The 143,336-nt window shown below is 34.2% G+C and overlaps 13 protein-coding genes, 1 long non-coding RNA gene and 1 pseudogene across 22 annotated transcripts; 10 read left to right on the top strand and 5 right to left on the bottom strand.

Annotated features, from left to right (window-relative positions):
• The first annotated feature begins 3,531 nt into the window (after positions 1 to 3,531).
• Positions 3,532 to 16,051, top strand: LOC105769864 (protein GIGANTEA). Of its 4 annotated transcripts, none has more exons than XM_012590804.2 (16): positions 3,532 to 3,786; positions 4,211 to 4,367; positions 4,486 to 4,664; positions 5,592 to 5,663; positions 5,815 to 5,869; positions 5,975 to 6,117; positions 6,305 to 6,582; positions 8,318 to 8,373; positions 9,515 to 9,755; positions 10,419 to 10,569; positions 11,589 to 11,798; positions 11,957 to 13,492; positions 13,977 to 14,045; positions 14,348 to 14,566; positions 15,132 to 15,224; positions 15,414 to 16,051. In XM_012590804.2, exons 3-16 carry the CDS (start codon positions 4,578 to 4,580, stop codon positions 15,708 to 15,710), a joined length of 3,507 nt encoding a protein of 1,168 aa, XP_012446258.1. In that variant the 5' UTR covers positions 3,532 to 3,786; positions 4,211 to 4,367; positions 4,486 to 4,577; the 3' UTR covers positions 15,711 to 16,051. The 4 variants fall into 4 exon arrangements, with proteins under 4 accessions (XP_012446258.1, XP_012446257.1, XP_012446259.1 ...); XM_012590803.2 differs by having other exon boundaries at positions 4,480 to 4,664; XM_012590805.2 differs by lacking the exon at positions 4,211 to 4,367 and having other exon boundaries at positions 4,480 to 4,664.
• A 967-nt stretch (positions 16,052 to 17,018) lies between these two features.
• On the top strand, positions 17,019 to 19,222 carry LOC105769866 (40S ribosomal protein S18). Its single transcript, XM_012590809.2, has 4 exons — positions 17,019 to 17,186; positions 17,462 to 17,622; positions 17,894 to 18,082; positions 18,875 to 19,222. The coding sequence occupies exons 1-4, from the start codon at positions 17,184 to 17,186 to the stop codon at positions 18,978 to 18,980; spliced, it is 459 nt and encodes a 152-aa protein (XP_012446263.1). The 5' UTR covers positions 17,019 to 17,183; the 3' UTR covers positions 18,981 to 19,222.
• Positions 19,223 to 20,163: 941 nt separating this feature from the next.
• LOC105769865 (UDP-rhamnose/UDP-galactose transporter 6) lies at positions 20,164 to 23,886 on the bottom strand. 3 transcript variants are annotated; one of them, XM_012590806.1, is made up of 6 exons: positions 23,696 to 23,886; positions 22,778 to 23,019; positions 21,821 to 22,005; positions 21,537 to 21,737; positions 21,267 to 21,428; positions 20,164 to 20,617 (listed from the first exon to the last, which is right to left on the bottom strand). In XM_012590806.1, the coding sequence occupies exons 2-6, from the start codon at positions 22,905 to 22,907 to the stop codon at positions 20,288 to 20,290; spliced, it is 1,008 nt and encodes a 335-aa protein (XP_012446260.1). In that variant the 5' UTR covers positions 22,908 to 23,019; positions 23,696 to 23,886; the 3' UTR covers positions 20,164 to 20,287. The 3 variants fall into 3 exon arrangements, with proteins under 3 accessions (XP_012446260.1, XP_052487240.1, XP_012446261.1); XM_052631280.1 differs by having other exon boundaries at positions 21,821 to 21,957; XM_012590807.2 differs by having other exon boundaries at positions 22,778 to 22,955.
• Positions 23,887 to 42,037: 18,151 nt separating this feature from the next.
• Positions 42,038 to 46,218, top strand: LOC105769862 (uncharacterized). The gene is made up of 3 exons (XM_012590799.2): positions 42,038 to 42,348; positions 43,681 to 43,761; positions 45,435 to 46,218. The coding sequence occupies exons 1-3, from the start codon at positions 42,190 to 42,192 to the stop codon at positions 45,837 to 45,839; spliced, it is 645 nt and encodes a 214-aa protein (XP_012446253.1). The 5' UTR covers positions 42,038 to 42,189; the 3' UTR covers positions 45,840 to 46,218.
• Positions 46,219 to 47,920: 1,702 nt separating this feature from the next.
• LOC105769878 (uncharacterized) lies at positions 47,921 to 52,044 on the top strand. Of its 2 annotated transcripts, none has more exons than XM_012590822.2 (3): positions 47,921 to 48,128; positions 48,756 to 49,400; positions 51,649 to 52,044. In XM_012590822.2, exons 2-3 carry the CDS (start codon positions 48,844 to 48,846, stop codon positions 51,716 to 51,718), a joined length of 627 nt encoding a protein of 208 aa, XP_012446276.1. In that variant the 5' UTR covers positions 47,921 to 48,128; positions 48,756 to 48,843; the 3' UTR covers positions 51,719 to 52,044. The 2 variants fall into 2 exon arrangements, with proteins under 2 accessions (XP_012446276.1, XP_012446275.1); XM_012590821.2 differs by having other exon boundaries at positions 48,749 to 49,400.
• A 6,050-nt stretch (positions 52,045 to 58,094) lies between these two features.
• On the top strand, positions 58,095 to 59,499 carry LOC105770724 (light-harvesting complex-like protein OHP2, chloroplastic). Its single transcript, XM_012592045.2, has 2 exons — positions 58,095 to 58,653; positions 59,203 to 59,499. Exons 1-2 carry the CDS (start codon positions 58,211 to 58,213, stop codon positions 59,315 to 59,317), a joined length of 558 nt encoding a protein of 185 aa, XP_012447499.1. The 5' UTR covers positions 58,095 to 58,210; the 3' UTR covers positions 59,318 to 59,499.
• A 7,176-nt stretch (positions 59,500 to 66,675) lies between these two features.
• Positions 66,676 to 68,564, top strand: LOC105771217 (protein NRT1/ PTR FAMILY 5.4). The gene is made up of 2 exons (XM_012592627.2): positions 66,676 to 66,867; positions 66,963 to 68,564. The coding sequence occupies exons 1-2, from the start codon at positions 66,676 to 66,678 to the stop codon at positions 67,161 to 67,163; spliced, it is 393 nt and encodes a 130-aa protein (XP_012448081.2). The 3' UTR covers positions 67,164 to 68,564.
• LOC128031844 (protein NRT1/ PTR FAMILY 5.10-like) lies at positions 67,595 to 68,605 on the top strand. Its single transcript, XM_052631281.1, has 2 exons — positions 67,595 to 68,371; positions 68,495 to 68,605. The coding sequence occupies exon 1, from the start codon at positions 67,595 to 67,597 to the stop codon at positions 68,309 to 68,311; it is 717 nt and encodes a 238-aa protein (XP_052487241.1). The 3' UTR covers positions 68,312 to 68,371; positions 68,495 to 68,605.
• A 7,003-nt stretch (positions 68,606 to 75,608) lies between these two features.
• LOC128041319 (uncharacterized) lies at positions 75,609 to 84,722 on the bottom strand. Of its 2 annotated transcripts, none has more exons than XR_008196125.1 (3): positions 84,680 to 84,722; positions 84,127 to 84,213; positions 75,609 to 75,832 (listed from the first exon to the last, which is right to left on the bottom strand). It is a non-coding gene; the product is annotated as an uncharacterized LOC128041319 (long non-coding RNA). The 2 variants fall into 2 exon arrangements; XR_008196124.1 differs by lacking the exon at positions 84,127 to 84,213 and adding an exon at positions 76,613 to 76,699.
• An 11,921-nt stretch (positions 84,723 to 96,643) lies between these two features.
• LOC105769857 (putative serine/threonine-protein kinase) lies at positions 96,644 to 97,918 on the bottom strand. The gene has a single exon (XM_012590793.2). It carries the CDS (start codon positions 97,916 to 97,918, stop codon positions 96,818 to 96,820), a length of 1,101 nt encoding a protein of 366 aa, XP_012446247.1. The 3' UTR covers positions 96,644 to 96,817.
• A 54-nt stretch (positions 97,919 to 97,972) lies between these two features.
• Positions 97,973 to 100,748, top strand: LOC105769856 (pentatricopeptide repeat-containing protein At4g20090). The gene is made up of 2 exons (XM_012590791.2): positions 97,973 to 98,121; positions 98,219 to 100,748. Exon 2 carries the CDS (start codon positions 98,627 to 98,629, stop codon positions 100,523 to 100,525), a length of 1,899 nt encoding a protein of 632 aa, XP_012446245.1. The 5' UTR covers positions 97,973 to 98,121; positions 98,219 to 98,626; the 3' UTR covers positions 100,526 to 100,748.
• Positions 100,749 to 105,960: 5,212 nt separating this feature from the next.
• On the bottom strand, positions 105,961 to 108,326 carry LOC105766876 (cationic amino acid transporter 5-like; annotated as a pseudogene).
• A 1,922-nt stretch (positions 108,327 to 110,248) lies between these two features.
• On the bottom strand, positions 110,249 to 115,875 carry LOC105770345 (DNA polymerase eta). 2 transcript variants are annotated; one of them, XM_012591509.2, is made up of 15 exons: positions 115,601 to 115,870; positions 115,315 to 115,435; positions 115,100 to 115,211; positions 114,829 to 114,999; positions 114,358 to 114,522; positions 114,140 to 114,243; positions 113,871 to 113,990; positions 113,471 to 113,594; positions 112,536 to 112,649; positions 112,190 to 112,405; positions 111,979 to 112,087; positions 111,789 to 111,898; positions 111,267 to 111,342; positions 111,072 to 111,178; positions 110,249 to 110,715 (listed from the first exon to the last, which is right to left on the bottom strand). In XM_012591509.2, the coding sequence occupies exons 1-15, from the start codon at positions 115,674 to 115,676 to the stop codon at positions 110,398 to 110,400; spliced, it is 2,043 nt and encodes a 680-aa protein (XP_012446963.1). In that variant the 5' UTR covers positions 115,677 to 115,870; the 3' UTR covers positions 110,249 to 110,397. The 2 variants fall into 2 exon arrangements, 1 of the variants encoding a protein (XP_012446963.1); XR_008196187.1 differs by lacking the exon at positions 110,249 to 110,715 and adding an exon at positions 111,480 to 111,578 and having other exon boundaries at positions 111,147 to 111,178; positions 115,601 to 115,875.
• A 17,912-nt stretch (positions 115,876 to 133,787) lies between these two features.
• Positions 133,788 to 134,407, top strand: LOC128041005 (uncharacterized). The gene is made up of 2 exons (XM_052630262.1): positions 133,788 to 134,069; positions 134,135 to 134,407. Exons 1-2 carry the CDS (start codon positions 133,788 to 133,790, stop codon positions 134,405 to 134,407), a joined length of 555 nt encoding a protein of 184 aa, XP_052486222.1.
• A 5,423-nt stretch (positions 134,408 to 139,830) lies between these two features.
• Positions 139,831 to 140,424, top strand: LOC128041004 (uncharacterized). Its single transcript, XM_052630261.1, has one exon. The coding sequence runs from the start codon at positions 139,831 to 139,833 to the stop codon at positions 140,422 to 140,424; it is 594 nt and encodes a 197-aa protein (XP_052486221.1).
• Positions 140,425 to 143,336: the final 2,912 nt, after the last annotated feature.

Here is a 143,336-nt window from a genome sequence, read left to right as displayed (position 1 = left end):
TTAATATTTTCAACATTGTAGAGGTCACACGTCGTATGGTCAAGCTGTGTGGCTCACATGGTCAAGGGACACACCTGTGTTTCAAACCGTGTCCAAAATTATGGGTTTATTGACTTGGATCACATAAGTCATTTATCAAATCTTACCGAATCGGAGAACGGCTTACGGATATAAGTACATCGTTTTCAGAAGCCCGAAGGCTAAACAGAAGCACATAAGTGCTAAACAGAAACTTATAAAGGTTGAACGGAAGCTCATAAGAGCTAAACGGGAACCCATTAGGGTTAAACGGAAACTCATATGAGTTAATAGAAGCTCATGAAAGCTAAACGAAAATTAAACACGAAAGTTTGCAACAAATGCTGAATCTCAGTTTACTTGGGTAATTTGCCGTCAATTCATCCTTTGCATTTACCGTCAATTCATCCTTTGCATTTACCGTCAATTCATTCTTTGCCACAAAACGATTGTACTCAATCCCGTGTTCCACTCGTTTTAAACATTCAATTCAATTTCATAATTTAACAATAATTTTATTTTCAACAATAGATATGAATAAATATATAATAACATTCATCAATTTATTAAATAAACATTAAAGTTTAACCATACAAACTTACCTGGATAAATTGCAGAAATACCAATATTCAGAGGCATTTTGGTAATTTTTCATTTTTCTCGATTTTCCACCCGATCTTGATATGCAGTAAAAATATGCAAAACCAGCTTAAAAGCTCCCATGGTTGTTTGGCCGAAATTATGAAGAAGAATGGCCTAGAAAACTTTAGAATCCAATTTATTTAATTTTAATTTCATAAAATTTACAAATTTGCCCTTGATTCACTTTATTTTTATTTATTTCTCTGCTTATGCCGCCTCATGCCTTTACTTTAGGCTTAATTGCTCCTTAAGTCTTCCCTTATTTATTTATCAAGCTATTTAATCACTATTTCCTATAATTCACAAATTTTGTACCTTTTTCAACTTAGTCCTTATTAATTAATTAACTATTAAAAAGTTAAAATTTTCTAACGAAACTTTAATACCACCCTAATGACACCCCGTAAATATTTATAAAAATATTTAAAAGCCCAGTTTATAGAAACGAGGTCTCGATACCTCATTTTCTAAAACCACTTAACCGAATAAATCTTTATAAAGCATAAATTAATAATTCAAAAACCTTTCTAAAACCATATTTGACTCGTAAATATTAAATAATAATATTTACGAACTTACGTGCGGGATTTGGTGGCCTCGAACCACTATTTTCGACACCACTAAAAATCAGGCTGTTAAATATTATATCTTCCTTCTACGAGCTCGGGTTACGGAAGAAGGAGAAGAAGGAATCGAAAAGGGAGTATTAGCAACAATTGGGTTTATTGCAGGCCAGCTCATGATGTTCATATCAATCTACTATGTACCTCTGCATTTAGCATTGGGTAAACCTCATACAATAACTGTCCTAGCTCTACCGTATCTTTTGTTTCGTTTCTTTTGGAACAATCACAAAGACTTTTTTGATTATAGACGTCCTACCAGCAATTCAATGCGTAATCTTAGCGTTCAATGTATATTCTTGAATAATCTCATTATTCAATTATTCAACCATTTCATTTTATCAAGTTCAATGTTTGCTAGATTAGTCAACACCTATATGTTTCGATGCAACAACAATATGTTATTTGTAACAAGTAGTTTTGTTGGTTGGTTAATTGGTCATATTTTACTAATGAAATGGGTTGGGTTGGTATTAGTCTGGATACAAGAAAATAATTTAATGTAGAGTGTTTTCCCTCTAGCATTTTCAACTCCCCACTCACCCAAGAAAATTTTTTGAATCAATTGCCTCTCACCCCAGCTTTATAAAAGGGTGACTTTCAGCATTGAGTGACATAAGGTATTTACGAGCAAAAACAAAAATTGTAAGAAGAATGAGAAGAATAGGAAGTTCACACATAATGCATAATTTGGAGCTACCACACAATTTGCATCAAGGATCGATTTTTGTTGTTCATATTTAATTACAACATTATTTTTCTGCATAATGTTTTTGTTTCAAACATATGGAATAGGTTATTTCGTTGAAAATGACTGGAAGAATTAATATTATTGTTTTATTACGACGGTGAAGTGTGTGACATCGAGAATGAGGTTTTTATTATTATCAAAGAACACATTACAGTTGGCTTTTAAACCGAACATACAATTGCCAGAGCTGCGTAGAATAATTAGGCGAAAAATTGTAGGATCCAACTCTGCTTCAATCGAATTTGTCATATATGACGCTTTTGGTATTAGAGGCGTGAGGGGGTTGGAGGAGATGGTGCAGACGCATATTGATAGTGGTTCACCATTTCTCGAGTTATATGCGGAGTTTGCAAGGATTGATGAAGGCCTTTGGAGGTTGACATATGATCTAGTTTGAGAGGTTGGAACGGAAGAACAAGTCGAAAGTCCAACGACACAGTTGATAGTGTTTTCATAATTTCGATCAATTCCCGCCATTTTACAAAAAACCGGCCTAATCTAATAAATATTTTAAAAAGCTGACATTTTTATGTAATTCACTCTAAATCTCTAAACTAAGAAAGATACAAAATTTTAGGGTATTTTAGATTTATTAGTTTGTAAAATCCAACATTTTATTTTAAAGGCTTAATATATTATTTGATACTTGAGTTGACACTTTTTTAATGTGTCACATGTGTTTTGTTTTTATTTAACATAATATTTGATTTGACAAAATTATATATTTTTGTATCCCGAGGTAACATTGTTAATTTTAGCATTTAATTCGGGTTTTAAGGTTGATTTGATTAAAGTCTAATATTATTAGGTTTGAATTTTTCATGATTTTGTTAATAAAATAAATTTAATATTAATTGTGACTCTATTTAATTTTGTCTTTAATTTGTCAATATAGATGGATGAATGCTATTTTATTTACTGATTTTAAGGTTGTTTTGATAAAAGTTAATTACAAATATTATTAATTAATTACGAATTTTCATCAAATTAACTCTAAAATCGAAATCAAACGCTAAAACATTAACGTTATTACCTTCCAAAATGTATGATTTTTATCAAATATAGGTACCTTTTTAAAAATTAATATCAAATTTAAGTACCAAATTATGTATTAGTCCAATTTTAAAATGGAAATTCAAATAGGTGTTCAGTGAAACCACGGGATGAATGATTGAGCAAAATCGTAAGGTCATAAATAATAGACGTACACAGCAAGAATAACAAGACACCTCACCAAACAATTCCCCCAAAATATCTTCCGACAAAACCATTTTTAAAAACCCAGACTTTCAACCAAAATATTAAAATAATTCAAAGTCGGACAATCCCATCATTTTCTTTATTATTTTATTACAACTTGGTTTGTCGTTTTCTATTTTTTAATCTCCCAAGTCCCAACTTCGACACGTTAAAGGCCAACACCGTAATTCTCAAAACCTCGTATGTAAGCTATGTAGTATTCATGCCATCACCATGGGATGGATGGGGGTATCATGCATGGTGACATGACATGGGGAGTCTGCGAGACGAGAGGAAAATATCATTGCCACGTCATCAGCAATCTTAAGCGAACGGCCCTTCTAAAGATCTCCTCTTTCTCTCTCTCACTCACCAAAAACTGTACCACCTCCTCATATTTTCCATAAATTTTATTTATTTTTCCTTTAAATTTACTGTCACATTTGTTTAAAACAGAGCGTTAAATCTAAATTAATTCAGGAAAATATTTAGCATCTGATAACCGAAGCCCAGGTACTTACTCAGTTTCCAACTTTTTTTTTATTTATCTTTTTAATTTCCAAGTTTGGAAATTTTCATTCTATTTCTCTTTATGTTTTTATAAAGTACTCTAAAAATGGGTCTTGGATCTAATCTTCGTTTTTTCTTTGATTGATTTGGCGATTTGCTGTATGTGTGTGTGTTTATCTTAAAATAATAATCGCTTATTGTACTTTTCTATCATTAGTAAAGTTTGAAGATTTTTTTTGAGTGTTAACCATCAAGTTCATGTATTAATCTGAGTGTTTAGGTAGGTTTATTGTATAGACAATGTTCTTAGCTTTCTTATAAACCCATGTTCAAGTGATTTGAATTTTTACCCATGTTAATAAAATTTTGTTTTATTATTATTACTATTTTTTAAATTCTGTTTATTATTTTCACTTTGTTTTTGCAGTCAAGTTAGAGATTCTGATTATAAGTTAAACAACAGTTGTCTTATAAGGCTTTGGACGGTTAAAGGCTGAGACGTTGTAGAGACTAATTTTACTGTTGTGAATTTTCAGTCCTTTTAGAGAGAGATGCAATAGTTTCTTCTGTTGAATTTCGTACAGGTTCATTTTTTTCTTCTAATTTTCTTCTATTAACGGATATTTTGTGGGAATCTGAGGGCTTGACAGGGTTGTGATGTTGAATTACGAAATCTTGATTCTTGACTGGTAGCAGTTGCAGAGTGGAAGCGTAGGTCCTGGTGTGTTGTTGTTGATTATTCTGGTGATTGATTCAAAAAGGTATACTTGGAAGATAAATATTGTTTACTCTAAATGGCTAATCCATCTAAGAGGTGGATTGACGGTCTTCAGTTCTCATCGCTGTTCTGGCCGCCGCCGCAAGACCCTCAAGAACGAAAGGTACCGTGTGGTTCTCATCCTGTTGTTTGTTTTCTTTGCATGAACCTTTCTGGATTATTGAATACTTGTTGCATCTTCCAATCATTTTAAATTCCCCTTCTACTTTCATGCTTGGTTTACCTCAAACCTTGGTTGGTTAAATAGGTGGCGAAAGTTGAATATGTTACTGAATATTAGCTACAATAGATATTGAGTGGAACATACACTATGATATGGCTCAATTTGAAGCAAATAGAGGAAAATTAGTTTCCTACTACCGCAAAGAAGAAAAACAGTTTGCAATTTCACTTATTCTTATTAGAATTTAAAAGATATATTTAAGTGAGAATTAACATTAATTTGGAACAAATATGAAATCTGAAATGAGAAGATCAGCTATGTCTATTACTGGTTTAATTCATAGGAAGGGTTTGCCGTGTAGAATTCCTGGTATGCTTGGGGCAGATATTCTGAGTGATTTTACAAATCTATCTCGTGCAAAACATTGGATTGATATGCGGACTGGATTCCCATGGCTAAACACTATACATCATGTTTATCTTTTCAAGACTCTTCTAGCAATAAAACTTCATTTTGGAGACGGTGATTTATCAAACAAGGAATATATCTTGAACTTGAGTTGAATTGTTTATATTGTTATTAGAAGAGAATATGATAGAATTGGCTTTATGGTTGGAAGAGGTTGAGGACAATCTATGAAAATTTTGGCTTTATAAAGGGTCATTTTATTTTGTAATGTGCTTGAGGGATCATTGGAAAGTTCATGCATGTAAAATGTATCCTGGTTGAATCATATCATTTGAAATGCAAACATGAATTCTTTAAATTTTGTGTTGATGCATCCACGTCTTTCTGGTTCTTTGAATTTACATGATTATCTCTTGCTAATATAAATTCTTATGCTTTATTATGTTTCTCCTTGTTTAGGTTCAAATTACTGCATATGTCGAGTATTTTGGTCAGTTCACATCAGAACAATTCCCTGAGGATATTGCTGAGGTATGTTTGTTTTGTGCAACCTTTTCACAGTTTCCAACTATGAAGGAAAAGATACTTAACGAATTTGTTTATTATCAATGTTTCAACAGAGGGAAGTCTTTTATGGTTAAAGATTTATATATCTAACAAAATTTGCTTGTTCTTGTAATAGCTTATTCGCACCCGCTATCCATCTAAGGAGCAACGCCTTTTTGATGATGTTCTGGGTATTGGTTCTTTCTTCTTCTTCTTCTTAAATTAATATATTCATATGATTTTATTTATGTTATTTAACTGAGAATAATCAATTCTTTAAAATAATTGGTTTGCAGCAACTTTTGTCCTTCACCATCCAGAACATGGGCATGCAGTTGTTCTTCCAATTATTTCAGGAATCATTGATGGTTCGCTGGTGTATGATAAGAGTTCCTTGCCCTTTGCGTCATTCATCTCCTTAGTTTGCCCAAGTAGTGAGGTATCATACGAAAGTTCTTCATTCAACAAAGAAGATAGTCTTTGCTTCTCAAACTGTTTTTCTTGTTCCCTGTTTTCCTTTTAGATATTAGATTCTCTATGCCCTCTTTAATTTTCCTTTTTTAACTATATAAGGAATCATTGAGGCTGACCAAGGGCATATCTGTGGCATTTGTCTTTTTTCACAGAATGAGTATTCTGAACAGTGGGCTCTAGCATGCGGAGAGATCTTGCGAATTCTGACTCATTACAACCGTCCAATATATAAAATGGAGCCACAAAATAATGAAACAGATAGAAGCCACAGCAGCAGCCAAGCTACGACAAGTGAATCTGTAGATGGGGAACCATCCTTTCAGATACCTTTGATGCAACAGGAGAGGAAGCCTTTAAGGCCTTTGTCTCCCTGGATTACTGATATATTGCTCGCTGCACCTCTGGGTATAAGAAGTGATTACTTCCGTTGGTGAGTGCTTTCTATATAACTTAATGTTGACCTTTCTGAGTAGTTTGAAGCATCAGTTGGCCTCTATAAAGATAGAAGTGGTGTTAGTGGTAACATTTCAATACTAAAAGCATGTTGGTGGTTGAATTATAACTTTATCTGTTATTTTCTATGTGTGATTCTTACTGGTTTTGCAAGGGAAACTGGTATAATAAGCAGAAAAGTTTGCTTTGTAAGTTTGAAGAAATATGAGCGATAAATAACAATCAGTAGAAGGCTGGGAACTGTGAGAGTAGTATGTTTTCTGGCTTACGAGCAGCAGCAGAAAAGTTTGCTTCGTAAGTAGTATGCGTGGTAGTTAAGATTGCCATTATAGTTAGGCAAATGAGATGTGAGAGTTTGATGCATTTCACTTACTCTTTAAAAAAGCTCATGGAATCAAACATGCCTTGTCAAATGCCCTTTGGTGGCAATTATTTCAATATTTTTCTTCTTCCTCGTGATGTCTTATGGTGCCTATGCAGGCCAAGCTAGGATGTTTTCAGGCATGGTTTTGTGTAGTTACGGACTGGCTCTTTTTACCTGTCTCATCTAGTGAATTGTGCAATGTGCGATTGAAAACATTTATTGGTTGTTTGGTTGCTGAGTATCATCTCTTGGGTTTTCTTCTGTTTTTTTTTTGCTCATTCTTAATTTTATGGTCCAAGTGATGGGTGTGTTTGAGCCCCTTTAGATTATTACAAGTTTAAGGAAAAGAAAATGAAATTTTGTTTTCTTATAAGGGTAAAATATAAAATAAGTTCTATTTACATATAAGATTCTCTTATAAAATTTTATGACATTTGCATAACCATATCTTGTGTATGCTTTTATCTGCTTCTGCGAGTCCAAAAGTAGCAAATAACGAGTGACAGTTAGACACATACCTATGCGAGCCACCCATACCTAAGTCCATATTGTAGCTAATATGTTGTCAGGGCATTCTGGTAAATTTCTGTTGTCGTGATTTATGCTCTAGTCTTGGCAAATAAAAGAATGCATGTTGGAAGTTGATATAATATTTCTTATGAGAGTTGTTGGTGTATATTATTACTCTACAGTTCTTCTGTGACAGCAAATCCACAGATGTTCAAAACAGGTTATTTATTGGAATAATTTTAAGAATTTGTTGAGAAAGAAGTATCTAGTTTTTTGTGGACAGGAAACTCTAATTTTACTTTTCTTGTTATTTTTAATCAGGATAAAGTCAAACTACTTATTATTTATATTTAAAAATAAACATGGACTCTCAGAAAAAAAAATACACATGTTGGGAGACGATTTTTGTTGATTTAACTGTTTTCATTTTATTGGTAGGTACATATGAATAGACACTCATGCTTGGATACAATTTCCATTTGTCTGCCTTGGATATCTTTATGTTTTGCTGGTGCTGCAGCTTGTTCACATTTTATAACATGTATTACGTTGCTTAAGCACTATGATTATTTCAAACTGCTCTGTAATTCTTTCTTTCTCCCCTAAACTTTTTTGCCAAGGCTTCAGTACTGGCTTAAGACTTTTATTTGCTCATTTATGGATGGTGTGCTTCTGAGTTATAAAGCTGCTTTTAAGTAACTAAATAGTACTTCAATTTATCATATAACTGTCATCAACTTTAAATGCCTTTGCGTGATTCATTCTGTGAGTAGGTCTCACTGCCTAGAACTTTATGGGGTTATGTCTGAAGCTGACAGTTGTTTAAATGTGTTAACAGGTGCAGTGGTGTTATGGGCAAATATGCAGCTGGAGACCTCAAGCCACCTACTACTGGTTAGTTAAATATTTTGGGCTTAAATACAAGACAAGAATTTAACTCTGTTTGTGACATTTAAGTGAAGTGGCTATTTTTTCACATGCTTGCATGTGAACTTTTCTCCAAACTATAAATTTTGTTTCAAGCATTGGCCCTTTTTTTGCTATAAACTTGTTTCTTTCATTGGGAAATTCAGGTTTTTAGATATGGATATTTTCTAGATTTGATTAACTCGAGCCTTCTATAATGGTTGAAAAAGTTCCAACAATTATGAAAAATTAGACGAGGTAGAAATGCAAGGTTAAGTTGAAACATGAAAATATTTTTTTTTGTTTATGTTATACATAGTGCATATATATGCTACAAAAATCATCAATAAAAACAAGAATTACAAATGTGATTACAGTTAAAAAATCCTGCCAATCAAAATTCAGGTATAAATGATAGGAATAGGATATATCTCTCTTCTTAACCAGCCATATATAGCTATAGCTACAACTGATTATATAAACTATATATGTGGTAATCTGTGGAAGGCTCATACAGGATGTGGTTTTGGAAATTCTGTACTGCAATGAAGCACTATATACATTTTCTAAAGAGTAGTTTGCATGTGACTGGTTGATAAGTTGAAATTTTTGGTTGTCTCTATGTTGACAGTAAATACATATTATCTTGACTACTGATGCCCCAGCTTCTGTTGTAGAACGACTCAAAATAAATGTTCTTCTTCCCCTTGAAAAGAGTGTAAAGAAAATTTATTTTGATGCACTTATTACTTAGTAGGAGCTAGTTTGCAGTCCAGTCTCTATGCTAATTTTTATAAGCAAACTGGGTAAATTTCCTGTCTTCTTTTGTTACCTTGAGGCTTAAGGCATAAGCGAGAATTCATTGTTTGGTATATCTTCAAAGTGTCACTAGTGGCCTCACTTGTTACTGTCTGGTTATGTTGTTTCCAGTTTCATAATTTGGTGCTAAATGGTGTGTGCTAATTGATGTGAGAAATACTAAAATAGACCCGTAATAATGGATGGACTTGTGGATGTGTATCAAGATATTCAAATAAAGATGGCCTTAAGTTGTTTTGTTTCTTAATAACAAATCATAAGATATTTTAGGCCTGAGGACTCATCAGTTGACTATTTTTTTTCTCAAAAGCTTCTTCTCGGGGATCTGGAAAGCATCCTCAGCTTATGCCATCAACCCCAAGATGGGCCGTTGCAAATGGTGCTGGTGTCATTTTAAGCGTATGCGACGAAGAGGTTGCACGCTACGAAACTGCTAGTTTAACGGCTGCAGCAGTCCCTGCACTTCTACTTCCTCCCCCAACAACAGCTTTGGATGAGCATCTAGTTGCTGGGTTACCGGCTCTTGAACCATATGCACGTTTATTTCATCGGTAAGTTGCTGAACCTTCAAGCTCTCTTTGACAACATTACTCAAGGATTTTCTTTTTGTGGTAGGCGTACATAGTCATAGCTTGTAAGTCTTGGCTTTTGCTCTCTTTACTGGGAACTGAGCAATTCATTTCCAAATTTACATCAGGAATGCGGATGTTTGAATAACTGTTTCTTTGTGTTATTCTGAGAAGGGGTAGAAGTTAGGTTGCATGGAGATTGCAGTGTTAGTGTGCTTTTGTAAATATGCACCTTCTATCTGAAACTGCCTCTGTAGTGCCAACATTTGATATTCTTAAAGCAAATATGTAATACCTGTTACTGGTATGGAAAAAGCTAGGATTTTAGAATATCTCGAAAAGGTAAGAAATAATATTTTGGGGTCTTTTGAAATTCATACTAGTGTCACAGGCCAAAGTGGATCTAGGCCCGTGACGCTAGGACATATATTTGGAACAGAAGTGTTTATCAAATGCGAATGCAAAAGTCTATGTTAGTGCGCAAAATATTAACATTGATTAAAATATGTGCTTGGTAATATGGTAACCGACAAAGGTATCATGTAAATGAATACCCGATATGTCTAGTTGCTAATTGGTATTAGTGTCCAAATGATATAGTTTTCTTCTTATTTTTCTAGCAATTATCTCATATTTCCTTCTCAGGTACTATGCCATTGCAACTCCAAGTGCGACCCAAAGACTTCTTCTTGGGCTTCTTGAAGCACCACCATCATGGGCTCCAGATGCACTTGATGCTGCTGTACAGCTTGTGGAACTTCTTCGTGCTGCCGAAGATTATGCAACTGGTATAAGGGTGAGTTAAATGTTTTTCACTGCATGTATATAAAATGACACTTTGCAACATCAAACTAGAATTTTATATGGATCTCATCTTCATCATCTTGAATTTTTGCTATCCGTAATTGTGAGATCCAAGAGGAATTTATGAATATTAGCTTAATGAAAGTGCTAAATTTGTCAGCATATATTGTTCAACCACATGCTAAAAAGAATTACGTGAAGGTTGTGGCTAATCTTAATGAGATTAATATGGATAAGAAAGATATAGTCCTTAATAACAAAGCTTGGTGGTTCTACCATTGGGGGTTTTTAGTGCTTTTTTTTTGTGGGGGGGGGGGGTGCTGTTTTCGTTATCCCAGCCATTAAAAAATGGGAGAAAAAATTAGATCCACTAATCATAGTTTCTCCATTAGTTATTAGTAGCATTTCAGACTTGAAAATCAGTTTGCACCTCCAATGAAACACTTGTGTAAATGGGTTGAATAGGTATTTCTAGATGCATGAGAACTATGTTTTGCACATCCATTCTGTATAAAAGTGTTTTCATTAGAGGTTGCTGCACTATATAACATGGCTATTGTTCAGATCCAGCTTAAAAGCTTTTGACTATGGATTGAGAAGTGACCCTGAATATATGACTTTTTTTTGTCTTCTATTTTTTGAGGAAAACCTTGAATATAAGGCTTGCAAGAAACTTTTAACCTACCCAATGGGTGTTTGTCCAGTTAACAGTTGTGAAGCTCATACTTAAAACACCTATGGTTGTCACGTTAAACCTGATGGTTTTTAGGTGGGTGTTATTAGTCAATGTGGTAGACTGTAATCTTATGTGAATGTCAGGAGGTAAAGTACTAAATTGTATGACATATGCCGTAATTTAGAGTTTTTTGTGAGGAAGTATTCTGCTCTGATGCCAATTGTTTGTTAGGAAAATAACATATAATTATATTTCTTAAAAAATGATGCAATAATTCTTTCAATTATCACCATTCTATTTGTCTTAGCAAATTGATTTTGTGGATGTTGTTGTAGCTTCCTCGAAATTGGATGCATTTGCACTTTTTGCGGGCAATTGGGACTGCAATGTCTATGAGGGCAGGTATTGCTGCTGATGCTGCTGCAGCTTTACTTTTTCGCATACTTTCGCAGCCCGCACTACTTTTTCCTCCAATAAGACAAGTTGAGGGAGTAGAAGTTCAACATGAACCTTCTGGTGGTTATATCTCATGTTACAGAAAGCAGGTATTACTTGTCCCCTTCAAAATTTTGCATGTTATCATCCAATATTTAGCTTTTATGTTTCCTTTTGTTGCTAAGTAGTTAATATGCATGGGTCTATACATTCAATGATGCATGATCACAAGTACTGAAAAAGTTGTCTCAAAATACTTTTTCATCAGATTGAGGTGCCTGCAGCTGAAGCAACTATTGAAGCTACTGCTCAAGGGATTGCATCAATGCTTTGCGCTCATGGACCAGAGGTGGAATGGAGAATATGTACAATATGGGAAGCTGCTTATGGTCTGATTCCCTTGAGCTCTTCAGCTGTTGATCTTCCAGAAATTATTGTTTCAACCCCATTGCAGCCTCCCATACTATCATGGAATCTATACATACCTCTTCTTAAGGTGCTCGAATACCTTCCACGTGGAAGTCCTTCTGAAGCATGTCTCATGAAGATATTTGTGGCGACTGTAGAAGCTATTCTTCAGAGAACATTTCCACCTGAATCCCCCAGGGAGCAAACCAGAAAAACAAGATACAGCATAGGTTCTGCCTCAAAGAATCTCGCTGTGGCAGAGCTTCGTACAATGGTGCATTCGCTGTTTTTAGAATCATGTGCTTCTATAGAGCTCGCTTCACGCCTACTTTTTGTTGTCTTAACTGTGTGTGTTAGTCATGAGGCTCAGTTCAGTGGGAGTAAGAGACCAAGAGGTGAAGAAAGTTTTCCTCCTGATGAGGGCGTTGAGGAGTCACAGGCACAATCTGAAAAGCTGAAAGACATTAAACCTAGAAAAGCAAAAAAACAAGGGCCTGTAGCTGCGTTTGATTCTTATGTGCTGGCTGCTGTCTGTGCTCTTGCCTGCGAGCTTCAGTTGTTCCCCTTGGTTACAAGAGGAAATACTCATTCAACTGCTAAAGATGTTCAAGCTATGGCCAACCCTGCAAAAGTAAATGGATCTTCTATAGAGTATGGACATGGTATTGACTCTGCTATTCATCATACTCACAGAATCTTAGCAATTTTAGAGGCACTTTTTTCGCTGAAGCCATCTTCTGTTGGCACCTCATGGGGTTATAGTTCAAATGAAATAGTTGCTGCAGCTATGGTTGCTGCTCATATTTCTGAACTATTTAGACGGTCAAAGGCTTGCATGTATGCACTCTCTGTTCTAATGCGCTGCAAGTGGGACAATGAAATTTACACCAGGGCATCATCGTTATATAATCTCATCGATATTCACAGCAAGGCTGTTGCATCCATTGTTAACAAGGCCGAACCATTAGAAGCACAATTGATATATGCACCTGTTAGAAAATATTCCCCTTGTTTAGATGACAGAAAACAAAACAAGTGTTCAAGTGCCACTTGCTTTGATCCTGGGCAATCATCTGCTTCAGAATGTGAAGATTCAACTTGTTCAGACAATAATCTCAGATCTGAGAAACTGTTAGCATCAGATGAAGGCTTAGGAAATTCATTGGGCAAAGGTATAGCAGGTTTCCCATTAGATGCCTCAGATTTGGCCAATTTTCTCACCAGGGACCGGCACATAGGATTCAATTGCAGTGCACAAATTCTTCTGAGATCAGTGCTTGTGGAGAAACAAGAGTTATGTTTCTCTGTAGTTTCACTACTGTGGCACAAGCTGATAGCAGCGCCCGAAACACAACCCAGTGCCGAAAGCACATCTGCCCAGCAGGGATGGAGACAGGTAATTGTCAAAATTAGTAAAAAAAGATTTGTTGTATCTGATTCCATAATTTTTATTCATTGTCTTTTAAATTTCTAAACAGAAGATATGGTTTGGTATACTTGTGTGGATTGGTAGCTAGGGGCGAAACCAGAAAATTTTTTTTGGGGGGGTGGGGGCGAAATTAAATTGTAATTTTTACTATAGAAAAAATGCAATTCCACCATTTTAATAGACTATATCTTTATAAATTTTAAAGTATTAAATCAAACTTTTATATTTTTAGGGGGGGAGCTAAAGTGCAATTTTACCTTTATTAATTTAAAATTTTAGAAATTTTAAAGGTGCCATATGGAAAATTTTCATTTTAGCCCCAGCCCCCCCAGTTTTGCCACTGTTGATATCTTCTATGATGCATGTAATTGCCCCATGTTTCATCTGTAAATGCATCATTATGGTTTTACAGAAATATATTTGTCTGACTATCCTTCTTGGATGGAATTAGGTGGTTGATGCGTTGTGCAATGTCGTATCAGCATCACCGACAAAAGCAACTACAGCTGTTGTACTTCAGGTCCAAATTTTGTTCATCTTATAATTCTAGTCTAAAATTAGAAAAACAGATGGCCTGCTTTTCTTTGTGGCTGCTGATTTGAACACCGCATGTTTTGTAAAAGGTGATGTCAGTTCATAATTAAGATAATAAAATCCCGGACTACCATTTGCCATAAAACACTTCCGTATAATCAGATGAACTCTCATGCAGATGGTGACCAAACCACCAGCCATAAATAGCCTCATTGTCTTCATTTTTTGTTTTTTAACTTCATTTGTTCCATCTGTTTGGTCACTTTCATGGCCTTGTGTTCTTGTCAGGCGGATAGGGAATTGCAGCCTTGGATTGCCAAAGATGACGACCAAGGTCAGAAGATGTGGAGAATCAACCAGCGAATTGTAAAATTGATAGTCGAGCTGATGAGAAATCATGATAGCGCAGAATCATTGGTCATTGTGGCAAGTGCTTCTGATCTACTTCTACGTGCCACAGATGGTATGCTTGTTGATGGGGAAGCTTGTACTTTACCACAACTGGAGGTACTGTAACTATCTCTGCTTATAGAGAGTCATTCGCCAATCTTGGTGTCATTCTAATTGAACGCTTGTGATATTTTGAGGTTGTTAAGTGATAACATACCACATTTGTAGTCTTGGGTTTCATATAATCTTGTATTCTAGTTGGGCCTCTTCACTTACACCAATTGGTTTTGGATTGGATGCTTAACATGGTATTATAGCTTATGTGTTTATGTCCTTGTGTTTTATCCTTTGTGAAGTTGTCTAAATGCAGACCCTTGTAAAGCTACACATGGAGTGATAAGTGGTCTTATCTTGCATTTATTAAGTCTTAGGTTTCCTGTTTTGGTATGTAAAGTCCAGTTTTGTTTGTTGTCCACCCCTTGTGAGGTTGTACATGTGTAAGCCCTTGTTGAAGTAGAGTACTTTATTCGTTTTATTTTTTGAGGGTTGTGGTCTTATATTTCAAGTTAGGCTCTCCATTTACTTGAATTAGTTTGGGTTGATGTTTAAAAGAAGTCAAATGCATTTTATTTTATTCCAAAGTTTCATTAATATCTTTGATGTTCTCATCTAAAACTGGCAGCTGCTGGAAGCAACAGCTAGAGCAGTTCAGCCGGTACTCGAGTGGGGAGAATCAGGACTGGCAGTAGCAGATGGACTTTCAAACCTGTTAAAGGTGAGCAAATACCCGTTTCTGATATACTCTCAACCTTAAAGTCGAAACATGCTTTGAACTTGTTCATTATAAATTCCAATGCCTGTTAATGTGGAGCGAAATGGGGCGAATAGTAAAGTAGTCTTTCTTCTTTCCCCTGATGTCACTGCAAGATCTTTGCTGATGTGATAATCTCTCCAAACCATGCAGTGTCGTCTACCAGCTACGACTCGATGCCTTTCTCATCCAAGCGCACATGTTCGAGCTCTCAGCACATCAGTCCTTCGCAATATTTTGCATATAGGTTCAATCAATTCAAAATCTAAGTTGGAAATATATGGTATCCGTGGTCCCTCTTACCAGTTCTTCAATATAGGTGCCATCAACTGGCAAACTGATATCGAAAAGTGCTTAACATGGGAAGTTTATAGTCAGCTTGCAAGAGGAATGACTATACAGTTCCTCGACACTGCTGCCAAAGAATTAGGATGTAATATTTCCATATAACATCGATTAACTTTCGGATTATCAGTATAAATACCCTTTTTCTTTTTTTAAAACTGAGAATACAAAGAAGACTTAGACTTGCTTCAAATTGCTTGAACCACATGGTTGGGGCAGAAAATGCAGCTCATCGAGTAGTCCTAGGGGATGAGGATGAAGGCTTTGAATGCCATGAAACTCTTCAAGCAAGGTTAGTGTATGATAAAAATGCCACACTGAGGTTTCATGTGTCTAATCTTACTTTGCTTTAAGCTTAGCTTTGTAAGATATTTAGACTGAGTTTTCGATTTGTTTGTCGGATTACGATATTTAATTTCAGTTTAACTTAGTTTATTTCATTAGAATGATGAACTGATTGGATGATTCAGTTTTTTCTTCAGCATATATCAGTACATAAAATGTTTAGTCATTGTTTTTGGCTGCTTTATTTATATTATTAACCTCGTTGCTTAATCTTCTTTTTCTTTTTTTTAAATTCGAGAGTAAATGAAATTAAATTTTGAGTATTTAGTTGTGAAATTCGTCATCTATAAGATTAAGGCCCCCCAAAACTGTAATGGTTCAGTTCTATTTCATAACAACCAAAAAGGATCGATTATTGATCGGTAAATGGTTTGCTTCAATTCCAAACAGACATAATTGTATAAATTATTCTGGAAAATTAACGTAATTCAATAAAATGGTATAAAAAATACTTTAGAAGGTTTCAATGAGTAATATATACTTTTAAGAGAGTGCAATAAAATATTTAGAAAAAGGAGAGATGTGAAGTAGTACGTGTAGGGTTTAATTAAAAAATTAAAATTTTGAGAATTATGTAATTAATATTTTAATTATAAAATATATTATTTAATTCAGTTAATATTAACATTCGAAATATTAATATTACTATCAGCAAAGTGATTTTTTAAAAATAATCAACGAAAATATTTTATTTGTGTTACTCAAACATTAAAAAGTTCATAATTTTCGCATCAGACCCAAATATATTATTTATAAAAAATTTAGTGTTAATATTTAATACATTGATTTTGTATTTTTTTATTTGATAAGCAAATTTGAAAATTTAACATTTATCTTCTTTTTTTATTTAATTTACTTTTTTAAATACTTAAAATCTCTTAACCCTATTTATAAAATTTAAAATTATAAGCACATTGTTCTAAAAATTTAATAAAAGTTTGAAAATGTTGTGAACATTTTCAGAGTATATATGTTTTGAAACTCAATTTGTGTAAAACAAATAAACAATTGACTTCTTTCGGTCAAGCGGACTATTAATTTAAAAAAAATAAGAAAAATGAATATTTTATTTTGAAAAATTAATAAAAATAAGAAAACGCAAATGTCACTCACCCAAAAAAAACCTAGAATCGTGAATGTATAAAACCCTAGTTTGGCTCCCACGGTTATTCTCCTCAGATAAGTAGTCCCCCAGAGTCTCTTCCCTCATCTACCCCCAAATCTCCTCACATTATGGTAATTAGGGTTCTATCTTTCTCTTCCAATTCTTTTACCATTAATTGCTATGTTTATCTTTGCGCAACTTTTCAGATTCTCTATTTTTCTTTTATCTTATTCAGTGATCTAAATCTACTTCAATTTTTTCGGTTTCTTTTGGGGGTTGAAGGAGGCTGTTATGAGAGTTTCTAAAATGTGTTTTACTTTATTTAAGTTTGGTGTTGTGTGTGTGTGTGTGTCTTTTCCCCTGAAGATTATAGCTTTTAACTTCATTTTAATGCTTGCTTGTGTAGTCTTTGGTGGCCAACGAAGATTTTCAGCACATTTTACGTGTGCTGAACACCAACGTTGATGGGAAGCAGAAGATTATGTTTGCATTGACCTCCATCAAGGGTATCGGAAGGCGATTCGCTAACATCGTTTGCAAGAAGGCTGATGTCGACATGAACAAGAGGTTTGTTTTTTTTATTCCTAAAAGTTTTAGACAATTCTAGGTCATTTAGGATTAGTTCCATGATGCTTTATGGCTCTAAAATTAGACGATATATGTTTTAGCTCTAGGTGTTTCATGTTGAGATGATTAATTTTAGCTTAGATGTGAAAGGATTAATTTACTTTAGATCAACTAGTTAAGTACATTCTTTGGCATGGGGATGTTGCTGAATGGTATTCGGTTTTTGATAGTTTGTTGTGGAGGTGTTATTTGATTTACTTCTTGTTATCAGGGCTGGTGAATTGACTGCACAGGAGTTGGACAATCTCATGACCATTGTTGCAAACCCCAGGCAGTTTAAAATCCCTGACTGGTTTTTAAATAGGCAGAAGGATTACAAGGACGGGAAGTATTCCCAAGTCGTGTCTAATGCTCTTGACATGAAGTTGAGGGATGATTTGGAGCGTTTGAAGAAGATCAGGTTAGTTATGTCCTTAGTGATGTGTGCTGATGAAGATCTGTATGTGCCGACTCTGTGTTATATGCTTAAAATGATATGATCAAGCCAACTCTATTGGAGCACAAGAGTTACTGTTTAAATTGTGTTTATATGTTTGGATCAGTATATTATATATCCTTTTTTATTAGCATCATTTGCTTTCTTGATTTTGTTAATAACCATTTTCAAGCATATCACTATATAATTTGGGTTGTTTATTTGAGATTTCTCTTCTGCCTCCCTTGCATTTGAATCATTTGGTGCTTAAGACAAAATGATCTTGTTTTGTGGCATTTCCTTTGCGTTATATGCAAGTGGGCAAGATTGTTGGATGCACATGCAGTTTCTTATCAACTTTATATAGCTTGTTTCATTTTTATGGCATCTTGGTGATCTTTTTATTTTGATTAAGTTGGGAACGGAGTTGACAAAAATTTAGAAAATCTGAACGTTGTAATATATTATGTTGTTTATTTCCCATGTGATTAGCCAGACATGGAATAACCATAGAAAATGAATAAGTTAAAAACTGTAAAACGGCTTTTTATTTTTTATAACTAAAAAATTTAAAGTCATACATGTTTAAATGTTTATTGGCTAAAATTTTTTGTCTGTACTTTCCTACTTTTTTCTCTTTGTTTCATTTGTGGGTGTTGAGATATAATTGAGAAGTGTTTTGCATTTTGGTTTATTCACTACAGTATCTTTGTTTACTTTCCTTTCTTTTGGGGAATGAGATGAAGATGGCAGCTAACGATTTACACTGTCATGCAGGAACCACCGTGGTTTGAGGCACTACTGGGGCCTTCGCGTCCGTGGTCAGCACACCAAGACTACTGGTCGCAGAGGGAAGACTGTCGGTGTGTCTAAGAAGCGTTGAAGGCTTCATATATATTTTGGAAAAATTGATGTAGTCTTGCAGAGTGTTCATTTCCTTGAATGTAAGCACTGTTTGCACGAAGACAAATTTTGGATGTGATTTTTTTTTGTTGTTTCTTGACAAGTGGTAAGACTGTAGTAGTGTTGGGTCTTTATCGGTTGCTATTAGGAATACTTGCTTTACTGAATATTTTTAGATTAAATGTTTTTAATTTGGTTTGAATGATAATTGTCTTTGGAATTTGTGTTGGTTTGCCATATTTTCAGCTATAGTAAATTTTCAATTAAACTCTAAAGATGCTCCCACATTGGGCTTAATTGAGTTGGTCTAGATGTGAGAATTCAAAATTCTATTCTCAAATAAAGTATCGTTTTCTGACATATTATTCTACTCTCAAATTGAGTCTTCCTTTATTAAGAAAAAAAACCTTGATGGATGACTCGATCACATTACGAGTTTTCAATTTAACTAAGGATTCAGTTAGTGTCTCTTCTGAAAACAGATGAGCTTGGATTACAGGAAGAAATAGGATTTTTTTTTATTTATATACAGCGACAAAGATAAGAACAGGTACGAAACAATAGTAAAGTGTACTGCCGACTCCTGTAAGGTTGGGTATTTGCTGAGGTTGTTCTTACTTTCTGATTTGTCCAGGATAATCCCTCATCGTTTTCTTTGGACCACAATATTCCTTGTATTTGATCTCTTAATATTCTAGTGTAAAATGCAGCATTAATAGTTTCCTCATCACTTCATCTTCGTGTTGAATCTTTCCTTCGAGGTTTGCTCATGTACGCCTGTCTGGTCATTGCTTATGAGGTTTGCTCATAGCTGACTTGAACTAATTATTATTAAAATGATGTGGAGCCATTAATAAAGGGATGCTTATTAAATGGCTCCACCTCATTTATTATTAAAATGATGTGGAGCCATTAATAAAGGGATGCTTATTAAATGGCTCCATCTTTATTTATTTATAGAGGTAAACATTTTAAATATAAATAAGTTTAAGCAATTTAAAATTAAAATAAAAGATAATAATAACTTTATTTGAATATTTCAACTCCTAAAATTACCTGAAAAATACTTAAATAAATTATATTCCTGAAAAGGCAAAAGTATCTAATCCTATTGGAAGTGTTACATTCCCTCTGAGTGAACCAAATATACCAAAGAATAAGACTTACAAAAAATCAGAATAAAAAATTGATTTAAAATTATGGTTGGTTTTTCTGAAATCATGGATAACCAATTAACTTATATGAAATCAGCTACTCTTGTATGCTTAAATTATCCTACATGGAGAACTAGACACTACCGTCGTGTTCATTAGAATCCGAGAAACTAGCATGCTTTTGTTGTCTGCTGATAGGGACAGAGAGGCTCCGGCGCTCCTTCCCACCAGGCTTAGATGAAGCGTTTCCATACCAAATCATTCCGGCCACAGCTATGATCATGCCTAGAACCACATGCAGGTTGAGACCCTCTTTCCCAAAGAAAAAGAATCCCATGATCAACACAAGGATTGTCTTCATATGCCCGAGTACTTGAAAGGACACTGCAGTAAATCTGCCGATGCAGATGAACTGGCTGAGGTTTGTTCCTACTGCTATAGTACATGAAAGAATTATGAACATCTGCAAAGACAAAAAACAAAAAAATAAAACAAAACAAGAACTGTAGTGAGGAACTATTTCCTGGAACATGCTATAATTGGAATCGCATTCATAGCACCTTGCGGAAAGTAACAAGAGCAGGCTGCTGCAAATGAAGCAGCAGAACCAAATTGGAATGAGCAAAAGTGCACCTATAACTCGAATATTATATCGATCTGGGTCAATTTTACAGAGCAGCTAAATAGAGAAAGGAGAGTATATCTCTTGATATACGCTACATGTTATTAAATCATATCAAATATTAAATGATTTCCTCAATAGGAATGAACTCAACAAAAATATTTCCACTACGCATGCGTAAATTCATGTAGAGAATAGATGTTTTAGAAGGTGTAAGACACCATATGAAATCTAAGTGGTATTAGGAGATGCATGCAGATAAGCAAGCAATGACAGAACGATATGCACTGCAAATTAAATATTACTCTAGGTCACTGCATGAATTCCATTATACACATGAACACATCCATGACCACAATCAACTTTGTTCATAAACAAGATTCTGATAGGAACTCTGAAACAAGTAAATATTGTTCTATAATGATAGGAAGAACAACCATCATGCACAAAACTCATAAAAGCAAAGAATACAAATGCATAGAACACTTACCAGAGATACTAGGTTATAATTATAGGCATCAACTCTCTTGTTTGTCAACCAATAATCCAGAAATGGACCTAATAGCAACAGAGTTGCAGCCTGTGCAGGAGCAGTATATCCTAGTAGGTTGAAGGAACTAAGATTGTACCTTCTTTGGAGGTGAAGAACATACTGCAGAAATACAAAACAATAAAATGATAATTACCTTAAGTTCTAAATGATACTGCAGTTCAAAATGTTAGAAGCTTCAATTTATATGCAGAGGAATTACTAACTTACATACTGTTGCAGAGAAGTACTCCAAACTGCAATAAAGGCAGCTATGAAACCTTGGGTATTAACGCTCAAATCAGTGACAGTACAAACACCAACTCCCAGAAGAACAACAGCTATGCTCAACTTTGTATCTCTTGAGTACCGAATCTTGTCCATCACAACCTCCAAAAAGCAGGATACAGGAATCATACTCAGTTTAGCAATCTGTCATTTAATTAGAGAATCTGTTATTTCCAGATCATACGAGAAACACAACTCGTAAAATTTATCAAATGCTAAAATTTTACCTGATAAAATCCCACAGAGTTCCACATCAGGCTAACATTCATTCCAACTATAGAGAAGTTAGCAAACAAAATAAATCTCAAAAGCTCTGACAAGGGGAGATGAGAAGATTGAATGAATCCAAACCATCTTAGAGCAGCTGTCATCAGGGTAGTGGTAGCAAAATGCAAACCTGTTAATGTTGTGGCTGGAACAATTTTCAATCAAATACAATGGAATTAATGACAGTTTATTACATCCTTATTGCAGTTAGAATAATTAGAATACTCATGAAGTAACAAAATCCAGGAAATCTTTAGCTTATTTACTTGCAGATGATTATTATACCAGCATCACAATCATCCTACGCTTAATCCGAAGCTACTACCAAGTCGAAGTTTCCTCTTCATCGCAACCGTGATAACATTGTTTTTGGTTTTGAATTATTTTCCACTACTTCGATCCATTTCCTCTCCTTCTAGAACAGATTAAATGGAGGTGTCTGTGGGGAAGGTCATCATAGCCCAAGCTACTCACCATCTCCACCTTTTATAAGCTACGACCCCCACAAACCTACACCAACATATTCTAAGCTTGAACCTCATGCTCATTTCTTTGTATGATGAGGCCAATCCTACAGTTCTTTTTTTGTAAGATCGCTCATCTGCTCTGCAGCCTTACTACTCCACGATCTCAATTTTCAAACTTTTAGAACCATTCCACCATAATGTTCACAACTGTTAAACCATCACTTAACTTTAGTAAACTATTCTTATCCGTTTTCATTTCAAGTGCAGATTCACAGTAGCTCACCACTATGATTCCATACATTTGTCTTAAAGATTAGAGAATTTGACAGAGTATTCCAAATTCATTTGAACTATTACCAGCCACAACATAACTGTTTGTAGCGTAAAAGAAGATACCGGGCGGGGGGGGGGGGGGAGAGAGCAATTAAAAAGAGCGTAAAAGGAATTTACCGTAACTGAAACCGTAAGTAGCCATTAAGGCTTTATTGACAATAATAACTCCAACAGAAGTGACAACATTGAACATCCAAGCAGCCACATCTACAACTGCTTTTCTTTCAGCCTTATTAGTTGGAGCCATCTTATATCTTTTCGAAAGTGATAACCCTTACAGATATCACTCAACGTTCTTCAAGTAATCCATCCATGTTGATAGGTTGTCCAAGAGTTTCCAAAAATGTTAGCAACAAATTCTACAAAAATAATATCAACAAATAAGGAAGAAAAAACCCGAAAAACAACAAATCTATTGAAATCACAAATAAAAATGCTAGTAAAAGTGTACAAAGACATGCTGAAAAGACACTCCTATAAATAACATGAATATAATAAAAATACGAGTTTGTAACTCAGACCAGCTAATGATTTTTGTGACGATGATGGCTAAACACGAAATCAACTCAACTCCAATTGTTTATTTTTGAGTTATACAATAATATTTGTTTTACCTGTCTGGATCAACTTATGTACACAATTAATGCAGAAAAAGAATTTACATAAAATTACTAGATTTCCTTTTATTTTTTTCCTGATATTGTAACATTCTATATTAATAAATAAACAAGATTGAAAAAGAAAGGAGAAAATTATTAGAGTTAATTGAACTAAATTAATTTATTTAGAATTCCTTAATTAACAAACAAGAAAAATAAAAGCAAAGCGAACCACATTGAACTGTTTTAACACTAAAAATCTCACCAGAAAAAATCAATGAAGAGACATCCATATAAGGTAAAGGGACAAAAAATGATAGAATTAGACGATAGATCTAAGAAAAAGGCAGTGATTCACTGCAGAACTGAAATGAATGAAGAAAGCAAATAACAGATCTAACGCATCAAAAAGGGAAACGAAAACGAAGGATCGTACCGTTGGGGAAAGGCAGACACCGCGGAAAGAAAGAGAGAAAAATGAAGGGAAAATGAATGTTTGGAAAATGGTGAGAAAGGCGGGTTCTGTAATGAAGCGGGGCCTTAATTAGTTTGTTTGGATCGCCAGAAAGTTGGAGAGAAACAGAAACACAGTGAGAGTAGGAAATTTTTCATAAGTTGGTTGGAAAATGAAAGGATCGTGGATAAAGACTTGGCGCACTAATATCTTATTCGCATATTTAATATTAGGATAAATTATACCAACAATCACTTAACTTTGATCTCAATGATAAAATAGTTATTTAACTTTCAAAAAATAACAAATCAGTCCTACCATGTATTTTCTGTTACAATCGTGATGAAAAAGTGACATGGCATTTAATTGCCTCTTTGCTGTCATTAACCGATCAGTTGGAGGGTTAGCTGTCATTTAAACAACCCTATTTAAGAGCTCTAGTTGGGCAATAGAAGAAGAAAAAGAGAAAAAGAAGAGAAGAAATAGTCTATGGACGTTTTGTTCCTCCAAGGTGGAGCCACCACCCAGTTCGTTGTTGTCCCTTTGAATCTTTGTGCCCCAGGCAACTTTGTTGAATCCCTGTTCCTTTTTTTTCTTCTCTTCTTCTTGTCTCTTTTTTTTTCCTTAACTCTAGTTGCCGTCGTTCATGCCTTCTCCAACGAACCGTCATTACCAAATGAATCATTTTTGTCTCTTTTCAAATCTCACTTTAGATTTCTCAATAGGCCTTGAAAATCATGAGATTAAGACCTCAAAGCTTTGAACAAGACTTCAAAATCCGAGAAGGATGAAGAAAAATAGTGAAAAAGCCTCCCTTTCTCCTTTTGTTTTTGTTGTTTAATAGTGGCGTGTAAAAGGGATGACATGAAAATGTCTAACGTGGCAAGTTAACTGGCCACGTCATCTAGTTAACTACCATGTTTCCTGTCCTATTAAGCTTGTAACGAAAAATGTGAATGAGTGATATTGGTTTATCACTTTTCGATAATATTAGTTGCCGATTTATTATTTTTTAAAAGTTGAGTGATTGTTGATGTAATTCACTCTTAATAATTTAATATAATTTACGAGATTATGTCACATTTAATACTTAGATAAACTACACAATAGTCATTTAATTATAATTTTTTTTAATTTTTATGTATAAAATCACACAAAATCAAAATTCATGTATAACATTACACATTGAATCAAAATTCATGTATAATTTTAATATTTATTTTATTAAAAAAGTGTTAAAAATACAAACATTAAGATAATGTATATTAAAAATATCATGTTAGAATGCAAAATATAAGAAAAATAGCAAATTACATCAAAACTAGTCTAGGAATAGTTGGACCAGAACAATCTCTTTCCGTTGCCCACCGAATTCCATCAAGAGAAATAGCTAGTGTACAGAACCCAAGACAAAGAGTTGTAGCAAAAGTAGCTAAATCGTCGGCTAGAAAGTTACTTTTTCTGTCAGCAGGCTGGATAACCACCTTCCATTCCCTTCCTACCATATACGTCGAAGCAAAGCATTAGCATTACTATCATCTAATCATCTCCTTTATTGATTAACAACCGCTAAGTTGCCAAGCTCCAAATAATCCGACGAGCACCTATCTTCCTTGCCTTATCAAGCACATCGAAAGCTCCCCTAAGTTTAGTATCGTACACATTACAGTAACCTATATTCTATGGGCGTAGTTAGGGGAGCTGACTGATCCCAATTCTCTCTAAAATAAAAAAATTCAGTTAGATTTTTTAAAATTTTTTAAGTTTTAAATTAATAAAAATAAAATTATATTTTGACCCTTTAAAATTGATAAAATTTTAATTTAATCTTTTAAAATTATAAAAATATACGCGATTAAAATAATAAAATTACATTTTATAATTATAAAAATAATAATTTAATTTCGAACTCCTAAAATAATTATTTGGCATCGCCCCTGCTATATTCCTTGCATAACCCCATATCCAATTGCTGATGATGTCCTTCATAGGCCCACGCGATGTTGCCAAAGCCCATTCCTACCTTAATAAACTCCATCTGAGTTGATTTTCATGAACCCATCAAGAGGTGGCACCCACCGAATCATTCTCCATGTCCTCTTATCATTCCCTATAACATTTGATGCCATCTATAACACATAAACAACTTCATGTTTAAGACGCAAGCTTCTATCCATAATGCTCTCAGTTTCAACAAAGTTTTCATCAAATAACAAAGCATTGCTCTATTTCCAAAGTTCCCAACAAACGGACCCAAACAACATATCTCTGTTATTCATATTCAAAGCCATCTAATTCCTAAACTCAAAACTAAAAAACTCGTTAGACTTATCAACCTTAGTTATTAGATCCATCCAAGTCAAAATAGCCCAAAAATAACTCCCGAGAATATAAGTTATATCCTCAATAGCACACTCACAAAATATGCATATAGCACTAAAACTCATGTCTTCTCACCCTTCCTTCATTTTTCAAGATTTTCCCATGAAAAACAAGCCATAAGAATAACTTAATTCACTATTAACCTCTAAAACCCCAAATAAGCTTCCATCATGGGTCGGTGAAAGCCTCAGGTAAGATGCTTCATAAGTTGCTGTAAAAGTTCAAGGGTACAAAAAGTCCTCAATTAAAAAAAACAATTAAGCTCATGTTGACACCAGTTTTGGATAAAAAAACGGGGTCGACTTGAATTTTAAAAACGAAAATAGGAGTCGCCACCAATCTTTTTTGATAAGGTGTGATTGGATCACCTTGAAAAGAGATTGTTTTTAATAAACAATTTAATTTTATTAAAAACAAAGAGATTGGTTTGCGAAATTCAAAAAAATGAGTTCGGGAGTCGGTTACGTACGAGGAAGGATTAGCACCCTCGTAACGCCCAAAAATTGGTACCTAGTTGATTAGTTAATGTCTTGATGTCGAGAATTGAAAACTTGGAAAAATTTTAAAGATACGATCTTTGTATTGAACATTAAATTTTTTTGGGAAAAGAAGCATATTTTACGTTAATCGAGAAAGAGAATCGTATCCAGTAAGTTAGGACACAATATCTCGAATTCCCAATACGCAAAAAAATGCTTATTTAAAAAGTATTTTAGCTATCTCAGATTTAAAAGCGAGATCACAACCAGTAAGTGAGGACGCGATTCTTTTTTCAAATCCCGAGATCATTTAAAACTTGAGTTTGAAAAGATTCGTGTATTTATTTATTGTGAAAATCGAGACCCAGTAAGTTAGGGTACGACCTTCTCAAATCTAAATACGAGATTTTACTTATTTAAAAATCGTAATTTATGCATTGAAATAAATTAATCTAACATAAAATAATAAAACACGATGTTAATACTCGTAACAAGGCGATATTGAATACAATAGTGAAAAAATAATACGAGCAATTGCAACCAAGATAAGATAAATACAAAGTACAAATCAATAACATACTGAAATAGCAATGTATACAAGCAAATAAAATTAAAGCATTCATTGAAATCAATAATGAAAATGAAATAAATAAATAAATGAATAAGATTATAAAAAAAAGTAAAAAGATATATGTGTGTGCAAAAATTATGAAAATGTGAAAATCGTAAAAATATATGTAAATATGTATGTGTACATTTATGTATATGTATAAAGTTATGAAATATATAAAATATAAAGGTAGGTATATGTATATGTTTTATAAAAATAAAACGTACATATATATATTATGTGCATGTATGCATTATAAAATATATAAAATATATGTATACAAGGATATATAAATAAATAAGATATAAAGTATATAGATATGGAAATTAAAATGCGCATATAAAGATATATAAATAATATAAGGTATAAGATATAATGTATATAAGTATGTATTTATGAAAATTAAAATAAATAAATATATATATATATATATATATATATATATATATAGATGTGCACTATATACATAAAATAATAAAAGATAAATGTGTATATATATTCATAAAAATAAAATATGTGTATTCGTATATTAAAGTATAAAGTATAAATAATATATATCTAAGTAGATATACATATGTAAGTAAACTTGGAAAATTATATGAGTACACATATTATAAAAATATGAATGTATATATACATATATAAAATATAAAATGTAAGTATGTATATATATAACATAATCTAAAAACAGTACAAATGGGTAAATAATAATAAGGCAAATAATAAAAATAAAAGCAATAATAATGATAATAAAACAAATTAAAATTTTTTTTAAAAATAAAAATAAAAATAAAAAGACAATAAAAAACGGGACTAAAATGAAAACAAAGCAAAATCCCAAGGGAGAAAAGTTAAAAAGAGAAAAACTAAAATAGGGACCAGATTGGAGGGAAGCCCAGAAGCAGAAGGACTGAAAGGGTAAATAGACCCTTCGTCCAAAACACGCGAATCTTTGGGGTCCATCGGGTCGAGTTTTCGGTTATTAGGAGAAACGGCGTCGTTTTGGTCATAACACTCCAGTCCAAAATGGCGCCATATGGTGGCTTATATAAATAGCAAAAAACAAAAGAAAACATATTCTCATTCCATTTTAGAAAAGAAACAGAGAACTCTCGGTTCTCCTCCCCATCTTCCCTGTCCGGCACCACCGTCGGCTACCAACGCTGGGGCTCCGTCGCGAGAGGTGGTCTCGACAAGAAAAGATGAGTTTTTAACCTCGTTCTCGACCCCCTAAAGGTCTACCCTTTAGGAGGGGTTTTTCCTACCCCCCTTCGGTCCGATTTCAACGCCGAAAGTAATCTCCGGTGACGGGCTTTCGAGACCGGTAAGCGTCCATTTTCTTCTCTTTTTCGTCTTGTTTTAGTTAAAAAGAAAAAAACAAACAACAGAAAATAGAAATAAAAGAGCAAGAACAGAAAAAAAGGAGAACTTTGGAATCAACCTTTTTAGTTTTTTTTTATCTGCTTTCATTAACCGTTTTTTGTTGAAAAAAATACAAAGGTAGTGTTTTTGCTTTTATAACCTATCTATTTCTATTTTTTCTCTATTTTTTTACTGCTCTTTGCGTGTTTGTTCCATTTTGCAGATGATTGATCGAGTTGGTGGCGGTGGGTGGTGGCAGCGGCACACAGAGGGCAGGTGACCAAAAGACTGGCGGCAGAAGACCTAGGGCTAAGGTTTTTTCTTCTTTTTTTATTTGGTGCTGGGCTGGGTAATAGTTCGGGTTTTTTTTCTTTTGTCTCAACTTGTTGGGCCCCGGGCATAAATTGGGTTGTACAGCTGCCCCTCTTTGCTCGTTGTCGTGTAACGATAACAGAGCAAAGACTAGGAAAGACCAATTTTGCCCGGTCTCACCGAGCCTCGACTTCCTTTGATGCCTCTCTTTTCACGTAGCTTCGTTCCAGTCCGCTGTGTCTTGTTGCTTCGGTTCATTCCACTGCACTTTAGAGAAATCTGACTTGTAGCTTCAATCTTCTTCGCAACAATTTAAAGGGGACGAGATTCGTGGTTTTAGTCTACTCCACTGCAACGTCAGGGAGATAAGACTTGATACGATCTACTCTACTATAACTTCAGAGAGATAAGATCTTTTATTTTAATCCGCTCCACTGTAATCTCAGGGAGATAGGATTACTAGCTTCAATCTACTCCGCTGTAATCTCAGGGAGATAAGACTTGATACGATCTACTCTACTGTAACTTCAGAGAGATAAGATCCTTTATTTTAATCCGCTCCACTGTAATCTCAGGGAGATAGGATTAATAGCTTCAATTTACTCCGCTGTAATCTTAAGGAGATAAGACCTGATACGATCTACTCTACTGTAACTTCAGAGAGATAATATCTTTTATTTTAATCCGCTCCACTGTAATCTCAGGGAGATAGGATTACTAGCTTCAATCTGCTCCGCTGTAATCTCAAAAAGATAAGACCTAATACGATCCACTCTACTGTCACTTCAGAGAGATGAGATCCTTTATTTTAATCCGCTCCACTGTAATCTCAGAGAGATAGGATTACTAGCTTCAATCTGCTCCGCTGTAATCTCAGGGAGATAAAACCTGATACGATCCACTCTACTGTCACTTCAGAGATAAGATATTTTATTTTAATCCACTCTACTGTAATCTCAGGGAGATAGGATTACTAGCTTCAATCTGCTCCGCTGTAATCTCAGGGAGATAAGACCTGATACGATCCACTCTACTGTCACTTCAAAGAGATAAAATCCTTTATTTTAATCCGCTCCACTATAATCTCAGGGAGATAGGATTACTAGCTTCAATCTGCTCCGTTGTAATCTCAAGGAGATAAGATCTGAGATTCTTTGATCTGTTTCGCTGTCGATGCAGTAAGACAAGATTTATCATATTCACTGATCTGTTCTCTGAGGAACATATCCTATATAATAAACCTAATTATGCCTAATGATTAAGATGTCATGACCAAAATGAATCAAATGCTCCTAACTAGACATGCGTGAATGGTGTTTGCATGAATGCAGAATTTTATTGTTTCCGAGAATGATCCTGCTTAGGTTATCATTACTCGAAGTTTATTAAGGTCTTGTGACTGACGTGTTACAGCATTTCCTTTTGAAGTCGCTCTAGCTTTTCCAACCTTTGGTTCATAATTTTTGACTTAGCACGGGTGCCGTAACAGTGTCGGTTTTCCAGGTTAACTGAAATAATTTTATTTAATTAGGTTTCATTAATGGTCATTAATGCATATGATGCGATGCAATGCATGAAATGAATGCAAAAAAAAAGAGGCACTGATTCTAATTCAACTTCATTAGAAAAATTTACTAGAGAAGAAGTTTCTTTACATAAAATAGATTACATATACGGCTTTGCCCTTATACTTAAAGCCTTAACCTTTCTAAGAAGCCAAGCTAATTCTCGGCCCCGGTCCGTTTCTGACTCATACTTTAAACTTAACAGATCAGCCTGAACTGCTAGGGTTTACAGATGATCAGCTACTTCGCGTACTTGAGCCCTCGCCTCGCCCATAATATAATCTCTTTCTCTAATCTGATATTGAGACCGATGGAATTGCCCTTGCCACTGCTCATTACCTTTTTCCAGAAGCTCTATTCGGAGTTCGCTATTTTGCAATGCATCCTCAAGCTCTCCTACTTGTCCCTTTAATTCTTCAATTTTGTCCAAGCTTGCCTTTAATTCAATCGTAGAATTACGACTACGGTGTTGGTGAAGCAACCTTTCTAGCCCAGTTACTCGGACCTTTAACTCCGTCTTCTCGTTTTGGCAGACTAGTAGACTCTTTTCCAAAGCAACTTCTCGAACTCGAGTATCCTGAAATTTCTTTTCCCATTGATTAGCTTTTGTCTTTTCCTCCTGGATTTACTGTCGCCATTGTTCTGACGTTTTACCCAAGCCGACAGTTCTTATTGACCTACACAACTTCTTGTAATCTGTCTTCAAGTTGTCTAAATATTAATCTGCCTTGTTCTTTCCTTTTCTCAATTTGTCGACCTCTAATCTTTGAATGTCCACATCCAGTCCTAATTGCATTTCTTCTTCTTCTAGTTGCTCTATTTTCTTTCCTAACTCCGAACTCCTCTTTTCAAATTCTTGTTTGATAATTTCTATCTCGGAGGGCAATACTTGTAGGTGTTCTTCTAAAGATCGAGCAATTTCTGGATTTGACACCGAAATATTGTCGTTGACCTTTTGATCATGCCATTGACTGTACTCGGGGGTCATTGCCGGACCCACAGCTAAGATCTTCATTCGATGAGTTTGGTTCCATGCATTAGACATCTCTCGAATTTTTTTCTTGTAATTGTCCTCCCTATAGGAAAATTCACATTGGGTCAGTCCCTGCGTTGCTGGTATGAATTATCGTGATCTAAACTGTCTTGATATGAGTAGAGGAGCATATCCGACATCTCCCCATATTCCGAGCAAAGGAACCCAGTCAAAATTTCCGCACCGATATAAAATTTCATCAAGAATCAACCAATGAGCCCTCCATTCAACATCTTCATCTTGAAGATTCTGGAGTATCGCCATCCATTTTTCTTCTGAGACGTCATCTCACCTTGGTGTAGCTACCAATTCTTCTAGAGGGGAATAGCTATCAGAGAATATACGATAAGAGACTTTTTCCACTTTCCAGAAATGACTATGAAACCATGCCAATAAGAGCTGCACACATCCTATAAACCTTCCCTCACCTGCTCTCCGACACGCATTCAAGGATCTGAAAGTTTTAGCCAGTATTACCAGGGCGGGAGTAACCCATTTACTAAGCCGATCAAATAAATCAGAAACGGCCTCGTCTATGTGTCCTAATGCTTTGGGGAAGACCACTAGTCCGTAGATACCTAAAGTGAAGACATCGACCCTTTTCTTTAGATCAGGATGTACTAGCACCAAATCTCGCAAACTTTTCCAAGGAACGCATTTACTGTCGCCTTTCTGCTGGATTCGGGTAGCAACCCACTGCTCGCTCATCTCAGTGATGTTCATTAATTTCTTTAACAACGGAGGGGCACCAACAGCTCTAGAATAAGCCTTGTCGACTTGAGTCTTTGGGCACCGAAGCAAGGTCGTATACTCCTCCAGAGTAGGCGTCAAGTCCACTTTTCCAAAAGTGAAACAACTGTAGGCAGGATTCCAAAATTGACCAATGGCTCGAAATAAATACTTGTCCACTTTGATACTGAGCAGATAAGGCAGGTCACCGTAGTTACAATAGAACAGCTGCTTGGTCTCATCATCCCATTGATCCCAGACTTCTTTCATTTCTCGAAGGTCATTCTGGATTACACTGATACATGTGAAATCCCACAATTCTGACACGTGCCCCTCGGTAAGACTATCGCCTTTCTCCCGTTGTGTCGTCTCAGCCCATATTCGTACAGCCGCATTATCTTCTACTTTATCAAAAAACCCCTTTCCCATGATAAGCTTTCTATCTTGATACTGAACGTGAATCGACACCTCTTTTAGAATGAAAATGCCATGCAATCACAAACAAACAAATCAGTATTAAACACAGAACAAGATCTAGAGTAAATGACAATAAATAAAGCATCCATTTGGGTAAGCACTAAGGTTTGGCGTAGTTCCATCTAGGTGGGTTCCTATGGCTCACTATATGTGGTTTGGTTTTAAAGTAAAGGTACTCGAACCAGCAGATTCCTCGATCCTCACCCATTATAGGCTCATATTGACCGAGTTCAGTTCAGGGGAATACATTTCCCTATGACCATGCGGAGATAAAAATCTCACGAAGACATAGGTACGAATGTATTCCGGAAGCGATTCACTATCCCATGCGGAGGTGAAAACCTCACGAAGGTGTAGCTTCTCACTCCCACTTAAGAAGGTGTGACCAACGGTCATGCAATGCAAAGCGCAGAAATAAATCCGAAATTAAACACAGCGATTATGAATCACAATGATGAAGATCATAATAAAGATGAATAAAAATTCAACGAAAGGATCGTATATTTAAACTAAGTTTTTGATTTTTGACAAAAAGAAAAAAAAGTAATCAACTCGTGGCTTGACTCTCATGTTTGTTCCTCAGTGGAGTCACCAAGCTGTTGACACCAGTTTTGGATAAAAAACGGGGTCGACTTGGATTTTAAAAAAGAAAACAGGAGTCGCCACCAATCTTTTTTGATAAGGTGTGATTGGATCACCTTGAAAAGAGATTGTTTTTAATAAACAATTTAATTTTATTAAAACAATGAGTTTGGTCTGCGAAATTCAAGAAAATGAGTTCGGGAGTCGGTTACGTACGAGGAAGGATTAGCACCCTCGTAACGCCCAAAAATTGGTACCTAGTTGATTAATTAATGTCTTGATGTCGAGAGTTGAAAAATTGGAAAAATTTTAAAGATACGATCTTTGTATTGAACATTAAAAATTTTTGAGAAAAGAAGCATATTTTACGTTAATCGAGAAAGAGAATCGTATCCAGTAAGTTAGGACACAATATCTCGAATTCCCAATACGCAAAAAATGCTTATTTAAAAAGTATTTTAGCTATCTCGGATTTAAAAGCGAGATCACAACCAGTAAGTTAGGACGCGATTCTTTTTTCAAATCCCGAGATCATTTAAAACTTGAGTTTGAAAAGAGTCGTGTATTTATTTATTGTGAAAATCGAGACCCAGTAAGTTAGGGTACGACCTTCTCAAATCTAAATACGAGATTTTGCTTATTCAAAAATCGCAATTTATGCATTGAAATAAATTAATCTAACATGAAATAATAAAACACGATGTTAATACTCGTAACAAGGCGATATTGAATACAATAGTGCAAAAATAATACGAGCAATTGCAACAAAAATAAGATAAATACAAAGTACAAATCAATAACATACTGAAATAGCAATGTATACAAGCAAATAAAATTAAAGCATTCATTGAAATCAATAATGAAAATGAAATAAATAAATAAATGAATAAGATTATAAAAAAAGTAAAAGATATATGTGTGTGCATAAAATTATGAAAATGTGAAAAATTTATATACGTAAAAATATATGTAAATATGTATGTGTACATTTATGTATATGTATAAAGTTATGAAATATATAAAATATAAAGGTAGGTAAATGTATATGTTTTTATACAAATAAAACGTACATATATATATTATGTGCATGTATGCATTATAAAATATATAAAATATATGTATACAAGGATATATAAATAAATAAGATATAAAGTATATAGATATGGAAATTAAAAATGCGTATATAAAGATATATAAATAATATAAGGTATAAGATATAATGTATATAAGTATGTATTTATGAAAATTAAAATATATATATATATATATAGATGTGCAGCTATATACATAAAATAATAAAAGATAAATGTGTATATATATTCATAAAAATAAAATATGTGTATTCAGTATATTAAAGTATAAAGTATAAATAATATATATCTAAGTAGATATACATATGTAAGTAAACTTGGAAAATTATATGAGTACACATATTATAAAATATGAATGTATATATACATATATAAAATATAAAATGTATAAAATGTAAGTATGTATATATATAACATAATCTAAAAACAGTACAAATGGGTAAATAATAATAACGCAAATAATAAAAATAAAAGCAATAATAATGATAATAAAACTAATTAAATTTAAAAAAAAATAAAAATAAAAATAAAAAGACAATAAAAAAACAAGACTAAAATGAAAACAAAGCAAAATCCCAGGGGAGAAAAGTTAAAAAGAGAAAAACTAAAACAGGGACCAGATTGGAGGGAAGCCCAGAAGCAAAAGGACTGAAAGGGTAAATAGACCATTCGTCCAAAACACGCGGATCTTTGGGGTCCATCGGGTCGGGTTTTCGGTTATTAGGCGAAACGACGTCGTTTTGGTTATAACACTCCAGTCCAAAACGGCGCCGTATGGTGGCCTATATAAATAGCAAAAAACAAAAGAAAACATATTCTCATTCCATTTTAGAAAAGAAATAGAGAACTCTCGGTTCTCCTCCCCATCTTCCCTGTCCGGCACCACCGTCGGCCACCAACGCCGAGGCTCCGTCGCGAGAGGTGGTCTTGGCAAGAAAAGGTGAGTTTTTAACCCCGTTCTCGACCCCCTAAAGGTCTACCCTTTCAGTCCTGAAAAGTCGAAAAAGGAGGGGTTTTTCCTACCCCCCTTCAGTCCGATTCCAATGCCGAAGGTAGTCTCCGGAGACGGGCTTTCGAGACCGGTAAGCGTCCCTTTTCTTCTCTTTTTCGTCTTGTTTTAGTTAAAAAGCAAAAAACAAACAACAGAAAATAGAAATAAAAGAGCAAGAACAGAAAAAAAAAGAAAGAGAACTTTGGAATGAACCTTTTTAGTTTTTTTTTATCTGCTTTCATTAACCGTTTTTTGTTGAAAAAACTACAAAGGTAGTGTTTTTGCTTTTATAACCTATCTATTTCTATTTTTTGCTGCTCTTTGCGTGTTTGTTCCATTTTGCAGGTGATTGACCGAGTTGGTGGCGGTGGGTGGTGGCAGCGGGGCACAGAGGTCAGGTGACTAGAAGACTGGCGGCAGAAGACCTAGGGCTAGGGTTTTTTCTTCTTTTTTTATTTGGTGTTGGGCTGGATAATAGTTTGGGTTTTTTGTTTTGTCTCTGTGTAACACCCCTTACCCGTATCTGTCGCCGGAATAGGATACGAGGTATTACCAGATTTTACTGATTTTTTTTAAACTCAATATAACCCCTTTATAAATATCTAATCCTCCCTGCAAATTTTAAACCGAGACCAAGCCAACACAACCAATCCATTTCAACATATTTTCAAGATAGATTTATTGTATTCATAAGATAATCTATCACATGCCAAAACCAAAATTTGTTAGCCATACCAATGGCTAACCATACATTCATTCCACATTAACATCTACTTTACTAGCTTATACATGCCATTGATTTCCAAAATAAGTTTCTTTATGTACCGAGATCTTGACGTTGATAGTGTGATGCTTCTCCGACCAAATCCGACCTCCGAGCTCTTAACACTACAAAACATGGGAAAAAGAAACAGGATAAGCACTTTGTGCTTAGTAAGCTCATGTAATAAGAATTATACTTACCTAATATTTTCCATACAATGTAATAAACATTCATACACCCATTCCATACATTATTCCCCTATCATGCACAAACTCAACATTCAAATTAGTCCAATAATTTCCATGTATCAATAATTTATACCATGATTGATGAGCTCATCAATTCCATGATTTCCATTCCCTTGTTATTTTTCCATATTTATCCCGTTGAACTACTTGGAATTTTGATGGATTTTCAGAGGTACACTTTAGTGTACTAATCCGGGTCCGTCAATTCATATTCATGTGCGCACATTTCCATTTCAGAGAGCACACTCCCGCGAACCTCATCCTTACAGCGGGATTACCAGTCGAGCTAAATCCTCAGAATGTAAACTCATAGAGTATTGTCGGGATTACCGGTCCAGGCTAAATCCAACGACAATTACTCTAATGAGCTTGGATCTGAATTACAGTCAAAGCTAAATTGAGACCTAATTCGGATTACCCGTCCGGGCTAAATCCATTTTCCACATATTCTTCGGGAGGGCTATATCAGAATAGGATCACCCGTCCGGGCTAGATCCTTTTTACCGTCAATTCCTTTTCAGAGATCCATCGAATTTTCCTTTCATTCATCAGGGATTTATTTCCTCTTTTCATCAAGTATATCAATACTTCATCAATTATCATACAATAAACATACAACTCATATTCACAACAATAACAAACATTTCAAGCATTTAAGAACATAATTCAAGTTACACGAACTTACCTCGATACTTGTTCGTAAATAAAAATCTACTAATCCCGAACTTTTTCTTTTCCTCGATCTAGCTTCGTATTTGAATTTTCCGGATCTAAATAAATAAATTTGATCATTAATCTAATACATTTCATGTTCATATGTAACATTCTCTAAAATTCCATTATTATTTATAGTGCATTAAAAGCTGTCTCACTGAGTCATAGTCACTAAATTAATTATATCTTGAGCTACTGGACTCCAAATTAAGATCCGTTAATTTTCCCTAAAACTAGACTCACATATATTCTTACCATAAAATTTTCAGAATTTTTGGTGTAGCCACTAAGTACAGTTTATTCTTTAAAGTTTCCCCTGTTTCATTGTTTGACAGTTCCGACCCCTATTCACTAAAAATTAATTATCTCATTGTACAGAATTCGGATGATGTTTCTGTTTGTTTCTTCTGAAAATAGACTCATCAAGGATTCTAACCATATAAATTATAACTACTAATAATTTTTTTACAATTTTTAATGATTTTCCAAATTCAGAACAGGGGAACCCAAATTCATTCTGACCTTGTCTCACAAAATCTATTATATCTCATGATTTACAATTCCATTGATTAAACCATTTATTTTATAAGAAACTAGACTAAACAAGCTTTAATTTAATATTTTATTCATCCTCTAATTCGATCTCTACAATTTTTGGTGAATTTTCAAAGTTAGAGTACTGCTGCTGTCCAAAACTGTTTTAGTGTATGATGTTAATTACCATTTTTCCCTAAACTTTCAATAAATGATAATTTCATCCCTGCTCAATTCACCTCTCAATTGAGTTGATTTTTCTCAATTAACACTTTATCCCATCACTTTAAACTACTTTATAAGCTTTGGAAATCAGAATTTTAGTACTAGACTTTAATTCCAAACATTTTCACAATTAGGTCCTATAAATCAATTTCTATTGAAATTACCTAATAAAATCATCTCATAAACAAATTAAAGCTTCAATTTCATCCTATTTCATCATAAAATTCCAGCACATATTCATAGCAACTTTCAAATTCATTCATAAAATCAAAAACTAATGAATTTAGTAATAGGACCTAGTTGTAAAAGTCTTAGAAACACAAAAATTATAAGAAAAAGGCAAGGATTAACTCACTTGGTGCAAAAATTATGAAAAACCAGCTTGAAGAAACCCTTAGGACGTTTTTGGCTGATGGGAATGCAGAAAAATAAAGAGGAATCTAGATAATTCCACTTTAGTCCTAACTTTTAAATCAAATTTTGCAATATTCCAATTTTATCCTTAATTCTTCAATTCTCCTGATTTTTCTCAGCGTATGCCGCCCAAAATATCTCCTTTTGGGGTTATTTGCAATTTATGTCCCTCTTCATTTAACAATTGAGCTATTTATCCTTCTAGTAACTTTTATATCTTTTTCAATTCAGTCCTTTTCACTTAATTGACTACCCAAACATTAAAATTTTCTAACGAAATTTTAATACCATATTACAACACTTCATAAATATTTATAAAAATATTTTTTACTCAATTTTACGATATCGAGGTCTCGATACCTTGTTTTTACCCAATTTCTTCAATAATTTCTTTTTCTAACTAACCACTAAATCAGTAAAATTTTTCTATTGATATTTTCATACGATTTTCCTATCATACCAATATTCATGCAAAAATATTGAAATAAATTTCTCTTTAAATCGGATTTGTGGTTACGAAACCACTATTCCGATAACATTGAATTTGGGCCATTACACTCTGCTTGTTGGGCCCCGGGCATAAATTGGGCTGTATAGCTCATACTTTTTTTGCATTTATTTGGGTACTTCAACTTTCAAAATGTATAAAAAAAAACCCTCAAACTTTTTCAAAAAGAACAATTAAGCCCCTGTTTTTATTTTTTTTGCAATCAATTGGATACTTGAACCACCCCTAATTTTTTCCAGTTCAAACCACCATGTGTCGCAACCACAGCTAGACCTGTCCATGGGCCGGGCCGGGCCCGGAAAAAAATTCAGCCCGCCCCGAAATATGGGCCTGAAATTTTACCCAGTGCCCAAAGGAAAAAAATAAGCCCGAGCCCGCCCGCCCGGTTTTAATAAACACAAAAAATATTTTAAAATAAAAATATTTTAAAGTATTTTAAAATTAAAAATAAAAATAAAAATATATTTATTATATTCAAGGTGGCGGCAGGCCCCAGCCAAAAAGTTGAGCCGAGCCCGCCCATTTTTAAACGGCCTCGTTTTTTGTCCAAGCCCATATTTCGGCCTATATTTTACCCGAATCCTCCCATATTTCAAGCGGGCCGTCAGTGAAGTTGGGCCGCCTGCCCATGGACAAGTCTAACCACAAACATGACATGTGGCAAAAAATGATAAAATAAAAAAATAAATAAAAGTTATAAAATGATTGAATTTTAATAAAAACTATAAAAATATTAAAATTATAAAAAATTATAAAATCATAAAAAATTGTATTATTTTATAAAAATCATAAAAAATTATAAATATATAGAAATATAAAAAATTATAAATTTTATAAAGTCGTAAAAAATATAAAAAGTAAAGAAATATAAAATCATAGAAAAGAAATTATAAAAATTATTGTACTAAAAGAAGAATTTTATAATTTTTCTAACTTTTATTGATTTTTATTTTTTGTCATTTTTCGTCGCATGCCACGCTGTGTTGCGACACATTACGGCTTTAACTAAAAAAATTTGGGGGTCGTTAACTTTAACGGTCAACGGTTAAAATTAATGGTTAAAGGTCCTTTTCATGCATTTTATAAATTTTTAATGATTTTTTTATAAAATTTTACAATTTTTTATAATTTTTTATGATTTTTATAAATTTATTTTCTAATTTTTAATAAATTTTATATATTTTCTATTAAAATTTAATTTTTTATAACTTTTATTGATTTTTGTTTTTTATAATTTTTTTGCCACATGTCACACCGTGGTTGACACGGGTGGCTTTAATTGAAAAAATTAGGAGTAGTTAAATTTAACGGTTAATTGTTAAAGTTAATGGTCAAAGGGCATTTTTGATGCATTTGACCGTTCAAATACCCAATTGAGTGCCAAAAAAAAGAGCTTAATTGCTTTTTTTTGAAAAAGTTTTAGGGCCTTTTTGATGCATTTTGAAAGTTCAAGTACCCAATTGAGTGCAAAATAAAAAGGGGCTTAATTACTATTTTTGAAAAAGTTTGACGGCATTTTTTATGCATCTTGAAAGTTCAAGTACCTAATTGTGTGCAAAAAAAGGTAGGAACTTAATTGCTTTTTTTGAAAAGTTTGAGGGCTTTTTACACCCTTAAGTTAACTGTAAAATGCTTCTTCTCTCGTTTCTAGCTTGGGAAGTTATTGATGTCATTACATCAAGGTGGCAGAGTTGCTATGACTTTTGCAAGACAAGTAAACGAAAGCAAACTATCGAATTGATTCCGATCCAATTCCCTAACAGTATTAACATCTAATTGATTGGTACATGTGAATCCGATACCAAATTCTTATTAAATAATAATCAATAAGAGGTTCAAAATCATAAAGTCATCTATCCCTCTAGAAATCAATATTGTTGCAAATACCAAATTTTCATATAATACCTCTTCTAACATCCTCCCACACACCACAAACATCCTTCCAAAGTTGCAACCTGTTGAACTCCAAAGAATCAAAGGCATAACCTCTCAACACTCAAGACTTATATTTGGACTATAACACTCTCACCCAAAGAACATCCCTCTTAGATACAAGTAAGAATGCAACCTTCATAAGAAATGAGTCATTAATAAATTCCATCTTTCGAATGCCTAGTTCACTGCAATCAATCACCCTACAAACATCTCCCCATTTGACAAGATGAATCTCAGTTTATTTTATGAATTGTCCCCAAACGAAGTTACGAATAATTTCTCCATCTCGAAGCAACTGCTTTTAAGAATGACCACAATTTGCATTGCATAAATGGGGATTGAATTTAGAATCGCTTTAGCTAAAGTAACTCTACCAGTAAAAGAGAGAGTGTGAGCTTTTCACCTTGTAAGTTTTTGTTGCATCTGTTGAAGAATCTATCGATAGGTTGCATTAGTTACTTTTTTATGGAGAAGAGGAACACCAAGATATCTCCCAAGTCTATAACACTAACTAAACTAAGGGCACTACTAATAGAAGTCTTTATGTTAGTTTGCATGTTCTTTGAGAAGAAAATACGAGTCTTTTAATTATTGATCTTATGCCCAGAGCTAAGAGAGAAATCACCAACAACGTCTTTGCTCATTTTTATTGGTTTCTAATGCCCTCATCAATCTTCTTTCGGATCAATTGAGTGAGCCACTCAATATATTAGAAAAAACATATAAGGAGGGAGTGAGTTTCTGAACTTTCAAAAAAAAAAAAAGTCTCATAGTCCCTCTAGAAGGATAATGCGTTTCAACACACTCAAATTCACGTTCTTTTATATTAACAACAATACTTATACCAATCAAGCTAAGACTCAATTATATTAAAAGTTTTTAAATTATTTATTATTTTAGTTTTCAATTATTTCAAGTTAAATATTTTCAATATTTTATATATATAATAAATAAATTTAAATAATTATATATTACTTTTTAAATAAATATATAATACATTACTTAGTATTTTAAACATTTTAATTATTTATTATATTTTCAAATAAAAATTATTTTCTATTCTTATCACATTTCACTTTAAAAATATTGTTATAGTTAAATCTAAACACATATCCCACCAATAATTTTAATCTTACCATTATAATAATCAATCTCACTTTAATGGACCTAAATTTCCTAGAACCATTGCTTACGTATCTCACTCGTGCGGTATAGCTAAGCTAATGTATGAGGCGGCCTAAACGGGCTTTATATGAGTGGCCCAACCCGATCGCATGCATTGCCGTGAAGTGTCTCTCAAGCCTCCTGCTTCAACCATCATCTCATTAAAAACATGTATAAAAACGAAGCGAGCTTTCTCTCAAATCTTCTACCACAAACCACAAAGTACAAAAAAAAAAAAAAGAAAAAAGAAAGAAAAAAAGTTTAAACAAAATGGAAAGGTGAAAAATTCTCTTTTCATCGATCGCCAAAAAGCAACCGAGAACCCCTGTCGATCGCAGGAGAGAGGGAATCGGGATAAATGGGGAAGAAAAGGAAGTCGATAGCGACGAGCCTCGATGAGGTTGATCGGACTATGTACGCCTCCTTTTGCAGCGCCGCTAACTCCTTGTCTCACCTTTATACTCAGACCATGAATCAGCAAAAACTCTCCTTCCAAGCTGGCAAACGCCATGGCCTTGTATAATTCCTCTCTTCATCTCCAGATACATATACATATACATATACATATACATATACATATACATATACATATTTACACATATTCCTTCATTTTTGGGTTATTTATTTGCATGCAATCTTAGCTTTATGTACTTTTATATCTGGGTTTTGCGTTTTATCGCGTGTCTATCTTTGAGCGGCTCAAAGTTTATTATTTTGATCAATCAAGCCTGATTTTATTATTAAATTTTATATTTTTAATGCGAATATGCTTAGGGGTTTACTGGTTTGGAATAAATTTATTAGCTCATTGTTTGCTTGCGTTTTTGGATATATTGCATTTGTGTCTCTGTGTGCTTTACATGGTGTGCATTTTGTTTTGGCTGAAAAACCTAAATGATAATAATATATTTTTGTTTAAAGAACAAATGCAGTTGCCGATATGTTGTGCATTTAGCAAAGAGTGGAACTGATCGCTTGAGGATGCTTATAAGTCATGGTAAATTTGAGTTGAGCCCATCTTTGGTGGGAATTGATACATTTAACAAGGGGTTTCAAATTAACAAAAGAATTTCCCTTCTCCTCTTTCAGCTCAGTACTCGCTAATTGCAACGATTCAGCTGGAAAAATGCTGGAGTCTATGAATCAGATTAGGTTTTCTTCCTTGTTTAAGGATAAGCTTAGTCTCTGCTGCCTCATAAAAGTGAAGCTAATGAAACCATGATATTTTGTCCTCAAGTATATTCCTTTTAGAGCTTGAACCTTGTTAGCCACCAGGTCATGTAACCAACTAATTAGAACCTGTTCCAGGGGTTTTGATTTTAAATTTTTAGTGTTAATAAATGTGATTGAAATTTAGGGGGTGTACCGGCAGCTTGACAGTAGCTTATAAATCTTTGGTAATGTCAGCTCACTCATATGTGCTCAGACGTACTTTAGAATCATAATTCAATTTGGAAGTTTATCTTCTAACAAGGACTTTGGATGTCTTTTAAATCTCTGGTAAAGTCAACACACTCATGCGCTCAGACATGCTTTAGAATCATAATTCAATTTTGAAGTTTATCTTCCAATGACGACATAGTATTTCTTATAAATTCTACTCTTCCCTTGTTAAGAGCAAGGGTCTATGCTTTGTTCACACAACATTGAGCGTAAATCTACTGAGTTATAAATTTTCAGCTGTTAAATTATTCGTTTTATTTTGTCAACTTGCTCAATTAGTCATCTGTAAAGGGCTTCTAATTGCGAGTTAGAAGTTCCGCTAATATGGTTATTTCATATTTTCAGGAAAAAAATTTATTAGTGGATTTGGAAGTTCTCTAATAGAATTATTTGAACTTGTTTTCAGGAAAAAATCTATCAGTGGATTTGGAGACAACAAGAGGGAGGATCAAGAGTTACAACAATGGATATCCTCAGTTACCTTCAGGTTTGTCCTTCTTTGAATGTTGTATCTCATGACAACTTCATCTAAGTCTTCCTCTCAAGATTGAATGACATACCCCTTTTTCTTTGTTGTTAATATTTTTGACATTGAATGACAAAGTACTTCCTCTTTTTCTCTGTCAATTATGTTTTTTTACAGTATTTATCATGCAGAACTCTCTGGTCTGTTAAATCTTTATCTGGTTGTAATTCTATCTTAGACTCTTATGAGAAGATAAACAACATTTGAATCAACTCATGCATGCTTCTTATTTCTATCTAAATGATTTTGCAGCTAGTTTTGGGTTTTGAAAAATAGTAGACAAACTTGAAAGTTGGAAATAAACGTTGTGCAGTACTACTCTTTTGACATTTGTTTAAATTGTTTGGAAGTGGTGAGATGCAACGTTGTTTTTTGTTTTATTTGAAGGAAAATTATAAACAAGGAACAAAGAAAGTTATCTAGACTTGTATAAGATCTTGTTGTTCCCTGTACTTGGAGGAGACAATTTAATCTAGTTGCACGCAAGTTGGTCAATGCTGAAAGCATGCAAGTCTTCCTTGTTGCAATAAAATAATGACATGGGGAAGTAGTTTTAAGAATCTTGGATCCAATTTTGCATGTTTTTATGACTAATGGTACTAGTACTAGTTTCAAATTTATTGCATTGATCTCTGAGATGTGAATATTTCTGCAAATAAAACAAAAGAGCCTTGTACCTTTGTAATAAGCTTTGGTTGATTTCCTGGGTCTTCACAATTTGGTGAAATCATTATTTTCTATGATTTTGGTTTTGAACACATCGATATGAAATTATTATATTGCTTTATTTTGGTTATTCGTCCTACTCAATCATAGAACTCTTTGTTAGTACTTGCCCTAGGATATTGACTTAACTGTTATAGAATATAGAGGTGACCTTAGTCATAAAATATGCCACAACCAGCATGCTGATTCAGTTTTTGTACTTTGGCCAAGGATGTTGGCTGGTTAGAGGTCTCTTTTTACACTAAAAAGAACACTTATAGATCAATGACTCATGAAGTAAGATAGCTGCCATTACAATTGCGAACACAGAACATGAATGTGCAGGGGCAACCTCCTTTCAATCTGTTGCTGTTAATTCTCTCCCTTGCATGTGCATCGTCATATTACACTATAGTATTCTAAAATGTAGTAGGTCATCTATGTTGTTCAAGTGTCAAAATCAAGTGCTTGTACAAAGATCACTGCTATAAACAGTAACTTCAATATATTTACTGCATATTAAACAACAAATCTGTCTTTGTTTAGTTCTCATATTTTGCATCAGAAAGGGTGAAAGACTTGCAAGAGTATTATTATGTTCTTCGGTAGTTAAGTTTGCACACCAATCAACTAGATGCCAAATGTCCTTGAGTGACATCAGTATTTAGTACCTTGATGGTGAAACGCATTATTTGCTCTTGGAAGCAAAAATGGTTAGTTTTGTGATCTAATTTTGGCCTCTAAAGATTTTTGCAAATGCTAGTATATTTGTTTCGAAGATAGCAAGGGTTGGTTCTCCCTTCTGAAATGTGGGGATCTTTTTGTGATCCTTTCGGCACGAGTTACCCTTGTGTGTTTTCTGATCCTTCCTTTTTGTGATAACTTCTATCATTTTCTGAAAATCTGAATATTGTGTGATCCGCTTTTAGAATGAACTGGACTATGGTGAAGAGCCATCAATGTCACCTAGAGCACCAAGCCAACAGCAGCATTCCCAGCCTGCAATGCAGTTCATGAATACCGGTTTCATGGTCTCTACAGGCTCATCTGGCCAAACTGCTGTGCAGGGAACTCGCCCTGACCATTGTGATCAGCAGTCCAAAAATTTAGTGTTCTCAAATGCTTTATCAAGTCCTGTTCGTCGGAGTCTCCAGCATTACCACATTGCTCAAGAAGGCTACTGTCCTAATGGCGGCCTTCCTTCAGGAAATGGAGCCAGGAACAATGAACCTAGCTTTCTCCAAAACCAGACTAGGGATTCAAATCCTCTCAGCTCTAATGACTCCTCAATGGACATGCATGCCGATAGTCCATCTCATGAATCTACCTACTGAGAATGCAAGGTAACTTCCTTTTGAACCCCCAACGATTAACAAGATCAGGAAGGGCTTTTGGTGCATCACCATTTTGTTTGTCGCTGCTGTTACCCAAGTAAAGAAAGCATGACATAAAGATTGTTAAACATCACACAGAAATAAAAAGCACATTGGCACAGGTGACTGGTTGAAGGCGTTTGAAAAAGATTAGTGTAGTGTGTTGTCTTTGTGCGCGGTTTGTGTTTCAGTTCTATTTGCTTGGAGGGTTTAAATTTCATAGTAAAGCATTTTTTGTTCAATCAAAATTCAGCTACTTTTTTAAGGGGAAAAAATATTTCGAAGGGCTTGTTAAAATTCTCTCAAATTTTACTTTATAAGAATTCCTTGTGATTGCTTATTTGGATTTGATCATTTTGTTTCTGTAGAATCTTTGTTCTAGCTATGAAATCCTACAACAGCCTTATTATACTTTGATAACTGCTTCATACAAAACAATTTTAAACATGGTTTGCGCTGAAAAATATTTAAAATATCTTATAGTATAAAGAAAAAAACTTGTACAAAGTACAATGGCCAAATAAATATTCTAAACTATTTTTTGAACAATTTTAATAATTTAATTCTACGATATTTCACACACAGTTTTCTGTTTTTGGGTTGAAAAACTTGTATTCAATCATTCAAAAGTATATTTGTAAAAGTCAGTCAAATAGCATAGCGGTAAGAATTTGATGATGCAACGATAACTGTGACAAATAGCCATAAAAAAAAAGTGGGTTTACAAAATAATAAAAGAAACAAAACTATGCATAGTTCCTTTTATTGCTTAAGACCATGTCTGCCTAGCACTAGCTCATTATTAAAACCATTATAGCTAGGAATATGTGGCTATGGCTTTATTCCACCAACTTTAACCTTAATCCGCCTTCCTTTGACCTCCATCAACAAAGGGTCACCAGGGCAATTAAACTTCAAAATAATTTTGATTTTTTTAAATTTAATAATAGGTATGGATGGAATCTGATTAGGTATGGATGGTAACTGATTACATAATTATACCATTTTTTTCTTTGAAATCGATTAACTTATAAAATATTTAAATTTAATTATAATATGTGTCAATATGAGTATTTAATATTGAATCCCAATTGAATAGGAGTATCTACCCAACAATCAAGTTTGCAATCCGAAATTAGAGTCATTTTAATTTTTCAAATTGTATATGAATTCAGGAACTAACAAAGACTATTTAAGTAGTTCAAAATTCGCTGTTCTTAGAATGGAATGCTTTAAATTTATTCGAAGCCTTGTTGTTCAAATTTTACAATAACAATAAGATTAACCATCTAAGACTTGGTTGATAAAAGTTAAAAATTTTCATTACTGATTAAGACTCAACAGCAATGTTATTATAAACAAACAAAGCCAATCTTTCCTTTATTAGGTATAATAACTTTTTGACCCTCCAACTTTATAAAAAATTATTTTAACCTTTCATTTAAAATTTCATCTTTTTAACTTTTTTGTTTTTGTCAAATAAATCAAAATAGATAAAAAGTTAACCCTTTTTAACTTTGTTAATGTGACATGGCGTATACGTGGATTACCATATAGATGACAAGTTAATATTTAATTAATTTTTAATATGTTATTAACGTGGTAAGTCATGTATATACCATATCAATAAAATTAATAAATATAAATTTTTATTTATTTTAAGGTGTTTTGATAAAAATACAAATTTAATTACTAAAATAATCTAAAATATATAAAACACTAAAATAATTTTCTTACAAAGTTAAGAGGTCAAAAAAATCATAATCCCTATTAATTATGAGTTTACCTTTCCAACACACAATTTCCCATCATATCTTTCTTTCTTCTTTTTTTGATTTTTTCTCTTAAAAGATCCAAAAAACAAATAAGAAAAAATGGGACCCACCGCTAATCGCTATCTTCCGCCGTGGATGTCACTATCCTTATCATTCACTTAGAATTATTTATAAAAATTATTAATAAATATGATTGATTCAATAATTTAATATATATTATATTTATATTTAAATTATTTATATTTACAAGGATTACTTTAGCAACTAAACATAAACGCTTTCTTTTTATTTCCCCCGACTCTAATATTTCTTTTTTTTTTCTTCGGCTTTTATTTTTATTTTCCTATTTTGCCTCGCCTTTTTTCAAAATCTCGTCGATTAATTCGTACGTTCGCCGCGATCGAACATTCCGGCGCCGCCAATTTTGATTTTCTTGAGTTTCTTCTACTCTTCAGATCCGTTTAATCGCCATCAGGTAAATTTTAAAGCTCCTTTTTTTATCTGATTTCTTGTTTGTTTCCCGAGAAAGTGAAAGGAAAGCAAATCATTTCATTTTTTCTCCTTTTAATTTTAGATGTTCACTGTCATCTTCTATGTGTTCCATTTTTAATGGTTTCACTTCAATCAAACAGAGAGCACTGCTTTAAGCTGGCCCTTGTTACATCAAAAGTAGACAGATCTTAAATCACTAAATTTTTTTATTTTCTATTTGCCATGGATGTTCTTAAGAGTTTCTCTATATTTATTGAGTGTTGCTGTGAGCTGGTCCAGTGTATAAAATACTAACTCTGTTGATTTTTTTCTTTAGAGCTTAAAAACAATAAAATTAATGCATTGAAGTTTAAATAATTATTTAATAAATTCATGGATATTAATTATGTATGGTAGTAAATTATTTAAAGAGGATTGACATTGTTGATAATTTTAAGGAATTCAATAGTTATTATGTCTGCAATAACTTTTGGTTGCTTCGATTTGCACTTCCTTAGTAACTACATATGAAATTTAAGAGCTTTGCCTTTAATTGATTGCTAAATTTGATTGTTTGGGAAATTTTCATAACTTTCACTGACTGTGAGATATGGATGGATGAAGGAGTTAGGGCTAGTTTGCTTCAATTTGTTGTAACTTGAGGGTTGTTGAAAAGAAAAACAAAGGTGTTATCTGGTTGCCCCAGATGAGAAGAACTCATGTTATTGACAGTAGAAGGAGGAGGGTTCTTCAGTTCTTCAGTGTCTGGGTATAGCAAGGGCTTGGCCCTTCTTCTCTTGGGTCAGAAACACGAGGACAAGCCCATGAGAGTTTCGCCGTGGAATCATTACCAGTTGGTGGACCAAGAATCTGAACCTGACCTGAATCAACTGGCTTCCATCAAGAACCGGCTCTCCCGAGGGTGCACCTCTTTTGTCTGCTTTGGTCGCACTTCCGCTGGACTTGATGCCGCATCGGCTTTGAAAGTTGGCCCTGTTCAACAGCAGGATGTCTTGCCGGAACTTCATGTTTTGGATAAAACTAATGATCACGCAAGTCAACTTGATGATGGAAATAGTAATGTAAGAGAGATTGCCCTTAAAAGTAGTTTGAAGAAGCGACCAATCAATACTCTCATTCCTGTTGAGGATGTTAATGACCATGAGGCATCAGGGGACAAGGATGGTGATATCCCTAGTCATCCAGAACGAAGAAAGGTACAGTGGACGGATGCTCATGGTAGTGAGCTAGCTGAAATCAGGGAATTTGAGCCCAGGTACGATAAATTCTGCTCTTAATTAAGGTTCTAGGGCAATGCAGTAACATTTTTTTAAAGTTTATATGCTATCATGATATGTTTTCTGTCTTAGTTTATGTGCATGTTGAACTTACACTTCTCATTGTTCTATAGCTAGTTATTAAGGGAGTTTTGAATACTTAATAGCATCCCCGATTCTATGGACACTCATGCCCCATGGGTCGTAAAATAGTGTGATCATTCACATATCAAAATTTTCTTGCTTGAGAAAATACTAAAACTTTCTCTGAATTCTGCTGACACCCATTGCAATTTGTGTAATACTATAAATCAAAACAGCTTTGTGCAATCTTATTTTGATACATAGTTTTCCTTCAAAGAATGGTAACAATAGAAAATTTGAATTTGGGGTATTTACTTCTTGAACAGTAAAATAACATGTTGGAAACTTGAAATTGGATCTGAATGATGTTACAACATGCCCCATAGATATGAATTGGACTTCTCTGTTGATGCTAAATTTTGTCAAACTTTGGGTTGGTTTCTTGGTTGTAAATGTATAGGAAGCCTTGCTACTGGTTGCTTAGTTACGATGCATGAGTGCATACTGCATAGTTCCTGGTTCATGATTTACATAGATCTGATTTTAGAGCATTGGTTCTCAAATATATGATCTTTTGAGGTTATGTAAGAAGCCGACACATATTTTTAGGCTTTCAAAATGTGATTAACATGCCCTACTCCTGTTTGAGTTATCATTTGAATAAATTGAGTGGAATGCATCATTATTTCCTAGTAGGTGGTAATTTGTGTTATTACGATGAGTAATGACAGCCTTCAAAAGCATATAGATGAAAGTAAATTTTCTTGGGACTAAAATATTTTAAAGCTTAAGAAGAAAATTATTAGAAATGCTAAAGTTGTGGGCATACTTCTGAGTTTTTACTCAAGATCACTGAGATTATTCTATGAGGAAAAATACTCTTTTTTTTAATAAGTACTCTTGAATGTATCACTTGGGTAGCTAATATGTCAACTTCATTATATAGAAAAGATATTGGATTGATCATGGATCACTGAGATCACTGTGATTATTCTATGAGGAAAAATAATCTTTCTTCTTTTTCTTTTTATTAAGGAGAACGTACTCTTGAATGTATCATTTGGGTAGCTAATATGTCAACTTCATTTATAGAAAAGATATTAGATTTATCATGGATCTTGAAAAGTAAACTCAAAATTTGAAAGTTTTAGAACTTTTTTCAATAAATTTTATGTGATGTTCAAATTTTTACGTGTACTTTGGATTTAAGTAGTAAGTAATTTTCATATCAATTTTAATTGGTCATCAGAAAGCAACTAAACAGGAAGACAGCTGATTATCTTATTTTAAATCCATGCAAAGGGGTGTTTGGTCGGTAGAGATTGAACATTAATTACATTTGGAGTTAATGGTTTTTCTATGTGTGAACGCCTTTAAGTTGTTCAAGGTGTTGTGATACATCAATGTTGGATCACTGCTTGCTTGTCATTGATTACAGTGTACGGTTGGTATATCAATGGTGCATTTATGTTTTTGAGGACTGGTCCATACTGAAAATGATAGAGGACCAGACAATTGTGTTATAAAACGTACCTGTGTTTTTGGAGGAGCTTTCCCTCCTGGATTACACTTTCATTTAGAATTCCAAGGTATGCACTAGTAAAATATACATGCATACTTAATACATATATATCCCCTTAGGTTTTAGTTGAGTTGTTGAATGTGATTTTGTTATTAGATGCATGTCAGCATGCATTTTTGGAATGGTAATATTGTCTTCTTATATAGCACTAGGCAGATAATCACTTAGCAGTCTTCCTTCATCCTCTGTTTTTTTTCCCAAGTATTTTGTCAAAAGACTCGCAAGAAATGTGTGCATTGTATGCCGTTGGCATGGCTATTTTAATAAGTAACCTACCAGTTTTCCTTTCAGTTCCTTATTCCAAAACTGTTAAATATGTTATCCATAGTGCACATTCGTTTGGTTTGCAGTAATTCCATAGCCAGGTATCGCTTCTTACTTCCTAGATGGTGAAGATCCTAGGTTTCTTGTTTATTTTTATTTAACTGTTCAAATAGCCTCCTTGTTAGTTCTTCTTTTCATGTTTTTGCATGCCAATCCCTCGCTCTTTCAGTCTTTATTCACTTTTTTTCTTTTTTGAGTCTATCATAAGATTACCTTGAACTATGGTGATGAAATTGTACGTTTCTGTCTAATGTCAGTGAAACAGGTGGATCGGACGATGAATTTGATAATGGAAGTGAAAGAAGTTGTTCGTGTACAATTATGTAGTTTGGGTCATATCTTGAGTTGAATGATGCATATGTCAGGTAAAAGAGGTTAATCTTGGAAATGTTCAATTGAATTTTGGGCAAAGAAGAAGCAAAATGTTTTTTTTTTTTTAATTGTAGAAAAGGAGCCCTCTTTCTGGGCCACCTTAGTTGGATTGATATTTTTGTGTCTATATTTAAATATTTAATAATTTGATGTTTCATTTTTATCATCTTTCCCAGGCTTTCAATTTGTTTCTCTAGTACTTTTACTTGTTTACTTGACGCTCTTCTGATGTTTTAAGATGTAGCCGGTTGGTTATCCAATTAAAATTTCCGTCTGAGTCATCACCTTTGTTTTTTTTAATGTGTAACTTAATAGTAAAGAGGTGGTTTCAGGAATTTTCGAGGTTCCACGTGTATTATTATCATTGTGTAGGTTTGTGTGGATATATTTTCCAAGTCTATTCCGGTTCTTTGAATAGTTTAGTTACTTGGTCATACATATATGAATAGTTAAGTGGATATGTTTAAAAAAAAATTCAGCATCGTCTAATAATTTTTTGAGTAAATTTAGTTTTTAATATTTAATTTTTTTATTAATTTGGTCTTTATTTTTAACCTAATTTGAGTATTGATTAATTAAATCAATTTTAATGAAAATATCAATTAAAATATTAGATTTATGTTGGCATGGCAAATGTGTGGCAATCTTTATGTATTATTTGGACATGGCAATACTTGTTATGCTCAACATTTTAATTTTTACTCAAATTTTCATCAGAAAACAATGATTCAGTTTTTTAAAAGGTTGAAGATTAAATTTAACTAAAAGAATAAGATTAATTTGATAAAAATATAAATGATAATGATTAAATTTATTATTGTTATTATTTTATAGAATAAAAAAAACACTTTACAGATTAATTTAAAATGTTGCAATGTTAACTTTATTTTTCAGGTATGTCAATAGTTTTATCCGTTTGGAGGTTTTCGTTTGTAAAGTTTCTTTTATTATATTAACCATTTAACAACCTTTCTTCTTTCATTATATTAACCGAACTCTTTTTATCATTTATATATATATATATATATATATATATATATATATATATATATTCGATGAATTCATTAATTTCTTTTTATGATCAATATTTTAACAATCATATTTCATGTTTCATTTATATAAATCATGTATATTAAGTTTAGAGTAAAACAAAAGGAAATATTTTATGTAAAAAATTTAATTATTAAATATATTAATATAGACAATATGTAACACCCCTTACCCGTATTCAATACCGGAATAGGGTACGAGACATTACTAAAACACATACACTTGTAAACGTATTTAACCGAGTTATAAAATTTCATCTAAATTAAAACTTTCAAAATAATTAACATGCTCCTATAACTTTTCACAGTATATCCTCAAAATGTTATAATCATAATAATTAGGTCTTACGAGACCCGATACATACTCATGCAATTCAATGCTTCATTTTTATTTCCTTCAATTCACAATTTCTCATGCTCACGATTTAGATCATATCACTAGCAATTTCCATTTAATTAACATACAATTCAATGACATCAAGTTCAACACTAATACGTATTTACCATTTAACTCAATGTTTATTGATTATACAATTCAATAACACATTTATGAAATTCTCAATTTTGCAATGAAAATATCACTTTAGCTTGAATAACAACATCGTCCTGATATAAATACACTACCACTTATCCATTTACTTTGATTCTTTTGGGCCCATTTGTCACTTACCATCCTTAATCAAATTAGGGAACGGTTACGGAAAATTGAGTACTTCACTTTCATTTTGCCATAGTATAACTATGGTCTTATGTATGATCACTTATCACTTGTCCCTGATCAGATAAGTGTAGCTAGGCTACCACTTATCACTTTTTCACTTGATCAGATAAGTATAACACTTATCACTTTTTCACTTGATCAGATAAGTATAACACTTATCACTTTTTCACTTGATCAGATAAGTATAATACTTATCACTTTTTCACTTGATCAGATAAGTGTAGCTAAAGCTACCACTTATCACTTTGTCACTTGATCAGAAGTACTCAAATCCGGCGTTCCGCTTAATTTGATCATTTATTCGATTTTTCACATTTTTATTTTATTCTCATTTCAAAAATAAATACATTTCATCATACATTGTATAATTCATGAAATTAACATTTAATCATTAAATTTCAGCCATATGAACTTATTATTTCATTATCTTTCCACACTTGTTTCTATGCACATCACACAAGATATAAGCATATCATTCAACCATAGTTGCAAGCTAGTGTATTTAAACATAACTCTTTTTGGAACTAACCACACGATAAACCATTTCAATGCATACCTTATAAATTTAACGTGGCATAATCTAGCCACTACTTGGCCAAAGCCTAAGCATATACACCAAATATGTTAGCCAAATACACGTATAGCATAAGCATTATAAGCATGGATGAGCACAACATTTATTCATGTATCAGACTTACCAACATGTGTTAATTCATAAACCATTAATGACATTATTTCATGCCAAATCATATACCGAATATACCATACACACATACTATGAAACTTTTATTTTCACACATGAGCTTAAACCATGACCAATAATGCACAAATATAAGCATCATTTCTATTTCATCGTTTATCAATTAAAATCAAGCATATGACCAATTATACACAAATCATTCATATATTTCCCAATTTTTCCTCCTCCTCTCCATTCCACATCCTTAATGTGTATAACACACTTAAACAACATTAGCTATAATTTCACTATTCACTCACATGTATATTTAAAACTGTTTATCCGAGTCAGAGTCAATAAATTATTTTTATCCGGAGGTACAGAGCTCCAAATTAAGATCCGTTAATTTTCTCTGAAACTAGACTCACATATATTCATAAAATAAAATTTTCAGAATTTTTGGTTCAGCCAAATAGTACAGTTTATTCTTTAAAGTTTCCCCTGTTTCGCTGTCTGACAGTTCCGACCACTCTTCACTAAAAATTAATTATCTCATTGTACAGAATTCAGATGATGTTTTTGTTTATTTCTTATAAAAATAGACTCATTAAGGATTCTAACCATATAAATTATAACTCATAATAATTTTTTTACAATTTTTAATGATTTTCCAAAGTCAGAACAGGAGAACACGAATTCATTCTGACCTTCTCTCACAAAATCTATTATATCTCATGATTTACAATTCCATTGCTCACACCTTTTCTTTTATAAGAAACTAGACTCAATAAGCTTTAGTTTCATGTTTTATTCATCCTCTAATTCAATCTCTACAATTTTTGGTGATTTTTCAAAGTTACACTACTGCTGCTGTCCAAAACTGCTTTAGTGCAAAATGTTGATTTCCATTTTGCCCCAAATTTCACAGTTTATACAATTCGGTTCTTTCTCAATTAACCCCTCAATTGATATAATTTTCTAAATTAATACTTTACCTAGATATTATAAGTTGTTACAAAACTATTGAAATTCAGAATTTACATAGAACTCTATCTTCAAACTCTTTTACTATTAGGTCCCAAACATTCACTTTCTATTCAATTCTTTCAATAAAATCAGCATATGAACAATTTAAAGCTCTAATTTCATGCTAAATAATCATACAATTCCATCACATATTCATATCAACTTTCAAATTCTTTCATAAAATCAAAACTAATGAATTTAACAAGTGGGCCTAGTTGTAAAAGTCATAAAAATACAAAAATTTTAAGAAATAGTCAAGAATTGAACTTACTTGTAATAAAAATATGAAGAACCAGCTTGAATAAGCCCTTCCATGGTGTTTTAGCTGATGAGAATTCAGAAAAATGAAGAGAAATCTAGATAATTCCACTTTGGTCCTAACTTTTTTAAGCAAATTTTGCAATATTCCAATTTTTCCCTTAATTCTTCTTACTTTCTTGCTGATTTCATGCCTTTGCCGTCCAGCCCAAATAGACCTTGAGTCTATTTACCTTTTAAGCCCTCTTCCTTTTATCATTTAAGTTATTTAATCATTTCCTAAAATTTTGCATTTGTTACAATTTAGTCCTTTTTGTTCAATTAATTATCGGAACTTTAAAATTTCTTAACGAAACTTTAATACTAACTTTTTAACACTCTATAAATATTTATAAAAATATTTATGGCTCGGTTTAAAATCCCCGAGGTCTTGATACCTCATTTCGATTCTAATTATTTTAATATTTATTTCTAGTGCACTATTCACTATTTCAAAAATTTTCCTAACTTCACATTTAACTTATACTTACTAAATTAATAATATTTTCTACCCATTTGTCGAATTTAGTGATCTTGAATCACCGTTCCGACACCTCTGAAAATTTAGGCCATTACATTTTTTTTTCTCGTCGGATTTGTGGTCCCGAAACCATTGTTCCGACTAGGCCTAAAATCGGGCTATTACACAATATTTTAAATTAATGCGCTAAAAATATTAAATTGATTCAAAATTTTATCAGTATAATTATATTAATATCAATCTAAATGAATCTATTAAAAATATACCATTTGTCACGGTTTGCGAAAAAAAGAGACTTAAAATCGTTAGATATTTTAGGTAGAATTCTGGCAAGTGTTAATTGGACCCTCTATAATTACTTTCTACCATTTTTTCCTGGCAATACTTTTTGTTCTAATTTTATTCATTTTTTATAAAATATATTTTAAGTTATTTATTATAAATATTTTACTTGGTTAATTTATTTTTAAGATATTTATTTAATATAATAATAGATTTATATAATTGTATAATTAGTTAATAAATTAAAATTTTAATTAATATACGTAATAATATGTATTGTTTTTAGAGTTAATATGTATTGTTTATAAATATTATTAAGACATATATATAAATAATATACCTATACACACTTTTATTAAATGCATCTCCTAGTCCTACTACTAAATTTAATTTTACTATTACATTATCATTGAAATAGATAATTTAATCGATATTGCTGTTTTAATGATTTAGTCTAGTGGTGCATCCAAATTTCTCTAAATTCTTTAAAGCTCCCACAAATCCTAAGAAAAAAAAAATGTTTGAAGAGCTGTCACAAGTCTAAGTAGAAAGAATTGATAGTCTTTAAATAATTTAAATTCTCCGGAGCTCCCTCAATTCAACAAATTAATTGGAGGGGAAAAATTTGAAATCAAAGTCCAATGATCCAAAGGAATCTCCAAACACAAACCCAAGATTTATTTAGAAAAATAAAAATTCTGAATTCTAATAAAAAAATAAATTTGGATTTAGTATGGTGGAGACTCTTGAAACGAGGGGCGACAACAGGGGCAATGGACTTTGGCCCCCCCCCCCCCAAATTGGTAATTTAGTTTATAATCCCTTTTAATTTTGTGAAATCACAAATTAATTTAATGATAAAATCACACTTAACCCTCTAAATATTTATTATTCATTTTTGTTCCCTAAGCCAATTTTCTAGTTTCAACCTTTCTTGAAATAATTAAGAAAAGCAAAAAAGAGAATTTTGATTATTCAATAATTTGGTTATATCATTTTCTTGGGTCTAAACTTGTCAACAACTCTGTTTGAGTTTTTTTTTTATTATCCAAGTTAATTTTTGAACTTAGCAATTGTTATCATGTTGGGGTTTGAACTAGACAATTGTTCTCACATTGGGGCTTAAACTCTTTTTTTTTTTGCCTACGTTAGTCATTGAACTCGATAATCACTCTTACATTAGAATCTGAACTTGTCAATTATTTCCAAGTTCAAAGACTAAAAAAAGTTTAAGCCTAAATGTAAAAATAATTACCAAGTTCAAGCTCTAAAAAATGATTTTACCACTAATAATTTTCAAATACTAACCCCCCCATTTTCTAATAAACTAAATAGTTGCATATTCATCTCATTTAAAAAATTAAACTAAATAATTATGGAATAATATTTAGTATACTATCAATGTAGTTTTTTACTTCACAACTAAAGTTCAAAGGTTGACAAGTTTCTTATAGAGTTCAATAAAATATTAAAAAATAAATATTTTAAAAATATATACATGATAATTTTTAAAACAACTTATAAAATGAAAAAATATATATAATGCTGATGTATCAAATATTAATCTAATAATTATTCTTTATTTAGAATTTTTATTTGTTATTTTTCATGGAAATTGTGTGCACATTTTAAGAATATGTGTTAAACATTTTTATATTATTTATTTCATACTATTTTATCTCATGTATTTATAATAATAAATAATAATTTTATTCTATGTAATGGTCTCATGTCGAAATGGACAACTACACATACGTTCAAAGCCATCTGTCCGTTGAAACTTGGCGACGCCTTATCCACACACCCCACTTCTAAGTTCTGACACAAATCTCAACCCTGTAAGATCATAAAAAGTACACACAAAAATCCCCAGAGTTTAGATAAACCAAGAAAAAACAACCACCTAATACTAATGTCTATGGCAACCTCAATCTCATGTCTGAAAATCCCAAACCCTTCTTCTGCTTCACCTCCATGTTCCTCATCAACCTCATCTTCGACCAGTTGTAGATTGTCTGTACCACCCAAGCCTTATATTGTGACGATAAGAAGTTCTCAAACTGAGGGTCCTTTGAGAAGACCTGTGGCACCTTCTCCACCACCTCCTTTGAAACCCGTCCCACCTTCTTCTCCCTCCGCTTCTCCTCCGCCACAACCGACACCTCCTTCTTTTTCTTCCCCTCCGTCTCCGCCGCCTTCAGCGGCAGGTGTTGGGGACCAGAATGTGATCACTTTGGAGTTTCAGAGACAGAAGGCAAAGGAGTTGCAAGAATACTTTAAGCAGAAGAAGCTTGAGGAATCTAGTCAAGGGCCTTTCTTTGGGTTCCTTGGGAAGAATGAGATTGCTAATGGAAGGTAAATGGAATTATTATTTATGCCCTTTATTTTTACCCTTAATTTTGCTTTGTCTTAATTAAGAACCGAGTGAACAACAATTACATTGGTGCGGATATGTTATTTGCCATCTTATGGAAGTTTTGAGATTTGGGGTGTGTGGATATGGATTTTATCAATCATATTCTTAAAATTTGATTTCAAAACCTTATAAATCTGTTTGATAACTTTAGCAGAATAGCCATAGCCATAGCATATGAGTTATGAGCACATTGCTTGATATTGAGAAAATAGTTCATAGAACAGAAGTGTCCACTAATAACGGATTTTGATTGAAGCAACCAAATATCTTCTTTGGAAGAAGATATATATATATATATATTATATGTATGTATGTACATGCCAACACAGACACACTCTAAAACTTGAACTTTCTTTTCACATTTTTAAGCATTTTCTGTTTAGTTTGTTATTGCATTTAACTTGTTCTAAAACCCTTATCCTTGCTGCTTGTAATGACATACAAATACTTACTGTTTGTAATTGATTTTGGGGATGTTGGTGTTGCAGATGGGCAATGTTTGGTTTTGCTGTTGGGATGTTAACCGAGTATGCAACAGGCTCGGATTTTGTCGATCAAGTAAAGATCATGCTCTCGAATTTCGGGATAATAGATTTGGAATGACTCTTTTTCTTGTATACCACAATGCTGCTGCTATTCATACTTTATGATTTCTGTAAGTTATATCAAATGTTTTGTCTGCAACTTTTTGAGCAAGTTGTTTGCCATTCTTGTTGCTTCACCAATCAATTATAACAAGCTGTATCTCAACAATTTGCTTGGATTTCAAGTCATCAAGTTCTTCATTTTGATGTTTGTAGCTTTTTTCTGCAGAATACTAGCCACCTTGCTTGTAATTTTAGTTATGAATTGCTACAGGAATGGGCACATTTCATCATGTTTACACCACATTAAATCAGTTAGTGAGCCCTCTGATTGTGGCATTAATTTGATTATGAAGTAATTAAGTTTTTATAACATTTTGAATAGCTTCTTATGATAAAATGTAAAAAGGCTAGGAGAAACTAGTTAATTCGATAGGTTAAAGAAAGTTTTGGACTGAACCCCAGTGTTTGGTTCATTGGCCAAGGGTGTTCACAGCTATCGTGAGTCCAAGTTGGAGAAATTGCCTGCTAGTGGTGTGGCAGGATACCTTAATATTTTATATATATATAATAAAAAAGTTTCATCTCAGTGGGAAAAAAAGGGCAGAGTAGCACCAGAGGAAATAGGTACAAGTTACCATAATGAATGATGAAAAACTTCACAATAGACATAAATTACACATCAAATAGACATAAAAAATGTTTCTTAAATAACTTCTTTTACAGAAAAATAAAATCCATATGATTAGAGGAAAATACGAAAAAAAAAATAAAAAAACAAAAAAAACAAAATTGCAGCATAGTATCATAATCAATGGTCTGTCATGAAAGGCCAAAAATAACAATATCATGCAACAAGTTGGCAATTTTAAAAATCTATTGTGAAAATTTTGAATCAATGCCTCGGGGTGCTTGCTTCCAACAGGCAAAAGAGATCACACAGTTGTTGAACTATTTCAAAAATTCACAAAGTTTGTTCAACGGCTAAATATTCCATGATCCATAGTTGAAGTTGTAGGATGTAGGAGATTATAAGATAAAAATGTAGGGTTGATTGAATCCTTACTTATCAATGTCTACCAAATATGATAGATTCAGGTTTAGGTCCTGTTGCTCAGGGTTAAGGGTAGCAGCAGCAGTTTAGAAGGTGAGAGGAATGAGGATCCTCCCTTCCCAATTGCTGTCTGACAGATGAGACAAGTTAGCCAAATCAGATAGCTAACACCCTTCATGTGGGATCAGTATCATGACTTGGCAACATCCTATTGGACTGTTTTCTTTTTCTACATTTTATGATGAAGCCCCTCGTAATACCCCGAAAATTACTACAGTAATAAAGTAGGTACCCTTGATATAGTAAAATAAGGAAAATGGATGAATTAGGATCAAATTGAAAAGGTAAAAAATTTTGAGGGACTAAATCATAATTTTACAAAATTAAGTAATAACTCAAGAATAAAATTTTTAAAGATTATAAAGGGCAAAATGGTCAATTAGAAGAGAGAGAAATCCAGAAGGCAATGATGATGTTGGTGATATTTTAGATTAATTAATTAAATAAATATTAGTTTATTAATATTTTAATGAGATATTTTATTATTTTATTATTGTATTTAATATATAATGAGAGAAAGATGAAGAATTATCATCATCTTTCCCATGCACCAACGTGAGAAGAAGAAGAAAGAAAGAAAGTTTTCTTTTCTTTACAATTTGGTCCTTTCACCAAATCCTCACCATTTTCACTTAGAAATCAAAAGAATTTCCATATCCATCAAGAGAGAAAGATAACAAGGAGACTATGGGGAGCTAAAATATCAAGTTAGATTTAAGAAATAGAACATGGAGGAGAGAGAAAATTAAGTTAAAGTTTGAAACTAAAAGGGCGAGGTAAGAAAATCAAGATTTCAATATATTTTTAAGTTTGATATTATTGAAAAAGCATGGAAATGATGTTATAGTAGATTTTTCTTATATAAGGTCTTATGTTCTTGATATGTTAGTGAAGGAAATAAGTGTAAAAGTGATGGGAAATATTATAGAGAAAGGAAAATAGGGAGTTATAAACTTAGTAATCAACATCTTGCACTAAAACAGTTTTGGACAGCAGCAAAAGACTAACTTTGAAAAAGCACCATAAATTGTGGAGATCGAATTAGAGGATTAAAAAATATGGAATTAAAGCTTATTGAGTCTAGTTTCTCATAGAAGAAACGGTGTAATTAATAGAATTGTAAATCATCAGATATAATAAATTTTGTGAGACAAGGTCAGAATGAATTTGGGTTCCCTTGTTCTGACTTTGGAAAATAATTAAAAATTGTATAAAAATAATTGTGGGTTAGAATTTATATTTTTAAAATTCTTAATGAGTTTATTTTCAATAGAAAAAAACGGGAACATCATCCGAATCCCGTACGAGGAGATATTAATTTTTAGTGAAGAAGGGTTGAAACTGTCAGACAGTAGAATAGGGATGACTTTAAAGAATAAATTGTACTTATTGGATAAACCATAAATTCTGAAAGTTTTATGGTAATAAGATATGTGAGTATAGTTTCATATAAATTTAGTGGATCTTAATTCGGAGTTTCGTAGCTCAAGATATAAATAATTTAGTGACTATGACTCAAGTGGACAGCTTTGAATGAACATATAAATAAATAGTGAAATTATAGATAATGTTACATATAAGCATGTTATATACATTAAGGATGTGGAATGGAGAAGAGGAGGAGGAAAATATATGATTATTCAACTAGCATGATTTTTCATTAAAATGGCTAATTTGCATGTTTTAGGTTTAGGGACTAAATTGAATAAAAGTAAAATTTTAAGGGTAATTTTGTAAAAATGTCAAAAAGTGATCAAATTGCATGAAATGAATTGTTTTATTATTTATATTAATAAATTGAATGAAATATTAATTTAGATCAAGATTGGGTGGAAATTTCAAGGAAAATAAAAATTACCAAAATGTCCCTAAATTTTGGTGTTTTTGCAATTTAGCACAGTAAGTTCGTATGAACTGTATTCTGTATAATTTTAATTAAAGTGAATGTTATTTGGTGATTAATATTATATAAATATGTGTTTTCTTATTGGAATTGAATTGTTATTGGTAATATGTATAATTATTAGATGCATTGAAATGATTATCGAAAGCTAGATTGGGTTGGAAGCTTATCGAAGATATATCACACTATCCATTGGTTCTATCGGTAATTTTGGATGACTTGATTCTGGTTATAATGACATATATAAGTTAAATTGGCCAATGTTAGCTCATTAATGTTTTGATTTTGATTGGTTATAAATATGAATGCTTGATGAAATGAAATGTCAGTAAATTAATTTGTAAACTCCGATAATGCTCTATAACCCTATTCTGACGATGGATATGAGTTAGGAGTATTACACCCTTCTTAAGTTCTGTTTGTCATACGTTATCTTGCATTGCAGCTTCTAAATTCTAAAATGGCAAAAATGCTAGTGGTCTGCATATTCCAATCTTAACTCTTCAGTTTTTCCCATGGAAGTGTTAAGGGGATTGCACTCTCAAGTTTCAGCTATTTGTACAACAATGACAAGCACAATTCAATGATCAGGGCTTCTAGTTTCACTATTATTTCCCTGTTTGATGATATCATAAAGCACATGATATCATCGATGCATGTGTTGCAAACAATTTTGTCGGCAAAGGAAGTGCTGGAAAGAAAAAAAAAGAAAAAGATTCACTAAAATCTTTGATGCTCTCATTCTCTACTAGCTTGGCTAGAGTGTTGAATAATCTAAACTAGACAGGACCAAGTTGGTTGTTTTATATGATCTGAGTTGCTTTTTACCACACTTGATCCAAGTAACAAGAATTTATTGAAGGTTGATGGTATTATTGCCCTTAATTCTGTGAGCAACTGATGCAAGTATAACTTGAAAAATGGTCAATTCTATGGTAAGAAAATGATACAAAAGATAGTTGACTTGAAGAAGGTTCCGGTTTGAAATATCAGATCTTGGGAGTGTGAAATTTATGGCAAAATAAATAATGATATTACAGAAGTTGGATCATCCCAATGTAGTGAAGCTTGAGGGACTACAGGTAATGGAGCATAAAAGTGAAGAAGTTTCGGTTTGACATATCAGATCCTGGGAGTGTGAAATTTATGGCACAAAAAAATAATGATATTACAGAAGTTGGATCATCCCAATGTAGTGAAGCTTGAGGGACTAGCAACAACAAGAATGCAATGTAGTCAGGGTTCTACAAATAATGGAGCACAAAAGTTTAGTCACAATTTGTTTAGGAACAGTAACTCATCCCAACTTTTAAATAGGGGGATAAACGCGCTTCAGAACACTCAAATCCACGAACTCTTGCACTGGCAACAATGCCAATGCTAACCGAGCTAAGACTCAATCGACAATTATAATAATAATTTTATATTTTAATACTATTATTTAAGTTCATAATTAAGTTGTCATTTTGGATAAAAAAAATGACTAAAGAAAGTGCTTTTGTACAAAGTTGCATTATTATGTGGGTATTTTTGTCCTTTTATATTCTTAAACAAAATCAATAATTTAACACAATAAGATTAGAACCTAAGAAGTTATTATTATTTTCTTTTGATAGTTAAGGGTGGAGGTGGTGTTGTTAAGGATTGAACCCAAGTTCTTATGCCACAATATAAATGCTCTTACCACTAGGCCAAGAGTTATACTATTTATACTATACAAACATGAATTCTAATCATACCATATAGCACGATAAGTAACATAAAACAATATGGAAAATTATTTAGTACACTGTTAGTAGAGTTTTTAGACCCCACAAATAGAGTAAAGGGGTTGATAAGTGTCCTATAGGGGTATAGTAAAATATTTAAAAATATTTAAAAAATACAAATACATGACAATAGGCTAGTTAATTGCTTAGCAAATGCTACAGAAAGAATGGGGCATTAGCGTTCATTGTTAGTCTCAACCTCTTGATTTTGCTTTGAATGCACTACATAAAGACCTCAACGGATTATTTACTATTAAACTAATTGTTATGTAATAGCCTGTACTGTTCTTTTTTAAACAAGAAAAAAATACATTTTTAATGAAATTAAAAAAAAGTATATTTAATACTAATCCAAAACAATGAAATAAATAACATAAAATAATGCAAATATATGAAGGGGCTCAACCCAGCCTACAACAAATTTTACATGCCAAATTTATTTAAATATACTTTAAATATTATTATGATAAAATTATAATATGCGGCATATTGTAAATTATTTTAACAATATCAATTAGACAAAATGAAAAATTAAAATATGAACAATACATAAAATAAATGAGTATTATGATTAAGCAATATTTTTATAAAAAATAACAAGTATTAATGAAATAGTAAAAGTGTACCTTCAAAAATATAAAATGTAAGTAATATTGATAATTAAAATTTGGGTGTAGAGTTTCACGCATCCGAGTTCAAATGTTTTAGAAGTTTAAATCTTCGAGTATTCTTAAATTAAATTTATGTTTAGTTAATTTGATATCATGATTAGGAGTCTGATGAGAGGGATAAGGTATTCCTTTAAAAGAATAACCCTAAAAATAATCCATTATAAACTTCTTAAAACACAAACAAATATATAAAAGTTATTTTTTGAACTTTGTGGGGATGATAATAAGCCACGCCAACCGGGATAGCAGGACTTGAAGTGAATGTCTCAGAGAAAAATAGAAATAAATTTACCGACATTGTACCAACTACCAATTGACCCGTCCACTTCATTTCAATGTCCTGCCCATATGTCTTTATGGATTATCATCACGTGCAATCAATTTTTGGGTTAAATAATTGTTATACCTTGATTTATTTATTTAAAGTGGTAAAATAGTTTTATTCTCAACGTTTAATTTACTTGTTTGATATATTTTGTATTTCTTTAGTAGTTGTATAAATAAATAAAAATTATAAACCTATATTTATCATAAGTAAGTTGCATTTAACTTCCAAATTATTTTATATTATTAAGCATGTCCATATTATATTTAAAAGGAGAAAGATCTATTCATTCATAATCTTTTTATTTTTGTAAGATTAATATTTTAATAATCTAATTACCATGTTTCATTCTTATAAATTGTGCATATCAAATTAATTATAAGTTAAATTTGTAATTATATATTTTATGTTAAAAACATTTTAACTATTTAATAAATACTAATATATATAATACGTTTGATTAATCAGATAGAGATTCTCACCCATTTAAAATTATAAAATTTAATTAAAATACCCAATACAATTGACGGAGGAAAATGAATACAATTGTTGTATGTTATTATTATGGGAGGAAATATAATTGTTTTTTTGGTTCGGAAACATTATTTTTGTTTTAAGAGTGTAAGTTGTTTATGAGCCGAGTCACTCGAAAAGTGGAAAGGTTTTGATAAAAATATAGATCCAAAAAATAGATTTGGACAAAATCAAGCTCATTTTCTAAATAGGTCAAGCCTCGAGTAAGCTTTTTGGGCCTGGCTTGATCTGACCTAAATTTGCAAAAAAAAAAATTACTGCTTTTTTTTATTACTTTTTTTTCATTATTTTGCTATCATTTTGTTATTATATTGCTATTATATTGTTGTTATTATTTGAATATTATATATTTATTATTTTATTATTAATTTTGCTATTATTTTAGAGATATTTACATGTTAAGTTGCACTTATCTTAGTATTATTTAAATTAAAAAAATTATTTGCTTGGAAATATTTATTTTAATCTTTTAGTGTATTTAATATATTATATTTTAAATTTAATTTTATATAAAATATAATGTAAAAATTATAATACAGATAATTGAACTCGAGTTTTAATATTTTTATTCCAATTGAACTAAAACAAAATTTTAATCTTATTTTTTTTGAACCGGAACAGATCCAGAAAACAAGCCTACCCAGTCCGGCCCTGTACAACCCTAAAAGAGTGGATGTATTTAATATGGTTGCGTACACGTTACGCAAATAATGTTATTCTAAAAACCGGGCTCCACCGTTCACATGCACGCACTTACAAGGTAGATCATCGGTTGGTTCATTGCGGCCGGTAGTAATATTTTTCCACGGTAGGGGTTGCTATAAATATAATAATACAAGTTAAATGATTATAAACACTTGCAAAAATTCAGATTCAGTAGCTAAAATGTTGTTGGAGATGGGGCAAGAAGTATCCAACTGGGCGTCTTATTATATTTGTTTCTCCAAAGCTGCTTTATTCATCTCAGGTAATTTTAGCCGTTTTAGTTCATTTGCTAAAATGAGTTGATAAGTTTTATACACGAAATGCAGGTTTAGTTTTCAGTCATGCGTTTGTAGAGCATGCATTTTTTTTTCGTGCTGATAACTTACATCACAAGCAATTGGAAAAGCTACCGTCTCCCAATAGCTGCCGCCATTGTCAATGCCCAAGAAGGCGCATCACTACTCGTTGCAGCTATCGTCGCATATGTAGCAGACGAACGTTTGGGTCGATTCAAGGTCGTTGGTTACACCACTGCAGCTTTCATCACTGTGAGTGGGGACGTTTATTCATCACTAGAAAGCTAGCTTTTCAGCTGTCATAAGATAGTATAAAGGAACTAATTCGATACTCTTAATAATTACAGAGATTAGTGATATTATGTTTTGAGTATAAAGACAGTAGAATATTTTACGTGGCACTGCTACTTGTAACCCTGGGGAAGGGTGGACGAAGTCCAACTCTGAAAGCATTTCTCAAAGATCAGTTTGGTCGGAACCAGAACTCCCAAGTGGCAGAGGCAGAGTATCAGAACCGGGAAAAGGCCGAGGCTCGACACCAGTTTTAGTGGTGTACTTCTTGGTTTCTTGGTGTCCTCATTTTTACTATAGTTTCAATCTCAAGCCGCCTATCATTGAAGAAACCTATCCTGATTTCATCAATAATAACTGGAACGGCTTCTTTGTTCTTTGTGCAAGGCATTAGGTGTTACAGCAAAAAACCACCCGAAAGAAAAATTACATTACAGATCATGAACGGCTGGAGAAGATTAGTCCCCTTTTGGATAACACTCCTCGTCTATTGTCTGGTGGAGGCAGCCGGCACCACATTCTTCCTCGAACAAAGTGACTATCTGGAAATTGGAATCGGCAACGGTTTCAAAATTCCTCTAAATTATTTCTCTGTCCTTAGTTCCTTAACAACCTTGTAACTGCGGGGTTGGTTGATTTTGTAACCTCTAAGTTGTGTAACAAAAACCAACGAAAGCGTGCTTTTGTCATGAGAATTACACTCGGAATGCTTGTTTCGTTTTTGTGTTGCATAACAGCTTGGAAGGTGGAGGTTCGCAGATTGAAGTTAATCAAAGAATATGGGATCCCCAAAAGCGAAGTTGAGAAGATTCCGATGAGTATTTTGTGGTTGACTCCTCAGTATTTACTGTTAGGAATCATGAGCGGACTTGTTGAGGCAGGGATGGAGGGTTGTTTCTATAACCTCGTCCCGGGATCCATGAAAGTTTATGAGTTACTGTTCAAAGAAATCGTGATGGGAATGGGGAAATTTCTTAGTATATTAACCATATATGCTTTCAGAGGGTGGTTTGGTGACGAAAGTAGCACAAGTCATCTGGACAGATATTTTCTGATGCTGGCGATGATAAGCTTAGGTTCATTGGCTTTCTTTAGTGTCGCTGCATACGCATGTTATTGGAAGATAGCTCCAGAAGAGGATGTGGTGGGTAGTAATATGGAAATGGAAGAGGGTCTGGCACAAGCAACTCCTGCATCCTCCTCCGGTGAACCCTTGGGAAATGCATCCTCAGCTGAACAGTTAATTACCCAGGAATTCTCCACTAAAAGGGTACTGAAAGGAGCCTCATCGCCTCCTTATTTCCCTTTACATGGTGATTCAATGGCTACTAGTGGTTGGAATGATGTTGGGAGAAAATCATTGAGGAACCGAAGTTTCGGGAATCGGGTCCAAAAGGGGGGGTGATAGCAGATCCAATTAACTGCAAAACTTGAAACTCAACAGTGGGTTCAAATACATATACAGGTGGAGTAGTGTTATAGCACCCGTTATTATTTGCAAGTAAAATGGGTGGAGTTGAGATCTTTTACAAATTTTATGTTAGTATTTATTATAGAGTTGACCATGTATTGGTTTTGTTTTGTACAGGTTTAGACGTAATTTAGTATTATTCATGGCCAACTTGTAGACGTAAACTCTTAAATAGGTGATTGCTAAATGTGTTCCTAAATGTCTCCAATAAGAAGGAAACTCCATTTACACTCTTGCAACATGATTGATGGAGAAAAGGGTGCGGAAAAGAGATAAAGAGTTGACACGTAAAAAATTAACGATTTATAACAGCAGGTATGTTATGCCAAAACACAGGCCTTTCATCTCTTTTTTGGCCATCAACAAGGCACTGCCTTTTAGCTGTTAATCATCTTTAATCACTGAACTCCTTCTTCAAACTCAACTGAACTTAATAATATCTTTTATCATGTTTAATTTCTAATGTGCAGGATCCATAAGTATGGCAAGCACAGAGCATACTTTTAAACTCATGAGAGATTTTCTTCCATAGAAATTATATTTTCAAGTAAGAAGATATGTGAGAGGTTTAGAAAGCCATAGATTTATAAAACTCGTCTGGATTTTATTTCAAAGCTAGTTCTTCTTATATTACAACTGACGCTTCTCCATCCTTATATAGAGGAGGAGGATTGAGATAAGCAGATAAGAAGGAATCTGCTTTTACACCACTCATTAAAGTAAATAACATGACTCAGCATATTTTACAAAAGTAAAGAGACATAATAATTTTAAGCAGATAAGGAGGAATCTGCTTTTACACTATTGACACGTCTGTATCTGTGTCATAATCTGTATCAATATCAGAGGTAAGATTTAGTTCTTCTATTTTCTGTCTTTTCTTTTCACGGGCTTTGTAACACCTAAGCTCCAGCCTTTCAATCCTTCTTTCCAGGTCATCTGGTGGTATCACATCATCATTATTGCATCTGGAAAATAGTGGGGCTTTTGAAATACTTGGTGAAACACTTGGTCCCTTTTCATGTATATCCTTCCATATATATGTGTCTTGAATTATCTGGCTGCAATGCATGGGATAATCTTGAGAACATTCTTTTGGATCTGGTATGTTGGACCAATACTCATTCAGGGCTTCTTTCAACTGGTTTTGATAAGGTGTCGGTGGATTCCTTTGAACATCCCATGGTGCTTGTGACTTTCCTGAGGGCCATATTTCTGAAGGAATGATCTTATTGATCTGACACAAATATTTCTGTAATTTCTTGAGATTAAAAGGATTCTCATAAACCTCTTCAAAATATGTTTTATGGATCCAGGAGCTAGGAAGGGAGGCTAATTGTGTTGCTGGTCCATTCTGCATGAAGTATTGAGGTTTATAGAAGATGATGACTATCCACTGGACACGGGTATTTTTGAGAAATTCAAACATGAGCATATCTACCCAATATTCTAAAGGATAGAACCATCTTAAAAATGTGGCTAAGTTTTTCATCTCAGGAGCTTCTTCATTGCGAACTGCCATTGTTAGGAAGTGTTGGAGATCAGGCATAAAGAACTCAATCCCTATATGAAAGAGATGAGTTAAATACCAGAACAACCATTTTAATTCTTCAGGAAACTCACCAAAGTGGAACTTGATTGGGTTTATAAATGGGTAATCAGGATGAAGGCTTAAAGGCTTAAGAAATAATCCTCCAAAATTCCTAAAGACATCTAACTGATAAGAAAGCATCATGTTCATGGCTTCTTTATGGAATTTTTTCTCTAGGATTAAGCTTAAGACTTCTGGAGGGTGATCTGGATGGGAATTTGGTTTACAGGGAAAGGGAAAGGGTGAGGGTGTTTGTTGAGATTATTTTTTTTTCCTTTTGAGGAAGAAGAAGGTTGAAACATGAAAACTTCAATGGCCTTTGGAGTTTGGATTTGGGTTGAATTTTCAGGTAATCTAGTAAGGATATCTGCAAGAACATTATCCTTGACTTTAATGTGTACAACATCAAAGGAGAATCTGGAAAACCATTCTGCCCATCTGAGAAGTTGAGAGTGTGGAACTTCCTTCTGTTTGAATTTGAGCATTTTTGGAAAAGATGACATATCCATTTCAACAAGAAAATGATATCCTGTTAAATGAAACTGGAATTTGGTGATTCCATATTTCACAGCAAGAATTTCATTGAAGGTAGAGTGGTAATGGATTTCTGCATCTGTGAATCTTCCACTCTTATATCCGCAAAGTCGTCTTTTTCTATTTTTTTCTTCAAAGAGTATTGCTCCCCAATATTTATCACTTGCATCAGTCTGCAAAATTCTTTTGTCACTGAACGGGATCTGTAATGGTGGCAAGCATGCTGTTTTCTCCTTGATTTGTTGAACAACTCTTGCTTGTTTGGACTTCCAGGGAGGTGGATCTTTTTTGAGCATTTTTCTTAAAGGATTTGTTAATTTGGCTATCTTGGGAACAAAATCCCTAAGATAATTAACTATCCCAAGAAATTGTTGAACTTGCTTCTGGGTGAGGTTTTTGTCAGGGAATTTTTTTCAACTCTTCTGCGATGTTTGGACTTGGCTGATATCTTCCATCTTTGATGATCATTCCAAGAAACTCAATCTCCTGCTTGTTGATCTACATTTTCTTTTCAGAAAGCATTATTCCAAAATTAAAAAGAATTTGCTTGAATTTGTTGAGGAGAATAACATGATCTTGCTCATCAGGGCTATAAAGAAGAATATCATCAATATAGATCAAGGCTTGATCTATGATAGGCTAAAGATTCTGATCATGGCCTTTTGAAACTTTGAAGGGGCCGTCTTGAGTCCAAAGGGCATTACAGTCCACTGGTAGTGTTTATTTGGAATACAAAAACCAGTTTTGGGCCTGTCTTCAGGATCTATACCCAATTGCCAAAATCCTGCTTTCAAGTCAAATTTTGAAAAAATCTGGGCTTTCGCAAGACTTGAAAATAGGCAATTTCTATTGGGTAAAGGGAATTGATCATCTTGAAGAAAATGATTGAGAGGTTTGTAATTGATTACCAGTCTTAGCTTTCCACGAGCTTGCTCAGATCTCTTGTTGACATAGAATGCTTCACATGCCCATTGTGAATCTGAGGCTTCTATCAATCCTTCTGTCTGTAATTGTTGACGTTCTTGTTCAGCTAATTTGAGATGATCTGGATTCATCCCAACATGGCTAGCTTTAGTAGGATTAATGTCTTCATTTTTCTTGAAAGGAAGTTTGATGAAGAATTCTGAATTTTTCCATAAAGGATGGTTGCATTTTTTCAGGAAATCTGAATGAGAGTCTGCACATGCCTTTTGTTTCAGTTCTTCAACAACTTCTTGAATTTTGTCAGCATCAATTGAGAATAACCTGGGAATTGGTACATAAGGTTTGAACATTTGTTTGTACCTTATACCATATGGAAGGATTCTTAATTGTTTGGCTTTAAGATATAAATCAAAACCAACAATAAGATCTTTTCCAGGAAGTTTCGATCCCAGTATTGTAGTAGTAATGGAACAAGTGGGGAAAAACTAGATCTTGATAGGCTTGCTTTTCAGGTTTGTTGTGAAAACCTTTCCTGATGCTGAGCTAAAATATCTGGTTTGTGTCTTCGACCTGCTTCGCTGTCAATGTAGGAATGCAAGATCTTTTGTCTTCAACCAGCTCCATCACAACTGAAAAAGGCAAGGTTTATGTCTTTGACTTGCTTCGCTGTCAATGCAGGAAGGCAAGATCTGTTGTGTTCAACCAACTCCATCACAACCGAGGGAGGCAAGGTTTGTGTCTTCGACCTGCTTCGCTGTCAATATAGAAAGGTAAGATCTTTTGTCCTCAACCAGCTCCATCACAATCGAGAGAGGCAAGATTTGTGTCTTCGACCTGCTTCGCTGTCAATACAGAAAGGCAAGATCTTTTATCTTCAACCAGCTCCATCACAACCGAGAGAGGTAAGGTTTGTGTCTTCGACCTGCTTCGTTGTCAATACTGGAAGGCAAGATCTTTTGTCTTCAACCAGCTCCATCACAACTGAGAGAGGCAAGGTTTGTGTCTTCGACCTGCTTCGCTATCAATACAGAAAGGTAAGATCTTTTGTCTTCAACCAACTCCATCACAATCGAGAGAGGCAATGTTTGTATCTTCGACTTGCTTCGCTGTCAATGCAGGAAGGCAAGATCTTTTGTCTTCAACCAGCTCCATCACAACCGAGAGAGGTAAGGTTTGTGTCTTCGACCTGCTTCGCTGTCAATGCAGGAAGGCAAGATCTATTGTCTTCAACCAGCTCCACCACAACCGAGAGAGGCAAGGTTTGTGTCTTCGACCTGCTTCGCTGTCAATGCAGGAAGGCAAGATCTATTGTCTTCAACCAGATCCACCACAAACGAGGGAGGCAAGGTTTGTGTCTTCGACCTACTTCGCTGTCAATGCAAGAAGGCAAGATCTGCAACTTCATTGATCTGTTCTCTGGGGAACATGACTTGTATGTTCTATTTTATGAACCTAATTGTGCTTAGTGATTAGGATGACATGATCTGAATGAATCAAATGCTCCTAATTAGATGTGTATGAATGACATTTGAATGAATGCAAAATGTCATGAAAATGATTCCTTAATGCTTAGGTTATCATCACGCAAAAGCTTATTAAGGCTTTATCACTGACGTGCTATAACGCCTTCTTGCTCAGCTGGCATATCCAAAGAAACACTTAATCTGATTGGCCCCCACTGTGAACGTCAAAGTTCAATCCACTGGGACATAAAATTTGTACCATCAATCTCCCACTGTAACCTAAGGGTAGAAAGATATGGCTTTTCTCAATCTTCTCCTATCGCAATTCAAGGATACAAAATGTGAAGTTTTTTTTGGTTCTTTTACCCCATTCCCAAGGTGTCATACCAAATGCTCATTCACAATCGCAAAATTTTCTTCTCCGAGAAAACCTTTTCTTATCACTCGGTGATCATTGCCTGTTTGTTCATTGAAGCTTTGTCACCAACACGGCATCTTGCTATTTTGTTCAATCAATGTTTGGACAACAAAATCTGAAAAGATAGCCTTTAACTTAGACTCTTCCTTCTTAGATATTTCACCCTTTAAACTTGGTGTTTTCTAAACAATAATCCTGTTTCAGGTTCCTATATTATTTAGAAACTTTTCAGAGTAATATGCAAAACTTCCTTTGTGAAAGTTTTATTAGTCCATTAATCATTATTCCAATGCAACATGTTTGCAAAAAAGAATATAATGATGGATGAAATAGAATTGATTTGAGAGCAAGCTCGAAATGAATGAATTATCAAGGGTAGCAAGAATAAAAGAGGAATTGATTGGAACACGTATCTTGAAAAAGAATGAAGTATTCCAAGAACAACAACAAATTCAATATATAAATAGTATGAAGGTTAGGCGCCCCAGATATCGCAGCTTGAACTTCTCTGTACAAACTTTCTGAAGACTTTCCTGAGTTTGACATGTGTTTAGGAGATCTACAGGACTCTGTCGATACCCCAAGATGTCGCCTTACCCTTTCAGGTATAGCAAGATCACCACATGCCCCAATTTGATCACTTCATGCCCCATTCTGATCAATATTTGAGCCGCCCTTCGGGTTTTCAACTCAAATCCCCTTTGGCCTAAGGTGCCCTTTGTAGGTTTTCCCCTTAGCCTCTCCATTTTTACTTTTTCATTTTTTCTTTCATTCATTTTTTTTATATATATTTTCTGTTTGACTCAAAGTGCATTTTGCGGGTTTTCACATTGGTCATTCCTTCTTCTTTAAACGAAGTGTTTCTTAACTGGATCCGAGTTTATAGGATTGACAATCTCACTCAGGATCAGTGCTCCTCTGAAAATGGTCTTCTTTACAACATAGGGACATTCCTGGTTTGGCATTCATTTCCCTTTAGAATCCTTTCGTTAAGGAAGAATCTTTTTCAACATCCAGCCCTCTCGTGGAATTCTCTAAGACGAGTCTGTTTATTATGGGCTCATATTATTTATTTATGGTACATCCGACCCTGATGAATAGCTTTTAACCCTTTTCCTAGGGCTAACTGATCACATCGCGATTGGATCCCTCCAACAAGCAATGAGGGGATTTTAATAGGTAAAACTACCTCAATCCTGTAAACCAAAAAGAGAGGTTTTGCCCCAGTACAGATGTTCGACAAACGATGAGGGTAAATAGTAATTTCTCATGCCAGTCCTTGTTCACCTCTAGGTAATTTGGTGACAAAACGTGGTGTCTGCTTCTGAATTGATTTTAGACCTCAGTTATCGTGCTATCATTTAAGTTCAATGCGTTTTCCAATACCATCCTGTCTGAAATTCTGTATCGGTATAGGATGACCTTGATCCATAAAGTAGCCTCTCAAAAATGAAGCAATGCCCATTAGAAGTCTTCGATAATGGTGATGTCCATGCCCCATTTTTCTCAAAATTTGAGTCGCCCTTTTTCGGGTTTTCAACTCAGATCCACCTTTGGTCAAAGCGCCCTTTGTGGGTTTTCTGTAACACCCCTTACCCGAGACCGTTTCCGAAGTCGAGCACGAGGCATTACTTAGCTTATCTTACCAATTCGGAGCATAAAAACTAGGTTTGAAAATTTATTTCACTATTTACAGCAAATCTGTCCAATCGCGCAGCAGTTACTAAATTAATTATAACTTGAGATACAGAACTCGAAATTTAATTTTGTAAATTTTCCCTGAAACTAGACTCATATATCTACTCACCATAAAATTTTTAGAATTTTTGGTTCAGCCAATTAGTACAGTTTATTAGTTAAAGTCTCCCCTGTTTCACCACCTGACTGCCCTGACCTCTAGTCACTAAAAATAAGTTTTCTCACTGTAGGATTTTCATATGAAGTTCTTACTTGTTTCTACAGAAAATAAACTCAATGAGAAATCTATACATATAAACTATAACTCATAACCATTTTTGTACAATTTTTAATGATTTTCTAAACTCAAAACAGGGGACACCAAAAACTGTTCTAACCCTGTCTCACGAAAATTCACATATCTTAAAATATAACGCTACACAGTTATTTTTCCATGAAAATAGACTCAACAAGCTTTAATTCCATATATTATTCACCCTCTAATTCATTTTATACTATCTTGGGTGATTTTTCAAAGTCACGTCACTGTTGCTGCCTAAATTCTGTTTCTTTGCAAAATTTCATCCTTTCATGATTTCCATACATAATTTATCACCTAGACTCTTATAACAACAAATACCTTCATACTTAACCATTTTAATAACCATACATCATCAAATACTTACACACCATTCTTTAGCAAAATCATAATCACAAACATTCAAAATAACTAAATCCCTATACATGCCATAACTCAAACGTGATTCGATATAAAATACCGAGCAGTTGTGGTTGATAGTGTGGACGATCTCCGACTTCTTTAGGATCCTTGAAGTAGCTTTGCAATACTATAAGGGAAAGAGAAATAAAAAAGTAAGCATAAAGCTTAGTAAGTTTACTAGCAAATAAATAACAATATTTAACTTAAATAATTAAACTCAAATGTCTATATCTCTAGTTTACTCTTTAGTTAATCTCATACTAGTTCTCTTGCTTGTTTACTTAGAATACTTGTGTACAAAACTTACTCAACTCTTGCTGCATCGTTGAACATCAATTGATAGTATAATAAGTTCTTAACTCTTATAACTTACGAGCTTGCCATTTATGCTTTAAACCGAACTTTCATGAACATAATTGTTAACAAGCCCGTTGAGCTACATTGGAATAATAAGGATACTCGGGTCTCTTCGATAATAACATGCCAAAGCCATGTCCCGGACATGGTCTTACATGGGATGTTCTCATGCTGATGCCCATGCCATGTCCCAGACATGGTCTTATAGGGGACATCTCATCTCGGTGCCAACGCCATGTCCCAGACATGGTCTTACATGGGACCTCTCGTCTCGGTGCCCATGCCATGTCCCGCACATGGTCTTCTGAGGACCTCTCATGATCTTAAGGATGCCAATGCCATGTCCCAGACATGGTCTTACATGGGATCTCTTTACCCAAATGTCATGACATTCGTATCCAGTACCATCCTTATGTATCAACGGGACTTTTAAATTTTAATTCTCTATCATTTCATGCTTGGATCATCATCAAATAAATTCATAACTGCTGGAAATTAACAGCATTAATAATAAATATTGAAATATTGCATTTATTTACCGTAAACTTACCTCGGTATCAAATATAGTCCAATTCAACAACTTAGTCTTCAACTTTATTCTTCCCTTTGTCTAACCTCGAGTTTCGTTCTTCTTGATCTAAAATAGCAAATTTAACTTATTTAATACTCACATTCAACAAAACAGCCCTTGACTCTAACTTTTTCAAAATTACAATTTTGCCCCTAAACTTTTACATAATTACATTTTTGACCCAAGTCTCGGAAATTAAACTTCATCCATTATTCTTATGTTTTATGACATGATGAACATTTTTCTCTTCTATGCCAACATCAAATTCCCACTCTAACATGTACTTATGAACATTAGGTATTTTTACCGATTATGTCGTTTTACTCGTTTTTGCTTAAAATCGGCTAACAAAAGTTGTTTAACATAATTTCTAGCTTCATATTCTATCATCAAACATCAAAATAAACACTTTTCACCTATGGGTATTTTTCCAAATATAAACCCTAGGTTAAATTATTGCTAGAATAAGCTAAATTAAGCTAGGGACTCCAAAAGCGTAAAAACATTAAAAGCGGGACTTGGGATCACTTACTATGGAGCTTGGAAGCTTGAGAACCCTAACTATGGCTTCCCCTTGCTGATTTCGTCCTAATGAAGAAGATGATGATTTTGCCATCTTTTCCTTTTAATTCATTTTAATTACTAGATTACCAAATTGCCCTAACTTAAAATTTTCTATTTCACTTATCTCATGTCCATTTTTGTCTACCAAGTTACCAATAGTATAATTACCATATAAGGACCTCCAATTTAAAGTTTCATAACAATTGGGCACCTCTAACATGTAGAACTCAACTTTTACACTTTTTACAATTTAGTCCTTTTGACTAAATTGAGTGCCCAAACGTCGAAATTTTCGAACGAGATTTTCACAAAATCATTCCGTGAAATATAGACCATAAAAATATAAGAAAAATAAATTTTTCCTCATCGGATTTGTGGTCCCGAAACCACTGTTCCAATAACCTCAAATTTGGGCCATTACAACTCTCCCCCCCTTTTTAAGGATTTTCGTCCTCGAAAATCTTACCAGTAAAGAGGTTTGGGTATTGTTTCCTCATTGCCTCTTCCGGTTCCCATGTTGCTTCCTGAATCCCGTGCTTTTTCCATAACACTTTCACCAAATTTATCTTTTTGTTTCTAAGTTCCTTTGTTTCTCGTGCTAATATCTTGACCGGTTCTTCACTATAAGTCATATCAGGTTGAATCTCCACTTCCGTCGGAGTAATAACATGTGAAGGATCTGACCGATATCGTCGTAGCATAGATACATAAAAAACATTATGGATTCTATCGAGTTCTGGTGGTAAAGCCAATCGATAAGCAACCGGTCCAAATCTTTCTATGATTTCATATGGTCCGATAAATCTTGGACTCAATTTACCCTTTCGACCGAACCGGAGAACTTTCTTCCAAGGAGACACTTTTAAGAATACTTTATCACCCACCTGAAATTCGATCTCCCTTCGTTTAAGATCGGCATATGACTTCTGTCGATCGGAAGCTGCTTTTAGACTATCTCGAATCAGCTTGACTTTTTCTTCTGTTTCTCGGATTAAATCAACCCCGTGTATTTTCTTTTCACTGAGCTCATCCAATATAACGGTGTTCTACATTTTCTACCATACAAAGCTTCATACGGAGCCATTTTAATACTAGGCGATAAGCTGTTATTGTAAGCAAATTCAATCAAAGGTAGATACCTTTCCCAATTACCTTGCAACTCTAATACGCAACATCGAGCATATCTTCTAATACCGAATTACACGCTCAGATTGGCCATCATGCGAGGATGAAATGCGATCTTGAAATACAACCGAGTACCCAAAGCTTCTTGTAATTTGTTCCGAAGCGAGGCGTAAATCGGGATCTCATGCGATATAATGGAGACAGGCACTCCATGTAGTCTAACAATCTCGAGATATATACAATTCACCAATTTATCTAAAGAATAATCCATACATTTGGGATAAAGTCGCGGACTTTGTCAATCGGTCGACAATTACCCAAATGGCATCTTTCTTCCTCGGAGATAACGGTAACCCAGATACAAAATCCATAGTGATTCTTTCCCATTTCCATTCCGGTATAGTGATTGGCTGAAGCAACCCCGAAGGTACCTGATGTTCAGCTTTAACCTGCTGACATACTAAACATCTTGATACAAACTCAGAGATATCATGTTTCATACCCGGCCACCAATACATCTTTTTCAAGTTATTATACATTTTATTACCTCCCGGATGTACGGACATAATACCACTGTGTGCTTCGTGTAAAATCTTATGTACAAGTTCTGAATTCTTCGGTACACATACTCTGCCTCTGAATAATAAACAACCATCAGTTCCAATCTGAAATTCTGAATCATTACCTGACTCACAATGCACCCGTTTAGCCTGTAATTTCTCATCATTCCTCTGAGCTTCACATATTTGTTGACGAAATGTCGATTTAGCTCTCAATTCAGCTATGATTGAACCATCATTAAACAGTGACAACCGGGTATTCATAGCTCGTAAAGCAAATAGAGATTTTCGGCTCAAAGCATCAGCTACCACGTTAGCCTTACCGGATGGTAATCAATAACCAAATCATAATCCTTTATCAATTCAAGCCACTGCGTTGTCTCAAATTCAAATCTTTACGTGTCATCAAATATTTCAAGCTTTTGTGATCAGTATAAATATGACACTTTTCACCATACAAATAATGCCGCCATATTTTCAATGCAAATACAATAGCAGCTAATTCGAGATCATGTACTGGGTAGTTTCTTTCATGTGGCTTAAGTTGTCTTGAAGCATAGGCTATTACTTTATCTTCTTGCATCAAGACACAACCCAAACCATTTAATGATGCATCACTATAAATAATAAATTCCTTACCCGATTCTGGCTGTACCAACACAGGTGCTTCCGTCAACAATTTCTTCAATCGGTCAAAACTTTGCTGGCATTTATCTGTCCATTCAAATTTAACATCTTTCTGTAATAAACGAGTCATTGGAGAAGCTATCATAGAAAACCCCTGTACAAATCTCCGATAATATCCAGCTAATCCCAAGAAACTTCTAACTTCAGATACATTTTTCGGTGGACTCCAATTGACAATAGCTGAAATTTTACTCAGATCTACCCTGATGCCTTCTGCGGATACAATATGTCCGAGAAAACCTACCTCTCGAAGCCAAAATTCACATTTACTGAATTTAGCATAAAGTTTCTTTTCACGCAGAATTTGCAACACTATTCTCAAATGTTCTGCATGCTCATTTTCATCTCTAGAATAGACTAAAATATCATCAATGAAAACTACTACAAACTGTCCGGACACTGATGCGAATATCCGGTTCATCAAATCCATGAATACTGCAGGTGCATTAGTCAACCCAAACGGCATAACCAAAAACTCATAATGCCCATACCTGGTTCTGAAAGCTGTCTTTGGCACATCTGGCTCTTTTACCCGTAACTGGTAATAACCCGATCGGAGATCAATCTTCGAGAATACTGTGACACCTTTCAGCTGATCAAACAAGTCATCAATTCGAGGCAACGGGTACTTATTCTTTATAGTTACCTTATTGAGCTGCCGATAGTCGATACACAATCTCAAAGACCCGTCTTTCTTTTTCACAAACAAAACTGGAGCACCCCAAGGTGAATGACTCGGACGAACAAAACCTCTGTCAACAAGTTCCTGTAACTGTGCCTTTAACTCTTTTAATTCTGTAGGAGCCATACGATATGGAGCTATGGAAATTGGGGTAGTTCCTGGAATCAGATCTATAGAAAATTCCACTTCTCTTTCTGGTGGCAACCCGGTAATTCCTCTCGAAACACATCAGAAAATTCACATACAAGCGGGCATCGCTTTCAGTATCTTTGACTCGAGATACTTTAGTATCCAACACATACGCCAAATAAACATCATACCCTTTTTCGACACACCTCGAGTGACATCATTGAAATTACATCGATAATTCATCATCGATCGATTTAACTCAAGTAATTCTCCATTCGCACTTCAATACAACATATTTACGTCTACGTTTACTCTTTGCGTCATCTTTGAGTTAACCAATTCATGCCCAATATCACATCAAACTCATCAAAAGGCAATAACATCAAGTCAACCGGGAAACAAATACCTTTTATCATCAGTGGACAATTTTTACAAACTTTATCCACCATCACAAACCGCCCGGGGTTCGAGACTTTAACCACAAATTGATGAGGTTCAACAGACAATTTTTAACAAATACTAATTTCGTGCATATATATGAATGTGTAGAGCCAGGATCAATTAATGCAATAACATTAGTGTCATAAAGAGAAAATGTACCGTAATTATATCGGAGAGGGCGCCTTTTCACGAGCACGAATAGCATATGTTCTCGCGGTGCTCTAACATCCGATCTCACCTTTGAATCTCTGGATGCACTCCTATTACTCGCTCCCACTCTCGGGTTTCTCTGCGGTCTACCTCTAGTAGGAGCATTTTCGATCTCACACTCGTTATCTCTTCTCTTTTATTTGTTTCAGACAATCCGAATAAAGTGATCGGATGCTCCACATCCAAACAAACATTTTCACCGCTCTGCACTCTCGGGTGGCGTCTCCCACATTGAGGACATTCCGGCCTAGGAGGTCGAAATCTTGCCAAGATTTGCTGGCTGTAGTGGTTTGAGCTCTAGAACCTCAAATCTTACGCCCTGCTTGGCCGGGATATCTAGTGGAAAATATGATCCGCTAGAGAGCTCCCTGGGCCTCTTAGATATAGACTGAAATGATTTACTCATCTGCCTCTTCTTTGTATCCTGCGCTTCAGCTCCAGTTTTGCCTTTCTCTTTTTCTTTTAGCAGATCTTCTGCTTTACAAGCTCTCTCAACCAAAACAACAAACTCTCTAATTTCCAGGACACCCACGGATAGTCGGATGTCATCATTAAGCCCATCTTCAAATCTCTTGCACATGTTAGCTTCAGTGGATACAAATTCCCGAGCATACTTACTAAGTCTGACAAATTCGCGTTCATATTCAGTCACGGACATCTTACCTTGTTTTAGCTCAAGAAACTCCTTCCTTTTCTGATCTATAAATCTCTGGCTGATGTACTTCTTTTGAAACTCCTCCTGAAAGAAATCCCAAGTAACCCTCTCACTCGGTACTATAGACACGAGAGTCTTCCACCAATGATAAGCTGAATCTCTGAGAAGTGAGACCACACACTTCATACATTCTTCCGGTGTACAAGATAATTCTTCAAAAACCCTGATGGTATTCTCAAGCCAGAATTCTGCTTTTTCTGCATCATCATCTTTGGTAGCCCGAAATTCTTCAGCCCCTTGCTTCCTAATCTTATCAACAGGTGGTCTCTCCCTGATAAATATACCTGCAGCTGGGGAAGCTACATGGGGAACCTGTGAATCTTGAGGGGGTGGAGGTCTTACAGCCGGATTCGTACGAACGAACTCGGCAAACCAATCATTCATGGCTTGGAAGAAGGCTTCTCTAGCTCCTCCTCCCGCTCTATCGATGCGGTCTTTCACTAACATTAACATCGATGACACCGCCCTTCTGGGAATAGGCGCATTACTCTCTACTTCATCTGTACTAGCTCGTTCGGGATCCATAACTATAAAAGAAAACATTTTAAAATCGTCAGAGTCGTCACACTATCAAAATATATAAGTATGGCATGTATAGGTAGACTCTTATTCATCTGCATATTTCGAGAATCGACTAAACTGCTCGATACCAACAAAATGTAACACCCTTACCGAGACCGTTTCGAGTCGAGCACGAGACATTACTTAGCTTATCTTACCAATTCGGAGCATAAAAACTAGGTTTGAAAATTTATTTCACTATTTACAGCAAATCTGTCCAATCGCGCAGCAGTTACTAAATTAATTATAACTTGAGATACAGAACTTGAAATTTAATTCCGTAAATTTTTCCTGAAACTAGACTCATATATCTACTCACCATAAAATTTTTAGAATTTTTGGTTCAGCAAATTAGTACAGTTTATTAGTTAAAGTCTCCCCTGTTTCACCACCTGACTGCCCTGACCTCTAGTCACTAAAAATAAGTTTTCTCACTGTAGGATTTTCATATGAAGTTCTTACTTGTTTCTACAGAAAATAGACTCAATGAGAAATCTATACATATAAACTATAACTCATAAACATTTTTGTACAATTTTTAATGATTTTCTAAACTCAAAACAGGGGACACCAAAAACTGTTCTGACCCTGTCTCACGAAAATTCACATATCTTAAAATATAACGCTACACCGTTATTTTTCCATGAAAATAGACTCAACAAGCTTTAATTCCATATATTATTCACCCTCTAATTCATTTTATACTATCTTGGGTGATTTTTCAAAGTCACGTCACTGTTGCTGCCTGAATTCTGTTTCTTTGCAAAATTTCATCCTTTCATGATTTCCATACATAATTTATCACCTAGACTCTTATAACAACAAATACCTTCATACTTAACCATTTTAATAACCATACATCATCAAATACTTACACACCATTCTTTAGCAAAATCATAATCACAAACATTCAAAATAACTAAATCCCTATACATGCCATAACTCAAACGTGATTCGATATAAAATACCGAAAGCGGTTGTGGTTGATAGTGTGGACGATCTCCGACTTCTTTAGGATCCTTGAAGTAGCTTTGCAATACTATAAGAGAAAGAGAAATAAAAAGTAAGCATAAAGCTTAGTAAGTTTACTAGCAAATAAATAACAATATTTAACTTAAATAATTAAACTCAAATGTCTATATCTCTAGTTTACTCTTTAGTTAATCTCATACTAGTTCTCTTGCTTGTTTACTTAGAATACTTGTGTACATAACTTACTCAACTCTTGCTGCATCGTTGAACATCAATTGATAGTATAATAAGTTCTTAACTCTTATAACTTACCTGAGCTTGCCATTTATGCTTTAAACTGAACTTTCATGAACATAATTCGTTAACAAGCCCGTTGAGCTACATTGGAATAATAAGGATACTCGGGTCTCTTCTGATAATAACATGCCAAAGCCATGTCCCAGACATGGTCTTACATGGGATGTTCTCATGCTGATGCCCATGCCATGTCCCAGACATGGTCTTATAGGGGACATCTCATCTCGGTGCCAACGCCATGTCCCAGACATGGTCTTACATGGGACCTCTCGTCTCGGTGCCCATGCCATGTCCTGACATGGTCTTCTGAGGACCTCTCATGACCTTAAGGATGCCAATGCCATGTCCCGGACATGGTCTTACATGGGATCTCTTTACCCAAATGTCATGACATTCGTATCCGATTACCATCCTTATGTATCAACGGGACTTTTAAATTTTAATTCTCTATCATTTCATGCTTGGATCATCATCAAATAAATTCATAACTGCTGAAATTAACAGCATTAATAATAAATATTGAAATATTGCATTTATTTAGTAAACTTACCTCGGTATCAAATATAGTCCAATTCAACAACTTAGTCTTCAACTTTATTCTTCCCTTTGTCTAACCTCGAGTTTCGTTCTTCTTGATCTAAAATAGCAAATTTAACTTATTTAATACTCACATTCAACAAAACAGCCCTTGACTCTAACTTTTCAAAATTACAATTTTGCCCTAAACTTTACATAATTACATTTTTGACCCAAGTCTCGGAAATTAAACTTCATCCATTATTCTTATGTTTTATGACATGATGAACATTTTTCTCTTCTATGCCAACATCAAATTCCCACTCTAACATGTACTTATGAACATTAGGTATTTTTACCGATTATGTCGTTTTACTCGTTTTTGCTTAAAATTGGCTAACAAAAGTTGTTTAACATAATTTCTAGCTTCATATTCTATCATCAAACATCAAAATAAACACTTTTCACCTATGGTTATTTTTCCAAATATAAACCCTAGGTTAAATTATTGCTAGAATAAGCTAAATTAAGCTACCGGGACTCCAAAAACGTAAAAAACATTAAAAACGAGACTTGGGATCACTTACTATGGAGCTTGGAAGCTTGAAAACCCTAACTATGGCTTCCCCCTTGTTGATTTCGTCCTAATGAAGAAGATGATGATTTTTGCCATCTTTTTCCCTTTTAATTCATTTTAATTACTAGATTACCAAATTGCCCCTAACTTAAAAATTTTCTATTTCACTTATCTCATGTCCATTTTTGTCTACCAAGTTACCAATGGTATAATTACCATATAAGGACCTCCAATTTAAAGTTTCATAACAATTGGACACCTCTAACATGTAGAACTCAACTTTGCACTTTTTACAATTTAGTCCTTTTGACTAAATTGAGTGCCCAAACGTCGAAATTTTTGAACTAGATTTTTACAAAATCATTCCGTGAAATCATAGACCATAAAAATATAAGAAAAATAAATTTTTCCTCATCGGATTTGTGGTCCCGAAACCACTGTTCCGATAACCTCAAATTTGGGCCATTACATTTTCGCCTTGACCTCTCCTTTTTAAAAAAAAATTTGACTTTGATTTTTTTTTATTTTTGTTTTTTGTGTTTTTTTATTTTTGTTTTTTTTGAGTCTGAACTCACGAGATCAGGCAAGTCCTGGTCACACTTTTCGACCAGAATCAATGTTATTCTAAAGTCTTCGACATAAAATCTTCCACTTTCATCTTGTATGTGAGAAACCTTCTTTGGTACCAAATTTCTTTCATAGAGCCCTTTTGGGACGTAACTACGACAGAAAAATTTATACCTTCCTCTTTAATCAGGATAAAATCCAACAACATCTTGAAGGGATGGAAACTCGACTTCAAATGGGCAAAGCTATGCTGACTCAACAGAGAGGCATTGCCCCGGCAAAGAATTGCATCGTTTGCACTGTAAATTTCTGATATCGTGCTGTTGTGCAGTTTTTATTATAAGAATCGAGGCATACCCCGGTATGATCATACAAAGACATCTTTGAACTCTAGAGGTAACTCAATAAGGTCTTGCTTCGTCTCTGTGGTCAGGTCAATTCTAGTCTTCATCAAGCTCACAATTTTTAATGATTCCTTGAGAGGTAGGATCTGTTTATCCTCTTGTTCTACCATCCTCAACAAGTTCGGAGATAGGCTACAATTTGTATCATCTTCAAAGTCGTCAGATCCCTCTAAACACATGTCTCACTCAAAAGGAGATTCTAAGTCTGTAGCAGTGTTATTCATGTCGTTGATATTCAGGGACATATTGTAGGTACAAGAGAATATACAAAGAATGTATGAATTTAAGAATAATTATCTGCACAGTATGATTATGAATGAAAGAATGATTTGGATGAAAGAATAAAAGAATAATCATTCAAGAAATGAAAGAATATTGGTTCAAAAGATCGCAAAGATGCATTCCATTGAAATAATGACGTTCAGACATGAGCCTATTTCACAAAAGACTTCTTGTTGCCTCTAGGCTAAAAGCAACAAGTGTGTTTTGAATATTACTCTGAGTAAACTCTAAATACTACAGGAGTTTCTTTAGAACACTCCCAAGTTTATAAGGGCAAACATCTAATAAGATCTCTTCTCCAGTTGTTTCTTCGTATTCAGCACTGATGTGAACATTTCCCAACATTTCTTCATTCATCGCATTCCCTTCATTATCCGTATGATTGAGTAGCGGGTTTTCTGTACTGAGTGAATCCTCAAATTTGACAATGCCCATATTGATAAACATTTCGACTAGCTTTTTAAAGGCCGTGCAGTTTTCTATAGAATGCCCCGTAATTCCCGCAAGGTAGTCGCATTGTGCGTTCGTGTCATACCATTTGGGATACGGAGGCTGAATGAGTTTTAAGTAATGAAGAGCAACAACATGCGCATCGAACAAGCTTTGATACAAATTCTTATATGACGTCGGAATTGGTGTGAACTGGAGCTTCTCGGTACCTAGTTTCACTCTAAATTCTTGCTTTAAAAGACTTTGATGTCTGGTGGTTTCTGTTTTTGGCCGGCCCACAATTGGTTTTGAGTGGCCCTTGTTATATCTGTTTGTATTATCCCTTTTATTCCCCTTTTTCCCTGGGACCTTTATAGTATCTGGGTACTCTACCCTCATCTGCTTTATTTCTGCTAGATTAGCAACAGGATTAGCTAAATTATTCCTCAAATTGGATCCTGGGTCTGTCAGGCAATTCACTGGTGTCGATGTACCAGTTTAATAATATTGGGATCCGATAGTAAAGAGTACCCCTTGTGGACGCCCATCTGGCTGGACCTGGACACTTGTCGGAGTACAATCTAGGAAATAAGCACAATCCTCATTATCAATCCCAGAGTGGCCTATCAGGTTCTTCATTTTTTCTAACCCTCCAGGTACCAATCGGTTAAACTAGCTCATCATGGTTCTCTGTAATTCTAGCATCTGATCTCTCATCTCCTGTTGAAATTCGGTCAATTGCTCATGCATCTGTATCTGCATTCGCTCCAATCTCTCCAACCTTTGGTCCATTCCTTTAGTTTCTATTCGAGTAGCGCAAGGGTATTGGTTTGGTAGGTTGGTTTCCATTGACTCTGAAATGATTTCGTTTGATTAGGGTCTTTTAGTGAAATTTGATGCATGCAATGAAATGCAATGCAGATGCATGAAATGAATGCAAAAAAGAGACGTTGATTCTTGGTTCAATTCTATTATAACAACTTTACTAGAAAACAAATCTCTTTACATAAAGCGGATATATATATGGCTTTGCCCTTATGTTCCAAGAGAACGATCCTTTTTTTCATTCACGCGTTAAGATAAATCTCACAAACTCTTCAAAAGGGACGTCTCTTTTATCTCCTTTTTGCTTGATCCGGGCCTTGACTTGTTGCTCGCTCATCCTCATGATGCTCATTGGCTTTTCTTTAGGAAAGTTCAGCGGATCTCGAATAATCTTTGTCACATTGAATCCTCGGGCAACGGAGCAATAGTTGTGTTGTCCTCTATTAAGTTATCATCTTTCTCTTGTTGTGTTTTCTCAGAACATATTCTGGCCACCGTATTATTTTCCACTTTATCAAAAGACCCATTTCCTTATGACAAGCTCTCTGTTTAACAACCGAACCTGAACCAACACCTCTTTATGATGAAAATGCAATGCAACCATAACCAAAATAAAAGAAAACAGGTTAGTATAAAACAGAAGCAAGCAGGAATAGATAGAATACCTATTCGGGTGAATACTAGGGGTTCGAAGTGGTTCTATCTAGGGTGGGCTTCTAAGGTTCACTACATGAGGTTTGGTTCTAAAGAAAGAGGTACCCGAACCAGCAGATTCTTCGATCCTCACCCATTATAGGCTCATACGGACCGAGTTCGGTTCAGGGGAATACATTTCCCTATGGCTGCACGGAGATGAAAATCTCACGAAGACATAGGTACGAATGTATCCCGAAAGTGATCCACTATCCTGCACGGAGGTGAAAACCTCACGAAGGACTAGCTTCTCACTCCCACTTAAGAAGGTGTGACCAAAGGTCATGTAATGCAATGCAGAAAGGCATAAAAAATTTAAAATAAAAAATTTAAAATATAAAACATGATGAAAACTCAAAACAATTGAAATGAAATGAGAGGATCGTATATTTAAATCACATTTTCAACTTTCGACAAAAAGACAAGAAATAATCAACTTGTGGCTTGACTCTCTTATTTTAAGTCCCCGGTGGAGTCGCCAAGCTGTTGACACCATTTTTTGGATAAAAAACGGGGTCGACTTGGGTTTTAAAAAATGAAATGGGAGTCGCCACCAATCCTTTTTTATGAGGTGTGATTGGATCACCTCGAAAAGTGGTTGTTTTCAATAAACGGTTTGATTTTATTAAAACAACAAGTTTGGTCCACGAAATTCAGAAAAACGGGTTAGGGAGTCGGTTACGTACGAGGAAGGATTAGCACCCTCGATACGCCCAAAATTGGTACCTAGTTGATTACTTAATGTCTTAGTGTCGATGAGTGAAAACTTTGAAGAATTTAAAAATACTATCATTGTATTAAAAAGTTGAAAATTTTCAGAAAAAGGGCATGTTTCACATTATTCAAGAAAGAGAATCATATCCAGTAAGTTAGGACACAATGACTCGAATTCCCGATATGCGAATGAAAATGCTTATTTTAAAAGATATTTTAACTATCTTGGATTAAAAAAGGGATCACGACCAGTAAGTTAGGACACGATCCTTTTTTAATTCTCGATATCATTTAAAACTTGAGTTTGAACAGATTCGTGTAATAAAGTTTAAAAAAATATTCAATTGTTTAAATCAAATGAAGAAATCGCAACCCAATACGTTAGGGCACAATTTCTCAAAATATTAAACATTGAATATTGCATTTATTTCGAAAAATACTCGTCTCGAGAAAACAACGTGTCACATCCAATGCGTTAGGACACAACATATTGAATTCTTGATAACGAGCTTTTTATCATTTTTAAAAGAGTAATCCCGATTATTTAGATTCAACGAAAAAAATCGAAACCCAATACGTTAGGGCTCGATTCTCTTGAAGATCTAAAATACCGAATATTACTTATATTTTTAAAAGTTCTTTTTTGAAATCTAAATAAAAAATGGGTGTAATGGAATGATGATGATAATGTAAGTAAAATAACACGAGCAATAGCATCAAAGATAAGATAAATAAAAAGGACAAATCAATAGCATACAAAATGAATATATAAGCAAATAAAGTTAAAGCATTCTTTTAAAATAATAACAAAAATATAAAAACCTAAAAATGTAAAAGGATGTATATATATAAAATAATATATATATATAAATATATAGGTACGTATACATATATTTGTGAAGATAAAGAATATAAATATAGATATATGTATATAAGTTATAAAATATAAAATATATATAAGTATGTATGTATATATATATATGTATATAACAAAATTTGAGATTAAAAGATAAAATGAGTAAATAATAATAATCAATAATAATAATACAAGATTAATGGATATTTAAACTTAGATAAATAAATAAAATAGAAATACAATAACAATAATAATACAAAACTAATAACATAATATAATAATATAATACTGAGATATAAAAATATTATAATAACTAAGTTAATTAACAAAATAACAAAAAAAGGACTAATTTAAATTCCAAAACAAAGATTTGGGGCAAAATCAAAAACAAAATAAAAGGAAGGACCAAAACGTGACGCGCGCGAAAGGACGGAGGGTCAAATAAGAAAATATTCCAATTATTGGGACACGTGTCGCTTCAGTGAACGCGGGACCAAATTGAAAATATTAAAAACAATTAGGGCAAAATTTGTAAAATATAAATAGTGCAAATTGGCCTAGATTGAAACACCCCAAAAGGCGAAAGCAGCAAATGGGTAAATAACCCAATCGTCCCAAAACGCGCGGACCCTCAGGTCGGGTCGAGTCAACGCGCGGATCCTCCTCACCAAAACGGCGTCGTTTCATGTTTAATATAAATATTAAGAAATAAGCTAAAAAAAAGCAGTTTCATCATTATTTTTTTAACACAGAGAGAAAACTCTCTCTTTTTCTCTCTCTCAGGCCCGGCCATAGTCCGGCCTAGATTTCCGGCGAGTTTTCGCCCAAGCACCGCCAGGTGCGGCGGTCGATGGCTCAAAATCGGATATTTTTTATCCTTTTTTGAAGCTGAGTATCTCTAGGACACGAATCCAGGACCAAATCCCAGAAAAAAAGAGCCCGAGACCCGAAAAACGAGGGGAAACCGCTCGTCTTCTCTCCTTCGGCGCGGCGCAGGTAAGATTTCTTTGCTTTTTATTATTTTGTGTAAAAGATAAAAATAAAACAGAAAATAAAAGTTAGGAACCGATTCGAACACCAAGAAATCACCTTTTATTTTTTTTCTCTTTTTTTTTTACTCGTCTAAAGGCCAGTGGCCATTACAATCTTTTTTCTTTTCCTATATAGCCGATTCGGCTAACCTTTATTTTTGGTTGTGTACTTGATTGATTTTGCAGGTGATTGACCCGGAGCAAGTGGCGCAGGCAGAGGACAGGTGAACGGCGGAGCAGAGGAGTTGGTGAGAAGGCCCTAGATGCGGCGCACCTAGGGTTAGGGGGATTAGGGTTTGCTGTTAATTTTTTTAGTTTGTGGGCCGTTGTTGTTGGGTTAGATATTGGGCCATGGATTATTTTGGGTCTGCTTAGTGTAGGTATAATTTGGCTTGGGTTATGGGTCTGTAATGGGTAAATTTGGGCTTGTACATGTACAATCACACTCGAAGACGTAGCGCTACAACTCAGTCTAACAGTGGATAGACCAGTCATCACGAGATCTGCGATCGTTCCAAGCAAAGTGAACCTCTGCTAATCACTTTTGGGGAAGGTCCCAGACAAGTTCAAAGGTAGTTGGATATCGATGAATTGGTTGAAGGATAATTTCAACGAGCTCCCTAAAGACCCTAAAGACTGAACAGATGAGGTGATACAACACTACGCTCGAGCATACATCATGACGTTAATCGGGGGCATTTTAATGCCCGACAAATTTCAAAATTTGGTGCATGTAAGGTGACTACTAGATCTAGTGGACTTTAATGAGTGTGGGAAACTAAGTTGGGGATCTGCCGTATTGTCCATGTTGAATCGGGAGATGTGTCAAGCCACGCTACCAAGTGCGACGTCGATCAGTGGTTGTCTACTCCTATTGTAATCGTGGGCTTGGTGGCGACTACCATTTCTACGTCCCAAGGTGATCGACTGATTAAATGCTAAAGTTACATATTTTATGTAATTAAATTGGTTAATTTATGAGAATGCACCACTAATTTTGCCATATTTATTGAATTTTGTGCAGAAATGCAATTTGGGGCTAAATAGAAGAAAAAGGAAACAATTGGGCTAGATTGAAGAAAGAAGCAAAGAATGAGGGTCAGAGCAGAATTTTTCCAAGAATAATTAGCTGAAATTGTTGACTTAGTGGGAGATTATTTTGGGATATTTTTTGTCATGGAATATTTTTTTTCTTAAATTCCTATGACTAGTTGGCTCCTAATTTAGTAAATCCACTAGTATAAATAGAGCATGTATTGTTCATTTATTCATCAATCAAAAATATTAAGTTTTTATCTTTCAATTCATTCTCTCCTTTTTCACTTAGCATTGTTGATTTTTTAGTTTCCTTTCATTCAAATTATTAATTTCCAGTAGCTAACCACCCATTTACCTTTATTTTCAACTATTCACAATTTATTATTTATCTTTAGTTTCCTTTACTTTCAATTCCTAAAATTTCCAGCTTGTTACCACTCATAATTTACAATTTCTTTTTCAAATTCTCTTTTCATTCCCAATAGTCAACCACCCTACTTTAATATATTTTCCCAACCCCCATAATCAATCACGTCACCCATCTTTTCACTTATTTACCTTATTTAATTTATCAAATACCAACATGCCCAAAACCTTAGCCAACTAAACCCATTTTCAGCTTTAGGCCGAAATTAGCCTCGTCAAAACCCGTGAGTTACGAACCCGGTCAATTTAACTCCTAAAGTTCCAGTACTTATTACTTCTCCGGATTAAGAGTATGATTTTGTCAACTCACAAAGTCAGATCAACATTAAGTCAAAAAAGACGTCGTTTGATTTAGTGTGATTAGACGTACAGTTGGAATTCCGAAAGGAACGTTTCTAATCGGTTTTCTGTGAACACATTGGCGTGCCAAGTGGAGATTGTTGTTTGGTTCCGTCAAGGGAAGTAGTAACTGGATTTAAATGTCCCACATGGTTGCGGGCATTAGTTCGAGCTAGGCTCTTCTAGAACGCAAAGCTGCCGTAGTTCTAAATCACGAACGTTTCGATCAGTAAGAGTTAGTTATTGGACGTTCCATAACTAACTTACACAAAGAAGAGTTGGTGTCCGAGGCGTCCTTGGTAGTTATAACTAGCTTATTGGAAAAGAAGAGTTCATCCAATTTCGAGGATCGGTTCAAAGACGAGGAAAATTCGTGCCTAAAGCTGAGCTCATTCTAATTAATTTTTCTTAATATTTATTTCACAGTTTTTATTATTCTGTTTTGAACTTTTACTTTTGATGTTATTTTTCTGTTAATTTCAGGTTTTCAAATTTTTATTCCCTCGAACGTCTTGGGCATGACAGCTGCCCCGACATAAATCTGGTCAAGCGAGCAACAATTTACAGTAAACCAGTCTCTGAGGGATCGACCCTACTCCCTATACTACATAATTTGCAACTTAAGGCGTAGGTTTATATTGGTGGATTTGACACCTATCATCGACCCATATATGTTCCCGTTAGTGACGAGGTAAACATTATTTATTAACAAATACGTGGTTGTACAATAACATTTATTATTATATGTTTCGACTAATATATCGTTTGTATAGGTGGAACCATAGGTCGAGCTACGTGGGACTACACAAAGATTTATAAGATATTAGGCTATTTTTAGATCAACGCTCTGAAGCCGAAGTTAGTTACCTATTCTTTTGAACCTATATTAATTACATAATGATTTGTAAAAAACATTCATAAATAATGATATTTATAATTTTGCTTTTCAATTTGAATGGATGTCGTACGCTGACACTGATGTCATATCCTACATCCCATCAGAAGTGTTGTGCAATCGACAGATGTGGGACGTGATGGTGTTGTTGATAGTGTACGTGACGGTGGAAATGTATGAAATAGAGCAGATGTTGCGGCAGTTCAGGTAGAGGCAACGAATTTCGCCGCCATCACAAGACCTGAAGGAGTTGCACAAGGTGGACATGCGAGGGAAGGACAACATCGACTGGTTGAAGCGGTACGAGGAGCACATCGTGGCGTGGGATTGTAGGATGCAATCTATAACCGTTTGTGAACAATTTTTCTCAGCGGACACAACGATAGTTGATGATTACTTGGCATGGTTTAGAGTTGTCGTTAAGTCGCATCTGCTATCACCGGAGGGGAAGAGTCGACAAATTTGGGCGAAGAGGTCACAAGGATCGCCACAACATACTAGGAGGGGACGCGACCACACGATGGGTTCGTCATCCGTTTCGGTAGAAGATGCGCTGCCTGTGGCTGCACAATATTCGGGTCACTTCGGTCCACGTATTCTCATTCAATTAAGTAATCTTGTGTTTTATTCACAAGCACCACCGCACTATGGGCCACCGCTGCACATGGCCGGTTCTTCTATTCCTACAAGTACATATTTCGCTTCACCGACATCCCCCACATACTACACCTCTAAGAAGAAGTCGATGCCAAACCCTGTGTCGAGAAAGATGTCGGCGTACCCATCGCCACCGATGCAAGCGCCCATGCATCAATCGATGGTGATGTCATTGCCCAGTACTTTTTTGGCGTACCCGGGATTTTGGGCACCTTATGGTTTTACGCCTATTAGGTCATCTTGGCTATTGGAGCTAGATTGACTCCCATGAAATAAAGACATAGATGTGATTGTTTAAATTGACAATACGATAAATATGATCCAAGTTGGATTAGTCTTAGATTTATTTATAAATTAATTCATTTGTGCCTTTCCTAAATTCTGAGCAAGTAAATGATCATGCATGTATAACTCATATACTTTATTATATTGAAAATCTTTGCTCTCAGTCTAGTAGGCTAAAAGTTGGTATGTGGGTATATAACTTATTATTCATGACATGATTTCATTCATAATAATAGAATCATAGCTTGATAAAAAGAATAAAGATATATCTCATTAGCATTGTATGAATTGTAAAAATAGAACATTATTATGGGCCATTTGTATAAGACACATGATTTTATCATTTTTTTGGTTTGAAAATGATTTTATCTTTACTTGGCAAATGTAATGATAATTTTCACTACCCAAGATACAACGATGAAAAATATGATTTAACTTAGGATCACAAATATTCTATGAGATAACACAAATATGACAAGGTGATTGAACTAAAACTTGATATAAGTAGCTTTCTTAATGGTATTAATAAGGAGTTCGATCATTCTACTTTTAGTGGATTTAACTTTATAACAAAAAAACTTTTTTTGTTTTTATGAACAATTTCATTAAGGATAAACTACACATATGGCCACTTTTGTTTACTTTAAGTTACATTTTGGTCAATTTTTTTTGTTTTGGGCAATTTAATTTTTTCTTTTATAATCTTTAAACTTTACTCTCTCTTTTTCTCTTTATTTTCCATTGGGGAAACAGAAGAAAATGGAAAATAAAGAAAAAAAGAAAGTTAAAAGAACATAAAAGAAAAAATTAAATTGCTCAAAATGAAAAAAATATGGGGACCAATTGTATAATTTAACCTAAAATTTTTGTTTGAAATGATAATTTAACGTGCCATGTTAGCTTACCGTTACACTGTCAATGACAATTAATGGCTCAATGACTAAAATGTTACAACATGAAAACGTAAGTGACTAAAACGTAACATTTCAAACATAAGTGACTAAAATGTAACTTGAGGTAAACAAAAGTGGCTATAGATATGGTTTACCCTTTCATTAAATGTTTTGATTGTATCTACTTTTTTTTTGACACAATGCCTAAAACTACCCATAGCCCCTCCCCAACTCATAAATGGGAGGATAGTGTGCTTCAGCGCACTCGAACCCATGTTCTCCTGCATTGGCAACAATGTCCATGTCAATCGAGTTAAGACTAAATCGACCATAACTAAATAATTTTGTAATTAATAAAAGAAGAGTCGAAACTTAATTATAAGCTATTTCATCCATAATTATATATGTTCAATTGACCCATTCACTAGCTCACTATAACTCTAAACTAATTACCGAATAAGACATTTGAATGAATGGACAAAATGATGAAGGAGATTTAAATTACATGAATTACTAAATGCGGTAAGTGCATTTTCTCAAGAAGGTAAGAGATGATCTAAGATTAATTTGATTTAATTGGATGAATGAATTAAATGATTGAGAATCGAGAGTCCAACCGATTCAACTAGTGATATATAACTAGAAATAGCCTGAACTCTTTCAAATCGAGCAATCTAAAAATAGGGTATTATTATTATTTATTTTTAACAAAAAGTTTAGATTTTTATTATGTTTTGGATATTTTTATCTTTGATTTTTTGCAAATATATTTATTTTTAAATATTAATATTTTAAAATATATTTTTATATTTTTTAATGATTATTATTATTATTATTTAAATAGTTAATTAAAAAATCGAGAATCCAATCAATTCGACTTCTTATGTCATTTAGAGAGGAGCATTCGACTGAATCAAGTGAAAAGTTGAGGAGTCCTATTTTATCATCATAGTTCAGTTTGAAAATTTTCCAAATCAAGTCAAGTGAAATAAAATTGTAGTCAAGTCAAACCGAGAGAAATTGTTCAAGTTAAATTGAAAAAATTAAACACGTCAAAATAAAATCTTATTACAATATAACTATTTTCATATTAGAGCACATAAATTTAAAACTATATATATTTGAAAATCTTTTAAAACAAAATAAGAGAAATAGTTTAGTATGATAAACTTAAATTGATAATTTGCTTGTTTAGATCCTCAAAATTATTATTTTAGAAAATTTAAAATTTAAACATTTTTTATGTATTCTTTAAATTTTTTGAATTATTATAATTTAAAAAAGGTAAAATTTATAATTTTTATTAATATTTTAAATATTTAAAATTATCTGTAATTTTGTTGTTGAGAATGATCAATTTGCTTATTTTGAAATTGATAGGGACCACAAAGTATTTACATGGCTTTGTTATTTAAATTACAAAATTTAAATTATTTAGACTCGAAAAATTAAATTACTTATTTGAGTTACTCAATAAATCAAATAATTTAATTCAATTAACTCAAAATTTAAATTTTTTAACTTAGAATCGTGTTTTGCTTATACCTATATTTAAACCTCTTTCTGCATTCAAATAAAAAGAGTGATTTTAAATTTTTTAAAGAATTCCACTCTTTAAAGATGCTGAAACGAACATCAAGTTGGAGAAAATGTATTCTCATCAACATTATTAATGGAAGTTTGATTATTAGCCAAAATGATGATAAGCTATTTACATAATTCACATGATCCTATCCCCAATTAGAGATAGAATCATGAACAAAATAATACAACATTCTTATAAAAGGGAAGAAGAAAATTTCCTAACGCAAAATTCAAGTCGAAATTTGATTCAAAAGCTCTACAACTTGTATCATTGCGGGCCTTTCTTTCGATCCTTCACTGCTACACATACACGCAATTCGAAAATACTCCTTAACCTCTTCTTCAATTAACGCATCCCTCGGAATCTTTTGATATACCATTTCTATTTCTCGATTTTGAGCTACCATTCGTCGAGCCCACTCTACTAGTCCTATAACTTTCCCCTCAAACCTCACCGGCCAATTGGGGCGGTTTTGGGTGGCTATCTCGATCATCAATACTCCAAAGCTATAAACATCTGCCACAACCGTCGCCGCCGTGTTCCCTTCACGGTACTCCGGCGGCATGTAGCCCATTGTCCCGGCCACCTGCGTGGATACGTGTGTTTGGGACTCCTCGATTTGCCGAGCCAGACCAAAATCAGAAATATGGGCTTCGAAATCCCGATCTAACAACACATTGCTGGCCTTAATATCTCTATGGATGATGGGTGTATCCAGTCCATGCAAATAAGCCAGACCATTAGCTATCCCACGAACTATCTTCTTCCTCGTATACCAACATAGAAACCTGCCGTCCGGGTTTTCTTGATCTTCACCGTAAATCAATTGGTCCAGACTCCCTCTCTCAATGAACTCATAAATCAAAATCCGATCGAGACCCGAGGAGCAAAACCCTAGGATCTTAACGATGTTTGGGTGGCGAAGCTTACCTAGCGTTTCCATCTCAGCTCGGAACTCTCGGAGGCCTTGAAAAGCATTGGGGTCGAGCTTCTTAATAGCCACGGTGACTCCGTTGGACAGAGTAGCTTTGTAAACGTAGCCAAAGCTGCCGTCGCCGATGATGAGATCAGAGGAGAAGTTCTTGGTGGCGGCAGAGAGTTCCGCCATGTCGATACGGGTGAGAGATGGATCGAAAGCGGCGCTGTCGCATGCGGTGAGAGTGGCAGGGTTAGGGGTCGGTCGGGTTCGGTTTAAGGAACGGGTTTGAGGAGGATTAGGGGGAGCGGGTTTTTTGGTGGATCTGCAGATTAGGAAGATGCAAGCTAAGATTAAAGATACTGAAAAGAAGCTGAAAATTGCTGCAACAATTAAAGCAGGAGCTAGATCCATTGAGGAAACAAGCCCAATTTTTTTTCTTTTAAGAAAAAAGTTAGATTAGAAGAAGAGGAGGAAGATCAGCCATGTGAACGAGAGAGTGAATAATAAGGCAGCAACTAGAATAGGAACGGGGAGAAGGGGGAAGGTCAATGGTGGCAGCATCGTGGAAAGGACGAGTCAACGGAAGAGAGAGAAAGAAAAATTGGTATTTAATGGTAAGTTTTTTTATTTTTTAATTTTCAAAATTCTACCTCATCTCACTCTGACTTCTTTTGGCCTTTACTTTTGGGTCCCGCTTTGGCCGTGAATTAGGTGTCTTCTGGGAGTTTTAGGTAACAAAGCATTTCCTGTAACCGCCGATTAAAAATAAAAAATTAGTGTGATTTTAGATGAATGGTACTTCGATATTAGGTAAAAGATTTCACCGTCGTACAATCACAGTGGATCGAAAGCCAATTTTCCACGCGCCTGATTTGGTAGGCAAAATAACATAATAAAGCCTTTATAATCTGTAATAAATTAAAAGCAAGAAAATAAATTATGTTCTACATTTTATGGGGAAAAACCGAGCACAAGCAAGCAAGGTAGGGCAACGGTGACCAGTGTGTTTGCTTGTACTTCACTGTATGTTTCTCAAACTCAAAAAAATGGTGGATTGTTGAATTTTGAATGCGTTGCCAACATTAGTTCATTCGATTGCTGTCTGCGCTTCAGTCCACTATGGCAAGGCTCAGTGTTATCAACACAATCTGCAGGGGCCTCTCTTCATTCCCGGGTAAAGTGTCCCGAGGGCAAGGACCCTCCCAGTACCCGCCTCTCTCCGATCAGCTTTTCAACTCCACTCCCCAATCCGGTTCTTTTAGATTAGGCGATTCCACTTTCTATTCCCTCATTCGCCACTATGCCCATACTGCTGATTTTGCTTCTTTAGACAATGTTTTATGTCGGATGAAGCTCCAAAACCGAGTTTTTATTGAGAAGTGTTTTCTAGTCATCTTCAAGGCTTATGGGAGAGCCCATTTACCCGATAAAGCTGTGGATTTGTTCCATAGGATGTCCCTTGATTTTCATTGCATACCCACTGTTAAGTCCTTTAATTCTGTTCTCAACGTCATTATACGAGAGGGCTTTTATCATCGAGCCTTGGACTTTTATAATCGTTCCGTTAATGCCAAGAACACCAATATTTCTCCAAATGTGCTCACTTTCAACCTGCTTCTTAAAGCCTTGTGTAAGTTGGGATGGGTCGATCGTGCAGTCGAGGTGTTCAGAGAAATGCCTCTGAGGAAATGTCCGCCCGATGTCTATACTTACTGTACATTGATGGATGGATTATGCAAGGAGGATAGGATTGATGAGGCTGTTTCCTTGTTGGACGAGATGCAAACCGAGGGTTGCTTCCCTTCTCCTGTTATCTTTAATGTATTGATTAATGGGTTATGCAAAAAGGGTGACTTGGTTCGCGCTGCCAAGCTAGTGGACAATATGTTTCTCAAAGGTTGTTGTCCTAACCAGGTCACTTATAACACACTCATTCATGGTTTGTGTATGAAGGGGAAGTTGGATAAGGCAGTTAGTCTTTTGGATCGCATGGTGTCCAGTAATTGTATTCCTAATGACGTCACATATGGAACCATCATTAATGGGCTTGTTAAGCTAGGGAGAGCGGAGGATGCATTTAAGCTAATGACTACTGTGCAGGAAAGAGGGTATGGAGTGAATGAATATGTTTACTCAGCCCTTATTAGTGGGTTGTTCAAGGGTGGCAAGTCCGAGGATGCAAGGAAACTATGGACTCAAATGATGGAAAAAGGATGTAAACCAAACACTGTTGTTTATAGTGCTTTTATAGATGGTTTGTGTCGTGAAGGAAAGCCAAATGAAGCCGAGGAAGTTCTATCTGAAATGATGGACAAGGGTTGCACCCCTAATGCTTATACATATAGCTCCCTGATGAAGGGTTTCTTCAAGGCGGGCAATAGCTATAAGGCAGTCCAGCTATGGAAAGACATGGCAGAACATGAATGTATTCACAACAAGGTTTATTACAGCATACTGATCCATGGCCTTTGTGAGGTTGGTAATCTCAGCAAAGCTATGATGGTCTGGAGAGAGATGTTAGAAAAAGGTTGTAAACCTGATGCAGTGGCTTACAGTTCAGTGATTCAGGGCCTCTGCAATGCTGGCTCAATAGAAGAAGCTTTGAAACTTTTTCATGAGATGCTTTGTCAAGAGACTGAATCCCAACCAGATGCGGTCACCTATAATATACTTTTTAATGCTTTATGCAACCAAAATAGCATTTCTCATGCCATTGATCTCTTAAACGGCATGCTGGATAGGGCCTGTGATCCTGACATAGCCACATGCAATATATTTTTGAGAACACTGAGAGAGAAGCTAGACCCTCCTCAAGATGGAAGGGAGTTTTTAGATGAGCTTGTCATCCGGTTATTAAACAGGCAAAGAGTTTTTGGTGCTTCCAGAATTGTGCAAGTGATGCTACAGAATTTTTTGCCACCAAAAGCATCAACTTGGGAAAGAGTTGTCCAAGAGCTCTGTAAACCTCAAAAAGTTCAAGCTGCCATTGCAAAGTGTTGGAGAAACCTAGACTCTTAATTCTTTTGTTTGTGATTTTGTAAATCCATAAGTGGCTAATTCTGAAAGATTTCTTCATCCTTGAGCAGAATAGTTTCTTTTCTCATCATAGTTACATTGAGAAATAATATCCTCAAGGATGGATCTGCAGGATTTTATTGGAGATACAAGTCAATCTGTTAACTGCAAAATATTTCTTCTTGACATGCTTTTACAACTCTCTTTTAAACTTCATTTCATGTTCTCTTGTATCTTGGATAGGGGATGGTCTCATTCCCTTTTATTTCTGTGACTATGCTCCAAATTGCTGAAATGTGGTTCACAATCAGAATGCTTGAGACATTGACAAAGGTTGAAGGAGACTGACAATGCAAGGTAAACAAGTCATGGTCCCTTAATATACGAGTGTTCACTTGCTGTCATTTTGACATAACTTGAACATGTGCATTAACATATGTCTGCATATGTTTCCATTCTCTGTTGCTCCAGCTGAGCTATGCCCAAGGTACTCAGACTTAGTGATACGGGGGTTGCGCGCGGACCAAGATCGAGTTGCCAAGTCACGGGAAACTCCTACGAAAAACCCTAAACAATCAGATCTGAAACGAAACAGAAAATTAAAAGATTAGAATTTTGAATTTCGGATCCGAAATAAAATCCCCAAAACAAGAAAGAATCAAATTGAGAATAAAAATAAGTGTTAATAAGGATTCTTGAAACCCTAGAGGAGATTGCGATTCGCCTAATTGAACACCAAGATAGTTTTCCCAAATTTCGACAACTGATTTCACCCAAAAGAGTATGGAAGAACCCTAGAAATTGGGGATTTTTTGGGCCGATTCCTTAAGATAGAAAAAGGTGAAAACACAATAAAAACAGAAAATAAATTAGATAAAGATTCAACACAAGCAGAAATAAAGAAAGAATTGACAGCAAGAAATTAAAAGATAAGCCCTAAGAAGCCTTGAAATCCCGAAAGATCTCACAACTCCCTTCAAACGGCTCTAATCTTCCCTCCAAAGAATATCAATGGCAAGAAGAAGGTTGAAGATGGCTCCCACAATCAAAAGATTGTTAAAACAACTTCTAAAGAAAACTCAAGAGAGAATTCTTGGAGAAAACCTCAAAGAAAATTCTGCACTTTAACAAAACTGAAATTTCAATGTATATGAGAAGTTGTTTACAAGGTGACCAGCCATGCCTTTAAATAGGCCTTATAACTAGTCCTAATCTAATTAGAAAACTAAAATAAAAAAAAACTCCTAATTATTTTAATATGGAAATTCGGCCAAGGGTCTTTTACTTGGGACTCTTGGACTGAATATTTACATAAAAATTTAAATTAAGTAAAAAATAAATAAATAAATAAATAAAAATAAAACTTTACAACTTGGGCCACTTTGACAATTTGGCCTGATTTTCAACTAAGTATGGTTTGACTTCTTGGTTGGGCTTGGAATCCTCTTATTGGGCCTTGCCTTTAAGAAATTGGGTTGGGCCTCTGTGACTCGTATCATTCCCCCCTTCCTCAAAAAGATTCGTCCTCGAATCTGAAAAATCAAATGGGGACAAGTCAGCCACATTGAAAGATGGACATGTTTTAAAGCATTCAATCCTCTCAAATTGTTTCCACAAACCATGAATAAATCGCGAGTAATAAATCAAATGGTAAACGTAATCGTCACAAATAGGTATTTGAAAAGGTTCACACGGTTCACGAGTTGCACAATCATACCATGCATTAATTGACGGACTATAGATTCACTCACACATGCATCATAAAAATTATCAAAACAATAATCTTTTTATCAACCATCAAAACAGATAGATCATCAATAAATAAAATAGATATCAAGCATGTTTCGATCTAAGTGTTTTACAAAATTAAATCATCAACATGATATTTGTCACTATCCGAGGAGTACAAAGGTGTTTCAAAAGTTTCAAGCATCTTACCTTTATAATGAGAAGAATAAGGGTCGATTTTTCCTTTTCCATTTAATACAAACCTTCGCTCATCGGGGGCATAGTGTAGTCGAAACTCCGTTGTTGAGTTAACCTTTGTCAAATGCAACTCAAACTTCATGTATAACCACATAAACTGTTCAAGGTACGAATATAAATTGAAAACAAATTTGGCAAATTTCGTTACCTTATTCAAAAACCAAGTATCAAAACAATAGAAAGTATTTGCACACAATAGATGATGCTTGATTTTCCAACAAAATATACCAAAATAGATTCCGTGTTTAAAACTTGATTTTGATTAGTCATGCCAAGTGTAACAAAGATTTCATTAAACCAATCAAGTTAAACCATGAGGGTTTTCGACACGCACCAACTTACATTCAAAACTTTTTTATTCACCAAAATAGATTTGCACAAATTCGCAGATTTTACACAAGGCAAATCAAGAGAATAACAACTCACGCTTCCTTTCTTAGTTCGTGGCAATCCTAGAATAAAATCCATGGATAAGTCTACCCATGGTGAAGTAGGAATCGGCAAAGGAGTGTAAAGGCTATGAGGCATTACCTTAGATTTTGCTTGTTTACATTTGATACACTTAGAACATACCTTTTCGACATCCTTCTTCATATGTGGCCAATGGAAGTGTTCTATCCCATGTAAAGGTGGTAAACCTTTAGGGGACTCACTAAAAACATCCACATAATCCTGCAAAAGACATTGAAACACACTAGGCAAATATCCATTAATGTTAGATAGAGATAAATAGTTTTGCCTAAACCTCACAAGGATACAAGGCTATTTATTGAGTAGGGCTCTCCGCACATCTTTTTTTGTTGCAATCAATTTTTTCTCTCTAGTCTTGCCACTTGCGGATTCACTCACCTTTGGGCCATTTAAATTTTGACTTTTTTCACTACTAGCCTCTTTTCTCTCTGTCTTTTTTATTTTTCCTTTCTCCCTCACCCCCTCACAAAATTTCATCATTTTTAATTGATCTTCTTTATATACATCATTGGGATTTAAAGGAGCAAGAGTGAATTTTCGGCCTTTAAACACAAGAGAGCATCTATTGAGCTTGCCTTGGTGTGTAACATCACGATCAAATTGCCAAGGCCGTCCAAGGAGCAAGTGTGCCACATGCATTGGGACCACATCACACCATACCTCATCCTCGTAATTCCCGAGCTTAAAAGTGATCAAGGACTGTTTTGTAACCTTAACTTCGAGCATTCATTAAGCCTTTGAAGGTGATACGGCTTAGGGTGCTCGATACAAGGTAACTTTAAGGAATCCACCAAATAACGCTAACTACATTTGAACAACTCCCACTATCAATCATAAGTGAACATAAGTTACCTTTATAAAACACCTAGAATGGAAAATATTGGTCCTTTGGTTATCACAATCGCCTCCCATTTGGATGTTAAGGGTGGCGGAGCATCTTATTATTATTTTTTTTGGACTACCTGCAAAACAAACACTCAACACTCAAAAAGAAAAATTAGCAAACCTCACCGTTAATCACTCAAAAATAAAAGTTCAAATTCTCAATGAGGTAGAATTCAATCTTGTGAGTTCTTTATCGGAGTTTATATCAACCAATTAGAGAGTGTGAACCAAACTACCAAAGAATCCTAATTTGCACTAGGATGGCAAAACTGACGAGACACCAATTGATTTGTGTTGCACCGAGGAAGAATTGTGCACACGTTTAAATCCTACTAACACAAGAAACAAGAAGGTGTTAGATATTGTAAAGGGAGAATAAAAAGCAAACAAATGAAAACCTATAGCTAAGAATCAATAAAAATTGTTGAAAACAGAAAACCCGAAAAACTGCGGAGTAACTTGACAATTTCGTTCGAGGTGTTCCCGATCTCAAAAAATCACGAAATTAAATCTGGAATGTCTTCAAATATTGAATTTTTGATCTGGAAAATTTGGGCATCAAATTCAACCCGCTGAATATTTTTTTAATTTTTTATTAGATTTCGTCTTTTTTCGATTTTTTGACTTTTTCGACTTATTTTTTTTGCGGGAAATATTTTTTTATATTCAATAACAGTGCCACAAATATGTATGTAAAATTTCAGATCAATCAGAAAACGTTTACCCACTCAAATGAATTTTTTTTGAAAAATTTTTCTGGGTAAAACTGCTGTTTTTGCTTTAAAAAATTGAGATCAGTTTAGAAATCAACCAAGAACACCCAAAACGCCCAAAATCTGATACCAAATGATACGGGGTTATGGCGGACCAAGATCGAGTTGCCAAGTCACGGAAACTCCTACGAAAACCCTAAACAATCGATCTGAAACGAACAGAAAATTAAAAGATTAGAATTTTGAATTTCGGATCCGAAATAAAATCCCAAAACAAGAAAGAATCAAATTGAGAATAGAAATAAGTGTTAATAAGGATTCTTGAAACCCTAGAGGAGATTGCGATTTCGCCCAATTGAACACCAAGATAGTTTTCCCAAATTTCGACAATCTGATTTCACCCAAAAGAGTATGGAAGAACCCTAGAAATTGGGGATTTTTTGGGCGATTCCTTAAGATAGAAAAAGGCTGAAAACACAATAAAAACAGAAAATAAATTAGATAAAGATTCAAGACAAGCGAAATAAAGAAAGAATTGACAAGAAGAAATTAAAAGATAAGTCCTAAGAAGCCTTGAAATCCGAAAGATCTCACAACTCCTTCAAACGGCTCTAATCTTCCCTCCAAAGAATATCAATGGCAAGAAGAAGGTTGAAGATGGCTCCCACAATCAAAAGATTGTTAAAACAACTTCTAAAGAAAGCTCAAGAGAGAATTCTTGGAGAAAACCCGAAAGAAAATCGCACTTTAACAAAACTGAAATTTCAATGTATATGAGAAGTTGTTTACAAGGTGACCACCATGCCTTTAAATAGGCCTTATAACTAGTCCTAATCTAATTAGAAAACTAAAATAAAAAAACTCCTAATTATTTTAATATGGAAATTCGCCAAGGGTCTTTTACTTGGGACTCTTGGACCTGAATATTTACATAAAAATTTAAATTAAGTAAAAAATAAATAAATAAATAAATAAAAATAAAACTTTACAACTTGGGCCACTTTGACAATTTAGCCTGATTTTCAACTAAGTATGGTTTGACTTCTTGGTTGGGTTTGGAATCCTCTTATTGGGCCTTGCCTTCAAGAACTTGGGTTGGGCCTCTGTGACTCGTATCACCTAGCCACATGAAAGTAGTTTTAGAATCAGGTAGATATTGAATAACATAAAATTATGTCTTCTCTAGGAATTGGAATATGCATCAAACACACATTGGGCTTTATATCAATCAAATGAAACCCGCCTCTCTAGCTCTGAATTATATCATTATGTAGGCAATTGTGTAGGTCTTAGGATTGATGTCCCACATCCTCCCATCCCCTCCAACCCCAACAGGTGCATTAACAGAAGCCCAATTGACTAAATAAAAGGCTTTATGAAATGCTTATTTCAGTGCCTAAAAATGCAGAATATGATTACAGTGTCTTGCTGGGAATCTTTTGCTGTCTAGATGTATGATATACCTTAATATATCATTCATCTTTTCACTGCATCGTACAAGTAGATTCTTTTTGGGGATGACAAGAGTAATGATCTGATTTTAACTGTAAAACACAGGGCTTATAGCTGAAGAATGCTGCACTGAACACTATTGACAATCTTGTTTATGGACTAGAGATAGATGGTGGAATACAGACAACTCGCCAAAAAGACGAGTAGATAGTGGAACATGATAGACTAAGCCTATGCATTCCTTCTTAGCCTTCAGGGCTTAACATCTTTTGTTGATACTCCACATCATAAGTTATATGGAGGCTAAGAAAATGTAGTAAACCAGCATTACCCCTGCAGAGATTCCAAATCTTATTAAAGCTTAAGGTTCAAATACCCCATCACGAAAATATTTGTTGCAATTGACAACTATGGAGAACATGGAACCCTTGGGACCCCCCCAAATTATTGGTGTCTTCAGCTGGGCAGAAAATTGACATTCCCAACGTCCCCAGGAACCAAAGTGGAATTGTTACTATGTAACCTGTCCAATAATGAGGCCTTAATCTCCAGTCAGATGAAGTTCCTATTGAGGAAGCAGTTATATAGTATCTCCTCACAAGAAGTGCAACATCCATCAACATGAATATGACTAGAATGCTCACAGATGGCTAGCTTGTTAAGACATCCAAGCTTGAAAAGAAAGCAATCAGACCACTTGAGACGGTAGTTTTTGGTGTTACAGTCTGGATGGACAAAAGACCATGGTCGGATCACTTGTGCTCATGCAATATGATTAGTGTATCTTGCCTGCCCTAGTGCCTCTACCAGAAGGACAGTGGTTACCCCTTAAGGGCACCAAGAGCTACTAGGTACTACTTAGTCCATTTCATTCCAGCAGCAACAGAATAGGAAGCACCTGGATCTATCTGTGTCATACATCGGAAAAGTGTTAGCAAGCAATATATAACAGTGATGTATTTTTATTCTTTTGGCCAGAAGAAAAGGGTGTTGAAATTTGATGTGTTGGCATGAGCGAACCCTGGAATTATCACTAACAATATTACTAGTGTATTCACTGAAGTTGCTATCTGTTTGGATTGTGAAGTTTTCTTCATGCTGTTTACTGCAGTGGTTGTAGCAATTGCCAAAACTGCAACTGCAATGGTTTCCAAAAGGTTATTTTGCTTGTTGATGTTTTTATGGATACCTAGTGACTTAGGTTGACAGTGTAGGAGAGTGGTGAAGAAGTCCATGTCTGATAACTGCTGCAGTTCCAGCAATGCTTTCAGAAGAATGTTTCCTTCCAGCTGTGATGAATGTCAAATAATCTCCTAATTCAATTCTTAGATAACTTAACAATTGACCTGCCTCTAGTATGTATGCTACAAACTATGTATAGCAAATACAGAAGAAAAGCATTGTCAGCATATAACATGACAATGGTTAGTGCAGAGTGATTATGAGCTTCTTGACAAGTGAGCACAAAGATGCCTTATCCAATAATGGAGCCAAATCCAAATCAGGTAAGATCCCTGAAAGGGGAGACAACAATTCATGTCATCCTCGCGTTGTTTTTGAAGCTAAGATATCTCATTGGCATCATCAGAGTGGCTTATAAGATGGGCCTTGAATCAGAAACATATTTGCGATAGTTCTGATTAATAGGTACCCTGACTCTGGAATGATTCTTGTGGTAAGAAATCATCTTTGCTTCATCTCCAGTGAGTTCTTTGTGGGACCTTGACCCCATGTTCTCATATGTAAATATTGTTACTTTGTTTTCTAGATTCTCATAGCTTTTCAATTCTTGGTGTAGACTGCTGATGATAATATGATGTAGCAATGTGTGGGATCCTTGGCACAGTGGTTCAAATGCCGTTGAATATTAAGACAATGTTACTGCCTCTACACTCTTGCCTTATCATCACAACTTGCCTGATTAGTTAGTTACTAGTGATTTGAACTGTCGCTAACTGTGAGGCTCCCATTTTGTCCATTGCCATACAGCATTAGAGTCAAGAGTTCGACATGCAGAATATTTTAGACAGGTAAAAGTAATAACGGGTAACATAAGTCTAAATAATTAATATCTTGTACTGTGCCTTAGCTTAGTCTTGGTTCTAACATGCCATTGAGACAATGCTTTTCTTTTTTTTTTTTTTTTACAGACTTTATCCAATGGTTTTGGTTGGTCTAACAACCAACAAAAGTTGTATATGGACCTCGTCATTTGGTTTCTATTTGTTAGTTTCAGATGGAAAATAAGAATGTTAAGGCTCAATTCTCAATTTCAAAACCAAATTCGTGTTCTTGGCTTGGCATTATAATTTTCAACATATAAGAATTTTTTGCATGTTAATGTTAATGTTATATATACACTATATAGGCTCATACCTAGTCATTGTAGCAGGTTGGATTTATTTTGAAGTAATTTCTAACATGTGCATTCCTATTAGCCTCGACGTAGCCTAAGCTCTTTTGGCCTCTGAAAGAAGGGTTTATTTTGGTAAGGGCGTATTCTATGTAACAGCAGACGAGCTTTACCACACAATCGATAATAAGTTACAAAAAGGTATCCGTTTTCTATAGTTCTTGTTTTAAAAAAGAAAATACGAGACATTTATACAAAACAATAGAAACAATAGAAGAATCGTATATTGATTATGGATAGAAGTAAATATTCGTTGATGTTAAGAAAACAAATCAAGCGTAACAAATTTCTCTCTATCAGTGCTTATCCTCTACCTCATCTCTTTGTTTCTAACCTTGGGTTTTCGATTTTAGTGCAGCCAACCATTACACCGGCTGTGGCTCACCATTCCTTGGTCACCTCCCTCTCCCACCATCTTCTTTCCTTCATCCTTTTCACCCTTCTTCGGTTCTTCCCTTGTTTCGTATATCTTTTCCTTTTCTTCGATTTTTGTTTTGCTTCCTCAGTCTTTTTCTCAGTTTTCCTCAGCTTTCTTCAGCAGTCTTTGTTTTTTGTCCATCTCTGGCAGTCCTTTCGGTCTCCCTTCATAACGAGACCTGTGGCTCTCCCCCTTTCGCAGGTAGGATTTTTTCCTACTTAGAAAGTCGTTATAGTTAATTTGCAGATCCTCATTATGTGAAAGAAGTGAATGGCTAGGCATAAAAAACGAGAGATATTGACATCTCGTCAGCTGGTCCTGACATTTTTTTTACTTCAATTTGATATGTATCAAAGAAAAAGAGTAATGTTCAAAATGTGGTGAATCAAGTCATTCATTGAAACAACTCCCTATTTCAACCCATATAATATAAGGGAATACCAATGAGAACAGAGGAAGCTTGTGATGATTGGTAGAAAGAGAATACTCGATATGATAACATTTATTGCTCTTCATATTTCCTACCTAGTTGTTGGGGAAAAAAATATTTTTGTTTTGTTACTTGTTTCTTGTCACCGCTACTATTAGGCTGGTTGAACGAAAATCAATTTAATACTGAAAAATGTCGCAACCCATGAACCAAACACAAACAGGTTAAGAAGAGTGCAAGTATGTGCAGAGTTAATATAGAATAAACATGATATGGCTTACCATTACAATGCAAGCCTACCTTGTAACTTGGATTTGATTTGCTTGTACTTTAGAATAAGATTTCAGGTTTTCATTTTTAATAGTAGATGGCATCAAAGGTTTTCAAAACTAGCATTTCGATTTTAATTTATTTTTTAAACTTCTAATTGAATTTTTAAAATATTAATATTGTAATGTTCTAATTGAATTATAAAAATATTAGTATTGTATTAATCAAGTCATTTCATCAATTTATTCGTCAATTTTGACGTTAAATGCTAATTCGAATATGACACAACATATTGATCAAACTATAAATATAGGTGTACCCACCTTATGAATAGCTTGAATTTAAAATTTTCTTTTAACATGTCAAATTTAAACAGTTCATATAATATGTATATGCATGTTTATAAATTGATCCACATGTTAACTAGATTGATAGAAAGATGTAATTGATTAATACTGATACTTTAATGAGTAATTTAAAACATTTTAAAATCTAAATCATAGTTTCAAAAACATGTAGTGCTATCAATTATTTTTAATCAATACTAGTTTTTCACATTTATATTAAGGTATGACTACAAAAGATTAAGAAAATGAATAGAGTCGACTGATGTGAAAATATAAACACAACCATGCAGATCCACACCTTCAACTAGCTAGCTTTAGGTGTCGTTAGATAAAATTCAAAATTGGCTTATGAAAATGGTTAATTTTATACATGGGAGTAGAAGATTCATATTGATATCTCTTAATTTGGTGTCATCTGACTGATACATTTCTCATTTGGTTTTATACACACTGACGCCATCCATCCTGCATATAATCATTGTTTCCATAATTATGACTTTTTGGAGGGTGAGAAATAATGAGAGATGGTACAACTTCGCTTGACCATATTATTAGGCCGCCGCTTATGAGGCTGCATCCATGCTTTAATCTCGTCTTGGATCTCCGTCGGCAATTCCTCCATCACAGATGGATCAATTTCATCAATGTTGTATCCCCATGCTTCCCTTCTTCCTTCTTCCTCATCTCTACTGTAACTGCTACTACTAGCATCAGTGCCTCCAACAGTTCTGTTGTACTCGTGGGACAAAAAAGAGCCAGAGGGATTGGGATTGTAGCTCTTAAAAAGTTCTATTATTGAATATGTTCCCTGTTAAGAGTCAACATGTCAAAAGAAGCTAAGCAAAAGTTGGTGGCGTAAATCGAAACAAGAGCCAACTATGAAATGCATAAACTGAAACCAGTTCCACATGAGCAACCCTAATGTATAATCAGTTGCATCATGATTTTTTTCAGAAAACATTAAAATTCTTCTCTTTTTTCCCCTTTGCTTCCACCTTGAATATACTTGAATGATTAATGTGAAATTGAAAAGCCATGAAAGTTCAACTTCTAGATATTAAAACCATTTTCTCCATCAAAGCAAGTATTCTCTAGATAGCAGTATAAAAAACACTAAACAGCAATAACACAGGAAGATATAATAAGTAAAATTCATGATTGAACCTTGTCTTTCAATCTTTTTCCTTTTCGCTCCTTGTATTCTGACTTAAACTGACTTTCATCCTTAGTTAAATCTCGTTGTTGTTTACTCCGGTTCTGTTCCAAGCAACCTTAAGTTCCTCAATAAACACAACAAAATCAGAACTAGAAAGGGCAGTTAGGGAGCCAACGGAAATAGCAAGTACCAAAAGATATCACCTGAGAGTAATAATGGTGAAATATCCTCCTGGATGAACCCATCTTGTGTCTTCTCTGATAGAGGACTAGATAGATCCTGCAGACAGAATAAACTAGTAATATGCTTGTTCACTACCAGAAGCATTTAACAATAGGAAGATAAGACAGAATACATCAGAAAATAGGTTAATAGTTCTTACACAACATACATTATACACATATCAAGAGGCTTACGCATTATAGACGAAGAAAACTTTAATATCTTGCTTTCTAAAATGAAGGAAAAATAACAATAGTTACAGATCTATGTTGCTTGCATTGCACGATCATATTCTGAATTGCAAAAACGAATCACTGGTCAAATTGCAAATTTTTATATACAATTCAAATTTAGCAGTGCAAATGAAAAACTCCTAAATATTCTACATCTAGAAACTTTGTTGATGTTTGTTCTTTTGAAAGCTTAATCATCTTAAAACTGCCATTTAGAAAAGAACCTGCAAAAAAACTAAACAGTAATAACTTCGTCTTCAAGAAATTTACTTTTTGTTCTTGCAGATCTAAATCAGGCACAGTATCCTTAATCCAGCTTTCCTCCTTAGGAAAATCAATTTTTGGTTCAGATAAATTCACCTCTGAGTAGCATTCACTACCTGAACGAACACCTAGTCCCATTCAGAAATGCATTACAATCATAAACAAGGCCAGAAAATGATCAGAAAAGCAAGAAGACCTGAGGGTAACGAAAGCGTTGCTTCAGTGTTAAGGTTATCCGACGATTGCATTGAAGAAAAGTGGGACGTAGATTGACCTTGAAAATACTTCGCAATTGAACATGTTCCCTGCCAAAAATATTAAAGATAACACATAATACAAAGTGTTTAGTCATTCAAAAACCATGTTAAGGTCATCATTTACTGCAAACAATGTACATTGGAACTTACAGATGGTATGGGAACGATTTTACTGGCTGAAACAGAAAGAGATGTTATTCCCCATCCACTACAATGGCTTCCTTGAGTCTTACCACCATAAAATCCAATATACTCGCGTAATCCAGCTTGAAATAGGTTGAAGGCATCTTCCTGGATCTTGGCAGTCCCATACCTTAGGGGACAAGATTTTGAGGGGAACTTTTTCTGAGAATCTGAGTCACTGGACTGTAGAAATACTCATAATCAGCAAAATAGAATGTTGGAGTTAGCACATCGTATAAAAGAATCTGGGTTGGTTAATAGAAAGATGCCAAAGGTACATAGAGATGCAGACTAAACGATAAAAGATGGGTACCTTGTATGCTCTAGCATGCAGAGTTAACGTGTGTGCTATCCTTTTGTTTTGGTCCAGGTCAGAGCAAAGTCGTTCACTAAGTTCTTCGCAAAGCTGATTAAGCCAGTGTTGCACCTGGTTGACATATAAAGAGGCAAGTTACAACAATATGAACTTTAGATATAAGAGCTTAGTGAACCATTGGCATTCCTTTGAAGGAATTCCCTTTTCCACCAACTATGATCACCTGGTTAACATATAAAGAGGCAAGCTAAATGACCCAAAAATGCTTTGAAGGAATCACTAAATGATGGAAGCTAGTAAATTAATTGATATAAGAGCTAGATAACAAATGCAGATAGTAAGCAAATTTAGAAACAAAAAGCTGCAAAGCAATTCCCTTTTCCACCAACTATGATCATTTCTTTTTACACAGATTCATAGTTGAGAAAACCATTTCTCCAATTTCAGCACCAGTTTTTGCAGCAGAAAACTTTCCGTTAGCCACCCCTGTCAAGCATCCCTCTAACAACGATCGTGACTCACATAAATAACCAATTCAGCACAAGTCAGCACAGGCACTGGTGTTGGTAAAGCTATAGTCATTGCACGATAGATCTAAGACTATCATTTTTATGACACTTGGAATATTTCCAACAACTGTAAAATGTTTGATACTTTCATTCCTTGAATATGAAGAAGAGACACCACCATCATAGACCGCAATCTAGGGAACCGTAGGGGCCGTAAGCACTACTGGCATTGCATAATTAGACAGCACTGCATTGCAATTTGCATGATCATTTATAAATTCCAACACTTAGGGATTAAGCTCACAAAATATGCTCTTTAGTTTCCACAAAATTCTACACGCTAAAATGATTGTAAAGGAGATTAACACATTGACTTCATGACATGAAAATCATAGAGCACTTTTTATTAAGAAAAACTCTTACAGCAGGAACTGTCTTTAATGCCCGAGGGCCAGGAAATGTCTTTCCAGAACCATGGCTCTTAGGGAGAAGGCGTCCCTCAACTTCTTCTCCACTGATTCCTCTAGCAATGTTCCACAGCCAAGTTCTAGATCCCATGCAAAACATAGGTATTTAGGAACCATCTTTAGATAGTTGTTAAATGAATCAGCAAATGTTAAAGCACATCTTAAAATGGTAATTTCTTCTGGTGGATCTTGACCATATAAAGATTAAAACAAGAAGTCAACATCAAATGTAAATTTGGAAAGTGCTAGATAACAGCTCTTGATGCAGCATAATTTTTAAATTTTAAGAGGAGAAGCTGTAATGATCTGAGATATATCAGACATGTGCAAAAGCCCCATTAATAGTAGGTATTGACCCTGTATTTATGCCATAACGTTCTTGAAGCTTCTCCTCTGGAAACTGCAATAGATCTCCAACAGTGTTCACACCCATGTCCATTTGCAAGGAAATCCCCAGCTTGCCTCCAAGCTGTTTCCTGGCAAGAAAGTTTCTAGTCAAAATAATGTGTCATGTATTAGGAGAGAAGTAACTGCTCTGCTGCTGATGTTTATATATCATTCCTCAAGGAAATTAACTAATTCTCACTCAACATTTCAGTCACATCCAGAAATTTTAGAAACTTACATTTTTCTTATAGGCAAGGTATCGAGCAATCCCTTTACGGATGAGAAAGGTACAACAGTTTGTTGTGCAGGTTTATTCATACCGCTAGCAAGTTTCGCCAGCATCTGGTGATAAAGTCAACATTAGGATGATGTCATAGGTCAGTAAAAGTTACCTTTATACAGAACCTTATGGTACTGGCAGAAAAACTACAGATGAGTGAAAAAACTTTTAGCTACCTTATTATGAGCAATGCCTGCAGAACAAGTGAATTCTGTCTCCTTTAAAACCTGCATCCTAAGTTCTGCAACAATGAGGATACCGCAAGCTAGTAATTTATCACGGTGATCAGCATTGTGCCTATGTATCCACTTCCTAACATTTTCTTTCACATCATTTCCGTCCTGCACAGTTGCATGTACAGTATAATATCTTAGGTAGTGCAAAATCCTACCACTGCAAAAATGCCAAAAAAGTACACAATGATCCCAACTAGAGACCAAAATTTAAGACAGGATACTTATACAAGCCTACAAACTTGTTAGATTTCATAGCGATAGAGGCATCTATGTTCCAAGGACATTGCACTTAAGCTAAAATCACATATGTTGGCATCTGTCCATCAACAGAGGTGCCATTACCTCATAAATAACTTCAACATCAAGCATTATTAAATATTATGACAAAAGATCCAAAGCATAGCAGTAAACCTCATTATTTAGCCCTAGAATATGTGATTTAAGAGCTTCCTCATCTATTGTCTCCATGCCTTGCGGAGGATTGTCAGCTAGCATCATTTCAGCTGCATCAGTAAGATCAAGATAGACTTCATCAATGGAAGCCCTTTCACATCTACCTCTCCTTGCAAGAATAGATACCACCTGTGAATTTTGTTAAAAATTCAGCAATAAGATGGGTTTCTAATGAACTACTGAAAGTATATACTTGAAAGAGTACAATTGTTCATAAAATCGCCAGCACCTCAGAGCCTGCATTCCGGTACCCGCTCAAATCAGCTTTACCACGGGCCACAGGCACTTGGACCAACTGAACTTGTGGGCAAACCTCCTTTGCTTCCTCGCCACGCATTGAACTGAAAACCACACATAAGATACGAAAAAAAAGGGGAAAAAAAAAGAAAACACAGCTTATCAATTGAGAATCCTGAAAATGATTACTTTAAAAATTATAATTACCGCTTAACCCCGAATTTACGAGCCTCATAGCTGACTGCAATCAAAGCCCCTCCTTTCCATTCATTGTACTGTACAACAGCAGTAGGTAAACCCCGTAATTGCGGTTGCTTTCTTTGCTCCACTATAAAGTATAATGTTTAACGATATTAATTACGCCAGAAATTGAGATTCCAAAGAGAAAGGCAAGTTTGAGAAATTGGAACAGAACAAAACGAAATGGAAAATGAAGAACTGGTCGGAAACCTAAGTAACATATACATAAATAAAATTAAATCGCATAAAAAACCTTGAACATAGAAGCAATCCATGTCAACATGAGCAATCACCCTGGAATCAGACGATTCTGGTTTTGCCACTGGCATTGCTCGCTCTCCTCTTTTCCCTCCAAATCTTCTGTAATCTTCACCTTTATCAACCAATAAGGAGAGCCAAAAAAAGAGAGAGGGTAATTTAACAGAGTACGTCCAGTGCCCGCCCGTCCCGACCTCAACACATTGTTTTGACTGGAAAAACGCGGTGCAACGCGACACTCCGTTACCGTTTTAGTCGTTGTTTCTAATGAAGGGTCAAAAGTTCAAAAAGAAAATTCATTTTAGGTTGTATACTTGGGTTCTAGTTTGATGAGTTAATTTTCGTATTGATTTTTTTAATTTTTTATTTTTTTATATATGCATTTGTAATTATTTTATATTTTTACATATAAACTCCCCAAAAAAATTATTTAAATCATTAATTGTAAGCTATTTTTAATCATATTGCACATAATATTCCATTTTGTATATTGCAATGTTTGATTTACGAGGCAAAAATAAAGAATCCGAACTCAAAAATACTTGTGGTGCATGTCATAACATGAATTGACAGTAACTCAAAGCAACTTCAGAACAACTTTCATCTTTTATCAGCCTCGTTATGGACGTGTTCATTGCAAGCTTCCTTCCAATATTCATTGTTTAGTCCTCATATTTATACCAAATTCCAATAATCAAATTTGTTGATATAGTGTAAAACAAAAAGAAGATAAGGAGGAAGATGTGGTGTGTTGAATAGGTCGATTCATTTTGAGAGGTGGAAAGTTGAAAAAGAAAAAGGATATGAAGGTAGCTAAGGAGGAGATTAAAAGGGATAAATGCTCAAAGGTTGCTTAAGGACTCTAAGGTCCCTTTCTCATCGTTTAGAAATGTATTAATAAAAGAGATCTTTTTATCTATTAGTGTGACGTGACAACCCATTACAGAGTGGTTGTCATCAGGGAGGAGGTGTACTGTGTGACCCATTCTATTATGGCAATACGAGGTTGTTATGCTAAGGTGGGGTATGATGGTTTTTAGGAGTGTGTTCACATTTAAGGAGTGTTCACACTTAAAAAGTCAGTAATTGACAAGGATGCTTGTCTAGTGGACTATCCTAAAAGCGAGAGGTTTAGGTCTTTCAGAAAGAATTGTGTAGTATTACTTATAAGTTCTTATTGATACCAAGAGCTGAATGGAGAGTAGAGATTTAGGAGGGCTTATCATCAAGACAATTGGATAGAGTTGAAGATCTAATTATGATAGTTTTTCAAATAGCTTATTATGTTGACACGTGTCCAAATTTAAAGGAAGTATAACAAGTATGCTTTTTTTAAAGTTGATATGTAATTTTCTTTTTATCATAAATGGTACCTAAATGTGCTTCATTACTTTAAGTGGTATTTCAACTAGATTTTGTTATTCAAATATCTTTGCAGTTAAAAAAATCATTTAACCAGTCATTTTGTAATATGTGATACTTTTAAATTAAAATTTAATTATAAGAATAAAAAATTAAATTATAAAAATCAAATTTAATTAAATTAAAGCTTTTTAGTTGTTTTACAATCTCTCCATCTGCATCACACTTTTCTTCTAGCATTTTTTAACTATTAGATAAATTTTCTCTGAGAAATTTACTTTTAATAAAAATAATATATGGAATTTGAATCGTTGTGGGAAATGTATTGAAATTGAAGTCTAAAAACGGAAAAGAAGCTTTTTGGAATTTGAGTTTTGTCGCCAGGTATTGAATTTAGATAATTTTTTTGACGTGTTCTTGAATTTTTTTTCACCGGAGTTTTTGGATGAAGAACAAAAGACATGCATATTTATAAGTTTAAAAAAAAAATAAACTTAAGGTAAAGATATTTTTTGAACCTTTTTAATTTTAAAGTGACTTGCATCACAAAAGATTAGTTAAGTGTTTTTCTAATGGTGGAGGTAATTTAGAATAATAAAGTACAGTTTAAGTATCATTTGAGATAACATATTATAATTTTAATACTATTTAAGTATTAAATTGAGAAATTTGATATAATTTAAATATCATTTTTGGTTTAATCTTTTAAAATTAATAAAAGAAAATAGAAGAAAACGTTAATAAAAATCTAAGATATAAATACATATAAGAATCACAGACGGTAAATTCATGGTTGAACTTGTATCGTAATTCTAGCCATCAACTAAGGTTCAGTTCTAATGCTATAAAAAGAAGGGGAAATTTGTGGTTGTCGCTGCTCATCCCAAATCAACTCTTTCAAAAACAATTTCTCCTACAAAAGAATTGAAGAAACTATGGCAAAACCTTACTAATCAATGCATTCATCCGAAAACAAAACGTAGCAACATCCATCAACCCTTTCAATACAAACACAAATTGAAATGGCATCACAAAGTCATTTCATTAATGTAATTTTCACAATATTATTCTTGTCTGTCAATGTCTTTTCTCCATCAAGGGGATCAGCTTCTAAAGCACTCATTGCCAAAGTATGCGGTGACGACGCGATCCTCGACCACGACTTCTGCTTGAAAGCTCTTTCCAACGCCCAAGCGAATGCCGCGAAGAGCGTGAACCAACTCATGGATGTCGCCATGAAAGAAGCGGTGGCCAAAGCTCACACAACGCTGAAGGTCATCGTCGAAATGATGAAGAAGCCGAGTTCACCAGCGACTCTGGAAGCTCTCAAAACGTGCCAGAATGTTTATAAAAATTCTATCAGGTCGTTCGGGATGATAAGTGATGAACTGAGTGAAGATGCAATGAGTGCGAACTATGATGTTAGCCTTATTGGCCCCGATGCTGAAACGTGCATCAAGGCATTGGCGGCTGCGTCTGTTAATGCTCCGGAAATTGCCAATGGGAATCATGATTTGCAGTATTTTTCTTCATTGGGACACGGAATGACAGCAAAAATGAATTAGGGAGATGAGTTTGTCTATACTCGTTTCATAATGAAAGAAAGTGCCAAAATAAGGGATAATAAATAATTGTGGATGTGAAGTCTTGCTTTGTATATTATACGGAATGAAGGGTGTCATTGGTGTTGCTCTGGTTTATATTGCAAATTGTAATCTCGAGGGAAAAAAAGGGTTTCTGGTTTAGTAATTAATTTTTATAATGTAGTATGTGCGTATGTATAGAAGAGATGTTAATTTAGATTCAGATCTCGAATGAGGATTAAATTCATTTCAATCCTTCAATTCAATTTACTTATAAAAAATTAAATCATTTGAACATCCAATTTTTTACTTAGAATACTTCATACTCTGCAATGATCCAATTTCGGGTAATTTAAATATAATTTTATTAACTTGTATTTAAATATAGTAAGGGAAGAATTTGTTTATGCCTGCTTTCTGGATCATCTTTTGTAGATTTCTAACATTTAACCATACCTGATAGTTCGTAACAATTATCAAAACTTCACGCACCTTCGATGATTTGTTTGCTATTGTCGTCCATCACTTGCATGCATCCTCGGTGAACTCCTCGTGAGATTCTGATTACATAATAACTAACTTATATTGATGAGATAATATTTATACATAGTATAATACATTTCTAAATATATTCTTAAATATATGTTTAAAAGATATACAATAATATACAATATATTCCTAAAAGATAATATCGCATAATAATATCCTAGCATCCCCCTCAAGTTGGAGCATGGAGATCATCAATGCCCAATTTGCTAAGAAGGTATGCAAATTGCGGTTTACTAAGAGCCTTTGTAAAAATGTCAGCCAATTGAACAGAGGTTGAAACATAAGAAGGTGCAATCAACCCATCTTGGATTGCATCTCTAACAAAGTGATAACCGACTTCAATATGTTTAGTACGCTCGTGAAATACAAGATTTTGTGCAATATGCAATGCAAATTGACTATCACAAAATAAAGGAATAACTTTAGGATGATGAACATCTAAGCTCAATAGCAAGGCCTTTAGCCATTTGAGCTCACAAGTTACGGAAGCCATAAACCTATACTCAGTCTCAGCGAAAGAACGAGAAACAATTGTTCTTTCTTAGTTTTTCAGGAAATAGGAGATTGTCCCAGAAAGACAAGCCAACCAATAAGCGAGCGCCGAGTTAACGAATAAGCAACCTAATCTGAATCACAATACTCCTTTAAGGACAAATCACTATTAGATCTCAATAGAATCCTTCGACCAGGAGAGCCTTTCAAGTACCGAAAAATACACAGAGTTGCGTCCCGATGCTCCTGCCTCGGCTCATGTATAAACTGAGATAAGATATGAACCGGGTATGCTAAATCAGGTCTGGTTACTGCTAAATAAATCAAATGACCCGTTAACTGTCTGTATGACTCAGGATAAGTCAAAACAGCCCATGTAGCATGTGTCAATCTATGATTTTGCTTTATTGGCGATCTTGTGGGCTTTGCTCCCAAAAGACCTCTCTCCAAAATAATATCAAGTGTGTATTTCCTTTAACAAAGAAATATACCCAAAGAACTACGAGCTACCTCTATCCCCAAAAAATATTTCAAAACACCAAGATCCTTCATATGGAAGCAAGAACTGAGATACCTCTTAAAAGTTTTCAAAGCAATGGAATCATTTCCAGAAATAAGCAAATCATCAACATAAACTAGCACATTAATGTGTACAGATCCCTTAGTGTATGTAAAGAGAGAATAATCTAAATATGATTGAAGAAATCCATACCCTTTCAGTGTAGTAACTAGTTTAGCAAACCAACACCGAGTAGCCTGTTGTAACCTATACAAAGACTTGCGCAAACGAAAAACCATTTCAAGCTTATTAAGGGAAAAACCTGGAAAAAGCTTCATGTAAACCTCTTCATTAAGATCACTATGCAAAAAGGTATTATGTACATCCATCTGAAGCAACTCCTAATTTTTCGAAGCTGCAATAGCTAAGAAAGCATAAACAATCAGCATTTTCTCCACAGGAGCAAAAGTTTCATTATAGTCAATGCCTTCTACCTGATGATTACCAAAAACAATAAGATTAGCTTCAAGTTTCTCAATACTTCCATTGGAGTTATATTTAATCTTGTAAACCTATAACTTTCTTTTTAGGAGGAAGTGTCTTTATAAACCAAGTGTCATTATCCTCTAGAGCACGAATCTCTTTTTGCATAGCACCACGCCATCCTGCATCCTTCACAGCCTCTTTAAAAGACTGTGGCTCGACCCTTACAATAATAGCTGCAAAAATTTTTTGGTGTTTCACAGTAAATTTGTCATAATCAACATAATGTGCTATAGAAAATGGAGTACTTGAGGAAGGCTCTGAAGTATGTGAGGCAAAGATGAAATTTTCTTTGTGGCGATATGAGTGAAAAAATCCCGAAGCTTCACTGAGGGAAATTTCTCCTCATGCCCTTGTTCCAATTCAAGCACATTGTTACCCAATTCCTCTTGTATCATTATGTCATCGGCCGAAGAAGAAGACGCCACATGTGTCGAAGAATCCGCAGGTGGTGAACTCACAGGCTACAGAGTGACAAGCAAAAGAACTACCGCAGGTTGCAACAATTCTGACTCACCAAAATATGTATAAGAAATTGTGTTTGCACTCCCATATGGCAGAGCAACAGGGTCGGGCTCAATGGTTGTAGCATTCCCATCCAAATACGGAAAAATATCCTTAAAAAATTTCACATCATGGGACACAAAAAACTTTTTAGAATCCATATAACACAAATACCAACCTTTTTTTTTTTGCCAAAATGATACCCAATAAAAACACACTTTCGGCTCCCTTTCGCAAACTTACCACCCTTAAAACATTGATTATTATCAAAACATAAGCAACCAAACACTCAAAGATCATCAAACAAAGGAGGTCTACCAAACAACATTTCATTAAGATGAGAAGCAACCAAAATACACTCCCCCCAAAAATATGGGTAGATTTCCTTGGAAACGCAAAGCATGATCCACATTTAAAATATGCTGATATTTCCTTTCCGCTCTCCCATTTTGTTGAGGAGTACCAACACAAGATGTTTGAAAAATAATGCCATTTGTAATAAAATAATCCTGGAGGAAATTAAATTCTGTCATATTATCACTTCTAACAAACTTTATCAGTTAAGAAAATTGACGATTAATCATAGCAATAAATGACATGAAAATCTTGAAAACCTTCTTAGTAATTAATAGATATACCCAAATAGCACGAGAGAAATCATCAACCAATGCCAAAAAATAATGAGATCTACAAAATAGAGTATCATGAAACCCTTATAAATCAAAATGAAGTAACTCAAAAATACGAGTGTGTAATAGCCCGTTTTCAGTGAAATCGAAATAGCACGAGAGAAATCATCAACCAATGCCAAAAAATAATGAGATCTACAAAATAGAGTATCATGAAACCCTTATAAATCAATATGAAGTAACTCAAAAATACGAGTGTGTAATAGCCCGTTTTCAGTGAAATCGAAATATTAGTTTCGAGACCACAAATTTGAGTTTAGAAGAAAAAATATTTTTATATTATTTAATGGTTTGCATTATGATATAAATATCGTATGAAAATTTCATTAAGAAAATTTTACCGATTATATGTCTAATTTGATAAAAGGACCAAATTGCATAAAGTGCAAAAGCTAAATTCTAGTAGCTAAAGGGATCAAATAGTTATGAAATTCAAAATTTGAGGTCCTTATATGGCAAATAGACCATTAAGAGGATTTAGTAGATAAACATGATTAGTCATCAATGGAAAATTTGATAAAAAAGGATGAAATTGGAAAGTAAAAGATAAAAAGATGATAACTAATAAAATAAAGTAAAATATCATCATATTATCATCTTTCCTAAATTAAAAACATGGAAAACCTAGCTATGGAGACTTGAAGAAAGAAAAGCTTATTTGACTTAATTAGTTGAGTATCCTTGTCTCGTTTTTAATAATTTTCATATTTTCGGGATTGTAATAGCTTAATCTAGCTATCTCGGGGATTAACTTGTAAAATTATCAAAGTGTTAGGGTTTTTCCATGGATGAATATCTATGAACTATGAATTTTTATGGTAGAAAATAAAAGGTTGTTGATAGATAAACAACTTTTGTTAAGGGAATTTTGATGAAATAATGATTTAGGGACTAAATTGGAAAGATGAAAAATTCATGGAAAAAATTTGAATTTAATGAAATGTATGGGCTGCTAATTTTATATGTAAAAATCAGCTAGGCTTGGAATAAGGATTAAATTACATGAATTTTATTTTCCGAGCCAAGGGACAAAATCATAATTAATTAAAAGTATAGGGGCAAAATGGTAATTTTGCCAAAAATGTGAATTGGATTGAATTGAATATAAATTGATGTTAAATTCATTCATATAGATCTGGACAGATCAAATACAGAGTTAGATCATGGAAAAGAGAAAGTAACATATTAGTAGCTTTTGAGTACACGAACATTGTCGAGGTAAGTTCGTGTAACTAAAATTGTATATTTATACGTTTGAATTGAATGTTGTGTATGTGAATTATGTAATTGCTATGTATGAAAATCAATCACATATCTGCCAATGTCTGACAAGTATTAAGTTCTGTTTGAACAAATAAAATTCGATGGAATACAGGGTTCCCAAATTGGTTGTGGTCTTACATGTGTTGCAGACACATCACAGTTCGCAAGAGCGTCCCGTTATTAGTTCTCATGAGCATCCTGATATTGAATCTCTTGAGTTTCATGATATATGACTCTCACGAGCTTCCTGATATATGGCTCTCATGAGCTTCCCGTTAATAGCTCTTTTGAGCATCCCGATTGGTTGTGATCCTGCATATGTTGTGGACACACAGCAACTCTTATGAGCTTCCCAATATATAGCTCTTCTGAGCTTCCTGATTAAAGGCTCTTTCATGAGCTTTCAAATTAAAGGCTCTCTCATGAGCTTCTCAATTAATGGCTCTCCGAAGCTACCCGATAATGGCTCGCATGAGCTTCCCGATTATGGCTCTTATGAGCTTCTTATTATATGGCTCGAGAGAGAGCTTCCCATTTATGTGTTCGTATGAGCATTCCTGAATATGAATTGATAGATTACATATTTGTACACTTTGTGTGTACTACCCTCTTATCCATCGATATTTTAAAAGGTTCAACGGGTAAAGTTCTAATATGAGATAACATGGGTTCTAAATGAACTATTACTCAAATATATCTGAAATACATTGAAATAATTTGTACATGTTATATGGACTCATGATGTGGAAAGTTTATGTATATGACAATCTAACTATTATTGAGCTCTATGCTTCTTGGTATTTCTATGAAATACATGACTAACATGTTTGATGAGGATATGTGTTCAGGCTGTGGCCAAGTTAATTGAATATTGCTTATATACTTACATTATTTATGAAATAATGGTAAGTTTAATTCTATGTTATACGAACTTACTAAGCTTTAAAACTTTGTCTTATTTTCCTATTTTATATAATTCAGAAGCTCGTTGGGTTGGAAGCTTGACGGAGATATCTCACACTGTCCATCAGCCCAATTCGATATATTTAACAAACTAAATTCTGGTTATAATGGCATGTATAGGCTAAATTTGGCCAATGATGACATGTATGTGTTTGGTTGAAATTCGCCATTGGTATGGCTTGTAGTTGGTATGTTTTGATATGTAAAAATGGCCTTAAATGTTTGATGTGTGTTTGTAATGGATGAATCATGAAAATTATATAGGCATGTTGGTGATTGGTTTGTGATAGTATAATTGGTAAAATATGCCCATATGTATGTATGGTTATTTTGATAAGTTTGGATAGTTAAACATATGTATTGATATGTCAAGTCCACGAGTTATCGGGTTATATGAGATCACTGATAGAATCAGACCTGTTACATAATGATTAGCCTTATCGCCAAATCTTGACAGAATTCACAATGTTTTTCATGTGTCTATGTTACGATGGTATTGGTCAGATCCTTCCAATGTTATCTCTCTGATGGAGGCTGAGATTTAGCCTGACATGACATACAGTAAAGAACCGATCAGAATCCTAGCATGTGAGAAGAAATAATTGAAAAATAAAAAGGGTACCTTTAGTAAAAGTCCTCTGGCAATGACATGGAGTAGAAGAGGCTACCTGGGAGCCCGAGGAAACACTGAGAAAGCAATATTCAAACCTCTTTACTGGTAAGATTTTCGAGGACAAAAATTTCTATGGTAAAAATATATTTGAGTCTAGCTTCAAAAACATCAAGTGAATCTTAATTTTAAATTCTGTAGCTCAATATATAAATAATTTAGTGACTATAACTCAAGTAAACAATTTTGATATAAACACATAAGTAAATAGTGGAATTATAGATAATGTTACATATAAGCATGTTGTAACACCCCTTACCTGAGATTGTTGCCGGAGTCGAGCATGAGGCATTACTTAGCTTATCTTACTAATTCAGAGCATAAAAACTTTTTTTTGAAAATTAATTTCACTATTTACAGCAAATTTGTCCAATCGCGCAACAGTTACTAAATTGATTATAATTCGAGCTACGAGACTCAAAATTTATTTCTGCAATTTTTTCCTGAAACTAGACTCATATATTTTCCTACCATAAAATTTTTAGAATTTTTGGTTCAGCAAATTAGTACAGTTTATTAGTTAAATTCTCCCCTATTTCATCACTCGACTGTCCTGACCTCTTGCCACTAAAAATAAGTTTTCTCATTGTAGGATTTTCATATGGTGTTCTTGCTTGTTCCTACAGAAAATAGACTCAATAAGGAATCTAGAAATATAAATTACAACTCATAAATAGTTTTTTTTACAATTTTTAGTGATTTTCTAAACTCAGAATAGGGGACTCCAAAAACAGATCTGACCCTGTCTCACTAAAATTCACATATCTCAAAATATAAAATTCCTTTTGTTAAACCGTTAATTTTCCATGAAAATAGACTCAGTAATATTTCATTATATATATATCATACATCCTCTAATTCATTTTATACTATCCTAGGTGATGTTTTCAAAGTCACGTCACTGTGCTGCCTGAATTCTGTTTCTTTGCAAAATTTTACCCTTTCATGATTTCCATGCATAATTTATCACCTAGACTTTTGTAACAACAAACACCTTCATATTTAACCATTTTAATAACCATTCATCATCAAATACTTACACATCATTCTTTAGCAAAATCATAATTACAAACATGCAAAATAACTAAATCCCTATACATGCCATAACTCAAACGTGTTTCATCATAGAATACCGAGTAGTTGTTCTTGATAGTGTAGATGATCTCTGACTTCTTTAGGATCCCTGAAGCAGCTTTACAATACTATCAGAGAAAGAAAAATGAAAGAAGTAAGCATATAACTTAGTAAGTTTACTAGCAAATAATTAACAACATTTAACACAATTAATTAAACTCAAGTGCCTATATCTCTAGTTTACTCTTTAGTTAATTTCATTCTAGTTCTTTTACTTGTTTACTTAGTATACTTGTGTTCATAACTTACTCTTCTCTTGCTGCATCATTGAACATCAATTGTTAATATAATAAATTCTTAAATCTTATAACTCACCTGAGCTTGCATTTTTACTTTTAACTGAACTTTCATGCACATGATTCGTTTACTAGCCCGTTGAGCCACATTGGAACAATAAGGATACTTGGGTCTCTTCTGATCGTAACATGCCAAAGCCATGTCCCAGACATGGTCTTGCATGAGATGTTCTCATATCGGTGCCCATGCCATGTCCCAGACATGGTCTTACAGGGGACCTCTCATCTCGGTGCCAACGCCATGTCCCAGACATGGTCTTACATGGGACCTCTCGTCTCGGTGCCAATGCCATGTCCCAGACATGGTCTTACATGGGACCTCTCATGATCCTAAGGATGCCAATGCCATGTCCCAGACATGGTATTACATGGGATCTCTTTACCAAAATGTCATGACATTTGTATCCAATACTTTCCTCATGTATCAACGAGACTTTTTAATATTAATTCTTTATCATTTTATACTTGAATAAACATCAAGTAAATTCATGAAATAAATTCATAGTTGCTGGAAAATAGTAGCATTAATAATAATTATTGAAATATTGCATTTATTTGCCGTAAACTTACCTCGGTACCAAATATAGCCCAATTCGCCAACTTAGTCTTCAACTTTATTCTTCCCTTTGTCTAACCTCGAGTTTCATTCTTCTTGATCTAAAATAGAAAATTTAACTTATTTAATACTCACATTCATCAAAACAGCCCTCGACTCTAACTTTTTCAAAATTATGATTTTGCCCCTAAACTTTTACATAATTACATTTTTGCCCCAAGGCTTGGAAATTAAACTTCACCTCTTATTCTTATGTTTTATAACATGATGAACATTTTTCTCTTCTATGACAACATCAAATTCCCACTCTAACATTTATTTATGAACATTAGGTATTTTACCGATTGTGGGGTTTTACTCGTTTTTCGCTTAAAATCGACTAGAAAAAGTTGTTTAACATAATTTCTAGATCCATATTCTATCATAAAACATCAAAATAAACACTTTTTACCTATGAGTATTTTTCCAAATATAAACCCTAGGTTAAATTATTGCTAGAATAAGCTAAATTAAGCTACCGGGATCTCAAAAACGTAAAGAGCATTAAAAACGGGGTTTAGAATCACTTACTATGAAGATTGGAACCTTTGAAAAACCCTAAATATGACTTCCCCCTTGATGATTTCATTCACTATGAAGAAGATGATATTTTTGGCCATCTTTTTCCCTTTTTAATTCTTTTTATTACTAGATTACCAAATTGCCCCTAACTTAAAAATTTCCTATTTCACTTATCTCATGTCCATTGTTGTCTACCAACTTAACCAATGGTATAATTACCATATAAGGACCTCTAATTTAAAGTTTCATAACAATTGGACACCTCTAACATGTAGAACTCAACTTTTGCACTTTTTACAATTTTGTCCTTTTGACTAAATTGAGTGCCCAAACGTCAAAATTTTCGAACGAAATTTTCACGAAATCATTTTGTGAAATCGTAGACCATAAAAATATAAGAAAAATAAAATTTTCCTCATCGGATTTGTGGTCCCGAAACCACTGTTCTGATAACCTTTAATTTAGGCCATTACAACTCTCTCCCATTTTAGGATTTTCGTCCTCGAAAATCTTACCAGTAAAGAGATTCGGGTATTGTTTCCTCATTGTCTCTTCCGGTTCCCATGTCGCTTCCTCAATCTCGTGCTTTTTCCATCATACTTTCTCCAATTTTATCTTTTTGTTTGTAAGCTCTTTGGTTTCCCGTGCTAATATCTTAACCGGTTCTTCATTATAAGTCATATCCGATTGAATCTCCACTTCTGTTGGAGTAATAACATGTGAAGGATCTGATCGATATTGTCGTAGCATAGATACATGAAAAACATTATGAATTCTATCGAGTTCCGGTGGTAATGCTAATCTATAAGCAACCGATCCAATTCTTTCTATGATTTTATATGGTCCGATAAATCTTGGACTCAATTTACCTTTTCGACCGAACCAGAGAACTTTCTTCCAAGGAGACACTTTTAGAAATACCTTATCACCCACCTGAAATTCAATCTCTTTTCGTTTAAGATCGGCATATGACTTCTGACGATCGGAAGCTGCTTTTAGACTATCCCGAATCAGCCTTACTTTTTCTTCTGTTTCCCAGATCAAATCAACCCCGTGTATCTTCTTTTCACTGAGCTTTGTCCAATATAACAGTGTTCTAAATTTTCTACTGTACAAAGCTTCATACGGATCCATTTTAATACTGGACTGATAACTGTTATTGTAAGCAAATTCAATCAAAGGTAGATACCTTTCCCAATTACCTTGAAACTCTAATATACAACATAGGAGCATATCTTCCAATACCTGAATTACACGTTCAGATTGGCCATCTGTCTGAAGATGAAATGCAATACTAAAATGCAACTGAGTACCCAAAGCTTCTTGTAATTTGTCCCAAAAACGAGACGTAAATCGGGGGTCTCTATCTGATATAATAGAGACAGACACTCCATGTAGTCTGACAATCTCAGATACGTACAATTCAGCCAATTTATCTAAAGAATAGTCTATGCATACCGGAATAAAGTGCTCGGACTTTGTCAATCGATCAACAATTACCCAAATGGCATCTTTCTTCCTCGGAGACAACGGTAACCCAGATACAAAATCCATAGTGATTCTTTCCCATTTCCATTTCGGTATAGTGATTGGCTGAAGTAACCCCGAAGGCACTTGATGTTTAGCTTTAACCTGTTGAAATACTAAAAATTTTGATACAAACTCAGAGATATCACGTTTCATACCTGGACACCAATACATTTTTTCAAGTCGTTATACATTTTATTACTCCCCGGATGTACAGACATAGTACTGCTGTGGGCTTCGTGTAGAATCTTCTGTATAAGCTCAGAATTCTTCGGTACACATACTCTACCTATGAATAATAAACAACCATCAGTCCCAGTTTGAAATTCTGAATCATTACTTGACTCACATTGTACCCGTTTAGCCTGTAACTTCTCATCATTTTTCTGAGCTTCACATGCTTGTTGACGAAATATCGATTTAGCTCTCATTTCAGCTATGATTGAACCATCTTAGTCAGTGACAACCGGGCATTCATAGCTCGTAAAGCAAACAGAGATTTTCGACTCAAAGCATCAGCTACCACATTAGCCTTACCCGGATGGTAATCAATAACTAAATCATAATCCTTTATCAATTCAAGCCACCTGCGTTGTCTCAAATTCAAATCTTTCTATGTCATCAAATATTTCAAGCTTTTGTGATCAGTATAAATATGACACTTTTCACCATACAAATAATGCCGCCATATTTTCAATGCAAATACATGATTCGTTTACTAGCCCGTTGAGCCACATTGGAACAATAATGATACTTGGGTCTCTTCTGATCGTAACATGCCAAAGCCATGTCCCAGACATGGTCTTACATGGGATGTTCTCATATCGGTGCCCATGCCATGTCCCAGACATGGTCTTACAGGGGACCTCTCATCTCAGTGCCAACGACATGTCCCAGACATGGTCTTACATGGGACCTCTCGTCTCGGTGCCAATGCCATGTCCCAGGCATGGTCTTACATAGGACCTCTCATGATCTTAAGGATGCCAATGCCATGTCCTAAACATGGTCTTAAATGGGACCTCTCATGATCTTAAGGATGCCAATGCCATGTCCCAGACATGGTCTTACATGGGATCTCTTTACCCAAATTTCATGACATTTGTATCCAATACTTTCCTCATGTATCAACGAGACTTTTTAATATTAATTCTTTATCATTTTATACTTGAATCAACATCAAACAAATTCATGAAATAAATTCATAGTTGATGTAAAATAGTAGCATTAAAAATAATTATTGAAATATTGCATTTATTTACCGTAAACTTACCTCGGTACCAAATATAACCCAATTCACCAACTTAGTCTTCAACTTTATTCTTCCCTTCGTCTAACCTCGAGTTTCATTCTTCTTGATCTAAAATAGAAAATTTAACTTATTTAATACTCACATTCATCAAAACAGCCCTCGACTCTAACTTTGTCAAAATTATGATTTTGCCCCTAAACTTTTACATAATTACATTTTTGCCCCAAGGCTTGGAAAATAAACTTCATCTCTTATTCTTATGTTTTATAACATGTTGAACATTTTTCTCTTCTATGACAACATCAAATTCCCACTCTAACATGTATTTATGAACATTAGGTATTTTACCGATTATGGGGTTTTACTCGTTTTCGCTTAAAATCGACTAGAAAAAGTTGTTTAACATAATTTATAGCTTCATATTATATCATAAAACATCAAAATAAACACTTTTTACCTATGGATTTTTTCCAAATATAAACCCTAGGTTAAATTATTGCTAGAATAAGCTAAATTAAGCTACCGGGATCTCAGAAACGTAAAGAGCGTTAAAAACGGTGCTTAGAATCACTTACTATGAAGATTGGAACCTTGAAAAACCCTAAATATGGATTCCCCCTTGCTGATTTCGTTCATTATGAAGAAGATGATATTTTTGGCCATCTTTTTCCATTTTTAATTCTTTTTATTATTAGATTACCAAATTTCCCCTAACTTAAAAATTTCCTATTTCACTTATCTCATGTCCATTTTTGTCTACCATCTTAACCAATGGTCTCATTACCATATAAGGACTTCCAATTTAAAGTTTCATAACAATTGGACACCTCTAACATGTAGAACTCAACTTTTGCACTTTTTACAATTTTGTTCTTTTGACTAAATTGAGTGCCCAAATGTCAAAATTTTCGAACGAAATTTTCACGAAATCATTTTGTGAGATAATAGACCATAAAAATATAAGAAAATTAAATTTTTCCTCATCGAATTTGTGGCCTCAAAACTACTGTTTTGATAACTTTGAATTTAGGCAATTACACATGTTATATACTAAAAGGTACAGATTCTAACAAATATATACATAAATGATGTGGAATTGAGAGGAGGATGTTGAAAAATATATGAATGTATATATATAGTAAATGAATTTGAAATGTTTCAAAATGGTTGTAGGTGATGGAATGATTAACACATGTGAGTATGTTTTAAACGAATTGATAAAATAATAAGTAAATAATTGTTAATTGATGTGATGTTTTAAAAGAATTGACAAAATAATAAGTACATAATTGTTAATTGATGTGATATTGAATTCTTTGTTAAAATTTTATGAAGAATTAAATTGATTGGCATAATTTAGAAATAAATATGAAATATATATAAAGTGGGTAAACTAATTTTGCAAGTGCAAGTCCTCCAATGGTCTTATTTGTAAAACTTTAATATTTGTGTTAGTTTTATAAACTTTGTTATCTTTGATTGAATATCATGTTTGTATAAGGACTTAAGATTAGAAATAGAGGTAAGTGGATGATATGTAAAATGAATTGGCGTTATGACATCCGAATACGGTTCAAGTAATGATATAAAATAAATAAATAAAAATAAAGCGTTGAACTTTACAATTTGACATTTGATCAATTGTGGATGTTTTAATGAGCTCCTTTAACTCATAATTAGTTCTATCATAAATTTAATTGTTACTAAAATTAGTTAATGATCTACATTAATTAAATAATATAATAAATTGATTTGAAATTTTTAGTAGTTGCTTCGGCAACGAATGTGGCATCCTGATGCCTTGACTCGGCAATCTGGTCGGGTATGGTGGTGTTACAGCTACTGTTCGGTCTCCAAGCTATGATATGTTGCGGACTTGGCTAGCCATCAACTGAAGTTTTGGTTCAAAGTTTGTAGTAATGTAATATTGATACTTCCTAGAAATAAATTTCGTATGTTGTGTTCAGCTTGTGAACTTGGTTTCTGTTACTAAGTATAATTCTCCATTGCAGCAGGTTGTTGGGGATTTATAGGGATCAACTCTCTATTTTTCTAATGGAGTTTAGTATTACATATCCTTTATTGATGCATACTCCAAATTCATTCGAATTTATTTTTTTAAAAAGAATATGATGCCTTATCATCTTTTTTTGTGTTAAAAAAACATGTTGAGCTTGTTGGGATTTAGTACTTTTAGTGTACTTATTTCATCATTCACATTATTATATTTTGTATTTATACTTAAAGATTTTTGTGTGCAAAGAAAAATGTATAAGTAAATATTGGCTTAATGATTACCAAACATTTAACTAATATTAAGTTACATTACGTGGAAGGATGATGGTGTGAGAAGACAACTTCTATTAGTAGGCAATCTAAATGGATTGTAGTTTAAAGAATCGAAATTCAAGCAAATTGATTCAATGAATGTTTGGGTATTGGAGCGGATGGCTGTTAGAAGATAGAGACATAGGTGTGATTGTCTAGACTGACAATATATCTTACATGTCCTATAACACCCCATACTTGACTCGATCGTCAGGTCTGAGCTACAAGGTGCCACATTCATTGCAAGAGCAACGACAATCATAATGTCTATCAATTCAATACTTTAAATTCACAAGCATGTTCACTACATCATATTATAATATAAAATCTTGTTCGGGGTTTGGATGTGGATTGTGCCTGTTAATCATCGGCCCCAGTTCTTCTCCAGAAGTCTTCTAGATTGGATGGAGACTAATTTGTGTTCTTCAGTGTGGATGCCGAGTGTGGGGTTCCTTTAATCTAGTCTCTTTGGTTTCATAGCTTGGCGTATATGGAAAAATAGGGAGTTTTACTAAAATTATTAAGATTCTCGTAAACTAGGCAAAACAATACAATTCAACCTATAAGAGTCACCTGTCTAGATATCTCGGTATTGATTCTGAAAGTCTTTTAGTAGGAAATTGGATGCATCTATATATCGATGGGGCTGTTAGGAATGAAAAAGTTTTGCTGCTGCTGCTAGGTGTATTATATGCAAACAAAATGGAGAATGGATCTAGGGATATAACCACTATTTGGGGAGCTGTTCTATTTTGAAGTTGAACTTCAGGGGATTCTTGATGGTTTGGCCATTATTCAGAGAAGGGGTACAAGAATGTGTTGATACATACAAATAGCTTGGAAGTCGTTAAAGCTTTGTAGGTTAATTACTTGGCCAGTTCGTCCTTACCTTTGATAAGAAGGATTCCTTTGTTTCTAAAAACTGTAGAGCAATGGTAAGTCAAGTATATTTTGAGAGAGAGGAATCAAGTTGCTGATAGGCTTACTAAGATGGCTTCCGATAGGAATACAGAGGTGTAGGTGTTTGTTAATTTCCTTGAGGAGATGTTAGGTGAATTTGAGTTCGATAAAGTAGTTGAGATTTCGTTTATAATTATTTAGTATAGTTGATTAGTTTTATTTACACACACAAAAAAAAAATTGCAACCAAATTTTTCAATAATAAGAGAAAAATCAATAAAATTGTAATGGCAACCACTTATATTAGAAAATAAATTACTAAATTAGTTTTGTTAAAAAATTTTTAAAATAACTTTTTTGTTATAATTGATAATAATGTATGTTCTTGTAACTAAGAATTTTCAAAAAATAGATTTGATTTACCTTTATAAAAACTAGTAAAAGAAATTAAAAAAATCACAAGATCAAAATTTGTAATTAAAAATATCTTCATATCATAGTCAACAAGAAAATGGCTCCTCCAAATCAAATATGCTTAGTTGTAGTTATTTTCTTATCAATCTTTTCGCTTTCTTCTTTGCCAACAAGTGCAATTATTCCAAAGGCTAATGTTTCCCTCCCGATACCTTCTTCGCAACTAGTAGAAAATTTATGCAATGGCAAGGCAATTCAAAATCGCAGGTTTTGCCTGAAAGCACTTTCAACTCACGAAGTTATTGCGGCAATGGATACAACCCAATTAGGAACCCTCATTATGAAATTAGGAGCAGTAAATGCCAAAGCAACATTGAATGTATATAATGAAAAGGAACATTGGATGTATATAATGAAATAATTAAGAAACCAGGTTCTCCCCAGGCTTTGAAAGCTCTTAATTGTTGCGTTGAGGCTTACAAATATGCAATCTTATCATTTGAAATGGTATCTTCAGAATTGGTTGAAGATCCCCAAACCGCAAACTATGATGTAGCTGTTATAGGTACTGAAATTGCTAATTGTGAAAAGGAACTGATTAACGCAAAGGTTCAAGCACCTCGACTCCTTGCTGGGAATCGATTTATGAAATATTATGTCTCAATGGGATATGAGATAACATCAACTCTTGAGCTTGAAAATCCAAATGAGTATTAGGCAAAAAATTAAGGGAATATGTATAGATAATAATGTGTGAATTTTTTATCTTGATTGATACAATATAATATTGATGGCATAGGAATGTTGTCATTGTTGTCGTTGCTGAAACTGTGAATTAATTTAAATAATAATTGTAAAATTATATAAATTTTTTTCATATTCTATTAAGTTAATGGATTCTTAATATTCCAATCATTAGCTACTCAAAGTGGACTCAAAATTTGACCAAACCGAAATAATATCAACCTTATTACCTCTTCCATTTAAGACCTTTTTACAAATATCTGTAACAATTACACCTATTGTTCAAGGATGAGATTTTTGTAAGAAATATTTGGTAGTATTTACCGTCTCCCACCCAACTTGTGCTGTACTCGATTTTGCTTTATTGCTTTCCTTAATTGCCTTCTCTTTAATGCCTTCTTTTAATTCCTTTAGTAAAAAAGTACTAGTGAACTTTCCCTTATTATCAAAAGAACAAATCATGGAATCATTACCTCTTAATTGACAAAGCCTTATCCTTTGAAAATTACTTTATTCAACTTCAGGAAAGAATAATGAGTCATTTGTAAATAAAAGATGGGCAAACAAAGATCATTTAAGATATTTTACTCTAACCGTGGAAAGAAATGATGTTACTTTGCAGTATTTTGTTTTTCTTTGCAAATTGAAATCAAACCAAGCCATCGGATCCATTTAGTTCTTTGGTTCTTTTTAACAAATCAAACTATCTAAATGGGGCCAAATCTTTCACATTTGTTCTTTGCAAATGATTTTGTAATCTTTTCGAAAGCAGACTTAAAGCATGTTCAGATCTTTAAAGGAATTTTTCATCGTTTATGTAATTTCTTAGGCCATCGAGTCAATGCCCAGAAAACCAATATTTTCTTTTCTGAAGGAGTGGGTGATGATCTTAGTAACATGCTAAGTAGTTTACTTGGCTTACAAAGGGAGCAAGATATTGAAATGTTTTTAGGAGTGTCGTTATTCTATAACAGAGTTTCTAACTCTACATTGTAGTTTGTTGTAGAATAGGTGTGTAGTAAATTGAGTAATTGGGACGCTAAGCAGCTCTCTATGTCAGGTAGTGTTACTATTGTTTAGTCTGTTCTTCTTTCTTGGCCAAATTATTTTTTACAACCAATGTAAATTTTGAAATGTGTTTGCATGTAAATTGAACGATCGGCAAGCTAATTCATATGGGTTTCATCTAATGGTGGAAGGAGAGTGTTTCTAGTTGATTAAGACTCTAATTGTCAACCTCATGCTTGTGGAGGATTAGGCCTAAGGCATTTAGAGGATCTGGATGCTTATTTTTTTGCCAAAATTGGTGTTTAATCAGGTGTCTAAGGATAATGCCGTATGGATTCGAGTTCTTCGATCGAAGTATGGAATGAAAGTGAGGGTGCCTGGAAGTATTGGAAGAGAAAGGTGTTCAGCCGTATGAAGAGGACTTGCTAAGGTACGACCCATATCAAGAGAGAATTTATATTATTCTATTTGGACCTGGAATTTTGTCTACTATTGGTTTTTATCCAATCATGTGCCTTCTCAAATCAATCTTATGATGGATTGTTTACTTTGTGACATGGTAACTAAGGATGGGATGTGGAATCTAGAACTATTTACAGCTTGGTTTCCGAAGGATATTGATAAAAGAGGTGTGAGTATTGCTCTCACCACCCTTAGGCTGGTCCTGATAAAATCAATTGGGTGTGTACCTCGGTAGGGTTCTTTTTGGTCAAGAGTGCTTATTGATTGATAATGGAGGGTACATGGAATAGAAAAGAAAAAAAAGGGTGGCTAAGGAATTTTCAAGGACCTTAACGTGTCCTTTTTTTTTTCTTATGGCTTGTGTTCGAACAACATCTTCTGACAAGTAGAAAATTTATGTAATGGCACAACAGTTCAAAATCGTAGGTTTTGCCTGAAAGCACTTTCTACTCCCGAAGTTATTACCGCGATGGATACAACCCAACTAGGAACCCTCATTATGAAATTAGAAGCAGCAAATGCCAAAGCAACGTTGAATGTATATAATGAAATAATTAAGAAACTAGGTTCTCCCCATGCTTTGAAAGCTCTTAATTGTTACGTTGAGGCTTACAAATATGCAATCTTATCATTTGAAATGGTACCTTCAAAATTGGTTGAAGACCCCCAAATCGTAAACTATGATGTAGCTATTATGGTCCCAAAATTGTTAATTGTGAAAAGGAACTGATTAACGCAAAGGTTCAAGCACCTCGACTCCTTGTTGGGAATCAATTTATGAAATATTATGTTTCAATGGGATATAGCATAACATCAACTCTCGAGGTTGAAAATCCAAATGAGTATTAGGCAAAAAATTAATGGAATATGTATAGAGAATAATGCGTGAATTTTTTTTATCTTGATTGATACAATATAATATTAATGGCATAGGCGTGTTACCATTGTTGCTGCTGCTGAAACTCTGAATTAATTGAAATAATCATTGTAAAATTATATATTTTTTTCATATTCCATTAAGTTAATGAATTCTTAATATTACAATCATTAGCTATTCAAAGTGGACTCAGAATCTAACCAAGCCCAAATAATATCAACCTTTTTACCTCTTCCATTTATGACCTTTTTGCAAAAATCTGTAACAATTACACCTATTGTTCTAGGATGAGATTTCAGTAAGAAAGATTTGGTACTATTTACCATCTCCCACCCTATTTGTCCGTACTCGATTTTGCTTTATTTCTTTCCTTAATTGCCTTCTCCTTAATGTTTTCTTTTAATTCCTTGCATTGAGAAGTACTAGTGAACTTTCCCTTATTATCAATAGACCAAATTATGGAATCATTACCTCTTAATTGACAAAGCCTTATCCTTTAAAAATTACTCTATTCAACTTCAGGAAAGAATAATGAGTCATTTGTAAAGAAAAGATGGGCTGACAAAGATCATTTAACTTGACATTACTAAGATATTGTACTCTATCTGTGGAAAAAAAATGATGTTCCTTTGCAGTACTTTTTTTCTTAGCAAATTGAAATCAAACCAAGCCACTGGATGCATTTAGTTCTTTGGTTCGTTTTAACAAATTGAAATCAAACTATCTAAATTGGGCCAGATCTTTCTCATTTTTTTTTTGCAAATGATTTGGTAATCTTTTCAAAAGCGGATTTAAAGTATGTTCGGATCCTTAAAGGAATTCTTCACCGCTTATGTAGTTTCTTTGGCAATCGAGTCAATGCCCAGAAAACCAACATTTTCTTTTTTGAAGGAGTGGGTGATGATCTTAGTAACATGCTGAGTAGTTTACTTGGTTTGAAAAGGTCCCAAGATTTTGAAATGTACTTTGGAGTGCCGTTATTCTATAATAGAGTTTCTAACTCTACATTGCGGTTTGTGGTAGAATAGGTGCGTAGCAAATTGAGTAATTAAGGCGCTAAGTAGCTCTCTATGGCAGGTAGTGTTACTCTTGTTTAGTCTATTCTTCGTTCTTTACCAAATTATTTTATGCAACCAATGTAAATTTTGAAATGTGTTTGCGTGTAGGTTGAACGATCAGCAAGATAATTCATATAGGCCTCGACTAATGGTGGAAGGAGAGTGTCTCTAGTTGATTAAGACCTAATTTTCAACCTCCTACCTATGGAGGTTTAGGTCTAAGATATTTAAAGGATTTGGATGCTTATTGAGTTCTAAAGATACTGCCTTATGGGTTCGAGTTCTTCGATCGAAGTATGGAATGAAAGTGAGGGTGCCTGAAAGTATTGTATATAGAAGGTGTTAAGTCATATGGAGAGAACTTGCTAAGGTACGAGCCATATCGAGAGAGAATTTATATTAGTCTATTTGGGCCGGGAATTTTGTCTACTATTGGTGTTCATCCAATCATGTGCCTTCTCAAATAAATCATACGATTGATTGTTTACTTTGTGACATGGTAACTAAGGATGTGATGTAAAATCTAGAATTGTTTAAAGCTTGGTTTCCAAAGGATATTAATAAAAGAGTTGTGAGTATTCCTCTCACTACCCTTAGGATGGTCTTGATAAAATTAATTGGGTGCACACCTCGGTAGGGTCCGTTTTGGTCAAGAGTGCTTATTGATCGATATTGGAAGGCACATGGAATAGAAAAGACAAAGGGTGGCTAAGGAATTTTCAAGGACCTTAACATGTCTTTTTTTTTCTTATGGCTTGCGTTCGAAGAACATCTTCTAACTATTTGGAACGGATACAGAAAGGCATTGATCATAGTCTGTCTTGTCAGATGTGTCACCATGAAATGAAAGAATTAATTCATGTGGTTAGGGATTTCCTTGCTATAGAAGGGGCTTGGATACAGATTGTGCCTGCAAACCGTCGGCCTGGATTTTGCTCCAATAGTCTTCTAGAAAATAGGGAGACTAATTTATGATCTTCAGTGTGGATGTCTTGTGTGGGGATCTTTTGGTCTAGTTACTTTGGTTTAATAGCTTAGCGCATATGGAAAAATAAGATCCTTTTGTACTTTTAGGGAATAACATGGGGTTTTATTTAAACTATTAAGATTTCCATAAGCTTGGCAAAATAGTACAATTCAACCTATAAGAGTCACTTCTCTAGACATCTCTTATTGATTCTGAACGTCCTTTGGTAGGAAATTTGATGCGTTATATACCGACGGGGCTGTTAGGATGGAAACATGTTTTGCTACTGCCGAGGGTGTTACATGTAAACAAAATGGAGAATAGATCCTTGGATATAACCACTATTTGGGGAGTTGTTCTATTTTTGAAGCTAAAATTTGTAGATACTTGATGGTTTTTCCATTATTTAGAGAAAGGGGTGCAAGAATGTGTCGATACACATGGATTGCTCGGAATTCGTTAAAGCTTTGTAGGTTAGCTGCTTGGCTAGTCCATCCTCAACCTTGATAAGAAGGATTCATTTGTTTTTACAAACTATAGTCCAATGGTAAATCAAGTGTATTTCGAAAGAGAGGAATAAAGTTGTTGAAAGGTTTGCTAAGGTAGCTTCAGATAGGAATATAGAGGTACATGTTTTTGTTAATTTCCCGGAGGAGATGTTAGATGAGTTTTGGTTAGATAAAGTAGTTGAGTTTCCATTTGTCATTATTTAGTAGAGTTGGTTAGTTTTATTTACACGCCAAAAGAAAAGTTGATTGCAACCGAAATTTTCAATAAAAAAAGAAAAAACAATTTAATTGTACAGTGAAACACTTATATTAGTAAATAAATTACTAAATTAGTTTTGTTAACAAAATTTTAAAATAACTTTATTGTTATAATGATAATAATGTATGTTATTGTTGCTAAGACTTATGCAAAAATAGATTTGTTTTACCTTTATAAAAAGTAGTAAAAGAAATTAAAAAATCACAAGATCAAAATTTGTATTTAAAAATATCTTCGTATCATAATCAACAAGATAATGGCTCCTCCAAATCAGTTATGCTTAGTTTTAGTTATTTTCATATCTATGTTTTCGCTTTCCTCTTTGCCAACAAGTGCAATTATTCTAAAGGCTAATGTTTCCCTTCCGGTACTTTCATCGCAACTAGTGGAAAATTTATGCAATGGCAAGGCAGTGGAAAATCGCAAGTTTTGTCTGAAAGCACTTTCCACTCCCAAAATTATTGCGGTAATGGATACAACCCAACTAGGAACCCTCATTATGAAATTAGGAGCAGCAAATGCCAAAGCAACGTTGAATGTATATAATGAAATAATTAAGAAACCAGGTTCTCCTCAGGCTTTGAAAGCTCTTAATTGTTGCGTTGAGGCTTACAAATATGCAATCTTATCATTTGAAATGGTATCTTCAGAATTGGTTGAAGATCCCCAAACCGCAAACTATGATGTAGCTGTTATAGGTCCCGAAATTGGTAATTGTGAAAAGGAATTGATTAACGCAAAGGTTCAAGCACCTCGACTCCTTGTTGGGAATCGATTTATGAAGTATTATGTCTCAATGGGATATGAGATAACATCAACTCTCGAGCTTGAAAATCCAAATGAGTATTAGGCAAAAAATTAAACGAATATGAATAGATTGTAATGTGTGAATTTGTTATCTTGATTGATATAATATAATATTGATGGCATTGGCGTGTTGCCATTATTGTTGCTGTTGAACTTGTCCATGGGCCGGGCCCGGAAAATTTTTTTGGCCCGACTCTTAAGCTCGAGCCCGGCCCAGCCCAAAATATGGGCCTAAAATTTTGCCCAGGCCAGGCCCGGGAAAAAAATAATAAGCCCGAGCCCAGCCCAGCCCGGCCCGATTTTTAATAAACACAAAAAAATATTTTAAAAATAAAAAAATTAAAATAAAAATATTTTTAAAGTATTTTAAAATTAAAATTAAAAAATAAAAATATATATTTATTATATTGAATTGGTAGGCCCGGCCAAAAAGTTGAGCTTGAGAGCCTAGCCCATTTTTAAGCAGGCCTCATTGTTTTGCCCAAGCCCATATTTGGGCCTATATTTTTACCGAACCCTCCCATATTTGGGCGGCCGTCGGGTCGGCCGTCTTGCTTGAACCCATGGACAGGTCTATTACCAACAAGTGCAATTATTCCAAAGCCTAGTGTTTCCCTTCCGATACCTTCATCGCAACTAGTAGAAAAGTAAAGCAATGGCAAGGCAGTTCAAAATTGCAGGTTTTGTCTGAAAGCACTTTCCACTCCCAAAGTTATTGTGGCAATGGATACAACCCAACTAGGAACCCTCATCATGAAATTGGGAGCAGCAAATGCAAAAGCGACATTGATGTATATAATGAAATAATTAAGAAACAAGGTTCTCCTCTGGCTTTGAAAACTCTTAATTGTTGTGTTGAGGATTAAAAATATGCAATCTCATCATTTGAAATGGTATCTTTAGAATTGGTTGCAGATCCCCAAACCGCAAACTATGATGTAGTTGCTATAGGTCCCGAAGTTGCTAATTGTGAAAAGGAATTGATTAACGTAAAGGTTCAAGCACCTCGACTCCTTGCTAGGAATTGATTTATGAAATATTATGTCCCAATGGGATATGAGATAACGTCAACTCTCGAGCTTGAAAATCCAAATGAGTATTAGGCAAAAAAATTAAGGGAATATGTATAGATAATAATGTGTGAATTTTTTTTATCTTGATTGATACAATATAATATTGATGGCATAGGCGTGTTACCATTGTTGGTGCTGCTGAAACTGTGGATTAATTTAAATAATCATTATAAAGTTATAATCATTATAAAGTTATATACTTTTTTTTTCATATTCCATTAAGTTAATGAATTACTAATATTCCAATCTTTAGCTATTCAAAGTGGACTCAGAATCTAACCAAACCCAAATAATATCAACCTTCTTACCTCTTCAATTTATGACCTTTTTGCTAAAATCTGTAATAATTAGACCTATTGTTCTAGGATGAGATTTTTGTAAGAAAGATCTAGGAGTATTTACCGTCTTCCACCCTACTTGTTCCGTACTCCATTTCCATTTATTGCTTTCCTTAATTGCCTTCTCCTTAATGCTTTCTTTCAATTCCTTGCATCCAGAAATACTAGTAAACTTTCCCTTATTATCAAAAGACAAAATCATGGTATCATTACCCCTTAATTGATAAAGCCGTATCCTTTGAAATTTACTTTATTCAACTTCAGGAAAGAATAACGAGTCATTTCTAAAGAAAAGATGGGCAGACAAAGATCATTTAACATTACTAAGAAATTTTACTCTAACCGTGGAAAAAACTGATGTTACTTTGAAGAATTTTGTTTTTCTCAGCAAATGGAAATAAAACCAAGCCTCTGAATCCATTTAGTTCTTTGGTTATTTTTAACAAATTGAAATCAAGCTATCTAAATGGGGCCAGATCTTTCTCATTTGTTATTTGCAAATGATTTGGTAATCTTTTCGAAAACGGACTTAAAGTATGTACAGATCTTTAAAGGAATTTATCACCGCTTATGTAGTTTCTTAGGCCATCGAGTAATGCCCTGAAAACCAACATTTTATTTTCTGAAGGAGTGGGTGATGATCTTAGTAACATGCTAAGTAGTTTACTTGGCTTAGAAAGGGCCCAAGATATTTAAATGTACATGGGAGTGCCGTTATTCAATAACAGAGTTTCTAACTCTACATTGTTGTTTTTGGTAGAATAGGTGCATAGCAAATTGAGTAATTGGGGCGCTAAACAGCTCTCTATGGCAGGTAGTGTTACTCTTGTTTAGTCTATTCTTCTTTCTTTACCAAATTATTTTATGCAACCTATGTAAATTTTGAAATGTGTTTGCGTGTAGATTGAACGATCGGTAAGATAATTCATATGGGTGTCGATTAATGGTGGACTGAGAGTGTCTCTAGTTGATTAAGACTCTAATTGTCAACCTCCTACTTGTGGATGATTAGGTCTAAGGCATTTAAAGGATTTGAATGCTTATTTTTTTTCTAAAATTAGGGTTTAATCAAGTCTCTCAAGATATTGCCTTATGGGTTTGAGTTCTTCGATCGAAGTATGGAATGAAAGTGAGGGTACCTGAAAGTATGGCACGAGGAAGGTGTTAAGCTGTTGGATAGGACTTGCTAAGGTACGACCCATATTGAGAGAGAATTTATATTGGTCTATTTGGACCGGGAATTTTGTCTACTGTTGGTGTTCATCCAATCATGTGCCTTCTCAAATCAATCTTATGATTGATTGTTTACAGTGTGGCATGGTAACTAAGGATGGGATGTGGAATGTAGAACTGTTTAGAGCTTGGTTTCCAAAGGATATTGATAAAAGAGTTGTGAGTATTCCCCTCACCACCCTTAGGCTGGTCCTGCTAAAATCAATTGGGTGCGCATCTAGGTCGGGTCATTTTTGGTCATTAGTGCTTATTGATCGAAAATGGAGGGAATAGAAAAGACAAAGGGTGGCTAAGGAAATTTCAAGGACCTA

The sequence above is a fragment of the Gossypium raimondii genome, chromosome 5, assembly GCF_025698545.1.
Source record: "Gossypium raimondii isolate GPD5lz chromosome 5, ASM2569854v1, whole genome shotgun sequence".
NCBI classification, from domain to species: Eukaryota; Viridiplantae; Streptophyta; class Magnoliopsida; order Malvales; family Malvaceae; genus Gossypium; species Gossypium raimondii.
The sequence above is the reverse complement of the archived record's forward strand: the minus strand, read 5'-3'. Positions and strand labels throughout refer to the sequence as shown.

What these genes read in the sequence shown, in the direction of transcription:
- LOC105769864 (XM_012590805.2), top strand. Translation starts at nt 4,578, where the DNA reads ATGGCTAATCCATCTAAGAGGTGGATTGACGGTCTTCAGTTCTCATCG. An exon ending in CCTCAAGCCACCTACTACTG is followed by an intron (nt 8,374 to 9,514) that starts GTTAGTTAAATA and finishes TTTTCTCAAAAG; the next exon opens with CTTCTTCTCGGGGATCTGGA. An exon ending in CCCAGCAGGGATGGAGACAG is followed by an intron (nt 13,493 to 13,976) that starts GTAATTGTCAAA and finishes GGATGGAATTAG; the next exon opens with GTGGTTGATGCGTTGTGCAA.
- LOC105769866 (XM_012590809.2), top strand. An exon ending in GATGTCGACATGAACAAGAG is followed by an intron (nt 17,623 to 17,893) that starts GTTTGTTTTTTT and finishes TCTTGTTATCAG; the next exon opens with GGCTGGTGAATTGACTGCAC. An exon ending in GAGCGTTTGAAGAAGATCAG is followed by an intron (nt 18,083 to 18,874) that starts GTTAGTTATGTC and finishes ACTGTCATGCAG; the next exon opens with GAACCACCGTGGTTTGAGGC.
- LOC105769865 (XM_012590806.1), bottom strand. Translation starts at nt 22,907, where the DNA reads ATGGCTCCAACTAATAAGGCTGAAAGAAAAGCAGTTGTAGATGTGGCT. An exon ending in GTACTTCTCTGCAACAGTAT is followed by an intron (nt 21,429 to 21,536) that starts GTAAGTTAGTAA and finishes GTATTTCTGCAG; the next exon opens with TATGTTCTTCACCTCCAAAG. An exon ending in ATTATAACCTAGTATCTCTG is followed by an intron (nt 20,618 to 21,266) that starts GTAAGTGTTCTA and finishes TTGTCTTTGCAG; the next exon opens with ATGTTCATAATTCTTTCATG.
- LOC105769862 (XM_012590799.2), top strand. Translation starts at nt 42,190, where the DNA reads ATGGGGAAGAAAAGGAAGTCGATAGCGACGAGCCTCGATGAGGTTGAT. An exon ending in CTGGCAAACGCCATGGCCTT is followed by an intron (nt 42,349 to 43,680) that starts GTATAATTCCTC and finishes ACTTGTTTTCAG; the next exon opens with GAAAAAATCTATCAGTGGAT. An exon ending in ATATCCTCAGTTACCTTCAG is followed by an intron (nt 43,762 to 45,434) that starts GTTTGTCCTTCT and finishes ATCCGCTTTTAG; the next exon opens with AATGAACTGGACTATGGTGA.
- LOC105769878 (XM_012590822.2), top strand. Translation starts at nt 48,844, where the DNA reads ATGTTATTGACAGTAGAAGGAGGAGGGTTCTTCAGTTCTTCAGTGTCT. An exon ending in ATCAGGGAATTTGAGCCCAG is followed by an intron (nt 49,401 to 51,648) that starts GTACGATAAATT and finishes GTCTAATGTCAG; the next exon opens with TGAAACAGGTGGATCGGACG.
- LOC105770724 (XM_012592045.2), top strand. Translation starts at nt 58,211, where the DNA reads ATGTCTATGGCAACCTCAATCTCATGTCTGAAAATCCCAAACCCTTCT. An exon ending in AATGAGATTGCTAATGGAAG is followed by an intron (nt 58,654 to 59,202) that starts GTAAATGGAATT and finishes TTGGTGTTGCAG; the next exon opens with ATGGGCAATGTTTGGTTTTG.
- LOC105771217 (XM_012592627.2), top strand. Translation starts at nt 66,676, where the DNA reads ATGCATTTTTTTTTCGTGCTGATAACTTACATCACAAGCAATTGGAAA. An exon ending in CCACTGCAGCTTTCATCACT is followed by an intron (nt 66,868 to 66,962) that starts GTGAGTGGGGAC and finishes TAATAATTACAG; the next exon opens with AGATTAGTGATATTATGTTT.
- LOC128031844 (XM_052631281.1), top strand. Translation starts at nt 67,595, where the DNA reads ATGAGAATTACACTCGGAATGCTTGTTTCGTTTTTGTGTTGCATAACA.
- LOC105769857 (XM_012590793.2), bottom strand. Translation starts at nt 97,918, where the DNA reads ATGGATCTAGCTCCTGCTTTAATTGTTGCAGCAATTTTCAGCTTCTTT.
- LOC105769856 (XM_012590791.2), top strand. Translation starts at nt 98,627, where the DNA reads ATGGCAAGGCTCAGTGTTATCAACACAATCTGCAGGGGCCTCTCTTCA.
- LOC105770345 (XM_012591509.2), bottom strand. Translation starts at nt 115,676, where the DNA reads ATGCCAGTGGCAAAACCAGAATCGTCTGATTCCAGGGTGATTGCTCAT. An exon ending in ACCTTGCCTATAAGAAAAAT is followed by an intron (nt 113,991 to 114,139) that starts GTAAGTTTCTAA and finishes CTTTCTTGCCAG; the next exon opens with GAAACAGCTTGGAGGCAAGC. An exon ending in AACGCTTTCGTTACCCTCAG is followed by an intron (nt 111,899 to 111,978) that starts GTCTTCTTGCTT and finishes GTGTTCGTTCAG; the next exon opens with GTAGTGAATGCTACTCAGAG.
- LOC128041005 (XM_052630262.1), top strand. Translation starts at nt 133,788, where the DNA reads ATGGCTCCTCCAAATCAAATATGCTTAGTTGTAGTTATTTTCTTATCA. An exon ending in ATGCCAAAGCAACATTGAAT is followed by an intron (nt 134,070 to 134,134) that starts GTATATAATGAA and finishes GGTTCTCCCCAG; the next exon opens with GCTTTGAAAGCTCTTAATTG.
- LOC128041004 (XM_052630261.1), top strand. Translation starts at nt 139,831, where the DNA reads ATGGCTCCTCCAAATCAGTTATGCTTAGTTTTAGTTATTTTCATATCT.